This window comes from Pantherophis guttatus, chromosome 1 (assembly GCF_059756535.1).
Source record: "Pantherophis guttatus breed Tessera chromosome 1, ASM5975653v1, whole genome shotgun sequence".
Classification (NCBI taxonomy): Eukaryota; Metazoa; Chordata; class Lepidosauria; order Squamata; family Colubridae; genus Pantherophis; species Pantherophis guttatus.
Genome location: NC_142063.1, coordinates 246866063 through 247008155, shown reverse-complemented (window position 1 = coordinate 247008155; position 142093 = coordinate 246866063). Strand labels below are relative to the sequence as shown.

The following is a 142093-nucleotide window of genomic DNA, read 5'->3' as shown; positions in this document are numbered from 1 at the left end:
AATAGCACTCAGATGTATATACCACTTCACAGTGCTTTACAGTCCTCTCTAAGTGGTTTACAGAGTCAGCATATTGCCCCAACAATCTGAGCCCTCATTTTACCCACCTCGGAAGGATGCAAGGCTGAGTCAACCTTGAGCCAGTCAAGATTGAACTGCTTGCAGTGAGCAAAATTAACCTGCAATACTGAATTCAAATCACTGCGCCACCTCTCTGTAGCTGTATATATTTCCTAGGTTCAAGATGTAAGCCTAGATTCTGATTTAGAGTCATCTGAAAGAGTAAAGGCTCCCATATAGGTGAGGTCTTGTCATGCTCCAAAACCAAAAAAGACATGTTAGGACTCTTCTGAATCATTCCTTTATTGTTCCTCCCCTATAAACCAAATTAAATCAGTCTACTTGTACCATAAACATGTACAAGTAGGAAGGACCCACTTTCATCCTTTTTCTCCCACACAAATTATCTAACCTGTGTCATCTTTTGTTACTCTGGAATGCACTGCCTCCCTCCTGTTAATCCTGACAACATTCTATCACAGGTGTCTTGTTGCTTTTACTTTCCTGTAAGATTGGAGGTAAAGAACTCATTTTTCATCGCTGAAGTGGAGGTATCAAAGTTGAATGAGGCAGGAGGGAAAACTAATAATTCATTGTAGTGCGTTGCCTCTAGTTTTATTGTGGCTTTTGGAATTTAATTAATTAAAGATTTTATTACCTGTCTTGTTTTATGGGCCATAACTAGTCTGTAGCTTAACAAAATCAGGCAAGAACATTTTAAAGAGTGTGTGTATAGTTTGTTGCAGGCTAGCAGTTAGTTAACTTGTCAATGCTGAAACTGAAAATGCATAGGATTTTGTAGGGACTGCCAAATACTACAGTATATATTTACTAGATTCCACATTGCATTGTCACCTCAGATCCATATCACATCCAATCTATAGAATGGCATGGGGTCTCAAACTATGAATCAGGAGTCTCTAAGGCAAGGGTGTCAAACTCGATTTCATTGAGGGCTGCATTAGGGTTGTGTTTGACCTCGGGAGCGTGAGAGGTGGTGCGTGGCCAGGGTGGGCGTGGCCAGGTCAATGTCACTCGTGTCAGAGGCACCTATGGTGGCCCGAGTGCTTTGCCAGTGAAAACAGAGCTCCTTTTCACTGGCAGAGGCACCACGGGCCAGTCCTTCGCTGTTTCCGGGGCAGCCCCGCGGGTCAGATCTAAGCACCCTGTGGGCCAGATCTGGTCTGCAAGCTTTGAATTTGACATCCCTGCTCTAAGGGTTTTCATCTTGCCTGGAAAAGCCTGATCAGTTTTTTTCATCTAAAAAAACCCTTCACAGGTTGTGTTAGAACATCTGATTAGGCTTGTACAGACAAAGTGAAAGTGTTTGAAACTCACTTGGCGCTTTGATTCTCATTTTGCTTGTATACGTGCGGTGGAAAATGGCTGTGCTGTAGCATCCCCATGATCATGTGATCAAAATTCAGGTGTTTGGCAACTGGTTCCAAATCATATTTATGATGGTTGCAGTGTCCTCACGTCATAACCTTAACCTTTTGCAATCTTTTTGCAGTCAATGGGGAAGCCAGATTGACTTAGCAACTGTGTTACTAATGGAACGACTGATTCATTTAACAACTGGTTTACTAACTTATCAACTGCAGTGATTCACTTAACAACTGTGACAAGAAAAGTCGTAAATTTGGGCAAACCTCACTTAACAACATAAATGTTGGGCTCAGTTGTAGTTGTAAATTGAGGACTACCTGTTTAAAAAAAATCCTGGAATACATCAATTTAAATGTTTACATTAAAATGGTATATTTACATCTTGTCCAACCCTAACATCAATCAAATTAGTTTTATAGAAGCATCACAAATTAATTTATTATTGTAAGGGGTTACTTTCAAGCAGAGTTTCCTAACCTGGGAGATGTACCTCCCTTGAGAAGATGCAAACAGAATTGGGTCATTGTATTGTTTTCATTCTTCAGTTGTGTTCATTCTGGTGCTTGGATTCTTATTTATTTATTTATTGGTTCGATTTGTATGCCGCCCTTCTCCGGAGACTCAGGGCGGCTTACAATGCATTAAGCAATAGCCTTCATACTTTTGTATATACCTGCTTAGTAGGGCTTTCGGGCCCCCCTAAGCGGTGTTCTTTTTTATACAAAGTCAGCTTATTGCCCCCACAATCCGGGTCCTCATTTTACCTACTTCGAAAGGATGGAAGGCTGAGTCAACCTTGAGCCTGGTGAGATTTGAACTTGCAGTAATTGCAGGCAGCTGGTGCTACTTAACAGCACTTTAGTCTGCTGCGCCACCAAGGCTCTTGTTAAGGGGAGGTGTACACATTATGATTACATGGGGTAAAAAAAAAAAGTTTAGGAACCCCTGCTGTAAAAGAATGTGGAGCTGACCGAGAAGGAGTGCATGAAACATTCAGGGGGAACTTTCAGGAAAGGTTACAGATTCCTGGGAAAAAAAGAGAATAAGCATGAGAAAGAAACTCAAAATCATTCCACCTTGATTTTGTCTAGTAGAAGATGAGGCAAAGAGGAACTTGGACAGACTTTCAATATACTGTTATTCTGTCTTACTACTCTCAAAGGCATTCCTGAAATGCCTGCTATGCCGGTTTCTAGACCTGGCCTGCCTCAAAGGAATGGGCAACAAGCAGTCTGGTCTATAATTTCTAGTCACTTGATTCCTTTATTTTTTAAAAAATGTATGGTTCTTCCTGGTATGTGCAGAGCAGTTTAGGAGCATGTGGTTGTCCAGGTTTCTTAGGTATGCACTTATTAGCAGCTATATCAACCTGAGTGATAATTATATCAAATTCAATCTTTACTAATTGAATGCCTATCTAGAATTCCAATTCAAGAAGATTCTACTGGCTGAGAATTGTAGACCTAACACATTTGAAAAGCACCAAGTTGAGGAAAGCTGACTTTTACACTATTGTATCATATGTGTGTGAAAACCCAAACATACGTACATCCATGAATCTAAGGGCTCTTATACTGAGTTAATGGAATAGGTAATTGAACCCTCCTGGTTTTAAACGGCCAAAAGCATGCTTATTTTTGGAACGCTATGCATTTGTGCTCATCCACTTTAGACCCGCTGTTTACTTCCCTCCCCACAATATATGTTTATTTAAAGTACAGGGGTTGATATCTTTCTTCTGTTGATCCTTTATAATTTAGTTTCTTGCCCTGCCTTTCCTTGAATCAGCAGAAAATGACCAAAACAGAATTTACTTCCTGCTGCTGTCGTCGTTAAATTAGTAACATGGATGTTAAGCAAATCTGGCTTCCCTGTTGATTTTGCTAGTTAGAAGGTTGCAAAAGGCGATCACATGATCCCGGGGACATTGCAACTGTCCAAATATGAACTGATGGCCAAGCATCTGAATTTTGATAATGTGACCAATGGGGATGCTGCAACAGTGGTAACTGTGAAAAATGGTTACATTTTGTTCACGTGACCATGGGCAGTGGTGGGATTCAGCCAGTTCACACCACTTGGGAGAACCGGTTGTTAACTTTCTGAGCAGTTTGGCAAACTGGTTGTTGAAAGAAAGCATTAGGGCAGAGAACCGGTTGTTAAATTACTGTACTTGAATCCCACCACTGACCATGGGGATGTGTGGGGTTTATCCAGGGGTGAAATCCAGCAGGTTCTGACAGGTTCTGGAGAATCGATAGCGGAAATTTTGAGCAGTTCAGAGAACTGGTAGCGGAAATTTTGAGTAGTTTGGAGAACCGGCGAATACCACCTCTGACTGGCCCCAGGAGTGGAGAGGGAATGGGGATTTGGTAGTATCCTTCCTCTGGAGTGGGGAGGGAATGGAGATTTTGCAGTATTCTTCCCCTGCCACACCCACCAAACCACATCACACCCACCAAGCCACACCCACAGAACCGGTGGTAAAAAAAATTGGATTTCACCACTGAATTTATCTTTCAAAGAACGGTATTAAGTGGCTTAGGTTATGTCCAAGCATATAAACTCTGTGTTTTAATTAGCTAGAGGTCCTGAAGTCTTGAAAAACACAGCATGTACTCATTAAGACATTTCAAACATTTCCTCTGTCAGCCCAAGACATGAATACACAAAGCAGACATAGCAGCTTTTCTGCAAGTTGTTTCTGATGGGTTCTGATTATGGCTATGGACCTCTGTTCCTTTGAAATAATGTGCAACTTAACCCAAAAGCCTGCCTTGACTTCAGTTTTACACAAACCTGGCAGTCTTTGCTTCAGAACCATCAGGTAAGCTTGCAAATGCAGAATCAAATCATCAGACACAGTACTCTTTTCTTGCTGCTTAATATGCACTAGGCATACTATACGAAGAACAAAGACACTTCAATAGTCAGATATCTGGGTATTGTCCATTCTGATTAAGCAGTGTTATAGAAAACATACCAATAACATTATGCGCTTGAATATAAAAAAGGGAATTTTGTAGTATATTTCTAAAGACAAGTATATTGTTAAGCACAGTTTCTTAAGATGGACTGTAACAATTATCTTAAAGATAATACATTAAGCCTCAAACAGCACATTTACAAATTAAAATGTTAACAATACCATTAAGTTTTAAAAGGTATTATAATGCATAATTAATAAGACAGCTGTCTATAGACACTTGTGCCTTGATAAAGGGGATGTTCTTTAAAATATCACAATGTTGTTGAGTGCAAGCACAGAAAAATGAAATTAAAGTTCTCAAGTTGCTGCAATTTTTTAAACCTTAAAGGTGTTGTTAGTAGGGACGGCCTTTATAAAATTCTCGCCAAGATTGGATGTCCACCTCAGCTCCTTAACATCATTAGGTCCTTTCACGAGGAAATAGTTTTTGCGGGCTTAACATCAGATTCCTTTGACATTCAAAGTGGAGTGACGCAGGACTGTGTTCTCGCGCCAACTTTATTTGGGATCTTTTTTGCTGTCATGCTGAAACATGCTTTTGGAACTGCAACAGAGGGTATCTATTGTTATGTATATAGTTTTTGCGGGAAAGTTTGAATGTAATTGTTCTCAGCTGATTGGCTGATTGCCAGGACTGTAAAGTATATAAAGGGAGCTGTTTCCCTGGGTCAGTTGCTGGATTCACACCATGAAGTAAAGAGCTGTTGTTACTCACGACCTGGCTTCTGGGTTCTCAGTCACTCTACTTAAGATTGGCGACAAGGATGGGATTTTGAGGCACAGAGCTTAGGAAAGAGCTGAAGCCACGAAGCAACAGAGAGAGCTGAAAAAGAGAATCCAGCCAGGCGGACGAGCGGAACACCCAGAGAGACAAACACGGTGTCTGCTTACGTGCCTTCCAAATTTGTACAGAGGTACGAGTTTCACCAGCGACTGCAGCAAGAGGGAGAGCCGGTCAGCGCGTACATGGCCGCCCTGCATAAGGTGGCAATGCACTGCAAGTACAGAGACCTAGATGACGCGCTCCTAGAGCAACTAATCTGTGGCTTGAGAGATATTCGCCTACAGAGAAGGCTGCTTGCTCAAGCCAATCTAACTCTCCACATCGTGCTAAGACAAGGTTACACCCTAACTATTCCCCTGACAGTTTCAAGGGATCAGAAAAGAAACTGAGGGAATTTCCAATAGGGATGCCAGTGTATGCCAGGAACTATGCAGACAGGCCCCTATGGATAGCAGGGATGATTACAGATACAACCGGGCCCAAGTCTTATACGGTAGACATAGGAGATGGAAGGGTATGGCGTAGGCACATAGACCAGTTACGAAAAAGGGTAGTCGCCAAACCAGAAACCATGCCTGATGATCCGGTCCCTAACTACCAACCACTTAGCTCAAGCCTGAGACAAGCGGAGAACTTATCTGAAGACTTCGGTGTCTGGAGCCGGCAACCCAAGGAATCGAGACCAACTGAAGAAGTCAACGCCCCCAGAGAAATCCAGGAGGTTCCATTGGTGGAGTGGGGAGAAACAAGAGGTCCCTCCGACCTGCTCGACGCCACACCACAGACTGAACTGCGCAGGTCTACTAGGGTCCAGACACGCCCTGGTCACCTGTATGATTTTGTATGTAAATGTGTATCCCAAGTGCCTTCTAGGAGGGGAGGGTTGTTATGTATATAGTTTTGGTGGGAAAGTTTGAATGTAATTGCTCTCAGCTGATTGGCTGATTGCCAGGACTGTAAAGTATATAAAGGGAGCTGTTTCCCTGGGTCAGTTGCTGGATTCACACCATGAAGTAAAGAGCTGTTGTTACTCACGACCTGGCTTCTGTGTCCTCATTCACTCTACTTAACATCTATCTCCGGACTAGATCAGACGGAAAACTCTTTAATCTCTCTAGATTGAGAGCAAAGTCTAAAGTTCAGCTGAAATGCTTACGAGACTTCTTCTTCGCTGATGATGCTGCCATTACTGCTTACAGTGCCGAAGACCTTCAACAATTTATGGACTGTTTTAGCAAGGCCTGCCAAAGTGCATCGCTGAAAGTCTGAGGAGATTCTCAGCCATCCAGGTCATGGTTGTCCCAACGGTGCCTTTTTAGGAGGCAACTGAACTGTCTTGTTTTTTCTCTGAAGACATTTCACTTCAAAGAAAAAACAAGAAGGTCCAGTTGCCTCCTGAAAAAGCACCTTTGGGACAATCATGACCTGGATGACTGCAAATCTCCATAGACTAAATCAAGATAGTCACTTTCAAAGCCAGAAATTGAAAATATTGATCCTAATCTCAGTTTGAATTAAAATGCTGTTGTCATAGTGAAATAAAATAATGTTGGGTATTGTACAGAATGATTTACTGTTATTAGGTCTGTTTTTACTTATTAGTTTCCTTTTACTTAAAAGTCACCCTGAGAACTTTCCTGCTGAGGATTACAGTATATACGTGTAATAAGAAGCAAATCCACTAGTTTTCCTTACAGATTTCATATTCTTTGGCTGTTTGCATATTCTGAATCAAACATGTTTCGATTGCCTGCCAGATATATGGCTGATAAATTATTGATGCAACAGAAAATAAAGTACCCAGGATCTAGCTACAGAAAACCAAGACAAATGGGCTCAGTGAAGAGCCACACACACAAAGGGAAAAAATAGAGCTGCTGGACATATTCTATTCTTCTGCAATAGTGAAAATGAAGTCTGACAAGTACATTAAGGGACACCCATGGAGACCAGCGATAGTTGTTTGAATTTCCTCTGTGAATTCAATGCGCACAAGCAATGCGTTCCCCTGGTTACAGCAAGCTAAAGTAAATACATCTTCTTCAAAGGTAAGCCCAATTCTAATTCTTTTTTCGTGGTAGATCTGTTCTCCAACTGTGGTCAGTTTTCCCTGGTTTATGTACATTGAAATAAGTTTGAATAGAGGAAATTTCCAGCTATGCTGTAAGGATTTAAGCCAGGAGCCTGCCCATGCTTTTGATAAAATATAATTGTCATTCCTCTTCTTCATGAAACTTAAAGAAGATAGACTGGTATATGTGCAAATGTCTCCAAGAATGGGAATAGTAAGAATGGCTTATAGAAAAGCCTAATCATAGCCTGTAAAATGGTACACTAACTCTAATATCAATGTGCAGCATTGATAACTGATCAACAGGCTTCAAAAATCTATTTAAATTTATAATATTGCTGGTGGAATTTTTTAAAAGGAGCAGTTGCCAAACCTGAGAAAGATAAGTGGATCGACTGGTTCAACCTTCATGAAGCAATCATAACGGTCAAGAAAAATTCTGTAATTTAATATGCCGTACAATATGCAGTCCTGTACACAGTTCTGAAAAGGGATATTAAAAAGCTGAAAAAGGGCAAAATGGAAGAGCAATCAATATATGGGGGGGGGATTGAACCACTCTCCTGGCGAAAAGACTATACACTTATCTTTGCATCTCTCTGACTGTGGAATAATTAAGCCTTTTTTTTAAAAAAGCACTTATTCATCTCCTTTCCAGCTCATAAGAAAGGTATCTTAAAGTAATCCCTATTGGTTTTTAGACTTAAATAAATGTTTTCCCTCTTCAGCCTCCAAATCAGTGGTGGGTTTCAAATTTTTTTACTACCGGTTCTGTGGGTGTGGCTTGGTGGGCGTGGCAGGGGAAGGTTACTGCAAAATCTCCATTTCCTCCAGATCAGCTGGGACTCGGGAGGCAGAGAGTAGATAGGGGTGGGGCCAGTCAGAATTTTTAACTACTGGTTCTCCAAACTACTCAAAATTTCCACTACTGGTTCTCCAGAACTGGTCAGAACCTGCTGAAACCCACCTCTGCTCCAAATAAATAAATAAATAAATAAATAAATAAATAAATAAATAAATAAATAAATAAATAAATAAATAAATAAATAAATAAATAAATAAATAAATGACTTTATTGACATTGTACGTGTATACACAGTATACCAATACAACGAAATTCACTTAATACCCAAAGACCAGGTCCAACACACATAACAATCTCCAAACACACTCCCACCCACCATAATTCTCCACCCCTAAACCACCCAAACATCCACACAACAGACCAAGTAATACTGTCCAACAGCTCCCTGATGGTGGCCCTTTAGTTCATTGTTGAGTGCAATTATAGCTCTGGGATAAAAACTATTCAGAAAACGTGTGGTCCGAGTTTTAATTGTTCTGTATCTTCTGCCAGAAGGCAACAGTCCAAAAAGATTGTAAGCGGAATGGGAAGAGTCTCTGAGAATGTTATGCAACTTTCTCAAACAGCGAGATTCGAAGATGTTGTCTAGGGCTGGTAGCTGGAGTCTGATGATATTCTGGGCAGTTTTAATTATTCTCTGTAGCGCTTTTTTGTCCGCTACAGAGCTGCTCCCATACCATGCAAGAATGCTGTATGTCAGGACACTCTCAATGGTGCTGCGATAGTAGGACAGAAGTAGATGCTGAGATAGATTTATTTTCCTGAGCATTCTCAGGAAGTACAGCCTCTTCTGTGCCTTCTTCCCAAGCATGTTAGCATTCATAGTCCATGAGAGGTCCTCCGAGATATAAGCACCCAAATGGTTTGTGTTGGGACTTGCGGCAGAACTAATGGTGGACTGATGATGGCTCTACAGAAAGTGGGTCCAACGATTTCAGGGGAATGAAAAGCCAGCCAAAAGATTGGCTCTTTGTAATTCATCTCCAGAAAAGGAAAGGACTTGAGATTGCCAATAAGTGCTCCAGACAGCTGCTCCTTAAAAGGAGGCTTCAAGATAATGTCTCCTGTAGGTGTGCTCAGACTGCAGTGTCTTCTGGTAACCCTTAATGGACTTTTGCTGACATCAGGACTGAAATGACAAAGCTTTATGGATTTGTTTAATGATAAACAATGGGCTTTGGGAAGAAAATATCAATTGTATTTTAACAGAAGGTGTACTTGTAGTGAAGGTGGGAAGTCACTTCTTTATATTTTTTCTTTTTCTTTACTGTATTCTTACTTTTCTATTTCTCATTTTTTTTATTTTTCCTCTTTTTCTGCACTTGTCTACTTTTGAACATTCCCATCACACCACATATTGAATAAAGGAAAAGGCTTGATGGTGACTTTTTTTTTTTGCCAGTAGTGACCCTTCGTGTGAGGGAAAACAAAACCAATAAATTTCCCCAATTGTTCAATTTTTAATAGATTTTTTTATTCTGCCTTTTAGTATTTTGTAAATAACTCAAGGGGGTGAATACTGTATATCCAATTGTGAACTGTATTAAAAATATTTCCTTTTATTAATCCTTAATTTCTCTGTCTTTAGTTTTAATTGCAAATTCCTTCCTCTTACTATTTTCCCCTCCACAAAAGCAAGCCGGTGAGGTGGGTTGGGGTGAAAGAGAGTGACTGGCCCAAAGTCCACTCAGATGACTTTCAGGCCTAAAGTTGGACTCAGTCTCTTGGTTTTTAGTTTGGAATCTTCACCAATAGACCAAACTGGTTCTCAATTTATTTACATGTTCAACTAGATTTTTAGGAAACACAGGAAACCTAGATTTCTCATTTTATTCTTGGTGATTTAAACCTTAAGAAATAGAAGCTTGAAAGTGCTTTGGGTTTTTTTAGCAATCATCTGAAACAGCCCTTCTCTCTCTCTCTCCCCCCTCCCCCCCATAAATTAATACAGCTTAGTGAACATACTACTGAACATAAACAACTGCTACAAGCATCTGAACTGAACTCAGTTTTTATCATGTACAATATACTGTGGTTATTTATGCTTTGAATGTGTGAGGGGGTTAGCCTTGTCCCTGATTAAACATTTTGTAATCATTTATATCTGAATGTATTTATAAGCCTTTAGAATTTATATATGTATGCATGTGAATAAGGTGTGGCTAATTTCACATCTCTCCCAAGCCTTTATTGCCATCTGCTGGTGAATTCAGGTTTTGGGAAGGAAAGAGAAGGGACAAGGAAATGAAAATAATAATGGAAGATGATAGTCAAAAATAGCATCTGAAATGTAAAAGCTTCAGAGTCCCTAGCAAATCACATGGAACAATTACCTGTATAATCACATGATGATTTGTTGATCCTAAGGTTTCTAGTTTCAAGCAGTACCTTAACATCTATAGCTGTATGCTTCACGGCGAAACTAAGAGAAGATATCAGCACAACCACTGAAAGCGGTACAATGGTTGAAGCTACAATATTAGACCATAATCCAGAATGTTGCATGTTATTTGGTTGGTAGTGCATAATTTTGTCAGTGTGCCAAGATCTAATTTCTTAATTGATTTGGTGTCTTCCTAAAGAACGTTTAGTCTTAGCTAGTGGGGCCCAACAGTATTAGTTTGTTGGATTCAATGCTGCCTAGGCCCTTCAAGGTGATTGTAAACCAGCTTGAGAGTTTTGATTAGTTGGTGGTTACCTGTATGAAGGAGAACAGAAAAAAATAGGAGGTGGTGTAGGATATGAGAAAATTTCAAAAATAAAATAGTATGTAGGATATAGGTTAGAAAAGCATATAAGTGCAGATTCAATTTTGCTCAGGCAAGGGGATGGACTGGATGACCTGCAGGATCCCTTCCAGCTCGGCTACTCTGTTAAATTTGTTAGACATTATTCTGCTTTAAGATAGTTGGAGAACATGCTGAAAGCATACCAATATGTAACAATGTTGTGTTAGAATAGATCTTTTGTCTGAGCCTGTTAGAAAGAGGCCCACTCTTTAATGCCAAGGCACTAGAGATAAGAAAAAGCCATGCTTGAAAATATTTTATGGTTAGTTATAGGAAGATGAACATGTAATTAGAGAAAGAGATGATGTTCTCTCTAAAAGGTGCTTCAGATTAGCTGTGATCGGTCACTGGATGCGATGTAGGAGGGGCATGGGGGGGCGTCGGTATAAGGAGCTATAAAATGTAATGCTTTTGAAACTTTAGGTGTGGCTTCCTGGCTCAAACTCCTTGTTGAGATCTGCTGGGATACCACCCTATTTTGCAAAATTGTTTTTATTATTTTCTTTTAATAAAGTCTCTTTGTTTTCATCGACCCATGCTTGTTGGTTGAATTCATTTCCAACAAAGGGAAGAAAATAGAACAGAAAGGAATCTGATCATAGGAAAAAAGCAGTGGTGAAATCCAAATTTTTTTACTACTGGTTCTGTGGGCGTGGCTTGGTAGGCGTGGTGTGGCTTGGTGGGCATGGCAGGGGAAGGATACTGAAAAATCCCCATTCCCTCACCACTCCTGGGGCCAGTCAGAGGTGGTATTTGCCGGTTCTCCAAACTACTCCAAACTTCCGCTACCGGTTCACCGAACTGCTCAAAATTTCTGCTACCAGTTCTTCAGAACCTGCTGGATTTCACCCCTGGAAAAAAGCAGAGGGGAATTAAGTTTAAATGTATTAGAATTTATGGTCGTAGAAGAGAACCTATGGGTGGAAAAAGAAAAATTAAAACTTGTGGGAGAGTTTTAACCTAGAGCAAAAAGAGGAAAATGGCCTGCTGTGAATTCATTGCTTTGAATTCTATGAAATTGATGTTCTTGTAAAAGAAGGAAATAAATGGTTCACATGAGATTTGAGAACTTAGTTAGGGACTACTTAGTTTATCGGGCAAGATATTCATTTTGTAATTTGAACAAGGTTTATCATTTTGTGATGGAGAATTTATGCTTAGTAATGGTTCCTACTTTGACAGCTATGTTGAGACCAAGTGTCTATTCTTTCCTTTGGTGACTATAATTCAGTGGTGGGATTCAGCCAGTTCGCACCACTTCGGGAGAACTGATTGTTAACTTTCTGAACAGTTTGGTGAACTGGTTGTTGAAAGAAATCATTAGGGCAGAGAACCGGTTGTTAAATTACTTGAATCCCACCACTGCTATAATCCAAAGATTGGTTAAAGGCCTAAATATTTCTCTGGGCCCCAAATGTTACTAATTTCCTCCATTTAATCAGTTAACATCATGCATCATTTTTTTCCACTAATTTTTGTGAACAATTAAAAATGATTTAGATTTAAGTCATTTAGATTTAGATTTAGATCCTTGCCGATAGACTTTTTTTTTCTCTTTAGCCTCTCAATATACATTTTAAAATAGTGTGGCAATTTCAAATACATGAACATGGTACCAGTTAAACCATCTTTTAAAATAATACAAGATGGACGTATAAATCCTCTTTCTTAGGAAAGGACTAAGATGTAAGAATTTTGTTGCTTATGTATATTCATCATTTGAGGATGACTGCTTTGAGCTCAACTTCCTCTAAACTAGTGCTTCTTAAAATTGTCAGTCTTAGGATGTGTCAGAATTGAAGTTTACACATGTTAAAGTTGTTAAAATATGGTCAGGATGAATTCCCATAATGTGAATCATTGTGTTGTTGCAAAGCCGCTTGTTTTAGCAATTCTTCCTTCCCTCTTCTCTTTATTTCTTATTGGTAAATATAGCACTAAAAATGCATTACCATTAATTTATTACTGGTATTAGAATACAACTTGATTATTCTTGAGAGGCACTCTAGCAGTGGTGGGTTTCAAAATTTTTTACTACCGGTTCTGTGGGTGTGGCTTGGTGGGCGTAGCATGGCTTGGTGGGCATGGCAGGGGAAATCTCCATTCCCACCCCTCTCCAGGGGAAGGTTGCTGTAAAATCTCCATTCCCTCCCCAATCCAGGGGAAGGTTACTCCAAAATTCCCTTTTCCTCCTGATCAGCAGGGACTTGGGAAGCAGAGAATAGATAGTGGTGGGGCCAGTCAGAATTTTTACTACCAGTTCTCCGAACTACCCAAAATTTCCACTACCGGTTCTCCAGAACTGGTCAGAACCTGCTGAAACCCACCTCTGCACTCTAAGTCTGTAAAACAACAGATCTTTCTCACCTGTATTAAATATGTGAAGCCTATAGACTGGAAGGAATTTTGTTGCTTATGTATATTCATCATTTGAGGATGACTGCCTTGAGCTCAACTTCCTCTAAACTAGTGCTTCTTAAAATTGTCAGTCTTAGGATGTATCAAAATTGAAGTTTACACATGTTAAAGTTGTTAAAATATGGTCAAGAACAATTCCCATAATGTGAATCATTTTTAAAAAATGTTTTTTCTCTATCTAAAATGGTAAAAGAGTTCCCCTTTACCATTGCAACCCTAGTTTCATGGAACAGCAAATGATAACAGCCTGTTCCAGTTACTAAACTGGGCCAAACTGCTAATTTCCTTTTGTGTTGTTGCAAAGCCGCTTGCTTTAGCGATTCTTCCTTCCCTCTTCTCTTTATTTCTTATTGGTAAATACAGCACTAAAAATGCATTACCATTAATTTATTACTGGTATTAGAATGGAACTTGATTATCCTCGAGAGGCACTATAGGTCTGTAAAACAACAGATCTTCGTCACCTGTATTAAATATGTGAAGCCTATAGAATGGAAGGATGCTATAGATCCGTGATGGTGAACCTATGGCACGCATGCCACAGGTGGCACGCAGTGCCCTCTCTGTGGGCATGCGAGCCGTTGCTCCAGTTCAGCTCCGCCATGCATGCGTGCGTGCCTCCAGCCAGCCAGGTAATCATCAGGTCTCCATTGCGCATGCGCGGTGGGTGGGCCGCGTGCATGGGCCGCGTGTGCATGTGTTGGGGTGGAGCACATGCAGGGGGTTAGGGTTAAGGTTAATGTGAGGGGCATGTGAAGGGCCGTGCGTGCACATGTGGGGGCAGGGTTTGTGCAGGGGTGAGCGCACACATGCACGAGGCATGGGGCACATGCACGAGGAGTGGGGCGTACGCAGAGGGCTGTGTTCACATAGTATTTGGGGGGTTTGGGTGCGCATCCACGCATTCACGCGCGCACATGCACACACTTTGGGCACTCAGTCCGGAAAAGGTTAGCTATCACTGCTATAGATAGATTTCCAGGTTCGTCTGCTTCACCTTTCCAGGAATGTTTCATAGCAACCTGGCTGACCTCATTGGCTGGGAATCTAAGCAGGTGAGTTTAACTTGGAAAATGACTTTATCTTTTTTTTTTTCTTGAAATAAGGAAAATTTTGCTTAAATCTCTTTCACCCCTCACCCAATTTTATTTTAGCCTTTTTTGCCCAGACAGACATATTATCAATAGAATGACCAGGAAGGGTTCCTAATTTTATCCAAATCACCTTATGCCAGGCCATGGCTTAAACCTTCTTATCCTGCTGCTCTGAGAATGTCAAAGCATCTCCTCCTTTCTACCTGCTTTTTATATTTTCTCCCATACCCAGTCCATGAAAAAATTACCCTGGGAAGATGCCCTTAGCCAAAATCACTTGATGTTACTGAACTGCACTTTCCAGCTGATGTGGTTTTGAACAAATGCTGGAGAGAAACTATTTCATTTATCTTCAGTTCTTTTAAATAGGTATTTTGAGTTCTGTGTTATTTGACCTTCACATATGTAAAAAAAACTTGTTTGAAAATGTTAGAATCAAATTCAGTCACCGAAAAGCGCTCTCTCTCTCTCTCTCTCTCTCTCTCTCTCTCTCTCTCTCTCGCACACGCGCGCACACACACACACACACACACACACACATTTAGGAAATAAGTGTTTCTGGATCATGGATCATGCTGTTCTCTAAGCAGGGAATTACAGTATCAGCAATTTTTAGGAGAACTTTTAGAAATCAATTAACATACAGCTAATTTTATGGCCTGCACATTAGTAAAATGAGATGTTATATTTCATACAGTTACAAGCCATTCTGATTCTTTAATTGCCCATTCACAAAATGACTGTCTCTAGTTACTGAGTTTAAATTTATTTTTCTACCATCTTGAGGAATTGTTTCATTTTTTGGAATCTTGTAAAACATTTTTCATCAGTGGGTGTAACAAAACAACAGAATGACTTTCTCATGCAGTGAGATATTGTAGGAAAGCCAAGTTAGTTTATGGTATCAAAAAATCAGAATGAGTCTGAAGCACCTTTTCCAGCTTCCATATGAGTTTCCATATGATTAATTGCATCTGGCAAAGTGATATGCAGCTCCCAAAAATGTATGCTTTTAAATAAACATTGTCAATCAGAAAAAGTACTACCAACAACTTTCTGATATTTTTCTTCCCTGAGAAAAATTGTTCTCAGCAAATATTAACAATGCTAATAAATGTTTTTGGTAAGAAGTGAAATGAAAACCTTTATTATTTACTTATTTTATTCATTTCCTGGATTTACAAGGTTGCCCAATTCAAACAATGTGCCTCTGGGCACTGTACCCCATGAAAGCTAAAACATATCCTGTACAATATATAATATAATACTGTATATAGAATATAAAATGGCAACCAAGCACAATAATATAAGCAATCAAAAGGGGACTCTGCTCAACTCAACCCACATGCTTGGGGGAACAGCCATGTCTTTGCAAATTGAGTCCCCATCTCTCCATGCAGCAACAGCTTCCAATGTTGCACAAGTGTGGCTCTTGAGAGCACATTGGAGCTTTCAGAAGTCTTAAGACTAGTTTTCTTTTAAATGTTCAAGGACAACCTGAAAGGAAGGGAAATACCAGCCATTTCTCTTCAAAATAGCAAATTCAGTAAACCAATTCAAATCTCCAAAGGGGGAAAAACACATATTTACAGTGTTTTCCAGGAACTCGCAATGATTAATTCTCTCTGTATTCAACTGAAACACCCATTCTGGACAATGGATTCTCTTAACAACTGCCACAAAAAAGGCCATAAAATTGGCTATGCTTATGACGTAACCTGCTTAACAATCAGCATGATTTATGACCATAATTCCAGGCTCAATTATAATCATAAGTTAAGGACTACTTGTAATGCAGTCTAGTCTGATGACTGAACAGCAGGAGAAACTGAATCGGATGTTTTCCATTCCATCCAACATTTTAATACAAAAATAGCTTGACCAGAATATTACAAGTGCATAATGATCTATTTCTGTGGTTCTCAAGCTTTTCTTCACCACCCTTTTAAATACTTTTTGTGGCCACGGATCATGGCCATGGTTCCCCAAGACTTAACTTAAGATTTAAATCATAACATTTTTTCAACATTTTTCCTTCGTGGAGCCCCTGTGATGACATTGCAGGGCCCCCAGGAGCCCCCAGAGTCTGTGGTGAAATGTAAAATTTGTTACTACCGGTTCTGTGGGCGTAGTTTGGTGGTGGGGGTAATGTGACTAACTTTAAAAGTGGGCGTGGCCAACTTTTTTTTTTTTAACTTTTAAAAGCATTTTTTCTACAACCTCTTCGGCCAAAGAGGTTGTAGAAAAAAATGCTTTTAAAAGCCTCTGATGATCCCAGCTGAGCTGTGCGATCATCAGAGGCTTTTTTTTCTTTTAAAAGCATTTTTTCGGCCAAAGAGGTTGTAGAAAAAATGCTTTTAAAAGTTAAAAAAAAGCCTCTGATGATCACATGGCTCAGCTGGGCATGGGGGGGGGGCGCGCAGGGATTTTTGCTACCAGTTCTCCAAACCACCCACCGCCATCGCTACGGATCAGGCGATCTGGTCCGAACTGGGAGCATTTCACCCCTGGCACAGTATTTGATCAACATGTTAAAAGTATGGTATGATAATCTATAATAAAGAAATAATCAGAATTCATTCTTGGGCAATATCTTTATTAGGACCAAGAAATAATATACAAGCTTTCTAAAAAGCAGTGGATGAGAGAAGAAACTAAAGCATTGCCAAATTAGGCCAGAAATTGTTGACTGGGAAGAAGCATTTGAGGATGGAGATTGGTATGAAAACATTCTTTGCAAATGAAAAACTAAATCTGTTTTTTTTAAAAAATGTTCAAATTGGATAGAAAGGTTCTGTTTCCATGACCCGGAAAGAAAAAAGTGAGGTGAAGGGATGAAACAGGGATATTTGGCAGACAGGACAAATTTTTTCACATTCCTGATGCGATTCCTGGTATAAATGCAAATGCCAGGTGTTGTTCTTCCACTTTCAACATTTTATTTAATGAAAAAAGATCGCTCTGTTTAACAGTGGATACAAAGCATGTTCCGCATTTGAGTAGTTTGGCATCAGAATTTTTATGACCATCAGAAGACAAACTGGTATATTACCAGGGGTGAAATGCTGCCGGTTCGGACCGAATTGCCCGATCCAGTAGTGATGGCGGCAGGTGGTTCAGAGAACCAGTAGCAAAAATCCCTGCATGCCCCCCCCCACCATGCCCAGCTGAGCCGCAAGATCATCAGAGGCTTTTTTTTTTACTTTTAAAAGCATTTTTTCTACAACCTCTTCCAACGAAAAAATGCTTTCAAAAGTAAAAAAAAAAGCCTCTGATGATCGCACACCTCAGCTGGGATCGTCAGAGGCTTTTCAAAGCATTTTTTTCTGCAACCTCTTGGCCGAAGAGGTGGTAGAAAAAATGCTTTGAAAAGTCTCTGACGATCCCAGCTGAGTTGCCTGATCGGCAGAGGCTTTTCAAAGCATTAGAAAAAATGCTTTGAAAAGTTTTTTTTTAAAAAAAGTTGGCCACGCCCACCCAGTGACATTACCCTTCCAAGCCACGCCCACAGAACCAGTAGCAACAAATTTTACATTTCACCCTAGTATATTACCCATTATAGGAGGAGTACCAGGTTAGTCTATGATGACAATAAAATCAGGAGGAGTCTGCTAGTACCTAGAGAAACAAATTTATACTAAAGTTATAAGTTTACCTGGGCTGCAGCTCATTATTATCAGATCTCTGCATTTGAGGAAGTAAGCCGCTGCTCACAAAAACATATGCTTTTTAATAAAATTTATTAGTTGGAAAAGGTTCTGGCAGATGCCTCCTGATATTTTTCTATATTACATAAAATGCTGGGTACTTAAAACAAATCCTTACAGATTTGAGAGGTATTCATACTTTTTCTAAATTCTATATATGAACTCTCTTGGATTTGAAACTATATAGAGCGAGGGTATCCAACCTTGGCAATTTTAAAACTGTGGACTTCAACTCCCAGAATTCCCCTGCCAGCCAATCCACAAGTCTTAAAGTTGCCAAATTTGGACAGCCCTGGTATAGCATAACATACCAGGAATCAGGGATAAAATCCAGCAGGTTCTGACAGGTTTTGGAGAACCGGTAGCGGAAATTTTGAGTAGTTCGGAGAACCGGCAAATACCACCTCTGGCTGGTCCCAGAGTGGGTTGGGAATGGAGATTTTGCAATATCCTTCCCCTGCCACGCCCACCAAGCCATGCCCACAGAACAGGTAGTAAAAAAAATTTGAATTTCACCATTGCCAGGAATGTATCATGAATGTTGGGTGAGTGAAATAAGAAGAATTTTTTTTCCGTTTAGTACCTTTTCACTTTGCAGTTTCTTAACCGGTGAATACAAAAAATCATTTGAGAAGGGATTTAAAACCACATGTGCTTACACTGAGAGCTCAGCATATAATTTTTTAGGCAAACCAGAAGAATAATCAAAGCTACTTGATTCCAACACAGCACATGGACAGTATTGCTCATATGATCTTTATACAGACAGACCTTCTGAAACAGAGTTAGTTACAGTAACACCAACAGTATAAAATGTGTGCTGTCAGCAGTCTCAAAATATCACCATTTGCTATTAAAGGACTACTGCAGCTTTCAAAATACCTTTGGTTCCAAGCAACTGATCTTCTAACCAGGTCTGCAGAACAGAACTGAATGCAAAATCATCTTCTCCTGTGTTTCCTGTGTAGTAACTTACCTCCTTCCACATTCAGTCCAAAGAGCTGCTGTTGTTCATTTTCAGCGACCTTAGGTCACAGTGAACAAATATTAAGATTTGAATCATTAGCCATAGACTTGAAAGCATGCTACTGGAGAATGGGGAAAAAGAAAAAATATTTGGAGCATTATAGGTTGGAAGTAGATTTCATCTAGCGTATTGAAATCAGACAGGTTTTCCTTAATCATGACCACTGATCTGCTTTAAATGTTGTTAAATTTAGATGCAGCCATGACGACGTATGATTATTTCTGACATAGCTAAAAACCTAAATAATGATGGGCAACCACAGGGATTTCTGATTTCTGCTAAAGCTCTAAGAAAGAGTTTGCATCAGGAGAACTCAGGCCGTGCAAAGACACTTTATCAAATACAGCTCTGTCACTCTTCAGATGCAGGTTTGTTTGTTTTAGTTTCTTCTATAGAAGAAAACCACATTCCAATAGCCTGGAAAACAGATGCTGTAAAAGGCCCTGAATGAACCAAAGACATGACTTTAGTCCAGTGAATGAAAAAAATAAAAATAAGCAAGACTGCAGAAAAAGAAAAAGGGTGGGAATATGGAGAGACCACAGTGCTGAAAACAGCAGGAAAACTTAAGCTTCTAAGTGAATCACTATTCAATGAATATTCAATATTATCAGCTTTGGCTACATTCTTCCTTTCCTATATTTATCTGCTCTACAGGTAGTCCTCGACTTACAACCGTTAATTTAGTGACCATTCAAAGTTATAACGGCACTGAAAAAAGTGACATTTACACTTATGACTGTGGCAATATCCTCATGGTCACATGATCAAAATTCAGATGCTTGGCAACTCATATTTATGACGGTTGCAGTGTCCTGGGGTTATGTGATCATCTTTTGCGAACTTCTGACATGTAGTCAGTGGTGAGGCCAGATTCACTTAACAACTGTGTTACTAAATTAACAACTGTAGCAAGAAAGGTCATAAAATGGGGCAAGACTAACATAAAAACTATCTTGTTTAACAACAGAAATGTTGGGCTCAAGTGTGGTCATAAGTCAAGGACTACCTGCAGTTATTTCTCCCATCATTTGTCTAAAGCAGTGTTTCCCAAACTTGACCCTTTGAAGATGTATGGACTTCAACTCCCAGAATTCCTCAACCAGGCATACTGGCTGGGGAATTCTGGGAGTTGAAGTCCATGCATCTTAAAATAGCCAAGTTTGGGAAACACTGGTCTAAAGACTCAATGTGGTGAACAAAGGCTAGGGAAAGTATACAAGTAGCTCTGAAACTTTTGACAGTAAAACCCTTGGTCCAAATATTTGTTTTATTTTATTTATTCAGTTTGGTGTAACCACCCAGCTCAAAACAGGGACTCTAGGTTGCAAGCAATAATAAAAACAATTAAAACAGTTAAAACACAATAAAAAATAAAATTAAATACAATTAGCAGCTAAGAGATATTATAATCCATTGATGTCAATAACCAGGAAACAGGGCCCTTCACACACTCGTGACCCCAGGCCCAGGCACATAGACAGGTCTTCAAGGCCTTTTGAAAGGCCAGCAGGATTGAGACCATCCTAATCTCAGGGCAAGGATGTTCCAGAGGGCAGGCATTATAACAGAAAAAGCATGTTTCCTGGTCCTTGCCAACAGGCATTCCTTGACTGGAAGGGTCCGCAACACGTCTATCCTGCTGGATGTGTAGAAACAATTGGAAGAAGATGATCCTTCAAATAACCCAGTCCCAAGCTATGAAGGGCTTTAAAGGTCACAACCAGCACCTTGAATTGTACAGTGGCAACCAATACAGCCCCCAAAAGCAATAGTGTTTCATGTGTCAAATAAATGACATCATTTACAATCAATGCAGCTGCATTCTATACCACCTGAAGCTTCCGAATGCTCCTCAAAGGGAGCCCCATGTAGACCCAAAGGAGAAGTCATGAGGGAATGAGTGACAGTGAGCAGAGCCTCTCCGTCCAGGAATGGATGCAACTGGCACACAACCTGAAGCTGTACAAAGGCCTTCTTAGCCATGGTTACCACTTGGTCTTCCAGCAAGAGCTATGAGTCTAAGAGGAACCCAGATTGATCGGTGATTCTCTCTGAGGCAGTGCCACCCCATCCAGGGAAAACCTTGGTACTAAAGGGCCCCAAAACCCAATTCCCTCCTGCTTTGGTTGAGCTGAAACCCATTGTTCCTCACACAGATCCTTACAGCCTCCAGGCACTGAGACAGGACATCACTCAGGCAGTTCAGAGTGGAAATATAAAGCTGTGTATTATCAGCTAATTGATGATACTTCACCCCAAACTTTTAGGGTGCTCAGATGGAACTATCCTTTCACTATAAATCAGTTGAGGTCATACAAACAAAGTTTTTGCAAATCCTTTTTCACTACTTTTGTGTAAAGTAGTGTGAGGCTCAGAAGGGAAGAAGGACAAAATAAAGGTGTCCATGGATTGGTTCAAGTAGCAATAGGAATAGCACTTAGATTTATATACCACTTCACAGTGCTTTACAGCGGTTTACAGAATCAGCATATTGCCCCCAACAATCTGGGTCCTCATTTTACCGATCTGAGAAGGATGGAAGGCTGAGTCAACCTTGAGCCAGTCAGGATCAAACTCCTGGCAATCGGCAGAATTAGCCTGCAATATTACATTCTAACTATTGCGCCACCACAACTCTCTCAAATGCCTCTTTTTCTTGCAAGGACTAATTTCAATACTCCTGGCAGATCAATTTCAATCTTTCTGGAAACAAGCACTTTTGGTGAAACTTACCCATGTTGGCTTGCCATTTAAGCAATTTCTTCTTTTGGAATACATTCAAGCTAAAAGAATCTTCAGAAAAAAGATCCCAAACAGAAAATTCCAGAATGGGGTCAACCATATCCCAGCCCAACTAGAGTTCATCCAACTCATTGCAGTTGGGAACCTGGCCGAAGTTTAATTACTTTAGCATTATAAAAAAGCCTTTCTAAAAGCCAAGCTTGAAGTTTTACCCTCCTTAATTAGTGATTTACAAAGTATCCCTGTGTATACAAGAATCTGTCCATGCAGCACAAATGCTATTGAGATCATCACTCATGTGCTTTTACATGGCCTCTACTACCAATATAGTTAGAAACTTTCATCTTTCTTTTATTTTTCCCCCCTGGTTTTGTCCCCCTCAGATAAGGAACCACTTGTTATGTACAACATCATTAGATTTTTCTTGGCAGCAAATTCAAATGTGTAAACAGATAATTTTAGATACTCGGCATGGGTAAACTAAGAACCCCTCCTTTATTTTTACTTTTTATCTTTGCCAGTCTTTACAACTTTTTTGCGACCTTTGTCCCCCACACACACTTTAGTTCATAGTCTTAATATTTAAAATTAAGAATTTTTATAGAAAGATTGTAGTGTTTTAATATTAAAATAACATGTTAGCAATTTTAGCTTATCTCTTATAAGTTTCAGTGTTCTTAGTGAAACAGATATAATTTTTCCGTATCGTATTTTATGCTGGTCTATGATAATATAATATAATATAATATAATATAATAAATATAATATAATATAATATAATATAATATAATATAATATAATATAATATAATATAACATAACATAACATAACATAACATAACATAACATAACATAACATAACAATATAATAGGGGATGCGGTGGCTCAGTGGCTAAGACGCTGAGTTTGTCGATCGAAAGGTCAGCAGTTCAGCGGTTCGAATCCCTAATGCTGCGTAATGGGGTGAGCTCCCGTTACTCGTCCCAGCTTCTGCCAACCTAGCAGTTCGAAAGCATGTAAAAAATGCAAGTAGAAAAATAGGGACCACCTTTGGTAGGAAGGTAATAGTGTTCCGTGCACCTTTGGCATTTAGTCATGCCGACCACATGACCACGGAGACATCTTCGGACAGTGCTGGCTCTTCGGCTTTGAAATGGAGATGAGCACTGCCCCCTAGAGTTGGGAACAACTAGCACATGTGCGAGAGGAACCTTTACCTTTACCTTTACCTTTATGACCAAAATAAAGTTCAAGATCATCTTCAGCTATGGAAGCTCACTGGGTTATCTGGACCCAATTAGCTACCTCAGACCAACTGATATCTTAAGGCTGTTGGGAGAAAAAAATGAAGAAGAATTAAAAAATAGATATTCTGCCCCTAAGAATACACTAGAACAGGGGTCCCCAACCCCTGGTCTGTGGACTGGCACTGGCTGCGGCATGCCAGAAACCGGGCTGCACAAACAAGTGAAGTCCCATCCACCGGATACAAGCAGCATGCGAACGCCCCCCACCCCCCAGCTCTGTGAAAAAACCCCTCTCCACGGGGGGGAAGTCAAAATAGTGTGTAGAACTATGCAGTTCAGCCCTGAACCCTTTCAAAGACCATTATCCCCAAGCTACAGTAATTATGCAGGTGAGCTACCCCATTTAAATCTGTGTAGAGAGATTGCTTTAGGAGAGTATTATTGGAACTCCTGTCTAATTGTGTTAAGGAAAAACCACAATAGCCTTGAGTGAAAAGGATTGTCATGCTAGTGTAGAAAGTTAGTACCCACCCCTCTCCTAGAAGAATGAAATATTTTGAGAAATATTAAAACGACAGAATATTATATTTCCCTGGATGAGAAATGGAGAAACATGCTCTTTTAAAGTTGCCCCCACCTTCTTTAATAGCACACAGAAGATGTCAGCACTTAAGACATAAAGAGATAGACAGCTCTATTCATAAGCAAATATCCAAGATTCAACAAAGGTAGGATTAGCCCTCACTCAAGATCCAAACCAGGACAGCCATCAAATCATAATAGGAATTGCCCAACAGCCTTTCAGAACACAAGCTCCTTCATTGCATCATCTCAGTTGCACCACCCCCAGCAAACTTCAACCAAACGTAGCTCAGACAAACATGACCCCTGCATGGCACCATGGGAATCTGTCAACAGCCAATAGAATACATGTTCTTGCACAGGAACAGGAAACTCAAGTGCAAAGCCCAAGAGAAGGTATAAAAACCCCTCACTCTCAACTCCATGTGGTCAACTGCCTAGAACCACCCATGTGCTTCTGCTTCATCATTAAACCATCTTTCCAATCCGCCCCCAGCCTCCATTTTGTCTCCAGTGCCTTTCTCCCAGCTTGGAACTGAACCAGATGGATATTTCTTCCAATGCTAGGTTAAGAAGGGATAAAGGTTATTGCCATGGCTCATCTGCTCATATGTTAAATGCTGCTCATTTTTTCTATACAACCAGTGCTGAGAAGAAAAGAGGAAAAGGAGAAGGAGACAAAAGAAATCATAGAAAAGAGAATGAAGTGGGGGAGAGAGAAAGAGAGAAGGAAATGAAAAGAAAGTCACTAGGCTTTTAAGGAAGAAGCAAAAAAGAGGAAGGGAGAAAGGTTTCAGTAATAGAAGCTACAGCAGCCAAGAAAAAATTGAGTTGGAATATGGGGGCCTTTAACAGGTGTTAAATGGGAGCAGGCCAAAATGTTGCATTGCCTAATGCCAGGCATTTCTGAACACCAGCCAATGGAAATGGAGGGCCATATCTGGGAAAGCATAGAGCAAAGGAAAAGAAACAACAACAAAAAAAAAGCTGCAATTTTAAAGAAGGAAATAGAATTAAGTCCCTTTCGCGCTTGATTTAACAGCAACTTGTTCCAATACGCAAGTCCAAAAGTAGAGCCAGATGGTTGTACAGAAGTAAAACTCACCAGCGTTGGAGTTGGCAGAGAAATAGGTGTACTTCTCTGCCAGGTATCATCCTTACGTTTTTAATACAGGACAAATTAAAGAATATCATTGGTGGCTTTGCTTCTCCTCTCACCCGGTTTCACTGCTGCTTGTAAAAACAACCACCAGTTGTTTTCCTTAATGTATGTATCACATTGTGGGACTAACTAAGTGAAGTCTGGTGCTTCCATAGTAGATTTTAGTCACTACTATGTTTTCCGACTAACAAGTTGTAGATAGAGAGGACCTGTCAGTCAAGCTATTTCGGAACACAGGTCTACTCTCTGTTGAAAGAGCACTCAACTCCTGCCTAAAAATAGCCCCATCGCAGTTGCAAGAGGAAGGCAAAGGGGTAGAGCAGGAGGGAGCTCTTGTACCCACAGCTATATGGAAGAGGGGCCCAGACTGAAGTGGAAGGCAGCGATAAGTAGTGAGCATCTGGAAGTAGCCAGTGGGCTGGGGGAAAAGGTGCTGCATCTCAAAGTAATAATAATAAAAAAAGGAAAAGTACAGCTACAAAATCCTGTGTAGCATTGCAGTTTAAAAAGCAAATATAACTCTTTTCCAAAAGAGGAGCCTAGATAGCTTAGCAGACTAATGCATTGTAATTTAACTCCAGCTGTCTGCAATTAGTAAGTTCGGAAACTTTTTTTTTTTTTAATTTGATTTATATGCCGCCCTTCTCTGGAGACTCAGGGCGGCTTACAATGCGTTAAGCAATAGCCTTCATACTTTTGTATATTTATACAAAGTCAGCTTATTGCCCCCACAAACTGGGTCCTCATTTCACCTACCTTAGAAAGGATGGAAGGCTGAGTCAACCTTGAGCCTTGGAGAGATTCGAACCAGCAGTAAATTGCAGGCAGCTGTGTTAATAACAGGGTGCTTAGACCACTGTACTATCAAGGCTCTATGCCAGGTTCAAGGTTGACTCAGCCTTCCATCCTTTCTAAGGTAGGTAAATTGAGGACCCAGTTTGTGGGGGGCAATAAGCTGACTTTGTAAAAATATACAAAAGTATGAAGGCTATTGCTTAACGCATTGTAAGCCGCCCTGAGTCTCCGGAGATAAATCAAATTGAATAAAAAAAAAAGAGCACACTTGGAAATTTGAGCATATTATATGGGTTCCTCTGACATAAGAAGTGATCAGAAGCACCTTAGAAAATGCTGGCCACTCATTATGCAAGAAGTCAGGGGTCTGGTCCCAGAGGGGACACTGAAGTGACTGGAGGGGCCAACAGTGCTCAATGGGAGATGGGGAGATCTGTGCCACTGACCCCCATCATCTAACCTTTTATTGACAAAGCACATCAGATGATGTGCAGGGCAAATATGTCTGGAGATTAGGAAAGATGTTCCTTTAAAACAGAAATAATTACAAGTAACTTAAACTTCATCTCACTTGGAGGTGAGGTGAGGTGATGGTGGGGTCATTATGTCATGACATATAGAAGTGATTACAGAGCATATTTGTGGTGTAGTTAGAGCAGTGTTTCTCAAGTTTTATACCCACGCCGAAGCCTCTGCTGCTGAAACTAGCTGATTGCTTGAGTCCAAACTGTTACTTGCATGCAATCAGAAATACTAGAAGCATCTGAAGCCTTTGGACTGTGATGCATTTAGAACTCAGACTGGCAGCAAACCATGGCTAATGAGGTAGTGGAAATGTGAACAACATGAAGGGACATTTTATCACGTTTGGTGGGTGCATAATAAAGCCCCAAAACACTTAGATACAAATATTTTCACTAATTCAGAAGATTTTAAAGATGCATACACAATTGAGAACAGAAGCTTTTCTACTGCAGCTAATGAACAGGCAGCTGGAAAAAAGTTACACAATTTTTTAAAAATATATGACTATGAAGTGAGATTATATGGTCAAAAGTAGAAGATGGTTAAACTTAGAAAAAAGACAACATCTACGTTTATATGGCTGATTGGAAACCCCTTATAGAGTTTTTGCATGAAACAGAAAAAAATAATAATAAACCAACGATTTGCAGTTTTGCTGATGAAGAAAAAAGTAGATAATAGAAAAAAAGGAATCTTTTTTGTAATCAGAGAGTAAGAGGTATTTTTTTAATCATTCTTTTCTTTTTGCACTTTTGTCTTGCTTTTCTCTTTTTCTTTCTTTGTTAGTTTTTATCTTTTTTTTTATAAAAAACTTGCAATGACATTTATATTAAAAAAAGAAATAGGATCTGTTGGCTGTGATGAGTGGAGATGGTCAGCATCAGCAAAGTTGGATGACTGCTGATTTGTTGGCTCTTTTCTGAGGATTGAATAATAAGCAACCCCACCTGTCAATGACTCAAATGAAACCAAAGAAAGCTTGAGATACATAGCATTATAAGTTTTTGAAATTCTGTTATATATAGCCTTGCACTCCCAAACAGTGTCAAACTGCAGGATAGTTAAAACCCTGCTCCTTTTTAAATGCATGCAATTTATGTGGTCCATATTAAAAAGGGCAAAACCTTGATCGCTTGCTTGCACCTGTCATTCTATTTGTTTATCAAATTTTGAAACCACCCATCTCCCTCACAGAGGGAATCAATTGTACAAATAAACATTTAGATGTTGTTGATGGCCTGCAATCTCTTCCTCTCCTCTCTGAGGGAAATGATCTGCTGAATAGTTAGTTAGCTTTAGAAGTGAGATTGATTTGGAGAATTATGTCTATGTTCTTCGGTGAAGAGAAGCATCTGCCTCTTCTTCTGTGATCCTATTTTAAGCCTAGAAATGTTCATTCAGTGTGCCAGTTACATTACCTCACTTGCCTCATAAAGTAGGTTAGGAGTGAATCTTTTCAGTAAAAGAAATGGCATGGCATTATCTCAAGGATAAGATACAGAAACTGGAGTAACCTAAGTGAAACCCTTGAAAAAATGTTTTGCATAAAAAAGACTTGCACATGTAGCAAGTCACAAACACACACGCAAACACACACACTTTTTTCTTTTTAGTAACCCAAGAAGATGAAACACTTTGTGAAAAAGTTCTGGCTCCCAACCAGCAGTTGAAATCTGGCTGGAACTATCCAGCTCGTGCAAACTGGTAAGGCCACCGGCGGGAGGCTCTGTCCACCCAACGGGACGTCATTACATCCCATTTTTGACCCTCTGTGCATGCACAGAAGAGGTGCACACACTCACATTTCTGAACCGGTAGTGAAGGTAAGTGTATTTCACTGCTGTTCCCAACTGGTAGACAGACACTATTCTAAGTAACTGTTTCCAAACATTTTCTTATTCAATTCAGGATTAATTGGTTATTTATAAATTTGTTTTTCATTACAAATTGCACCAAATCCTTAAAAAGGATGGCAGATGAGTTAAGGAAGTACAAAAAATACAAAGCCCCCCAAAAGTAAGAAAACAGCATCGATCACTATGGATTTTCAGTTGTTGCGGAAGTGGATCAGTTATAGTAATATTACTTGACAGGTGCCACAGAACACAACAAATTATTTAGGGCAGTTTAAGTTTTATTCTTGACAGATGGTGTCAGAAGGGAGACAGAAGCTATGAGACTATGAACTGCCAAACATTTGCTGCTCCTTCCTTGGCTTAGAACTCTTTTTAAAATCTTATTATATTTTCAACAGCGATAAAGGGGCACAGAGGAAAAGGGAGCAAAGCTTTATGGAGTGGGCACTGCTGCCCTTGGAGGATACATCTGATTTGTAATTTCTGAAGCCAATTCCTTCTTGATGCCTCCTCCAGCTGGATTCCCATCCAGAAAGGAAATAACAACTTGCTCCTTGGTTTTCTGCTTTGCCCTCTGTTATGGATATTTTATTGAAAGGCAACCCTTTGCCAGTTTAAGCTATGGAGTAATTTCTTGTTTAAAAATGTGTAATTTTACCAAATACTTCCAGAAGTCTCACTGAATTATTAGGGTTTGCAGATGATGAGTTACTTTTCCAGTATTGCCTGGTACACAAACTTTTCCAGTTTAGTGCTCTTCAAGTGTATTGGACTTCTAAAATTAGGGAATTTGAGAGTTGAAGTCCAAAATATCTGGAGAGTATTAGGTTGAAGAGGTTCCAAGGTTGCTCTTCTTTAAACACACCCACCCAGAGAGAGAGAGAGGGAAAGAGAGAGAGAGGGAGGAAGAGAGATACTACTATACTAAAATTATACTTTTATAATTTGAACTCCTTCCCCTAAAACAGCCATTTGTCTGACACAGTCAAACACATTATTTTGACAGATGTGCAACAGTGCAAATTTTAACTTTAGTTTCCCACTTTAGTTGCAGAGTTCCATTGGGGTTCTAGAAAAGAAAGCCCCCTCCCCAAAATTTGCCTAGATTTCTTAATTTTACTAAGTGACTTAAACTGAGTAGCCACATTGTTCAATGCTTTTAACACCATCAATGGTGGTTTAGATAACTAGGATTTGTTGAACACTCTCAAGTGGCTGGGATTTATGCAACATACTAAATTAGCCTTCCCTACTTTTGGCACTCTCCAAATGAATGGAATCACCTCTCAGAATTTTTAGCAATAGCCATGACAGCTGCTGGAAGGCACCCAAATTGAGGGAAATGTGCTGAGTCATAAACTGTGGTGTAACATCTATGTCTAAGTTCATGCAATAAAGTAAGCCAAGCAGGAGCAAACTACAAAATGGATTATGGCCTTGTCTATGCATTTATCAATGGCTTGATACAAAGACCAGGCCATTCTTCTGATGAAGTTAAGAAATTATTTTAGAGAAAAAAGCAGTTTAATTTCCACTCTATTGTCATTTTAGTGAAAATATTTAATAATTCAGGATGAAGGCCACTAAGCAGAACTTTCTAGGGACATTTTTAATTGCAATTTTTAAGCAGTTTCTATTTGTCCCAATGATATTTCAAGGAAGAAAAGACATGGTAATTTATGAAGAATAAACACTTCCATATTAAGATAATGATTCTATGGCTAAAGAAAGTAAATGTAAGATATTATAGGATAAATATTTTTATAATGAGCTGGGGACTCTGCTTTAAGCAGAGTGACCAGTTCTGTCTCTTGCAAAATGATTAATAAATTGGTCTTTTTTTTCTTTCTCTATTGATGAGCCTCTCTACTCATCCTTATGATGGCAGAAAATGATACTACCATAGTGTAAAACATGTTATTCCTTTTGCTAGTCCTCAGTTCTGCTTTAGTTGGGTTTCTTCTAATTCCCAGAAATAGAGTGAGTGTTCTATTCCTTACAACCAAGATAATTGATTTTCTTATCTCATTTGTGCTATCTTCCTCCAATGTATCACCAAACATGGGGAGGCCAGAGGGATTTTATCCAATCAAGACATTTCAGTACAAAGTGGAAGTGTCTGAATTTGGGGATCTGCTTGGACTGCTCCAGATTGGTTCTTGCCATGATGATTCAAAGCAGATCAATAACTGAGTAACTGCTGGGCAAGCAGGGGTCTTGCTTCATGGAGGTGAGGAACGAAAGTACAATACAGAAATTGACAAATCTGCAACAACAACAAATGTAAGGCTGTTGCATCTAGAGGTAAAGATCTACACTGGCTATCACTTTGGAATACTCTTAAAATGGCACTGTGCTAATAAGCCTCCCCCCTTTAATAACTAACAATGTGAGGGTCTGCTTATTGGAAGCCTGGGCAGAAACTGCTGTCAAAAATAGGTGTTTGTTGAGGTGAAAAGTATATGGGCAACAGGGGAAACAAAAGGCTTGTGTAGAGGCAAATCCCAGAAAAGAAATAGTTACAATAAAGGTTGGCTAATGACCAAAATGTGCCTGAATTTTGTAAAATTCTTAAAACATATTTCCAGTCATGCTCACAACAGGTCATCTGGCCTTACCTTCAAACTAATGACAAAGCAATACAGATTTTAGAAACATTAAAACTGGGATGTGTTGGCTTAAGGAAGAAACACTATTTTTATACATTTAGCAATGACTTAATAGTTTCCTTCATGGGCCAGAAATGAGATGTGGATATTTATGCAAGCAAAGGGGAAGACTGGCGTTGTCAGAGATTGCCCTGGGATAAACTATGAGGGCTGGCAAGACCCACAATTTCCACTGTATTGATCCAAGGGTCCTTTAATAGAGCTAATTCTCACGTTCTGCTAACCAAGGTTTTAAGATGAACTCCTAAGCCTGTTCTTACAGGCTGCCTTCTTTTGACTTCATTTTTTTTCCAATTTACCACAGAGGGAGCCTATGTTAATGTTTTGCTGTCTGGTATTCAAGCAGTATTTTTTCTGATCCTCCATGACACATTTTACTACAGCATACCACTGAGAATACACTACAGGTAGTCCTCGATTTACAACAGTTCATTTTGTGACCTTCAAAGTTAAAACGGCACAGAAAAAAATGACTTATGACCGTTTTTCAGTCTTACGACTGTTGGCAGCATCATCATGATCACGTGATCAAAATCAGACGCTTGGCAACTGACTCATATTTATGACACTTGCTGTGTTCCGGGATCACGTGATCTGCTTTTGTGATCTTCTGACAAGCAAAATCAGGGGGGAAGCCAGATTAATTTAACAACCATGTTACTACCTTAACAACTGCAGTGATTCAATTAACAACTGTGGCCAGACAGGTTGTAAAATTGGGGCAAAATTCATTTAACAAATGTCTCACTTAGCAACAGAAATTCTGGGCTCAATTGCGGTCGTAAATTGAGGACTACCTGTATAATATATCACTGAGAATATGGTTGGTGACTTGGTCAGGAACTTAGATCTGCCAGTATCCACTGATTCCTTTAGATGGTGGCTAATTTTTCTTAGAGTGATTTTGCTTTTGGCAAGAGTCCAGTTCTTTCAAACTGGCCTCTTCCCTGTACCAAAAGAACCATTTGTCCAGCTACCTCTACCAAACTGACAGCACATCCTCAAGCTTCTAGGACTTGAAGGGTAGGAAGAGGGAGTGGGGAAGGCTGACTTATTTTACCTCCAGATGTCTGAGCTGATCCTGATCCTGAACTTCTGTTGTTTGTCTGTGTGTGTGTGTGAAATTATCCTCCAAACAATTGTGAGATGAAGGAGAAGAGCTTCTTCCCGTCAGTTCTTGAAAGGCTACTTTTAAACATAGCTTTAGTGTTACTCCATAGAATATTTCAGAATAGTTTTATTCCATATGAAACCCAACAGTGAGCTAACTCCAGCTGATAAGAGCAAGGTTTCATAGATGGCTAAATCTGCTGGCCTAGTCCTGTCAGAATTTACCTTCTTCCCAGTCTAAGTCCACAGTAAGGAGAGCAAGTGAGTATTTTTCTCAATGGCTAATGAGATTTGGCTTTTAAAACTGGTTCTGTGTGAGTTTTGTAAGGACAGTGCCATGTCTTACCCTTGTTACCGAGGCAAAATAGAACTCTACAGTGAAGGCAGTCTCACTGATGCTAGTATGCTATTCTGCCAACTCTAGAGGGAAATGGAAACAACAAAGAAAAAACAAAGAGAAAAAACAACAAAGAAAAAAACAAGAGAGAGTTCATAAGAGAACCTTATGCCAATGAATGTGTTTTTTTTGACATTATATTGTTGGATTTTGGAAAACAAATGGGTCCACAGCTCATTGCTGGCTAAGCAATTGGCACTTGAATCAAAATGTTATTAGGTCTACATCAGAGAGAAAATAGCACTCCAAGGAGAATCTAATTCTACCGTCACACTGATAAAATGTTGAATGACCTTAAAGAAATACACATTTATCTCTTTATAATTCAGACTATAGACTTTACACTATGGGCTTCAAGACTATTATGCGACACTAATATAGAAAGAGGGAATAACCCATGATCTAAAAACTACATTTTGGGCTTTGGGGGGAATTTTCTATTCCTTAAAGCACTTCCAAATTGTGCTGCTGAAATGTTGTTCCCAAACAATTAACTTTTAGTAGCATTATTTTTTCAGCCCTGCTCATTTGAATGGCAAAATAGGTACATCAAGCCATCACTCATCTATTCCCATCTGAAGCCCATCGACACACGTCCCCCAAAGCTCAAAAAATATTGTCCCTTATAGGAATGTGGCCTACCAAACCGGATGTTGTGTTCCTCCCCCACAGGCACCAAGGCCTTCCTTGTGTGAAAGGAAATGCAGTGAAGGGGGAAGATTGTCAGACATGAGTCAAAGTCCCCATTTTTCTACTCCCCATTGGCTAGCTAGTCAGGCTGTCCATGCCCCTTCTTCATTGACCTAATCCCAGAAAGGAAGCAGTAACAGAGACACTGACATAGCAGCATGAAACTGCAGCATGGGGGATTGAGAAGTGAGTCCAGTGGATCTACTCTGGATTAGCAAGACTAGAAAATTTAGCCACTCACTGGGACTACCCTCCTGTCCCACTAGCCCAAACCAAGGATGCCCTGCTGACAGTTTTAAAGACATATTCTCATGACCAGGGATGGGTTCTAATTTTTTTTACTACCGGTTCTGTGGGCGTGGCTTATTTTGTGGGTGTGGCTTGGTGTGGGGGGTGTAATGTGACTGAGTGGGCGTGGCCAACTTTTTTTTTTTACTTTTAAAAGCATTTTTTCTACAACCTTAAGAGGTTGCAGAAAAAAATGCTTTTAGGAGTCTCTGACGATCAGGCAACTCAGCGAGGATCGCCAGAGGCTTTTAAAGGCATTTTTTTTCCTACAACCTCTTCGGCCGAAGAAGTTGGAGAAAAAACGCTTTCAGAAGCCTCTGACGATCCCAGCTGAGCCACGCGATCATCGGAGGCTTTTTTTTTTTACTTTTAAAAGCATTTTTTCGGCCGAAGATGTTGTAGAAAAAATGCTTTTAAAAGTAAAAAAAAAAAAAAGCCTCTAATGAGGTGGGCGGGATAAGCGAGTGGCAACTGGGCCAGGGACCAGTTCGGGGGCGTGGCCAGCCAATGTTATTACCGGTTCTCCGAACTACTACAAATTTTTACTACCGGTTCTTATGAACCGGTGCGAACCGGGAGCAACCCACCACTGCTCATGACACAGTATTGTAGCCTCTTCAGCCCTGTTTGTTTTCAGCTCTTTTTTTTTTTTTAATTTGATTTATATGCCGCCCTTTTCCGGAGACTCAGGGCGGCTTACAATGCGTTAAGCAATAGCCTTCATACTTTTGTATATTTATACAAAGTCAGCTTATTGCCCCCACAAACTGGGTCCTCAATTTACCTATCTTAGAAAGGATGGAAGGCTGAGTCAACCTTGAGCCTGGGGAGATTTGAACTTGCAGTAATTGCAGGCAGCTGAATGTTAATAACAGGCTATTAGTCTGCTGCGCCACGAGGCTCTTTTTGGTTTGAATGTTGTGTTTTTCCTCTTCTCCCCACACAAGCCTTGCCATACAAATATTCAGTGATGCCTCTCTAACAATATTGACACACTCAGGAGTAGAAACTGCCCAGTTCCCATTGGCCACTGAATGTTTATGTGGGTATACCCTATTCCTCCCTGCCGGTCATTTGGCACTCTCTTCCTGCCAATTTTGGCTTAGACTGGGCATTTGATTCCCACAGAAGCATTTGCTCATATAATGCTGGGTTGCTGCTTCATAGAGCACCATTCATACATTACACAAGGGCGTAAACCTAGTATTCTTTTGGAACACCGTTAGGCCTGTTTTGAATTCTGCTTCATGGTCTTTTGAAAGAGCAGCAGAACCTGTTAATGTTCTCTGTACAGAAGGTCAACTGAAATTGAGAGAGGTATAGTCTGCTAGCTGTGTGTTGTTGATTTGGACCCAAATGAGGCCATTATGTTTTCACACCTTCTTCTGACATGTAGCCATGCTATCTACTGTACAGTGTGCAGAGACCTCCGGTGAGGGAGAGGGATGGTTCTTAAGTAAGTTTGATTGATCGGTAAATAAATATAGTGAAAAAGGGGTACCCATGTTGACTACAAATGTCATTGTGTGTATTCCTCACAGCATGAGAGGCTCTTTTGAAGTCAGAAGTTCAGCTACACATATCTAAGAAATGCCCTTCCCCCAGTTCTCAGGTTATGAAATTGGCTCTAGGAAAGTTGTGTATTCGCTCTTTCCCAATATCTAGGAAAATTACACCTCCTGTTATTGAACTTTAGTTTAATGGTATTTTATGGATATTAATTTTATGTTACATTTTTAATTACACATGTTGATTTTACAGCTTTGTTTGATAGACTGTATATATTTTTTTTAATTGCTGTAAACCACCTTGATCAGAGGCAGGATATAATTTCAACAGTACATAAAATAAAACCTGAATCTGAGTTAATGAATCATATGGGGGCATAACATAACAGAATTCACAGAAATTGCCATGTTTGTGTTGAAAATTCTGGGAATGGACTTGAGGAAGGTTCAGGAAAAGAGGTTTGGCACTTAAACAATGGCTGGGTTCCCACAACAAGCTTAAGCAGGAACCACCTAACCTCCTTGGTGAGTTTTGTGAATTCAGCCTCAGATATTACGGAGCCAAAATTCAACTAAAGAATCAATGTTTTTCTTCTTCCACGTTACCTATGAAGTACAGGTAGTCCTTGACTTACGACCACAATTGAGTCCAAAATTTCTGTTGTTAAGTGAGACATTTGTTAAGTGGGTTTTGCCCCATTTTACAACCTTTCTTGCCTCAGCTGTTAAGTGAATCACTGCAGTCGATAAGTTAGTAACATGGATGTTAAGTGAATCTGGCTTCCCCATTGACTCTGCTTGTCAAAAGGGGATCACATGACCTGGGGACACAGCAACGGTCATAAATATGAACCAGTTGCTACATATCTGACTTTGGATCACATGGCCATAGGGATGCTGCAAAGGTCCAAACCAGTAGCGGGTTTCAAATCCTGTCGCTACCGGTTCGCTCGCTCGTGGGCGCTCGCTGCTTCTGTGCATGCGCAGAAGTGCCCGGGTGGGTGGGTGGAGCCTCCCGCTGCCACAGCTACAAGTTCACCCAATCGGGGCGAACCGGTAGCAACCCACCACTGGTCCAAACTGTGAAAAATGGTCGTAACTTGCATTTTTAGTGCTATTGTTATTTCGAACGGTCACTACATGAACTGTTATAAATCAAGGACTACCTGTAGTCCCGAAAGAAAACTCATTTTTCCAGCAGAAAATTTAGAGCCGCAGCAAGAGCAGGCGGCCCTCAGTCCACGGAACAGATTACCCACCTGCCCTGAAAACGGATTCGCCGATCCCCCTCAAAAAGAAGCGGCGGACGGGGGGGGGGGGACGGACACGCCAACGCGCTCGTGCAGCAGCGAACCCCCTCCTCCCATTCTCACGTTTATCTTCCTAGCCCCCCCGCAGCGGCCGCTTCTGCTAGAAAGGATGGGACTAGCTGTCGGCAGCGGAGGCTGCGCGGGAAAAAGAGGCGGGGGGAGGGCGCGCGGCCGCCGAGCGTCCGTGGGGACGGGCACCCCCGCCGCCAGGGGTCGGGGTATCGCAGCCCGCTCGCCCGGCTGAAGGGTCCATTGGACGGGAAGGGTGAAGGTGACGCCCCTTCCCGACAGGCGGGTTCTGTGGGGCAGGAGGAGGGAACTTGCCATGGGACTCTGTCCGCCCCGCACACCCGACCATGGCTCGCAACTTCGAGCTCCTCTTCGAGTCCCTCGGGCACTTCGGCAGGTAAGCGAGCCCTGCGCGGTGACGGGGAGGCTGGGAAGGACGCGCCGGGCGGGGGGGAAGACTCGCTCTTCGTTCCTCTTTCTCTGGCGCGGGGAGTAATGAAGTTGGGTGGGTAAATGGTCCGGGCGGGGGTCGAGGGCAGCTCGGGATCGCAGGCGCGCCCGACCTTCCTCTTTGCTCGCCCCGGAGCAAAAGGCAAGGGAGCTGCCTGGGATTCCGCTCCAGGGTGAGACACGTGGCTGCCAGGGGGAAACCGATTTAGGGCACTTCCAGCAGCGAATTCCTTACGGCACTCTAGCCCGATCCCTGGGGTTTCCCCGCCCCTCAACCCCAACCGCCTGGTTTGCAGGATCCGCTGGATTACCGCGGGGATAGGCTGGTTTGGGAATCAATCTCTGTTCGAGCAGAACCCGGGAGAGGTCGCTGGTAGCTTGGTGTCTTAATGGAGATTTGAACCCATGGACACCCCCCCCCCCAAATCCTAACCCAGCACGTGCTTGTGACTTTAACCCCTGAATTTCCTGACAGAAGAGGAGCGACGTTGGCTTTGGGGATCTAGAGCTGCCCGTCGGCAGAAACGGGATGGTGGAGTCCTTGGCGATCGCGTGTTATGTGGTGGGAAGCCTCGGATTTGAGGCTGGTTTGTAGTTGTGGCTGGGGTGGCGGCGACGGAGGCTGCTTTTATTGCGGAAAATTCTTCCCTTAATCTGCAAGATACCGTTATAATTATACTGCACATGCTGAAAGGAATGATCTGTACCCTTAGATCAAGTTTGGGTACAGAACTGAGGTTAGGTGGTAGTGGAAACTAACCTTTGAAGTAGGTGCTGGACTGGAGGCTCTGCAACTTTATGTATTCAAGCCATTGGGAGTTTGAAATACTCAGCGCTTGAATGGATGGCATAGGCGTGTGACTCAGTATGGGATGATATAGTAAATCTCATCTATTTGTGGGATATGCCTTCATCTGTAAGATCCTCCCACATATCCGTGTGTACTAACGTGCTTATTTGTAGCCTCAATCCTTAGTAAGATTGAGATCTACAAAATTAAAATCCGATGGGCAGCTTCTGTATAGTTGAACAAGCCTGAACTTGATCAAGGCTGAATAAATTGGTCAGCTCAATCAGGATAAATAAATAACAGAGGTGTGATAAACTGTTGATGTTTAATTAATGGACTCTCCATCTGTAGGAGTACAGGTATGACCACAACTGAGACCAGAATTTCCAATGCTAAGTAAGGCAGTTGTTAAGTGAGTCATACCTGATTGAATATCCTTTTTTGACACGATTAAGTAAATCACTGTAGCTTGTTAACTGATTCGTGGTTGTTAAATGTATTCGTCTTCCTCATTGATTTTGCTTGTCAGTTGGGAAGATCATAAATGGCGATCAGGTGACCCTGGGATGCTGCTTTTGATCACATGATTGTGGGGATGCTGTGATGGTCATAAGTGTGAGGACCACTTGTAAGTCATTTTTTTCAGTGTCATTGTAATTTTGAAGGGTTGCTAAACAAATGGTTGTAAGTCGAGGGCTACCTGTATAGTTGGAGCAGAGTGCCAGCAAATTTAGTGCATTTGATTTCCTAGAGATGGAAAAGGAGGATAGCTATAAGTGAAACTCAAAATCAAGAGCAAAATCTGTAGCATCTTTTCTGACTTAACTTTTTGACTAACTGGATTCCTTCTGATTGTGGGCTACCCTGGCCTAGACTTAGCAGGGCCCTTCTTCTACAATATCTAAAGCAAGGTTGTTTATTTGGGAAGAAAAGAATCACACTTCTGAAAATGCTTGTTTCTTTAAAGAGCCTACATCAATATTCTCCTCAAAAGGGCAAACATAACAAAGAAATAAACAGTGCAACTCTTTCGTACCTATTAAGCCTCCACACTAGTCTATCCAAACTAACAATAGGCTAAGTAATTTAAAACTAGTGTGTGCAGAGTTAGGGGGGTGGTTTGCAGCTCTGTTAACCAGGAACTGGTTGCATTGGTTTTATCTGCAAAGAGAACATGTATTTGTGCAAGCCAGAAATGATATTTTACCTGAAGAAATATAAATGTACTAGGTCTTGTATTAAGTACCAGATCAGCCAACAGGAGATCAGTGTGAAATAGTCTCTGAGATGAGTGGTTAGATACAAAAAGTTACCTGTTGTAACTTTTTACAACCTGTTCGGTGCACACATATATACAGCCTGTACCCATGGTATAAATCTGTGCCAAAGTTCCTACTTATTTATTGGTGCACAATATTCAGTTTAATACTTTTCATTTGCATCTGAGGAACACTGAGACTAAAAAAAAAATGCTAGGGAACTATAAGTAAATACAAAATAGACTACTTGCCAAATTAACCATGATATACTTCTGTTTTCTGGCTTTGCCCAATACTAGACCAACTACTTAGGTTGGATTTACATAAAATGCTAAACTAAAATATGGTGGTTTCTTGTACTATGGAAACATAGCTTGTTTTTTAAATTTGTAGGATTAAACTGTTGAGAATCAGGAATCATCTAAAGATTGCTTAGTTTTTGCCTTCCTGAGCTGCATGCATTTTTTTGCCTTATTTTTTATATAGGGTGCAGGAGGTACATTTTCCAATTCTAAGAGTAAATACTGGAACGTGGCTTGCACACTGACAAATTAAGAACACAAAATGAAAAACAATAGTACACATTTTGTGTTCCAGCTGAATAAATATTATCTGGGATTGATTTCAAAATCTGAAATCGCATTCTTAAGAGTCACTGCTGAAAAATAGTTTACTTCCTTTTGTTTTATATGTATATGTGTGTGTGTGTGTGTGTGTGTGTGTGTGTGCATATATATGTGTATATATACGTATATGTATGTTCAGTTATTTTTATTCAGTTACTATAATATATTTGATTTTTGATGGCAAGATGATGAAACCATGTTGAATTTAGAAGGAACCTGTTCAGGAAAGAAAGTTTCAGTCTTTTAAAGAGAATTTATTTAAGGTAAATGATGTTTAATTATTTTTATGTTTGATTTATAATTCATTCGATAAATTATTTTTATATTTTAATGTATATATGCATAGACATATTTTAATGACTGTAAGCTGCTGAGAGTTACCTTAAGGTAAGATGGTAGCCAATAAATTTTATAAATAAATACATAAACAAATATTGGGATGTGTGAAGTTTTTCATTGCAGAAAACATACTGAGAAAAAAAACAAGATTGTGGACTGATAGATTATATAGTTTTATGTACATTTTATGACATAACTGAAGATACTGAAATTTCAATACAGTGTGTACAGAAATCAGAATATTTATTTTAATAGTTGGTTGAATCCAGAAATCCAGAGTAATCAAGACATCATCATACTGATTTTAGCTGATTTATTCTTAAGAATGACTAAATTTGGACCTATCCTTATTTGTACTATGTAATGATATAAATCCAAGAAAACTTGGTTAACCAAGTGACAGTCTGTACAATAGTTATGGGGAGGTTTTCCCAACCTTCAGTTTCTGAGTGGTGCTCGGTCACAAGTTGTCTTCCCAAGATAACAACCAGTTATCTTTTTTGAGCAGTTCAGAGAACCAGTAGTGGAAATTTTGACTAGTTCAGAGAACTGGCAAATACCACCTCTGGCTGGCCCCAGAGTGGGGTGGGAATGGAGATTTTGCAATATCCTTCCTCCAGGAGTGGGGAGGGAATGGGGAATTTGCAGTATCCTTCCCCTGGTGTGGGGTGGGAATGGAGATTTTGCAGTATCCTTCCCCTGCCACGCCCATCAAGCCTTGCCCACCAAGCCCCACCACACCCACCAAGCCACGCCCACAGAACCGGTAGTAAAAATATTTGGATTTCACCACTGCTGCAGCGGGCACTCCCTGGAAGCACATACCAACCCAAGCATGCCATAAAGCAATGTACACACAAACCACATTTAATTTCAAACAATTTTTTTGTCTTCTTTCTCACAAATGATCTCTAAGGCTAAAAAGCAGAGAACATGATCCTTAATTATGATAGCCAGTTGAGGCCACGAGATTAGTAAGGCCACACCTGGAATACTGCATCCAGTTTTGATCACCAGGTTACGAAAAAGGTGTTGAGACTTTGGAAAAAGTGCAAAGAAGAGCAACTAAGATGATTAAAGGCCTGGAGACTAAGACATATGAAGAATGGTTGAAGGATTTGAGTTTGGCTAGTCTAGAGAAAAAAAGGACTAGGGGGGACATGATAGCAGTATTCCAGTATTTGAGGGGCTGCCACAAAGAAGAAGGGTCAACTTATTTTTCCAAAGCACCAGAAAGCAAGACAAAAAGTAATTGATGGAAACTAATCAACAAGAGAAGCAACCTGGAATTAAGGAGAAACTTCTTAACAGTGAGGACAATTAACCAATGGAACAACTGGCCTTCAGAAGTTGTGGGTGCTTCAACACTGGAGGTTTTTAAGAAGAAACTGGACAGCCACCTTTTGAAATGGTATAGGTTCTCCTGCTTGAGCAGTGGGTTGGACTAGAAGACCTCCAAGATCCCTTCCAGCTCTATTCTGATTGATTGATTGATTGATTGATTGATTAGTCCCTTAGATGGTCAGATGAAAGCTACTTGATGGTATTGTTTTTCTTGTCTGTGAACATGTTTTCAATCTACCTCCCACACCTTTTCCCCATGTTGATTTCTCTCTAAAACTTCTAGATCTGTGATGGTGAACCTATGGCACGCATGCCGCAGGTGGCACGCATAGCCATATCAGTGGGCACGCCAGCTCAGCTCTTTTCGGGCCTTCTGGGCCCACCAGAAGTAGGAAAACAGGCTGTTTCCTGCCTCCGGAGGGCCTGGGGGTGGGTGGAGAAGATCCATTTTTCTTTCTTACCTTGCTCCAGATCCTCTCTATGCATCTGCAGAGGGTGAAAACAGCCTTTCCCACTCCCTTGGAGGCCCTCCAGAGGCCTGAAACGGCCCATTTCCCAACAAGAAGTGATGTTTTTTGCTGTCCCCAGCCCCCAGAGCCTCGGAACAGCAAAAAACATCACTTCCTGTCCCACCGGGTGTTGGGAAATGGGCCCTTTCAGGCTTCTGAGGGAGTGGGAAAGGCTCTTTTCACCCTTCCCAGATGCATAGACAGGATCTGGAGCCAGATAAGAAAGAAAAATGGGCCTACTGGCCATCACGTGCCAGGAGCGGGGGGGCGGGTTGCGCACTGGCGGCTGCTCTTCCTGTTTCCGGCACTCGCTGGCCAGTGCGCCAGAAGAGCAACAGGCGATGGCTCACATGCCCGGAGAGATGGCTCTGCATGCCACTTCCAGCACGCGTGCTATAGGTTCCCCATCATGGTTCTAGATTATCCTTATCTGCCATTTATAAGAGCATCCAGAAAAAGTTTAGAAAATGACATGAAGGAAGATAGGGGGACAATCTTCAGCCCTGTGGTGCAGTCCAAGCATTGCTGTTAGCAGGGTGGATAAAAATTAATGATTTTTTAAAAAAAAAATCAAAAAAATCGGATTTTTTTTATTTAAATCAGATTTTTTTATTTAAATCAGATTTTTTTTAAATTTTTATTGAATTTATTTTAATAAAAAACTTTTGGGGTAAAAATCTATCGTAAGATAGTTTTCTATTTAAGATACATAAATAATTTAGTTTATTCAGCATGAAATGGAGCTTAGTTATGTAGCACAAGGCTGTATATTCTGCAACACTGGGACTATCGGTGAGTCAACAGCGGGTCAAAGGAGTAGCAGAGATGACAGTTGCTCTTTAAAAATTATGATTTAAATAGAGTTGATTTAAATCGTCTTTTTACTAGTGATTTAAATCATGATTTAAATCGACTCAATTTAAATCAAATCCACCCTGGCTGTTAGTTTAAGCAAATTGGAAAGAAGTAGAAAGAGTTTTTCACCAGTACAAATTGGGCTGCTGGTTCTTGTGGGTGGAACTGAGGCCTCCAGGATAGGCACAGCTGCTTGGCTTGGTGCCCCTTTCTCAGTGAAGAGGCATTTCAGCCCTTAAGCAAGAGAAGGATGAGAAAACTTCGTTGGGGATTCAGAACCTGCAGATTAACCGTGCTCTAAATTTCCCTGGTATTTGGTGGTTTGAACAATCAGTGGGTGGGTGTATGGGTGGGGGAGAAAATTGATTGGATTTAGGATTAGCATTAGCATTTTGGAAAAGATAGTTGTTTGGCAATCTTGATACTTGATCCAGTAGGTTCTTAACATTTTCAAGTTTCAGGGCAACAGTGTAATAAAATGGGTGTTGACTTGGACTGAGATTTTCTAGGTCAATAATATTCATAACTAAACATAATTCAGCACAAGGTATATCTTGGCTTAATTTGTCTGGCAGTGTGGTATGTGAACATGACATGGTACAGATATTTTGATATTTGTACCAAAATCACGCAACAAGGAGCAGCCTATAATTACCAAGAAAAAATGGATAAACATGAAAGTGCGGTAAATTAAATGGACAAGTTCCTTCTGTTTTCCTCTTGGGGAAGAAGAAAAGACAAGTGACTCTTATAAAGAACAGCACAGTTAATTTTGATTTCCATGTTGATCCTAATGCTCACATTTCTTTTTATTCCATCTTAACAAGTCATATTTCTTTCCTCTGTTGTGCACATTTCAATGCTCTTGAATTGGATACAGAAAAATCCTACTGTGTGCAATAATCTGCAGCCCTTAAAGTGGATACTGCATGGTCTACATCAAAGGTCTTCAAACTTGGCAGCTTTAAGACTTGTGGACTTGAACTCCCAGAATAGCTGGCTGGAGAATTCTGCGAGTTGAAGTCCACAAGTTTTAAAGCTGCCAAGTTTGAAGATCTCTGGTCTACATCATACCACAATTAACAGTCTCTGGACCAGTAAATTGGCTCCATGTGACTCTGTTGTCTCTTAACCTACTAACCTGGGTACTAAATTAATTTAAGATCTTGGACCACTGTCTTTTTCATTAATGTTCAAGCCATCTTCTACAATGTTTCCTAGCCATGTCTTCCATATATAGTTCTTAGCAAAAGTTGGTCTGGAATTTAATATTTGCTATAAGAAAACTTTTCGGTGTCTCCACTGTGCAATGTAGATAAACAGAATATTTTTGGCATCTTCCAATTATGCTTTCCTCTGATTCCAACTGGCTAGAATTTCCCCAATGTCTGGAGTGGCTACTTCAACAAGAATTTACAAGTTATTTCATTAATACACACATCATTTGTAAGGCAATTCTAAAACAAGACTACTCATGGAATCATAGTATGTGCTTATTGAACACATAGTGCCTGAACACAACTAATACTGTATTTTAGCTTGTTTGGAAACTGCCTCCAGCAGCTTTGATTGGTGTTGTGCATACTTCTTTTTGTAAATTAAATATTTTTTAATAAAGTGTTTTGGCTTTCTGATGTATTAATTCACACAGTTGAATTCTTACATTGATCTGTTATGAAGAGTATTAACTCTTGTAACATATGGATTACCTGTATGGCAGGTAGTGGAGTGTACAAATCTATTGTGCAAAATATTACTCTGCTTCAGCTTGTTAATCTTCAAACCAACTATACTAGCTCAGAATTCCAAGAGTTGTGGTCTCTCCACCCCTGGATTGCAGATATCCAGCTAGGGAAAACTGCTATGTTGACAGGACATTCTCAGCTCAGCTGAAGGTATTTTTACAGATTTCACAAATCTGTACTTTTACAGATTTCTTAACCCTAAGAAATGACTAAAGTTGTCCTCCCGTGACATCCAGAAGCATACAAAGAAACATCTATGGTGAATTGCTTGGACTCAAACTGCATGTGTGTCGAGTTCCTTTTCAGACAGTTTTGCAATTCATGAAGAGAAACATAGTCAACAGTAAGGCACAAATAACATTTAGTAAAAGTATATGAGTGGTCATTAAAAAACTACTGTACTGAATGAAGAGTTTTCCCCATTTATCTCTCAGTGGACAGGTCATGCACAAGAAAATGCATGCCAGTATATTCTAGGCTGGAGAAGTAACCATTCAAACCATACAGGGAACATATAGGGAACAAAGTGCTTATGTTTGTGCTTAACCATATAAGGTAAAAACTTATATTAATAAGAAAAGAATAGTGTGCTATGCATGTTTATAGCTACTGTAACAATCCCAATACTGATATTGGCTCCTACAGAATAGATCCTACCACTGCTGCTGAATAATCTTTTCTCTTTACCTCATTGAGTAGAGAACTGTTATTCTGCAGCAGTACTTATCTTTTGATGATCTGTTATTAGAGAAATTCTCTCCTGAAAACACTTAAGGCCTCTATATTTTGACCTTTAAATTCCTGCAAATTATTAAAAAAAAAAAAAACACTGAAATTTGTTGGCTTTATCCATGGGGGGTGGGGAGGGTCTGGAAATTTCAAGCCATACTTCTCATACTCCTCTTTTAAATCTTGGACTGTATTTTTTGGAAATAATGTTGCTGTAGAAAAGTTTAGAATGTTGCATTCTTTTGGGGGAAGACAAGGTAAGTGTTTAAGAAACCAATTTCTAAAGTCAGGGTTGAGAGAAACAATGCAGTAAAATTAGAATAAATAACTTATTTTACATTCTTTTTTTAAAAAGAAATATGAATATGGAATTGGGGGAAATGAACAATATTTTTTAAAAGGTAGAATGAATGGAATGCTGTGCGAAAGATTTTTTAAAAGCAAATAATCTCTGGTTTATCTAAATTGCAATTTGAGTAATTTCTTGTTTCTCCAAAACAAGTGTATAGTTTGGAGGTCTAAAGATTAGATAATAGAGGAAATAGTCATAACAGTAATTAGATAGGCTCTGCCCGACTAAGTGATATCTGAAATGCTGTCACTGAAGGGCCCCAAAGAGATAAAAAGTCAAGGAAAGAGGTTTATAAAGCAAAAGTTAATGTTTGTTAAAAACACTGCCAATCTTACCCAAGCTTGTATATATATGTTGAATTTTTTTTATAAGTAAAAATTTTGGGTGTGTTGAACCTTCTTTTTTTTTTGGCTACAGGCAAAAAAATGGTGAACAGAATGGCAGGATGGCATTTTGGACAATTTGTGCAGTGCAAATTGTTGGGAGGGCTGGTAATTTAAAAGCATATTTTCTTCCATGAACCCCCACTAAAAAGAGACGGTGTTGATAAGACTTGTCTGTTTAGCTGCAGGATCTTTGCCCTTCTACTGAGGACATCTCTCTTCAGCCAAGCTTTGCGAAATAGAAAGGAAGATCCTCTCCGTCTTCTTGGCTTGAAGACAGCAGTTCAAAAATGTATAAAACTTATGTCAATCCCTAAGACAGAAAAGATAGCTGTTTAATAGTATAATCTTGCTATAGAGAAAATCCTCTATTAAACCAACAAAGCCAAATCTCTAAACCAGTGTAGTATTTCTCAGCCTCAGCCATTTTCAGACATGTGGACTTCAATTCCCAGAATTCCCCAGCCAGCATTGTTGGGGTTGAGAAATACTGCTTCAGAGTAGACAAAAAAAGGGAAATCAAGGAGAACTAAGGAAGGGCACAGTCAGATTCAACACAGTCAACCAAGCTATAGCAATTAACATTATTTCTTTCTTGAATAAGCTCTTGGATTTGGGCACACATTTGGAATTCATCGCTAAGAGAATAGTGAGAGCAAGATCAGCTGAGCTTGTCCCCTGTTTATAAACTGTAGGAGTTATTGGAAAAGATCCCTTTCTGGGAATGCTGCATAGACCAGTCAAGCAAAATTCTCTGATATCCTGGGTCTAACCAGTAAGAAATTGAAATCATTGGGTAAATTGAAGGCATCCTGTCATGACCTCCCTAATGCCAACTGAACTCAAATGTATATTTTCCTATGCTGACACGGCTACCATGTAAGTCCAGGAAAAGGTACAGCTATTTTAAAGAGCTGCTGACAGGTATAGCAAGGGAAGCCTTACTGAATTTGAACCACCTTTGGGTGTGTAAGATCAGAATTCTTCATGCCTCTTGCAGAGATGGCGAAGATTGCAGAGATGGCGAAGATATCAGCATATCTAAAAGATCGGACTCAAGAGACTTATGCATGGGAGTGGAAGAAGTGGATAGATTATGTACAGAATAAATATCAAACTAGGAAATATCAGATAGCTTTTAGCTGAATGTATTATATAGGGATAGAATAACTGAATGTTATTTACGAATAAATGAATAGTACACAGGGGGTGGAATAGTTAGGGGTTATAGTATTATAAAATGTGATTTTGATTTGGATTTCATCTTGAGGAAGTCATGGGGGGAGGGGAGGGCTAGGGAGGGTTTGGGGGGGGGAAACCGGGGGGAAAATGTATTTGTAAAACTTTTTAAATAATAATAAAAAAGAATTCTTCATGCCTCTGATAAAAAGATTCATGGTGAGTGTGTGTGTGTGTGTATGTTATACACATATACATAAATACATACATACATTGGAGATACAGATACATCTCTAATGATACTGTAAATATTGGAGAGCAATCAACCAATGGAATAGCTTGCCTTCAGGAGTTGTGGGTGCAACTTCTCATCATTTGGAGGCTTTCAGAAAGACTAAAAAACCATTTGTCTAAAATGGTATAGCGCAGTGGTGGGATTCAAAATTTTTTACTACCGGTTCTGTGGGTGTGACTTGGTGGGCGTGGCGTGGCTTGGTGGGCATGGCAGGGGAAAGATACTGTAAAATCTCCATTCCCACCCCACTCCAGGGGAAGGATACTGCAAAATCCCCATTTCCTCCTGATCAGCTGGGACTCGGGAGGCAGAGAATAGATGGGGGTGCGGCCAGTCAGAGGTGGTATTTACTGGTTCCCCGAACTACTCAAAATTTCCGCTACCGGTTCTCCAGAACTGGTCAGAACCTGCTGAAACCCACTTCTGGTATAGTGTCTCTTGCTCAAGCAGTGGGTTGGACTAGAAGACCTCTGAGATCCCTTCCAACTCTATGTCCGTTTGGTCTGTATGTGTGTGTGTGTGTGTGTGTGTCTGTCTGTCTGTCTGTCTGGACTTCCCCATGTTGACTTTTCAGAATGAAGGTAATGTCCTTTCCCCCATTTATGGTGAAGCAAAAAATAATTTTTAAATGCCAATAAGATTTTCTTTATCTTCAATGACTATTATGCTCAATGTAACTAATAGTGTTGTGCCCTTGTACAAATATATTAGCATAAAAATTATCACTACATGATTATTTTCCATCCTGTCCTGCTGTGGAAGGCATGGAGTTGTCTATATTCAGAAACTGGCTGATCCTTGGAAATTAGGCCATGCACGTCTGCTATGAGTCTTTGTGAGTTTTCCAAAGAGTTTTAGTTGTACATGGGGGCCATTGTTTATACAGGGGCAGCTGTATAAAGACATTAAACGGTGGTCACACTGTTTCTTATCTTTTAGTTCTGTAATACTTGCAGCATTTTTAATAACTACGTGATCATTAGAGCCTCAGAAAGTCAAGTATTTCTTGGCATGGAAATGCAATGACTGGGAAACTTGCTCTGGTTGAATTTTGGCCTGTCGCACAGCAGTGGAAAAGCACAAATAACAGCTGGAGATGCCAGGGTTTACTGAGGACATGGCTGTAATGTAGCAATATCCCTCACAAGATTGGATCTTAAATATTGAGACTTTCTCCACCTTTCCTTGATGCCTGAGGAAGATCAATATTACAAGTTATGGGATGCTGTGTCTGATAAATGTTCATATGGAAAAGAAGGAAAGTAATGTTTAAATTGACATCTGGATAATGGGTGAGGTCAGTGGTGGGATTCAAATATTTATTTATTTATTCGATTTATATGCCGCCCTTTTCCGGAGACTCAGGGTGGCTTACAATGCGTTAAGCAATAGCCTTCATACTTTTGTATATACCTGCTTAGTAGGGCTTTTGCCCCCCCCCCAAGCGGTGTTCTTTTTTATACAAAGTCAGCTTATTGCCCCCACAAACTGGGTCCTCATTTTACCTACCTCGAAAGATGGAACGCAGCTGGTGTTACTTAACAGTGCTTTAGTCTGCTGCGCAACCAAGGCTCTAATTTAACAACTGGTTCTCTGCCTTAATGATTTCTTCCAACAACCAGTTCACCAAACTGCTCAGAAAGTTAACAACCGGTACGAACTGGCTGAATCCCACCACTGAGGGATTTTAGCCTATGTCACAATCAAATTTGATATTTGCTTCAGTTAGATACAGACTTTTCTCTTTGGGTACATAATGCCAGATGTTTTAATTTACCTTTTTCTATACTTTTATCCATTGGGTTTAAACAAGGCATACTGAATGTTTGTGCAAATAGCTCACTTTATTAAACCTTACTTCTTTTTTTATGGAAGCAAAAATTTGGACATTTTTCGAGAATAAAAACTAATTGGAAATTATAAAAAAGTCTACAGCAAAAGCATTTTGCCAGTCCCTCATGTAAATATTATGAAAATACTCCCTGCTGCCTTTCTGCTTGCACTTTAGGTTGGAACTTGGATCCAGGAAAACAATCGCTTTTCTGTCAATTGTTTTCAAAATATTTGACAAAATGGCAATATAATTTTACCGTGTGCTCCCATGATGTACTAATTATATTGACCCACACCCACACCCTGTAGTACTAATCCTGTACTTAAAAACCTGCACTAAATCATATTAGTAGCGAAGTAAATAGGACTGTTTCTGAAGTAATGAAGTTACAGATGGTAAAGATTGTGAATTTTCTGTCTTCCTTTGCAGATACCAGGCGTTGGTTTACTTTGCCTCTGTGTTCCAATCTATTTCTTGTGGCATCCATTACCTGTCTTCTGTCTTCTTGGCTGTAACACCAAAGTTTGTATGTAACATTGCTGGAAATGTGAGTCATGTCCTCGTTTACAATTCATCTCATTCAAACATAGAGGATGCCTGGAGTCTGTGGACATCAACACAAAGCTACATCTTGGTCCAGCTGGAAAATGGAGACATTTGGGAACTTAATCAATGCAGCAGGTCTAAACGAGAAAATGCCTCAGGATTTACTTATGAATATAGCGGCAACAAGACTGATTTTCACTGTACTGATGGATACATCTACGATCACACCAATTGGCACAGCACCATTGTAACTGAGTGGGATTTGGTCTGTCAGCAGGAATGGCTTGCAAAATTGACCCAGCCAACATTTATGCTGGGAGTCCTTGTCGGAGCTGTAATCTTTGGAGATCTTGCTGACAGGTAGAGTATGGGGTTTGCAAAAAATTGCTGGAGGACTTGAGGAATCTCCTGGCTCTTGAGCTCATTTACCTTGGGAAAATGTCCTCCTTTATACTTTCCAGAGCATATTGGAGTGATAGTTGAATTGACATAATACAAATCACAGTACAGGAACTTTCTAATGCAGCATTTTCTCTGTTGCTGACATATTTTGTCTTCACTGACTTTTGGCCTTCAGCTTCTAAGGAATTTTGCTGCTCATCTTTACATTACACATTTGAGTTAATCTAAAGTAGGAAGTAAATAAGACTTTCACCTCTAAAGTTGCACATACCTAGGGTTTTATTTAAACCATTTAACACTGTTTGTGCAAAAATAGCATTGTTTCCCATTGGGCTAATCGATTCCTAATTGCTATGATTGCAAATGTAAATAATGGGATCTGGTTTAAGTCAGATGGAAATTCTGTACAAAGCTGCATGAATTCTTTTTAGTAGTAAGGTCTAACTGAATTGTGCCTTCCTTCCAACATATCTGTCTCTGCTATCAATTGGATTTCTTCCCTGCTGATACATACTGCAGCAAAAAGCACAGAGCAGCATAACTTTTAGAAAAATAAATAAATATGGATTCAACTTCCGATCCTTTATAGGAAAAATAAACACTTTTCTAGATGTTGACTCTGCTTTACTTGCATCTGGCTTGAAGCCTGGAGCTTCAGTGTTCTTAGGAACCACTTTCTCTCATGTCTTTCTAAGCCACACCAACTTTTGAGATATTCCAAGTCAAGGCTTACAAAGATTTCAACAGTAGAGAGGAAATAACAGCTGGCTACTCAGATGGCTGTGATGCTGCCGAAGATGGCTGCTACCAAGATAACATGATCTACTGTCAACTTGACTTATTACCTGGGACAGTCCAGACTATATTTGTCCTGCCAATGCAAATATGACCAGGGCCCTACTGCTGTCTTAAGGTTGCTTAAGACAGCAGTGGATAACTGATTTTTTTTAAAAAAATGAAAAATATTCAGAAATGTAGATGGCTCAAAATGTTAATTGAGTCATCTTTCTCTGCTCATAGCCTACCAATTCTTGATTTTGATTCCATTGGGTAAAAGTTCATAAACCTTCCTGGCACCAAAAAAAAAAATAAATAAATTACAATACCATTATGGTCTGATGTAGCTGTTTTTCGACTATATAAATTTGCTGCCAGGGCAGCACATGCCTCTACAAGGATAGTGCCTGCTGTAAGTTTTAAACAAAGATATCAGGGAAAAACAAAGTAGAGAAGTCTTTTCAGGGGTATGCAAGGACAAGAGGAAAATGTATGTGCAAAACACTGATGGTGCTCTGCCGAGTGTAACATCCTGCAAAGGCAATATTTTGACAGCATGTCAAAATGAGGTTCATCATTCTATTGGGTTCTTGGTGCTGTCTGGCTTTGGTTTTTTTTCATGTAGTTGTTTCATTGCTAGACTAGGTACCACCATCAGTTCTCTGACATAAGGAAGTGAATCTCCATGGAAAGCTTAGAATTTTGGCAGCAGCAATAACATTGAGGATAACACTTGTACTCATGGAGTGTAAGTGTCAAATGTGTTCAGGTTAGAAATATAGACTTATAATCATACGTTTTACAGAGTCTCTAGAATGGACTAGGCAACTTGTGGTTCTCCAAATGCAGCTGAAGCACCATTCTTGGCACCCCTAGAAAATATGGACAATAGTGAGGCCAGATATCTGGAATGCCGGACATTGTCTACTGCAGATGTAGAAGTATGCATAGTTTGTGCTTATTACTGTATATAAGGGATTCTGCAAGTAAAAACTGTTGCTGGAGTGGAATAAAAGCTTCAGTTGTGAAGAAATAGTGTAAGCTTTGTAGAGAAATCTTAAAAATGAACCTGGATCTTCTGAATGTATTTATGTTAAATACGATCGGAAAAGTAAGACCAGCTCCTTGTAAAAGAGCATTATTATTATGGAATGATTTCATGCCTGTAAGAATTTTCTGGTGTTTATTAGTACATGACCAGATAATACATTGGTTGTTTATTTTAATTTGTTATTTTTGTACTGCATCTTCTCCCCAGTAACCTAAGGCACTCTTTCCTCCAGTATTTTTCCACAACAAACCAGTGGGAGAAGTTGAGCTGAAGGAGGGACTGGTCTCCAGTCTGGGGTGGAAATAAACCTGAACTTAAATCTCCTGGCTGTAGACCAACATTCTAACCAAAGAAGGCATCCTCATTCCTTGATGAAATGGGTGTATATTTAGCATACGTTTGATATTCTACTTGAATAAGAATTATGGTAATAGGAATTCCATTAAGATTAACTGGTAAAATACCAATTTGATTTTGTGCTAAACTTTTTAAAGAGTATAACCCAAATACTGCACATGAGTTACTTCACAGAGTAGCATAGCTACTCTATGGTAGTATTAATGAAGAAGGATTTGTCATAGATAAGAGGGTGATCATTTAAGCTGATTAATATAAATACCTTTATATGACACTAAGGAGGATCTTGCCATAATCTTTTCATTAGAGGTTGAAAAAATTCTATTGGCAATATGGTAGTTACCTCTAAATGGAAGGGTAGCTGTTACATTCCTGAAAAGAACAGAAGATTGTGTTGAAAACAAAGGAATGGGCTGAGGTGTAAATGATTGGGGGATTAGATAGCCTAGCAATTAGGAGCTGCATGCGTAATTAATTTTAATCCTTTCTGACTGTGGAGACAGGGCTTCTCTTGCTCTGATATCCTTCCTTGCCTTAAGTCCTTTTCCAGTTTTATATGAGTTCTTTTTCCTTCTAACACAGCAACCCCTTTCTCTGTTTTTATTTCTCTTCTTGCTGCTCCTGCTTCTTGTTTTCCCCACAGCTACAACTCTGTGAGCTGGATTGGGTTGAGAATGGCTGTGTGTGAATATGTGTAGGTTTATATGCTTTAAAACAGAAACAGAGAGGGAAGAAGGGAGGGAGGACGGGTTTTTTTTGCATATTTTTTGTTTTGGAGAGATTGTCTTTAATTCATTTTTGGTTAAATATAGTTCCTATTTTTTGTTCTTTCAAGTTTTTTTTTCTTTCAAGTAGTAACTTGTGTATTTAATATTAATTGTTTCTCTGTTAAGATGACTTGGTAACTGACCCTAAATATGTGCAGCTACTGGTAGTTTCCATTATTACAGCAATTTAATGAGATATTTTAGGTAGCTGGATTTTTCTGTTTTTCTTTCCCTTGCCTCCCTTCCCCCCCCTTTTTTATATATACACAATAAGATAACCTTTCAAAGTTTGTTGAACTATATGAAATAAACACAGTTATTGTGGGTCTATCAAATAAACTCTTCTGTTTAAAAAATACGATGAATATAATGAATCCTAGTCTATTTGCATTGTTGCAGCACACAGCAGTATATTGTTAGGGGCAATATGCTGACTCTGTAAACTGCTTAGAGATGGCTGTAAAACACTATGAAGGGGTATATAAATCTAAGTGCTATTGCTATCACTCACATACTGTTGTAATTTGTTGAAAGCCAAGATAACATTTCCAAAGATTGTAGAGAGATTTGATAGTGAATACAGGGTTGGTGGGATGTCCTTGTTTCTTGTTAGTTCAGGTGCCTGTTTATCCAATGCAGTATCTGCAATATTTATTATTACAGTTGTTATTTACAGAGTGGGGAGACGGTATATCCTGTGGATCACAAGCACCGGACAGTTTATATTTGGCATTGCTGTGGCATTCACATTTAACTACATCAGTTTTGTGATTGTCCGTTTCCTTCTTGCAATGGTAAGAGTACGAGCTTATCTTCTTTCAAACGAAAATATTTGCATTACTTTTTTTTAAACTGATGTTTTAAAAAGTACAAATTGCTGCATTTCCCAACCAAGTTAAAACAGTGTTTAGAGTTAAAAAAACAACAACTGGTTTATTAAGGATCTAATCCTGTTAAGATAAAATGCAATAAATGGAATAAAGATCACATTTCAGGCACTTTCCTTCAGAAAAATAATGGACAGCATAGCTTAAGTGTTATAACCGTGATGGTGAACCTATGGCATGCATGCCACAGGTGGCATGCGGAGCCATATCGGTGGGCACGCGAGCTCAGCTCTGGTGCGCATGTGCGTGCCAGCCAGCTAATTTTCGGGCCTTCTGGGCCCACCTCCGGAGGGCCTCTGGGGGAGTGAGGAAGGCCTGTTTTTCGCTCTCCCCAGGCTCCAGAGACTTTCTAGGAGCCTGGGGAGAGGGAAAAATGCGCCTACTGGGCCTACCATGCCATTGTGTGCCAAAAGTGGGGAAGGGCAGGGGGGTCGCGCACGCATGCACAGGGGTGGTGGGGCGCATAGAATTATGGGTGTGGGCATGCATGCGCACGACCCCCCACGGTCCCCCCGCTTTTGGCACGCGATGGCAAAAAGGTTAGCCATCACTGCGCTATAATATGGACATGGTCTCAATCCAGCCAGAGTTAAGGGTGGAGTGATTAATTTTTTTGACTTCCCTTCTCCTAAATGAGGAATCTTAGATGGCAATTTCCCCCCTATTTTATACATTCTTGTATTGTGCAAGAATTCAGGGAAGTGAATGTGGCCTGCCCTATGTTTAAATCATTTTGCCTAACTTCTTTTCACTGGGGAAAGCTGTGTGTTGAGAAACTGATTGACCAAAGATCACCTGATAAATTTCATGGCCATCAGATCTGAATCTGGACCACATTTCCCTGCCTCAGGTCTATGCTGTTGTATCTTGCCACCCGGGCATTCTTTGGCTGGATTGTATCCACATTAGTTTCCAATATTTATTCAATTTAGATACCACCCATTTCACTTCTCACAGTATTGTGCACACTCACTATTATTGCTCCATTCATTATTGTAGCACCACTTTCCCTGTTAAGAAAGGTGCCTTCCTGTTTTGAGCATGTACCATCCCTGACCATCATTTTTTTAATTACAAAAGAATCTTAGAGGGAGACTAGACTGAAGCCATTTTCTTTTATCTGTCTTTTTTTCCCTCCTAGGTTTCAAGTGGCTACTTGGTGGTAGTGTTTGTTTATGTGACTGAATACACGGGCATCAAAGCCCGCACCTGGGCATCCATGCACATCCATGCTTTCTTTGCTGTGGGAATCATGGTAGTGGCTCTTGTGGGCTACTTGGCACGGACCTGGTGGGTCTATCAGATCTGCCTTTCTGTAGCAACTCTCCCATTTGTCTTGTGCTGCTGGATGCTCCCAGAGACACTTTTCTGGCTGCTCACAGAGGAAAGATATGAAGAAGCACAAAAATTAATTAATGTAATGGCAAGATGGAATAAAGTAAGCACTCCTTGTAAAATTGCTGAACTGTGCCCGATGCAAGATGATCTTGTCAATAGCAGAATGGGGAATCATGACAGTTCTCCCATGAAGAAGCACAACGTCTTAGATCTGTTCCATAACTGGCACATTGCAAGAAGGACCATTACAGTCTGGCTGATTTGGTTCACTGGGAGTTTAGGATATTATGTATTCTCCCTCAGTTCTGTGAACTTTGGAGGCAATGAATTTTTAAATCTGTTTCTCATAGGTAAATATTGCTTGATGTAACTTATTGCACTTGGAACAGAAATACAACAGTACATGTCCAGGGATGATCACTGTTGCTGGTTATTTCCAAGCCTAGGTCCATGCTAGGATGGTAGCCATTCCGTAAACTGTAACTTTATACAAATGGGTTAGCCAGGTAATTGTGTAACCATGTCGTTCATGGAATACAAATAATTGTAATGAATAAAAATTTCAAGCAGGACTGGGGTCACTAGAAGAAGGTTGGAAGGGGTAACCTGGTCCTCTTATTAAGAATTTAAGAGTTCCTTGTGAAGATTTGGTTTTCATTAAGACTTTATCCCTTTTACATTTTGCAATGTAGGGAGAAGTACAGTAAGCAAAGAATTATCTCTATTTGTTTAAGAAAAGTAATGCAACTAAATATTAAAAACAATTTTTACTATTTTATTAATTTATTCAATTTATTCAATTTATTAAGAATACAATTATAACAGTAAAAACTAACACAAAAGTTTTTTTTTAAAAAAAATAGAAGTGCAGTAAAGAAAGAAAAATAGAATAGAAAGAAAAGAAGACTATAGTAAAGGGGGAAAAAAGAAATGTATAAAAAAAGTGTCTTCCTCCGTCATCACAAGTATAAACAATTTTAGTAACTTACCACCTTCTCCTAAAATTGACCAAACCATCTCCTCTTCCCATAACTTACCTCTTGTTTATGGACCATCCTTTCCCAACCCTTTCAGCCTGGAGGAACCCTTGAAATATTTTTCCGGCTTTGGGGCTCTCCTGCCCATTCAAGCCAGAAGTTACAAAATTATTATATTTGTTTCATATGTTGGCCTGCATATATGTGTCCTTAACATATATGTTTAGTTCTTAAACTAAAAATAATGAAACTTTTTCCTTCCCCTGCTTTCCACCCCCACCCACATTTTTGTGGGTGGTTCCTGCTGCCGCTGGTGCTGAGTCAGCCCAACCCCAGATATTTTGTGCCTGCCATGTGATGGACACCACCCATCCAGCTGTTGCACCTGCAGAAAGGCACGTACACACCTGCAAGGAGAGGCACACAGCTAAGAAGTCCGAGTAGCATCTCTCACACATGCGCTTTCTCATCACTTGCTTCTCCTCCTCCCTCCCTCCTCCCTCCTCGGCTTGTGTTCTGCTCATCTCTCTGCTTACACCTTCACGCACAATCCCTAGCCTTGCCTAGGATCTACATAAGCTCTGATGGGCCACTCCACTGTTGGAAGTTGGAGATTTTTTTTTTTTGTTCTATCTCTGCTGTTTTTAAAATGAGTCATACATCTCCCAGGCTAGGTCTGGAAGGGGGAGTGTGACTCTTTTTGAGATATGCCCAGCTGGGTTTCAGGTGTGGCAGCTGTCTCTCCCCAATTACCGTACATCTGCCCATCCCATCCGATCTGGCAGGAGAGGCATACTATAGATACCGTCAGTTAGGGAGCAACATTTGGCAGGTCCTAGAGGGATGGGCCTTTTCTGCCTTGGCAGTTTATGGAACAACTTCCCCCCTGAAGCGAGACTTGCTCATCCCCTTTGATTTTCTTAAAATCCTTGAAACATGGTAATGCCATAAGGCATGGGGACCCAGGAGACCAGTGAGATACTGAAGTGGCTCCATTGCTATTAACATCTGCCGTTCTTTCTTACCTCTGTGTTTTTTATTTGAAAATATTTGACATTTTTAATTGACATTTAATCTTGTTCTATCAGAAACACTATTTTTATGAGATGGGAGGCCACATAAATTTGAAAATGAAAATCATAAAAATAAATTTTATATTCCTTCCTTTTATTTCTAAAAATCTTGATCTTTAGTCCTTTCAAATAATGTTGTAGGACTTGATTTCCTTTCATCTTTTCTTTGTCCTGTCTCACAAAATTCTTCAAAACTTTAACAAGCTTCTTTTGTAAATTCAATATAGGAAAATTATCCAGGCCATTCTCTTAGTTTGATATTTGTATATCCCTTTTAATTATTAAGAAATACATGTCCAGTGTAACATCATTTTCCGTATCATTCTTGCTGTCTTGTCATTTTAAAATCCATTTTCAACTCAGTCTTGATCATGTCAGGTAAAACTCGTTCCTTTTCCATAAGACTTTTTAAACACAATCTATTATTAGAATGCAGATACTCTTAAAATTAACTTCTGGGTCCATTGTTCAAAAATATCCTTCAATATGTTTTATGTTAAAATATGTCACGACCACCGTTAAAATATTTTGCTTCATTCTGTAATTGTGAGTTGAGTTTGAGCATACTTCTTTTTTAATTATAATCTTTAGATCCTTCTAGTTTCTAATTTTTAAAATCTTATCTTTAAAAAAAATCAAAGCAAAACTATTGTCCCACGGGAAGGATTCTTTATTATTAATTCCAAAATCTTGTTTCAAATTTATCTGGAACCTTAGTCTATTTGTAACTTTCTAAAATCAAAGTTTTAATCACCCATTTACTGTTTATTCCCAAAAAATATTGTATAAGTTCTTAAACTTGTAGTTAAATCTTTTTTTGCTAAGGGTTTAATTGAAAGTTACCTATTACTATAAAACTTGTGGATCCAAAAGTTCCTAATAGCTGAAAAGCAGTTAACAAAAAAAAATCTGAATATGATTAGAAAAGTAAGTATTGAACTTATTGTCCTTTGAAAAGTGCCAATTGTGGCTTTTAAGCAAGATCACTATCCCCTTGTCTTCCAGAGCTCTTTCTTGCAAGTACTGACTGTACTTATATATTTATGTTCTGACTGTCCAGTGTTGTTTTCCATATCTTGTTTCCCTGCTCAAAATATCTGGCTATTGCTGGCTAATTTTAATTGGCTAATCTTGCCCCTCACGTGTGAATTCATTTAATAATAATTCAGAATTTCTAATATGCAACCTTCATTTCTCAGTTTCTGCACACATGGTCTGTTGGGTGGTGGGGATGTTTCTATAGCCTTTTGCGTGAATTCTCAGCTTTTTACATTCTTCCTCTGACATCAAGATGAGAAAAATCAACTGTACAAAAACATATTATGCACTGCATGTTGAAATGTATGCATAAATAGTAGACATGCATCTGCTAACAGGGTTTGCTTAAATAAGTAAATTAAAGAGCAAGCAATAAGACAGTGGCTCTCAATCTTTTCTTCACCACGGACCCTCTTTAAACATTTTTTTTGGCCATAGACCACCAAGATTTAACTCAAAATTTAAATCATAACATTTCTTCAAGCCTTCATGGACCCCCTGTGATGATATCATGCCCCCACCTCAAGGCAGACCACAGGTTGAGAACCACTGCAATAAGCTAGATACATAAGATGTCTGAAAGGAAAGATGAATGAGACATAGAAGCTTATCCACCCCAACCTAATCTTGTTCAGATTTAATTCCAATTTCCATAATCTTCAATCAGCATTCTTGTGGGGTAGGAATTATGGGACTTGAACCAATATGCGTAGAAGAAACAGTCAAAAAAGCAGGCTGAAAGATTCAGCTTGCAGTATATTTATTGGGGATATGAAACCATTTATGAAATGCAAGGACTTAAGTATGCCAGGACAATTGAATGAAAAAAGAGCTATTTCTATTGGAAACAGAAAAACTGAAGGGAAGTATTAATGCTGTTGTGTCTTTATGCTCTTAAGAACTTTATAAAAAACACTAATTTTCTAATGGCAGGTGCTGTGGAGCTTCCAGCATATGTCATTGCCTGCCTGGGCATGGACAAAATAGGGCGAAGGAACACCCTGATCCCATTCCTCATCATGAGTGCAGTGATCTGTGGGATAGTGATGCTCATACCTCAGGTGAGTGACTCATACCAAGATTGTATTGGATCCTATAGGAACACATTTAATGTATTTAATTTGCAATGTTTTATTAGGTTTCCCATATTGAGCCAAAATAGCCCCTTGCCACTCTGTGACTTGAAGTGAATTAACATTCCTTTGTCAATGTAATGTTCCTATGAACATGTTTACAGGGACCTTAAAAAATGAAATTGCAAAATCTTGCAAGAGCAGTTAAATTGATAAACTTGTTGCAAATAGTTCTTATAATGGCTGATGGCTTATGATGATGGCTTTTATTATTTTACAGTTTTGCTAGCTTACATAGTTCAAAAGACTCTGGGTGGGTTACAAGTCAAAATTGTAGACACTATAATAGAACAAAACAACTATATATAAAAAGAAAAAAAATAATTCAACATTCTCCCAGGATAGTCACTAATAAATCTTATTTAGGGTTGGGAATTTGGTCAAATAAAACTGTCTTTAAGGATTTCTTCTAAAAAGAAGGGTGGTGGGGAGACTTTACAGATTTCTGGAGATAATGAGTTCCGAAATATGGGGTTGATATACAGAAAACTGAAATTAAATAAAGGAAGCCTGGTGCTTGTCAGTTGTGAATTGGATGAACAACATGGATTCTTTATGTTTAGAAGTCTTACATGAATTCTGGTACACAAGGATAAAACTAAATGTGAGTTCTCTCTCCACATGCTTTACAAATTGTCTTTCTTCTTAATAGGATTTCAATACTCTGAGTATATTAGCAAATATGGCTGGAAAATTTGCAATAGGAATTGCATTTGGCCTTATCTATTTGTATACGGCAGAACTCTATCCAACAGTTGTACGGTGAGTTTTCCCCCCTCTTTACAGCTAGTGTTAACAGTATTAATATATCACTTTAGTACTTTATGGAAAATATTTTCTGTTGCAACAGTAGCCATGTAATTTGGACAGTTCAAATGAGTACCATTTTTGGTATTGTAGGTCCCTTGCTGTTGGAAGTGGGAGCATGATGTGCCGAGCTGGGAGTGTGGTTGCACCTTTCTGTGTCTATCTGTCAAGTGTTTGGATCTTCTTCCCACAGGTAGGTGCCGTATCTAAGAGTAACACCCAACTAAAATGAACAACAAAATATTTTAGAAGTCTGGCTCTGAGAACTACCACTGCTAAATTGATTTATCCTTCACTTGAAGGCTGTGCTAATATGTACTTTTTTCTCTCACTGTTTTGTCTGCCCTAACCTTTATTTTTAGAGGGATAATTCTAGCTAGGATAAAGTACAATGGTTAGACATGTAATTCCACTGTAGCTGTGATTTGAAGATTTAGTGTTTGGGAATATTTAGCATTACAGCAGACATTTTCAAACTTGGCAACTTTAAATTGTGTAGACTTCAAGACTCCTGGCTGGCTGGAGAATTCTGGGAGTTGAAGTCCATGCATCTTGGAGTTGATAAATTTGAAAAACATTGCTATTGTATAGGCCTCTCATATCTTTGCACTGAGGGGAGAATGCATTACTGATCATAACATGGATTATACTGGTGAGCTTTTAGCCATAGGACAAAGGTAACAGCCCCCACTTGTAGAATTAACTTTAATAGAGATTAGGCAAGCCTCTAGCATGATGAGTTTTTGCTGGAAATTTAACTCTTTATTTATCTTCCCTTGATTTTATTAGCTGCCCCACATTTGGTAATTTATTTTAACATTGCTAGTTTAATCAGCTTTTGCTGTTCTTACTTATGATTAAATTGGTATAATTATTGCCATTTTACCGAAACACAATATGAACAATTTGAAAAAGCTACATTATGATCATATTTTTAAATAACTGTTTCTAGGGTCATAAAAATCCCAAATAAATAAAGCAATGTAGGAAGAGCAGATTAAAATACTTCCTTTTAACCAAAAATTTGAGATTTTTAAAAAAATAGTTCAAAAGTTTCTTCAGCTGGGCTTTAATAGTTTGTATTGGACATAAACAGATAGTCCTAGACTCATAACCATTTGTTGACCAACTGTCCAAAGTTACAATGGCATTGAAAAAAGTTAATGGCCCTGACACTTACTACCTTTGTAGATTTTGTTGATCACATGATCAAAATTTGGACACTTAGCAATTGACATGTATTTATAATGTTTGAAGCATCCCAAAATCATGTGATCTCCATTATGACCTTCCCAGCCAGTTTTGACATGCAGAGTCAATAGCGGAATCTGGATTCACTTAATGTGACCACATGATTTACAAATGCAGTGATTCACTTAACAATTGTGGCAAAAAAAGGTTGCAAAATTGGGGAAGATTCACTTAACTTGCCTTGCTTAGCAATGGAAATTCTGGTCCCAATTCTGGTCGTACGTCAAGGACTACCTGTATAAAAACCACCTAGAATTGTTAATGAGATTCTAGATACTGTATCAGTGTTCCAAATATATAGTGGCAGCAATGAGTGCATTTCAGTGGTATAGTATTCTATTGCATTATCTCTTTCAAGCTAACATCCTCATTTGAATGCCATTTTCTTTCTTTTAGTTGATTGTTGGAATCATGGCCTTCTTGAGTGGTGTGTTAACACTGATGCTGCCAGAAACACTTGGAAAACCATTGACAAACACGTGGGCGGAAGCTGCAGAGCTAGATGAGCAGGTCACCAAAAAAGACAATTCAGAAAAATCTCTTCCAGCACAGAGTGATGCAACACTGGAGAAAATGGAAATGCTAAACCAAGGAGCACGAGGCACTGATTGATAAAAGCATCCTTTTGGTTTTAGCCAGCTTGTGTGATTTTATCTGCAACATCCTAACAGACAGTCCATGGTGCCATGTAACAGGAACATTTTCTTGCTTTCTCAAGAAGGGAGACATACAAGCTAGTTCCTTGTTCAGGATGCTTTTCTAAATCAAGTAGCTAGCAACTGGAGAAATGTGAATTATAATTTTGAGACACACACAGAGAAAAGGTTCTCTTTCAGAGTTCGCATTGCTTTTTCTGCCTGCTTATTTTGAAAACCTCTCAGAATGCCTTATATCAGCAACAACCAGCACCAGAAGACACAAAGTAGAAACTCATGATTTCAGGAAGACATATGGCAGTGCAGGAACACTTACCTTCTGTTGCAGTGATTTCTCTGTACATGGAAGATACAGTTGTATTTTCTATGATTTTGTCTCCTTACCTAGCAATGTCATCAGTTAAGGAAAAGAAACAGGCATTCTGTAACTTCCATGGACCCTGTCCTAGATATCAGCATTATGCAGATGGAAGAAAATACTGTTTCTTGATGTCGTTTTAGTATGATTGGAAGAACACAGCTGAAATCAGATTATGTTAAAAGTAACACTCTTGAAAATATCTAATAACTTGCACAGTCTAGAAAATGTATATATGCTTCAATTCTTATTATAAAATTGAACACCTAAGCAAATTTTGGGGAAAAGGAGCCTAGGAACATTCTGAAGAAAATATGCAGAGATTATCAAGAAAGCCAAGAACAAATGGAAATATAATATAATAAATCAGAGAACTGGAAAATGTATATATTGAAGGGGGGAAAAAACAAGAAAGTCCAGTTGCCTTTTAAACAGCACATTTGGAACAACTAGGATCTGGATGACTGAGAATCTATATAGATATACATACAGAAATGGAACCCCCCCCCAATTTTGTGAGGTTAGGCTCCAGGTACTCCATCAGGACCCTTCTGCTTTGTTTCATGACTGATGTTGCATGACTATTGCATGTATTCTGATACATCATGTTAATTCTGAGCGAAGCCCTTTAGTGATTCTTCAGGGCTTTGCTAATTTAATTCATTATCTTATTCCTTCTGGAAGGGAAACAGAGACTAATGGGTAAAACCAGCCCTTAAAACAGCACTTTTTCTCCTGCTATCCACCCTCGATCAACTTCTCCAGAATGAGTCAATACTTTTTATCCTACCCTAACTCTCCTGTTTTTGGTGTGAATCCATGTTTGGTGCTCTTGAAACTGGAGACAGGTATGTGTGGGTTTTCGTGCCTCTAAAAGCAAACCCACTTTCAGTGTGGAACCCAAGGCTCCCATTACAAGTGCATGGAGTGAACAGAAAACGGTCTAATGAAACCAATACATTAAAGCACTCTAATAATAAAAAGCATGTGCATTATGTTCAGCATCTACTCCAGTTTTTAATAATGTGCTGTACACTGGCAATAGTATAAAACTAGTCTTTGACTTACAACCATTTGTCTTGTGACCATTTGAAGTTAACAACGGCACTGAAAAAAGTGACTTATGAGCGGTTTTCATACTTATGACCATTGCAGTATCCCCATGGTCACGTGATCAAAATTTGGATGCTTGGCCCACTCGCATGTATGTGTGACAGTTGCAGTTTCTTGGGGTCATGTGATCACCTTTTGCGACTTCGACAAAGTCAATGGGGAAGCCAGATTCCACTTAACAACTGTGTTAACGGCTGCAGTGATTCACTTAACAACTCTGGAAAGGTCGTAAAATGAGGAAAAGTCACTTAACAACTGTCTTGTTTAGCAACAGAAATTTTGGGCTCAGTTGTGGTTGTAAGTCGAGAACTACCTTATGTATAACCAGATTGATTAAATAGTGTACATAAACAGAATGTACCCAGATATTTTTCCAGACCTTTTGCTGTGGATTCTTACATGGTTTGAGCTGAAGTTGCTTTTATGTAAATGTTTTTAAATTCAAGGAATAGAATGTCAAGTTCATTGTCAATGCTAGCTGCTAGCTAACAATCACAAGATGATAAGAATAACATGCAGGAAACTCTTTTCTATTGTCATGCAATGATCTGGATACAGCAACCCCAGTTTGCACATGCAAAAACATAGGATTAAATGCAAATTCCATCACTTCAATTTCAGTCTCTTTCCACCCCTGCTTTCCTTTATTTCCTTGTCCTGGTGAGAAATTCTGGAGGACTCAAAACCTTTCAGTCTTTCAGTTGGCCCCATAAATATACTGCTCTATTTTATATTTTGGATTTTTTTTATGGTTATCACAATTGCCTGTTTTCAGCAGTACAAAAGTAGAATCAGTGTTATCGAGGTTTCTTACTGGGAATTGAACACAGTTTGAAGGTGACATTACACTTTTTTTTACCTGTATGGAAGAGAATTTCATACAACTTAGAATAGAGAAGTAGAGGTTCCCTTTTGTCACCCTTCCTCTATGACATTTTGCACTTTTTAAAATTCCATTTCATCTTCATTTTCTGGCAATACATCCTATCCCAAAATTAAGTAGAGATAGATCTAATACTTGGATTAATATTTCCAAAATGGATAGATCTGGGCTTGCAGAATACCAGAAGTTAAAATATGAATGGCAAGATTATGGTTCAGTGAAAGGGGTCAGTGAAAGATATAAACTGTTTCTGACAAATGAACTTGAAAATGAGCTTAGTGACTATACTCCCGTATCATGTTAAACCATGGTTTGATTCCCTCTGATTTAATGAATGAGCTACATTTGACTAAGTTTATAAAATTGGAGACGGGGGAGTCTAGAAGAAGTCCTCTACTCTAAACCCCTCTAGGATTAGAATGCTTGGACCATCCTTTGTTTGAAAACCCCCAGTGATGGAATACCCATAACTTCAGAAGGCAGGATATTCCAGAATTTAAGAGTTATTATGATCAGCAAACTACTACTTAATTTGAGATTGGACCTCTCTCTATAAAGCAGGGGTCCTCAAACTTGGCAGCTTTAAGACTTGTGGACTTCAACTCCCAGAATTCTCCAGCCAGCTATGCGGCTGGAGAATTCTGGGAATTGAAGTCCACAAGTCTTAAAGCTGCCAAGTTTGAAGACCTTTGCTATAAAGCATTGGTTGTTGCCCTACTCTCAGGCTTTATGGAGAATATATACATGACTTCTTGTGATGGCTCATCAAGTATTAAAAGACTGCTGTCATGTCTCACCTTTATCTTCTCTTCTTAAAGCTTTGGCATATCTAATTCTTTTAGAATAGAATAGAAGTTTTTATTGGCCAAGTTGATTGGTCACGCAAGGAATTTGTCTTGGTGCATATGCTCTCAGTGTACATAAAAGAAAATATACGTTCATCAAATAATTTAACATTATTTAATAGAGTTTAATCTCCAAGGATTTCACTGTCTTTGTTGCTCTTCTCTACACACTCTCCAGTTTCTCAGCCCTCTTCTTGTTTGGGGAAATCAAAACCCAACCTAGTATTCCAATTGCTGTCTGACCAATGCTGTGGATCACTTCCACGATTTTGACATTATAGTGTACCTCTGTACCAGCCTCTACTGCTGCAGCCCAAACCTACATTGGCTCTTTTGGCAACTGCAGCACAGTGCTGCCTTGTGCTTAATTTGTGGTTTTCCAGAAGCTGCTCACAACCACTGCCAAGCCAAGATATCAACATGAGCATCTCACAATTCTCATCACTGAATAGTTTTGCTAAACGGAACTCTTATGTCTTTGAACCTTCCGCCTGTTTTGTGAGATAGTAATTTCCCGCCTCTGCCCACTTGTGTCATCGGCAAATTTGCTGAGCTTTCCTTTTCTCCCCTCATCTATGTCATTAGTAAATATGCTGAAGAGCTCTGGGTGCAGGGCGGAACTGTTGAGATATCCCACTGCATAACCATCTTTCATGCAACACGCTAATCCATAACCAAATCACATGGAAGCTTCACATGTTACCTGTGTTATTTTTTTACTACTACTGTGCCCGTACAATTTAGCCGCTCTGATTAAAAAGACTAGCAAAAGCAACCCATTCAAATACTTTCCCCCCCCATGTCTTCAGATAGTAGATAGGCTACTATTAGCAACAGTATCCAGGGCTGCCGCCTCAAAAGGAAATTGCTCCGAAAGCCCCATCTTTTCACAAGCCTTTTCCAGCGCGCACGCGCGAGCGAAAAAAAAAGGAGCAAAATACTTTTTTTTTTCGCCCTCCGTCCAATCAGAATCTAGTAGAGTTGGCTAATTGTAATAACTCCGCCTACTGGGTTCATGTTTTCCGGTTGTTAAGCTTGGACCCTCCTGCTTCTCTGATACGCAACGCTTCTGTGCGAAGGCGGCACTTGTCAGAAAACATCTGGTTTCTTCTGTGAAGAAAGGTATTTCTGCCCTCCCCCCCCCACTTCCCCATGTAATACGTGTGGTTCTTGAAAGCTCCTTTAAATCGATGATGTACTCAGTCAATTCTTAAGTAAATGCAGGCTTGCACAGGAAACGTACGTTAAATTGTATTTTACAGCAACATAAGGGTTTTATTTTTTTGCAGCCGTGAAGAAATTGCTCTTCCCTGATATTGGTCAAGCAATCAACAGGTCTTTTTTTTTAAAAAAAATCCTTGTCATAACTATTTTTGGAAGAACGATATATATATATAATAATTTTTATTCAACATTTACATTTTGAACATCCTTGTTACATTTTTACAGCTTTCCGATACCGGCATCTTTGATAATATCTATTTTATCTTTTAACCAACTATATAAACATACATTCTATATATTACTTACTAAGTTCTACATTCACTACAATTTATACTTATCTATTACACAATAATTATTTCTCTCTTCTCTAATATCTTCTCTTATGTTTATACATTTATACATTAATTTTGGATTCTTTCTCCAACCAGTTATACCATCTATTCCACGTCTTGTAATAAATTGTTTCCTCTTGGTCTTTTAGTTCCACTGTTAATTTTTTTATTATTTTTTATTTTATTTTTTATTTATTTGATTTATATGCCGCCCTTCTCCGGAGACTCAGGGCGGCTTACAATGCGTTAAGCAATAGCCTTCATACTTTTGTATATTTATACAAAGTCAGCTTATTGCCCCCACAAACTGGGTCCTCATTTAACCTACCTTAGAAAGGATGGAAGGCTGAGTCAACCTTGAGCCTGGTAAAATTCGAACCTGCAGTAATTGCAGGCAGCTGTGTTAATAACTGTACTACCAAGGCTGTAATTTATCTGCTTCTGCACATTCTAGCACCTTTTTTATGATCATCGTATTTGATGGAGCAAATCTGTGTTTCCAATTTTGTGCAAATGAAGTTCTGGAGGCTGTAATTATGTGAAATATAAGATAATGAATTTCTTTCCTAATCTTCTGTTTTATAATTCCCAGTAAAAATAGTTTAGGTTTCATAGCAATTTTTTCCTGTCATTTCCTTTATGAAGAACGATATTTAAAGAAATGTAGTTTAGACCTGTCCATATCTTTCTGTCCCTGCACCCTTGCTTTCTCTTGGTCTATATAGTGTTTTGTGCATTGAATGATGTTCTTTAAAGTTCTTGCCATCAATTCTTTAGTCAATTAAGGCCTTCGCATAAGATTTTCTCATAAAATAAGAGCATGCCTCAAGTACAATCAGTTTTCCCCAAATAGCCAAGGTATTCTATGCAAAATAGAATCGCCAATCTAGTGAATTCCTTGCAAACTAATGTATTGTTATATAGTGATTTAGCATATTGTTAGCCACATCCCACTATTTGGGACAGACACACCGACCCATTCAGGATGTATTATTTAAATAGGATGATGACAATGGTAATAATATCTGAAAGTTCATTCAGAAATTAATGCAAAAGTTCTAGGAGCCAAATAGCTTTGATTCTTTAAGTGAATTGTTCATTTTTTCTTCTCAGATTCTGAATTATAGATGAGGATTGTGAATTTTAATCTTTCTGCAGATTACAGAATGGTGGGAAAGTAGTCTAAGACAGATAATCTCTTTAGCAATAGAAGTCAATTCTCTACATGATCTGTGAATCAGGCCACTGTATATGCTTTCCAGAGCAGTTTTCTCCAACCTGGAGGTCATTCATATGTGTGAATTCCCAGAATTCCCATGATAGCATTTGTTTTTTCTAGTTAATGAAATAAAATAAAGCAAAGTATATTGTATATGTGGTTTTAAAATCCCACCTTAATAAAAAAGCATGAATGCTTGCAAATAAAACATAAAAGTTAATTGGAGGGAGGGATTTAGCTAGCCATCTTCAATTTGTAAGCCTATATATCAAATACTCAAAGAGAACTCTGAGAAGATCCTCAGAGAAGTTTAAAAAGTCCTTCGGTCTACCAAACCTTTTGCAATATGACTTTTGAAAGGATGGGTATGGCAGGAATCCACACACATTGAAAAAGTGCTGTATTCTTTTCTAGAAGGGACAAAGAACAAATACCTCAGCTGTTCTTTTAACTGGTAGCCCTTTCCAGGTAATATATTTGGGAAATTATCAACTGGATTTTTTTCTTGCCACGTTCAAAGTTCAAATTCTTGTTTTGAAGCAAAACACATCAGTAAAATGGCAAAGCTGCATAGAAAGTTCAAGCTTTTCAGCTATTTTTAAACAGATTGCAAAAGACATCCTGTTCAAACCCATTAAAAAAATCCCTCAACTTGTTTCCTAAACTGCATCTATTTACATATAAATCAAAGATAAGATCACTATAGAATCTAAGTCTGGAGCAAAGGTATAGTCTTAAATAGTGTTTCTGAACATATATGTACATTAAGCACTTACATGTCAAATTCATACCCAGTGCCACAAATCTCTGCCAAGTTGTCATTTAGTACACTTCAAAACAGCAATATTTCCACTCCTCAATCCCTCCAAACTGCACGTTTGAACATCATGAACCTCTCTTAGCAGCTGACCAATTGAAAAGTACAAAACATCCCCATGATTGAGTGCGTTACTATGATTCATGATATAGATAGATACTCTAGATCAGGGTGTCAAATTCACATCGTCACATTGTCGTCACATGACATATCGTGACTAAACCGAGGGTGGGCGTGGTCATCATGTGATGCATCCGGCCCATGGGCTGGGAGTTTGACAGCCCTGCTCTAAATAGATCCACAGTACCCCCCCCCAAAAAAAAACCCATAGAAAGAAAAAAACAATTTAAAGAAACCACAAAAGTTATTCCTCACTCCATTCAAAAAAAATGAAATATTTGTTTTAAATGGCTAGCACATGCAAGCAAACATATCCATGTTTTTAGTATATGTGCGATTGGGCATTTGTAAAATGAGGACAACAACTGAGCATTTATAAGAGAAAGCTGCCGGGCTATCAAATCATTATTTACCCTGTATTTAAAAAGTTTCTGTCTTCTGCCATATGTTATGGCATGCAAGTTATATGTGAACTAACACACAATGCTGTAGCCATGGACTGACTTTGGCTGGTTGAGGCTGATATGGGCACATTATTTTTCCCTTCCCTCCTCCCTCCCCCCTCCCCCATTATTGTGCTCTGCCATCTGTGACTATGCTGGCGTAGGCTGCTGGAAAAACTGGACACTGTGCTTTTTAAACTTCAAGTGTGGACTTCAACTCCCAGAATTCCCCAGCCTGCATGTTGATCTACATTTATGGGGGTGTCAAACACGGCCGGATGTATCACATGCAGGCCACTCCTACCCCAGCTCCATGAAGGGGGAAATGTCACGGAACGTCACATGACGGCAATGTGACGCGGCGAGTTTGACCCGTGATCTACAATGTCTGATTTAGAAAAAAATGGTCTAGAATGTCTTGACATTCTAAAAAGGAGTGGATGAAGCATGCCTGACATACCTTTGGAAAGTAGCAGTCTTCTGGTAGACCACTGGACCTGTTATTAAACATAAGGTTAAAATAAAATCAATCTCTCTCTTTTCATTTATTACTTTAAGAAAAAAAATATTTAATTAACAAAAACTAGTGAAATCCTCCAACATGAAATCTAGACCATATATAATCATATTACTTCAATTTTGGGAGTTGAAGTTTACACTTCCTAAAGTTGCCAAGTTTGAAAAGCCCTGTTCTAGATTATAAAGAACACATCCACCAAATCCTTTTTTTCACACCAGGAGTGTAAATTTCTTTCCTTCTACATAGAATAATTATGTTTGTGGAACATGAAGCCCTACTTTTTAACAAAAACGTCATCACAATTATATATTTGTATACTATTACGGTTTTTTCCCTAAAATTGTATTATCCTATGTATTAATGTGGGACCAAGAAAGAACCATGAAGGAACATGACAAAATCATGAAGATAAAAGAATCCTCGAATGTCTTAAAATACCAACAGAAAAAGATCCATCCTTTTTCAAACATTCATTGAAGAATTCAATAGCAATGAAACAAAATGTTCTGATAAATTTATTTCATCTCTAAATCATAGGAAGTGTATTTTCCATTTCTTAAAACTTCGGCATGTTGATTGTTTGTGCAGACATTAACTGTATTCATATGTTTTATTGAGCTATCATGATTGTATTACTCCCATCTGTTGTATTTCACCAATAAACAAAGATAATATCATTAAACAAATGTTCAAGAGTCTTTCACTGGATGCGGGGTGGGGGGGAGAAAGGGGCTGTGGATTGATTTAACAGGGAAGAAACTGTATTGCTGGTTCTGCCTCCAAAAACTGTCAAAATGTTTTGTTGTTTTTGCCAAGAAAGGGTTTGGCACATATATTACCTTTTTTTATGACTTTGGAAGGAAGGAAGTGCCATTTTTCTTATTCAGTGCTATTTTGCCCACCTGGGATAATTTCAGGTGCAACTACTTGCTAACAACTCATTCTCTTGTAGCATTATTAATGTTGGATATCCTGGAGCTGGAGTAAAAGTGGGCAAGCATTCTCTGCCAGATTCCCTTCTATCTCAAGTGACAGGAAGGCTGATTGATTTCTTACAGGCTACCATTTTTTGGGAGCTTCTGTGCGGTGGAGTGGAGAATGGTCCAGGGTTAAGTGGAGGAAGCTGTCTTAATGCCTTGCACTGTGTCCTGTCAGCAGAAAAACTTTTTGAAAATAGTCTATGGCAGGGATCTCCAACCTTGGCAACTTTAAGACTTGTGGACTTCAACTCCCAGAATTCCTCAGCCAGCTTTGCTTTGCTGGCTGAGGAATTCTGGGAGTTGAAGTCCACAAGTCTTAAAGTTGCCAAGGTTGGAGACCCCTGGTCTATGATTTAACTATCACACAGGTGACTAGAAAGGTAGGTGAACATTGCCTACCTCTGCCTCTGAGCTGCTGATTTAAAAAGTCTCATAATAGTCTGGATGTACCTTGCTTTTTTTCTAGCTACTTTCAGCTAGGGTGACCCCTTCTTCCATGGACTGGGATTGATGGTAATTTTCCTACCTGATGCTGATTTTGGGAGAGAGGGGAAACGAAGCAAGTGAAATTTGCCAGTCTCTCTCCCCTTAAATTGTCTTGCAGTAAAATTGTAATTTGCAAGTCTCGTTCCTTTGGCAGATTTGAACTTGTCATTTGGGACAGCACAAATTACTTAATGAGTTTTCTGTTGGTTTAGGAACTGGAGGAATGCACTGTACCCTCAACAGCATTTAGGAAGAGCTTACAGATGTTCTCTCCAGATCTCTTATCTGGCATGCCCATCTGTTGACACCTACGAATTAATGTTGCTTATTAAATTAAACTAGGAAGTTTTGATTCTGCTAGGTAGCTCTTCTTTGAAATGTGAGTCCAGATGTGGGCCATTCTTGATGCAGGGATGGGCCAAAAGCAGGTTTGGATGTGCAACAGAAAAATATTGGCAAAGGTTTCTGATTCATTGCTTTGATAATTCTGTCAACTAAAGAATACTGTTGAAATTAAGCAAGTTGAATAACTGAGAACAGATTTTTGTTCAGCATGCTTTAGAAAGGAAAAAGGAAGGGAAGGGAAGGGGCCTGCTGCCTCTGAGCTGCTGATTTAAAAAGTCTCATAATAGTCTGGATGTACCTTGCTTTTTTTCTGGCTACTTTTACCTAGTTAACTTGATTGCACAGGGAACATTGCATGAATACATCAGTTGAGCTCTCCCAAGGTGATGAGTATCATAGGTCACAAGAATAATAATAATAAAAAAAGAACCACCCCGGCCCTCCAATTATTTACTTACAAAAATCTTGAAGAAGCAGTTTTAAACAAGTAAATAACATGTGCCTGATCTAAGAATAGGTCTCTGAACACCTCTGTTGATCTTTTAGTCAAGGGCACAGCGTCAGCATGAGGCCTCTTGCTAGGTTTCTTTCTACAATGCCATGTTTTGCATTGATTTTTTTGAACCGGAATTGAATCTTTTGCATTTTGTGCTGATCTTTGATTTTTTTTTTTATTTGATTTATATGCCGCCCTTCTCTGGAGACTCAGGGCGGCTTACAATGTGTTAAGCAATAGCCTTCATACTTTTGTATATTTTATACAAAGTCTGCTTATTGCCCCCACAATCCGGGTCCTCATATTAAGCAAATAATGACCGGCTTTGTCTTAGCTTAAAAAAGAGAATGTATCAATGCTGCCCCTAACTGCCAAGATAGCTAAAGTTAGCAAGGTAGGATAAGTTGTTTGATTTGGTATACAATACAATTGATTGTATAAATACAATCGTGCCAGCTACAAGTGGCCAACTCCAGCTCTTAAACTACTGTTTATTGAATAAGACAAAATAGTCTATATTTGCACAGCATGTTAACTAATAAATTATAGTTTACGAATCACAATAGCTGGATTTATATAGAATAGAATAACAGAGTTGGGAGCGACCTTGGAGGTCTTCTAGTCCAATCCCCTGCTTAGTCAGGAAACCCTATACCATAGGGATGCAACTTGGGCGTCCTCCTGGATGCACGGCTGTCTTTAGAAGAACATATGGCGGCCGTGGCCAGGGGGGCTTTTTATCAGGTTCGCCTGATACACCAGTTGCGTCCCTTTCTGGATCGGGACTCCCTATGCACGGTCACTCATGCCCTCGTCACCTCTCGCCTGGACTACTGCAATGCTCTCTACATGGGGCTCCCCTTGAGGAGCACTCGGAAGCTCCAGCTGGTCCAGAATGTGGCCGCGCGGGTAATTTTGGGAGCGACTTGGTGCTCCCATGTGACACCTTGCCTGCGCGAGCTGCACTGGCTCCCGGTGGTCTTCCGGGTGCGCTTCAAGGTATTGGTTCTCACCTTTAAAGCGCTCCATGGCTTAGGGCCCGGCTATTTGCGAGACCACCTTCTGCCACCGATAACCTCTCACTGGCCAATTCGGTCCCATAGAGAGGGCCTCCTTAGGGTGCCGTCGGTCAAGCAATGCCAACTGACGACCCCCAGGGGGAGAGCCTTCTCTGTGGGGGCACCCGCCCTCTGGAATGAGCTACCCCCAGGAATACGACTAATCCCAGAGCTCCGGACCTTCCGTTGAGCTTTGAAGACCTTCCTATTCCAGCAAGCTGGGCTGGCTTAAAATTTTAAAAGGGTTATTTTAAGGGTAATGGGTTTTAAATATTTCGGGAAGCCAATTGGATTTAATTCTGTTTTAAATTATTTTAAATTTTGTATTGTATGTATTTTAATTTGGCTGTGCACCGCCCTGAGTCCTTCGGGAGAAGGGCGGTATACAAATTTAAATAATAAATAAATAAGTAAAATAAATAAATATGACATATTAAATCATAATATTAACCCATAATACGGTGAAACATGGACACTAACGTCGCAATTATATAAATTGGTGGTGTGGTGCAAAGAGCCATGGAAAGATGCATGCTCGGCATTACAAGACAAGATAGAAAGACCTGCGCATGGATTAGAGAACAAATGAAAGTATAGGATATCATCAAGAAAGTAAAAGAATTGAAATGAAATGGGCTGATCACATAGCAAGAAGAACTGGCGGCAGGTGAACCAAGGGGGTCATAGAATGAATCCTACTTGATAAAAAGCATCCACAAAAGAGACCTAAAATAAGATGGATCGACGACATCAGCAAGTATTGCGGGTCCAATTGGCAAAAGAAAGCTCATAGGACCATATTGGTTGGAAACATGCGGAAGAGGCCTTCATCCTACAGTGGATACACAATGGCTAAAATGATGATGATGATTAAACCAACCGAAAGACCTACCTTGTGGCACATCATAATGCAACTGGTTACCAGTTGCCAGTTGCCAATTTAATTTTCTCCAAGTGGAATCATTCAGATAAGCATATGGGTGGCCACATTCTCCTGTTGAACCCCTTCACTCCAGCAGGATAGAGTATGGTTTAAGAGCTCCTTTCATACCTTTTTGTTTTTCTGTGGAGAATTAAATATGTGTAATAGAATTAATTGAGATACTTTAAAAAGTTACACGGTGTAAGTAATCTTTTTAGCAACAGTATCCATCAGCTTACACTCAACCCCTAGTTACTTCATGGCTATGTTGAGTAGATTTCTTGGCAAGCAATCATGCAGAAGCCTTTTCTTCAAACTCAGACCCTTTCTTCCTCTTCCTCTTAGCAGAACATGGCCAAGGCAAAGATTGTCGTTGTTGGTGCTGGTCTGATCGGTTTATCCACCGCTGTATACATTTCAGACTCCATTACAAACTGCACTGTGTCTGTCATGGCTGATAGATTTTCTCCTAACACGACCAGCGACGTTGCTGCAGGAATGCTTATCCCACATCTTTATCCAGGCAAGCAAAATTTACATTTCAGAAAGCAAAATCTGAAATTGTCCAAGTATTTGTTTTACGCCTATTCCCCCCCCCCCGATTTTTACTTTGTAGCCCCAAAATCAATTTTCTAGGAAGTGCAGCTGCAGTTTCAAGGGACATTCTTCCAACCTCTTTTAACTGGTACATTTTGAGTAAGACAGCTGAAGCTGTTGTAATTTATTCAGAAAGAGACACTATTTGCTTATCTTTAAGACTGGATGCCTTTCTAAAATTTCCAGAGTAACTCCATGCTGTATGTGGTGGTACAAGTTATTACTTTTCCTGGACAGTGTTAAGTGTTAAGTCCCCAAATAAATTGTCCATATCAGGAAGATTATCTTATCTTGTATCTTGGGAATAATCATTTCCTGCCATTTTACACATGCCATTCTAGTAGTACATATATTATATTCCATGACACAATTGTTGCAGATGATGGTGATGATGACAATGATTATACAAATTGTGTCTGGCAACAGGTAGGTTTCAGCAGGTTCTGATCAGTTCTGGAGAACCGGTAGCGGAAATTTTGAGTAGTTTGGAGAACCGGTAGTAAAAATTCTGACTGGCCCCGCCCCCATCTATTCTCTGCCTCCCAATCAGTCCCAGCTGATTGGGAGGAAATGGGGATTTTGCAGTATCCTTCTCCTGCCATGCCCACCAAGCGACGCCCACAGAACCGGTAGTAAAAAAAATTGAAACCCATCGCTGAATAGATTCCCAACACATGCATATGTTCTACAATTGGCCTATATGGGACTTTCCTACTTTATCTATAAATGTTCATGTGGTTTTGATTTAAGCTCCTCATTTCTTGCATTAGACTCTATAAAGAGGGAGTCTCAATTAGGTCAAAATGCGATGCTGGCTTGTTGCACTCGCCCTCCTTCTAATAAGTAATTAATTTAGTCAAATTCTGAATGGTATCAATAACAGAATAATCAGGAGTGGGAGAAGCTTTCATGGAGCGATTTTTTGCTCAGGATACTCTTTACGGTTGCCCTCATTTTGTGAGAAAAATGTAACACACTTAAAGGATTTTCCCTTTCATTGTTTAGAAATTACAAATGGGATGGCCGACATTCCCTGTAAAATCAGCAGGCCAAGGTTGCCTCAAAGGTTGCCCACTGTGTCTACTATTGTGCCTCAATAGCTATGCAACAGCCTCTTCTTTATTCTGAATTCTTGTCCAGAGGGCAGGACAAGAAGTAATAGGTGGAAGCTTGTTAAAGAGAAAACCAATCTATAAATAAGGGGAACTTTTCTGGCAGTGAGAACAATTGATCAGTTGAATAGCTTGCCTCCCGGAGTTGTGGATGCTCCATCATGGGAGGTTTTCAAAAATAAACTGGACAGCCATTTGGGATCATATAAGGCTCCTGACTTGAGCAGGGGGTTGGACTAGAAGACCTCCCAGGTCCCTTCCAGAACATAATTCTATGTTCTATAAATTCTGTAACTACCTCTGCATCTCACCAGTACTAGCCGTCTATCTTGGAAGCTAGTGGCTCCTGTTTTCAGCTGTATTTGTAGTTAGGACTCACAAGAAGACTCCCCCACCATTTTGGGTAATTAGCCTCTATGTCATGGTTCCGAGTAATGGCTCAATCACTCTATGCAAACCAAACTATTGTCTCACATCACTTTATTCCACATGTTTAGCAAAATGTGGAGAAATGGGTCATTAGGAAGAGTTCTGCTCTTCCTGGAGGAGAAGAGTGAGAAAAAGACCATTGTGATTCTTCCTCCTTCTCCTCCACAACTCCTTGTGGTTTGGGAAAATTTGACCTGGAGGTCTAGATGACCTCCCAAAATAGCATGAATAGTATGGAGAGTTTGGGGGTGGGATGTTTCAGAGACCACATCTTTGTCCCTTTCCTCCTGTGTGGAATCTCTGCTTGATTCGCAAAACCTTCCATTAGCAGTTTGCATCCAATACATAAATTTCAGTGCAACCCGTTTTATGTCTGCCTTTTCTGGATTTTCTTAAAATGCTTTCCCTCCGTTTGAAATGTGTTTTCTTTCTTCTCTATAGGCACACCTGTTGATCAGCAGAAGCAGTGGTTTAGGGAGACTTTTGACCATCTGTTATCCATCTGTAATTCCTCAGAGGCCTCAGAAGCTGGGATTCACTTGGTATCTGGGTGAATATAGAGTTCATTAATGCTTTTGTGATTTCTTTCAGCATTGTGCTGAGCAAGCCTCTTGATTAGGGCAAATTTGGGAGGCATATAATGCTGGTGGGGACCAGGAGAGAACTTCTTGATTTCTGCAGAAGAAAAACAGAATGCAAACATTTATTTTAGACTTATTTCTCGTGATCCTTAAACTGGGTTCAGAATTTATTTAGGGAAACATTCATATGCTGCAGTGGCACTTGTTTTTCTCTTTTAAAAATGCAAGTTTCAGTTTTCAAAAGCTTTGGCTTGGGCCTGTGATTTTTATAATGTGGTGTTGATATATAAGAGATTCACTAACTTCTCAGAGTACTTTACATTCAAAGGCAGGTTTGGCATTAAATGCCAGTTATTGGCAAGTAACATCAGAAGATAGAATTGCTCTCAAGTCCTGCCTCTGGGCTTCCGACAGTGCAGCTGATTGTGAGAAATAGGATGCGGTATTAGATTGATCTTGGCTACATTTAATTGGACTTCTCCTTGTCACACAGAAAGTTGTGATGGAATTGGGAACTTTGGGATGGGCTGAGCAGAGGGAGCGGGGGGGGGGGGAATCTGAATATGACCATATCTCAACTGAGGAAAAAAAATCCTAAGGTTGTATTTGGGAGGGTCATAGTACTGAACATGACCCATTTGTCTTGTTAATTGGCTCTGCTGGTGGGGCTGATTATAAATATCTTCTCTTCTATACAGTATACCATTTATGTAGAAGGTATATAATAAAAGCTCCTTCTAATATTCAGAGGCTCCAGGGCAAATGTGGAGTTACATTCAACTATAGGCTGCCTCATCCTGTTTTGCTTGCACAAAACACAGTGTGTTTTTGTACAGCTAACTATGAGATATTTATAGAATTCTGGATTACTAATTTTCAATAACCCTTTTTTCCTGCCTTTCTTTAGCTGAGTTATATGAAAATCCCAGTCTGTGGGTAGAATCAGTTGCTTACAAAACCAGTTTCAAAATAAGAAAACAGTGGATGTGTGCAATTGCAGAAGTTTGGACACCCTTGCAGTCAATACTTTGTGGCACAGTTTCTCTAAGCACTTTGTGTGCTGTTCAGGGGTCAACTAAATGACTTTCCTGCTCCCGAGAGCAGTCCTTGGTTCACATCTTCTATACTTCTTGTAAGAGGGCAAGTTTGCCAGGGGAGACTTAACTCCAGTTGCACTAATCACCAAGAGGCAGTACATGACTAGGTTCATCTTTATTTGGATACCTCAGATGTAAGTAACCAGATTTAGTCTGTGGGATTCAAACCCTTCACCAGGAATTAAACTCATAGACCATCACACTTTTAGATGATTGCATATGGTGCATTGACTTTAACAGCTACCCAAGCCCTAAGGCTCAACAGTTGCAGGAAAGGATATCTAGAAGTTCCATCAGAACAGTGTATATACAGTCCACTCTGTCTTAAGCTCTCCAAGCAGAGAAATAACAGCTGTTATCCCACACATGGGAAGTCCTGTAAAACTCCATATAGCTCTAGCAGATATTTTTCTTGGTCTCCCCATGCTTGGTTTTCTCCTTGGCTTTGGTAGTTAGGTTTAATATTTTTAAAACAATATTTTTCCTGGTTGAACTTGCTGCTTGGAATCATTTAGAAATACCCTTGTCCTCTTTTATAAGCATGAATTGTCTTTATTTCCTAAGGCTTAGATAGATGCTTAGAGGAGCTCATGATTATTGAAAATAGACAATCGCAACCTGAGAGGTTAAAAAGATTAGAATGGCTAACTGTAGTCTACTGAATCATTTACTTCTTCAAGTCTGATTAGCACTTTTATAGTGACAACAACAACAACAAAGTATCACTGAATCAACTGGATGGTATCCAGACTTCTATATCTACATAATAATGTTTTCTTAGTTTGAATTTGTGAACAGTGAATAGTAAATATGTATTCAAATTTGCAGAAATATATGTTTAATTATGGAACATGTAGAAGCTATGGCAGCTTCTATTTATTTAAAGATAATTAAAACATACAGTTTGACTAGTGGTGCCTAAACATAATATTGAGATGTGGATTAGGAACTCAACTTTGCTCGTTTTATTTGGTGAATTTTTAAAAGCTTGGTTTTGAAAAAAATATTTCAGGATGGGGAGAGACTATTAACACCAAGAATGTCTGTGTTTTGCACCCTTATTCTCTTGAATATGAACAAGCTGGCAAATATTTAAGGACATTCCTGAGGAGAAGATGCCATTCTGGTCTGATGCAGTTCTGGCCTTTCGCTCAATGACTGAAAAGGAGCTGAAGAAATTTCCACAGCACAAATATGGTCAAGCTTTTACCACACTGAAATGTGACTGCCCATCGTATTTAATTTGGCTGGAGAAAAGGTATGGGTTTTTATTCACTTTTTTAGATTGAAATGCAGCAATACAATAAAGAAGTATGATCTAAAACTTTTGGTGATTTTTTACACTTAATCCTTCATTTGCCCACTTCATTGGTCCTTTCCTGTCAAATTTACATAATGCTGAAACAGGATAAGGTCTAGTTTTTAGGTCTATCTATTGTGGTGAACTAAATCCCAGCAAGCAAATAAAATATAATCTCTTGTCAGTTAAGGTTTCATTTTTGAGCACACCTCTTTATAATATAGTATTTACAGATTAACTTTTACATGGAGATTCAGGGATAAGTGGGGATTTTTCTTCTTAAAAACCTACAGGTTACTATTAATAGGTAATTGTAGGCAGATAATTTAGAAAGATGTCCCACCAAGAATAAATTTCTTCTCTGTCAGACCTATGACTTTAAAAGCAGGAATCAGTAATTGTGTCACTCTGCACTGACATATTTCCTACGTATGTGTTTCTCTTCACCACTGTATAGTACATAAGATCCAACAAAATCTGGGGAATTAGAATATAAGGTATGTCAAAGTTAGACAAAAATACTTGTTACACCACAAAGCATTCAGGAGAAAGCTTCAGATTCCAAAGATGTAACATTTTGGTGTTTGTCCTTTTGTCAAATCAGCAAAGTGGACTGTCCAACAAGGTCAAGTAAAAGATCATTTATTATGGATCTTAATGTGCCTACATTAATTTAATTATGTTCTAAATCACTACTGCAAAGTACTTTATCTTGGAACTTTGCATTAACCAGATCGCCAGCTTGAGGCATTTAATTGCATTGAGCCTATTATTTGACACCCCCATAGGCAGTTTATAATCTTGGGTTATAATTTATTTTGATTATACCTTTCAATTTAACTCTGAATATGAATTCCGCTTTATATGAAGTATACATAGCCATGGTGAAAATTTAAATGGTGTACACATTGGAATTCAGCCAAAGGCCCTGAAGTTCTTGTAATTAGAAACAGAACAACATATGGGAAGATTGCAAAGTAAGGGCTTCGTAATTTGGAAACCCTTGTAAAAATGTAAGAATATAGCTGGCAATTATATGATGAAAGCTTTGTCCAGAGACAACCCCAGATTCATTTATCCTGGAAATTTCTTTTAACAGAGATTGTAGAAACTGAAGAAGACGCCTGTTGGAGCAGACCAGCCTCTTTGCTCTGGCAGTGGTCAAGCCAAACTCATGAGATGCCATCAGGCAGGATGTGAGGATAATTGCTCTCTACCAATGTTGGCTTCCATGAACTGGTTCATATGTCAGTTTCTAGATTTAAAGTATAATTCTTTCAACAACATTAGCAGCCTTATTCTTTTATGTCAATTGGTGGCCGTAACCACAACCTGTAGAAGGGTGTTGCATGGATTAAGAGTGATATAGGAACGTAATGCTACCTTAAATCTATCTGGGATTACCAATCATTCAATTTTATTTGGTGATGTTGGATTCTAACATCAGCTGGATATTAATGTGTGCTCAGAAATGATTTTCTTCTTTTTTACCAGGCATAGTGTAGCATTTACATCTGCACCCGTGTTTGGACCTAAGCTAGTGACTATCATTTCATCTTACATCAAGGAGAATTTTTAAATAATATATGCATCGTCTGGTTTTTAGTCATGAATTTATCAGCCTCCAACATGCTGGGCAAGCTGAAGTTCTTTGTGATTTTTCCCAGCCTGATGCTGCCTGGTGATAATTCTGGCTGGAGAGGACAGGAGTGGTGGCCCAACATATCTAGAGGCACTTTACTCAGGAAGACAGCTTTTGTGTTATAGGCCAGAGATCCCTTTTAAATATTTGGACATTTTTACAGTTTTGCATTCGAGAGTGAGGTGATGGAGAGTACAAGTCAAATATTACCAACAGTTAGCTGGTCATTGGGTTGTATTCAGCTCCGGGCTTCTTGTTTTACAGTAATTATCCGTAAGTGCTTTTTCTTCTTCTCCCAATCCTACCTGCTGTCTCTTGGGACACACAGGCCCTGTCATGTTTCATTTTTTAAACAACACTGAACACGGTACCGAGGCTCAGTGAAGCTGCAGGATCCATTTAATATTTGTCAGGTGGGCTTGTGGGCAGAGACTTCGGTTGCCTCTCATTTCTGTTTTACTCTTTTGTGATTTCCCATAGGAGTTTCCCTTCCTCAGTGCAATGCCTGGCACAAACCCATTGCAATGGGGGCTGATCGGCTTCCTTGAACGATGGCATAGGTCCAGTGAGCTGAAAAACATGATTACAATTTCTGCTGATAAATGTGCAGTTTATTAAACATCATTTCAGTGTCCCAGCCACTATTTCTGGTACTTTATCAAAAGACACACAAAGGGAATCAGTAATAAACCACTTGGCTGGAATTCATGAACCGCTATAGTGGCTAATAAGAATCTTCATTGGGAGGGCAGCCTTTGCTCTGAAGGGGGCATAACTTGCAAATATATTCAGTTATAAAAAGTTCTGCCAAGTTCAAATCTTAAAACAATTGCATGTTGGCACAAACTGGGAAATAGGAAACTAAGATTGAACTTTAACAAATATACCCTGTGACGATATTGTGTAATGTCCAACAAAGATTCACATGCTTCATTAAGCAGCCCAGGACTTTGGGATGAATGTTCTTGGTAGCAGGAGTTTTTTCATCCGTGTTAACTTGTAATTGTTGCTTTTTATTAACTGGGCAGATTTCCCAAATCAGACTTCTCAGAATGTAGAGATTGTGTTTTTGAGCAGAAACCCAACAGCACTTTTACCCGTTAGGATCCCAATCCATATCATAAAGAAGAGTAGACATTTCTTATAGCATTCTGTGAATTTCTTCTGCAAAACTGAAAATTTGGGACATTTTTGCTTGAGAATGAAACTAATATTTGCCAAGAAACAAACTGAACAATATATGCAAACTCAGATCTAACCAAAATATCAGTGCTGTACTGTCTGACATACAGCAAAGGCAAAGTGGCACAGGGAAACTTTTATTCTCCTCCAGTGATTTCCTCATGATTTTAATAAAGTTCAGAATCTGTTTGCAACAGATCTTTTGCAGTTTGAGGCTGGATGCATCAGATTGATGATACTTCTATATTACACAGTATCTTGAAACTTAGTTTCACAATTGCCATGTGGTATTAAGCCCCAATAAACAAAAATCTAGCATTTTTGTGGAAACAGAAAACTCAGTGTGATTCTTTGGATCCTGACTGCAGTTTTTGTGGATCCACATTAAAGAAGAGAACCAATTCTGGTGGCAAGAGGAATCTATAATTAGCTAGACATTTCCCATACACTATTCAAAATCTTTTCTTCACTCCAAAAACACAAACCTTTTTTTTGAAAAGAATGCCACCAATCATAATTTTAATTGCAGAATGGAATGGAATGGAATGGAATGGAATAGTATGGTATGGTATGGTATGCTATGCTATGCTATGGTATAGAATGGAATGGAATGGAATGGAATGGAATGGAATGGAATGGAATAGAATAGAATAGAATAGAATAGAATAGAATAGAATAGAATAGAATAGAATAGAATAGAATAGAGCTGGAAGGGACCTTGGAACCTCCAAAATGCAGTGCACATGTGGCCCCGTGATGTGCCCAACCCCCACACATGTGCACACAGCCACCCACATGCAGCCCACTCCACGCATGCACATGCCCCCCGCACGCCCGACGCCCCTCCCGCATGCGCGGCAGAGATCCGATAACCAGCTGGCCAGCGGGAGGCGTGTCACATGCGTGGCAGAGCTGAACTGGGACGATGGCTCACGTGCCCACAGAGAGGCCGCTGCGTGCCATCTGTGGCATGCATGCCATAGATTCACCATCACGGGTCTAGTCTCTTCTTAAAAACCTCCAGTGATGGAGCGCTTGTGATTTCTGAAGGCAAGTTGTTCCACTGGTTAATTGTTCTCACTGTTAGGAAGTTTCTCCTTAATTCCAGGTTGCTTCTCTCTTTGATTAGTTTCCAACCATTGTTTCTTGTCCTGCTCTTTGGTGCTTTGGAGAATAATTTGGCCCCCTCTTCTTTGTGGCAGCTGCTGAAATACTGGAATATTGCTATCATGTCACCTCTTATTCTTCTTTTCTTTAGACTAGCCAAACCCAAATCCTGCAGCCATTCTTCATATGTTTTAGTTCCAGGCCTTTGATCTTCTTAGTGCTCTTCTCTGAGCTTTTCCCAAGTCTCAACATTTTTTTTGTAGTATGGTGATCAAAATTGATCGCAGTATTCCAGGTGTGGGTTTTATAAAGCAGTACTAATACTTCATGTGATCTTGATTCTATGCCTCTGTTTATACAACCCAGAATTGTATTAGCATTTTTGGCAGCTGCTGCACACTTCTGGCTCATATTTAAGTGATCGTCCACTAGGACTCCATGGTCCCTCTCACAGTTACTGTTTTTGAACCAGGTCTCACCTAATCTGTACTTATACCTTTAGTTTTTCCTACCTAAATGTAAAACTTTGCTTTTCTCCACTTTAAAATTTGTTTTGTTGGATAGGACCCACTGTTCAAGTTTGTCAAGATCTTTTTGGATCCTGAGCTTGTCTTCAGGGCTGTTGGTTATTCCTGCCAGTTCAGTGTAATCTGCAAATTGAATACAATTTTTCAGGAATAAGGTATCACATCGTTTCCTTAGTCAAACTTGTAGGTAAAAGGCAATAACAAAAGGCAATAAAATATATCCTTACTGTTTTCCTATATACATGCTGCTTCTTTGCTGTCATTTTGATGGGATTTTATTTATTATTATTTATTTATTAGTTTGATTTATATGCCGCCCTTCTCCTGAGACTCAGGGCGGCTTACAATGCTTTTAAGCAATAGCCTTCATATTTTTGTATATACCTGCTTAGTAGGGCTTTTGGCCCCCCCTAAGCGGTGTTCTTTTTTATACAAAGTCAGCTTATTGCCCCCACAAACCAGGTCCTCATTTTACCTACCTCGGAAGGATGGAAGGCTGAGTCAACCTTGAGCCTGGTGAGATTTGAACTCACAGTAATTGCAGGCAGCTGGCAGCTAAATACTACTTTAACAGTAGTTTAGTCCACTGCACCACCAGGCTCCTTGTGCCACAGGTATCTGGTAGAAGCCACAATGACATCCTATGCATTATGACATCATAATGCAAATGATCTGAGTTACATCGTTTGCATCCTGTGATATAATATGGTACAAATGAGGCACAGTTCAAAATGTGCTTGTGTCATGATGTTGAGACCTGTGATGACGCACGGACACACATATGTGATTTGGGCTTCCCTTTACTCACTTCAGTTTTGCATTTCAAATTTGTGATCTCGCTCTTTGAACTATGTGATCTAAGTAAAACATTAGCCATAGAGGATTCAAAAGTGCCGTATTTTGACCTTTGATATATTCTTTATAGGCTGAAAGAAAATGGAGGCCAGGTGCATGCAAGGAAAATAGAAGATCTTTGGGAGCTACACCGTGATTTTGACATTGTAGTAAACTGCTCAGGCATTGGTTCCCGAAAACTTATAGGAGACCTAGAGATATACCCCACCAGAGGGCAAGTTCTCAAGGTTCACGCTCCTTGGATCAAGCACTTTATTCGTGATGGTGATGGTTTGACCTACATCTATCCAGGGATACACAATGTAACATTAGGTGGGATAAGAGAAAAAGACAACTGGAATTTGTCCCCGGATCCCATTGTCAGCAAAAGCATATTTGATAGATGTTCCGCACTTGAGCCTTCACTTCGGACAGCTGAGAATATAAAAGTGAGGGTGGGCCTGAGGCCGTCTCGGTCAGCTGTGAGAGTACAGAAGGAGGTACTGACTCACAAGCGTGAGAAGTTGCTGGTGGTTCACAATTATGGCCATGGGGGAGGTGGTTTTTCAATACACCAGGGTACTGCCAAGGAGGCAACTCAGCTGGTTAAGGAGTGCCTTGAAACCCTGGCAATACCTGGGTGTAAAGCAAAGCTGTAAATAGGAAAGAAACATCTAGTAGTCTGGTAGAGCTAGGATTTTGGGTGTGATGTAAAATCTGGAGGAATGTCATCCAGCTGATTATATGTCAGTCACTTACCATATTTTTCGGAGTATAAGACGCTCCAGGGTGTAAGACGCACCTTATTTTGGGGGGAGGAAAATAAGGGCCTAGCCTAAATGGTTTTTAATGGGATTTTTAAATTTTATAGACTTGGGGTTTTAAATTGGGAGGCCGATTGATTTAATCTCTTTTAATTATCTTAAACTTTTGTATTGTATGTATTTTAATTTTGGCTGTTCACCGCCCTGAGTCCCTTTTGGGAGAAGGGCAGTATACAAATTAAATAAAAATAAAAAATAAAAAAAGAGGGAAAAAATTCTGGTTGAGAGGCTCTCCGTTTGAGAGGACGTGAGAAGGCCGAAGGGTGGGGCCGGCAGGTGGCCGGGGCTACATTCGGTGTATAAGATGCACCCAAATTTTCACCCTCTTTTAGGAGGGAAAAAGGTGCATCTTATACTCCAAAAAATATGGTACCAGGTACTTACCTTTACTACTGGTTCATGACGGATCATGCATGCGGGTGAGCAAAGCAAGTGCGTGCGCCTTGCTTCTGTGCATGCGCAGATCGCCGATGATGACATCCAGGGCAGTGGGCGGAGCCTCCCACCGGTTTTACTATCGGTTCTTGCGAACTGGTCCGAACCAGGGGCAACCCACCACTGTATGGTACCTAATTGCTTAGTGCTTGTGGTCCTCTTAGAAAAACATAAAGCACTAAGACCGAAGGGAAGAAGGACCACCTGCTAGACTTTCCTGATCAGGAAGACCCTAGCTTAGAACTAGCAACCTTCAACTTCTTCCAGACAATTCATGGGAATTGTCCCAATTGTATATGGGAACTGCACAATATGCTGTTGTGCAGTTCAACTGTGGATATGGAGGTGACTCTTCACTCCCAGTCTGGAAATGCAGACTCTAGCCCAATGGGGCTACTGGAAGCCCATCATTGCAATAACTGTGGCTGTTAATTCTGTGACGGCGTTCATGGTTTTCTATCAGTTTTGGTGGCACCTGGCTTCAAAGCCTATGCAGACTTCGTAGTTCCTTCATTACTCAAAACCATTTATCAAGACGTCCTTTTTACCCATTATAGGTATAGCACTTTCACTTTTAGTTTCCCTGTTGTGATTGGGCAATGGGTTTTGGGTATTGTTATCTAAAGAAAAACCAGCTTTACCCCATTTTAACCCAGATTTGGGAAGCACTGGGTTAAAGTGTTGAATTAGGAATAGGGAGAACTAGTTTCAGCTCTACCCTTAATCCTGGTAATTCATTAGGGATTTTGGTTTGATCATGTTCATTCCCAACTCAGCCTATCTTATTGGGGAAGAGGGGAGAAAGGAGTGTTATGTATGCTCCCAAGAGCTCTTGAATGAAAGGAAGGAGAGAAATCAAAGAAGTGAATAAATATGAAGGGAGATAAAAAGACTTCCCGCTGGACTGAAACTTTGCTGAAACAAGATTGGTGCTAATTTGTTGTCTACTTTTAAGTCCTTACTAAATTTTGAGTGGAAATTTTGAGTAGATCGGAGAACCGGCAAATATCACCTCTGGCTGGCCCCAGATTGGGATGGGAATGGAGATTTTGCAGTATCCTTCCCCTGCCACTCCCACCAAGCCTCACCCACAGAACCGGTAGTAAAAAAATTTGAATTCCACCACTGCCTCAATCTCAACCAAAAGTTCACTCTTCCTGTGTCATTGCTGGCTCTAGATAAAATTATCTCCAACTCCTGTTAATTGTCAATAAATATGGCAAGATGTCACATGGAAATTTGGGACCCTATACCCCAATACTGTTGGATTAGCAGGCACCAGTTGGGAAAGCTGCTGAAGTTGACGTGGTTGAAGCCATCTTGGAGCTTCAGTGCTGCCTCACTGAAGCAAGGGATAGGGAGGGGGGATTAGAGATAGTTAGGGTTGTATAGTCAAAATAAAATTCTTTCACCTGGGAACCAAGGATGTTCTCACACCTGGCCGGAAGAAGGAGGAGTAATGTCACCAGACCAGCAGACGCTGCTGTGATTGGGCCACATGACTGATTGTTTGGGATTGAGGGAAAAACTTTTACTTTTAATTAGGTGAAAACCAAGGGGCCCTTCAGAGTTGGTTTTCACCAGACATGTGTCAATTTGATATTTCCAATAAAGCTATTCTTTGAGGAATCCACCTGCCTTGGAGTTTTGCTTGAAATGGATCTGTTACTTGGAACCCTGACAGCTGCTTCACCAATTCGAATCATCACCTGGTTATGGAAGTCATCAAGAGATAGGCATTAAATCCAAATATGCTGAATTATCTTGCTTACATATTCAAAATGTTTTGTCAAATTTCTAGGAGGGAGGAAAATAGAGTATGTATATGGCAATTTGAGTTTTATTACCAAATATTGTATTTTAACATTTATACCTAATTGACTGAATTAGGAAATTAGTTACAGTTTGCATTTAGAAGTATGCCAGATCTTTGTCAAGGCTTGGTATCAGTGAAATAAAATGTACTTGTAGTGGCTTCTCTTTTCTCATTTCTTTCTACACACCTTTTCTCCTTCTTCCAGAAGAGGGCAGTATTGGATCAGTCACTTATTGGGCTATTCTTGAAAATTTACCTACTTGTGTTTTTCCTGCATTCGCCGCCCCCTCCCCAAACCACCAAAAGCCAGGAAGGATACGTTTAAATAACCATCTCTTATTTAAACAGACCCCAATAGACCCCAATATATCAGAAATTTGTGTTGTGTTAGATCTAAAATATTTGGGATGAAATGCCACCTGGCTGTTAGATTGCAGCACAAAGACTGAGAAAACTTAACTCTTGATTGCTATCTAGTTATTAACTGGATTTTTGCCGATGAGATCCAGTACCCTATTCTCTGCTGGGACTCAAAATGGGACTCTCTCATTCATTCCAGTTAGCTTGTTGTTACCCAACATAGAACTCTTGAGCAATTTATGAATAGAAGAAGGTGGAAAAAGTTGAAGGCTAGGTCATGAGGGCAATGTAATATCTTCCACTAAGGTCAACTCTTAGTGCAAAAAGACCCTTTACAAGGGGCTCCTTGAGTAAAGGGAAGAAGGCACCCTTTAATGAGAGACATCTTTTTTGTTTTTTTAATCTTTTCATAGTTAATTTTATAGAATTGTCTAGAATTTGTGGAGTATGTGATTCATAGCAATAGCACTTAGACTTACCGTATTTTTCGGTGTATAAGATGCACTCCCCTCCCCCAAAGTGGGTGGAAATGTCTTTGCGTCTTATACAGCGAATGTTGCTGAAGCTCCACCCACCCACTGGCTCCCACCCTTCGGCCTCTGTCTCCCAGCAATTTACCTCCTTTTGGTCCATTCCAGGTGGTTGCGATAGGTAGCGACTGCAGCAATCCCCACTGCTTGGAACGGGCCAAAAATGGGGCACGTGGAGGCTGAAAACAGGATGTGCAAAGGCCAAAAATGGAGCGCACGGAGGCGGCGATAGGCAGCAGCAGCGATGGGTGGAGATGGCGGCGATGGGCAGTGGTGAACCCCACAGCCTGGAACAGCTGATAGGCGATATTCCGGGAGGCTGATCTAACCCCCAATCAGCTGCATGTGCTAAATCAGGCTGTGCTGAAGATGACCAGGCTGTTTGCTGCAAGAAGATAAATTGCTAGGAGGGAGAGGGAGAGACAGATTTTTCCCCCCTTCTTTTCCTCCCCAAAAGCTACGTGCGTGTTATACTTCAGAGCGTCTTATAGTCCGAAAAATATGGTATATACTGCTTCATAGTGCTTTACATCTCTCTCTCTCTAAGCGGTTTACAGAATCAGCATATTGCCCCCAACAATCTGGGTCCTCATTTTACCGACCTCGGAGGGATGCAAGGCTGAGTCAGCCTTGAGCCAGTGAGGATCGAACTCCTGGCAGTGAGCAGAATTAGCCTGCAATACTGCATTCTAACCACTACATCACCACAGTTCATGCATATAGATGTATGCATGAATGATTTTTAAAGCATTGAACTCTAGCTAAGAAAGAACAATGCTTTATCTTACTAGTTTTTGCTTCCATCACTGTCATTTGGCTACTTTTATAAGGGAGAAATCAATAAGAAGGTGAATGCCCATCTCGATGTAACAGCTGAAACTGGTTTATGGAATCATTAGTTAAAAGAGAGCAACTAGCTTACTGAATCTAAGGCTATCACTTGGATGGGCTGCAGTACTCCAGATGACTAGAGCAGCACTAGAGTTGTTTAAAAATACCTTTATTACCATCTAGTGGTTATTCAGAGGCTTCTCCAATATATGGCTAGTCAGACTGAATGCCTTGAATAAATGGGATATACGAAGCCATGTAGAATAGACACTCAGTGTACTTATTGGTTGTTATCCTTCCTCTAGGCAACTCAGAGCGAGGGAGAGAGAAGGGGAGAGAGTGAATATCTTACTGGACTTCATTGACTTTTTTTTCTGAATCAGCATCAATAGGATTGTCTTGCCAAAGTGCTATTTTTCCTTCATAACACTTTTCAGAGAAAGATTAGGCTGAGACAGGTACTTCTCTTAAATATGTTTTTCTTGACTTGACAAGGGAAGCTCTTTGAAATAGATGAAGCTGCCTGGGGAAGAAGACTGCCAGCATTTCTCCATCTAGAGTACTTGAGACCAAGAAGGCCATTACAAATTTGATGGCCATTTTAATGCAGAATTTCCTGGTTGGAAGATAATTGTTTTCTTCTGGCAACCAAATGCTGCATTCTGAGATCTTGGAAGTTGCCTTGACTGAACAACAGAAATGCAACTTTGAAGGGATTCAGCAAGAACAATGGGGGTTCAGGCATCCTTTGGGGTGGTCCTGGGTCAGCATGGATACTTGCATCACTTCCAGCTTAAAAGATGTAGAGATGCTATCAGAAAAGGGCGGCGGCTGCTATTTAACCATTTGTCTCCAGAAAGCTCACATTGATTGAGATGAAGAGAAAGCCTTCAAACCAAAGGAATTAATGTACGCGAGCAAGAGCATTTCAAAATCAGATCTGGGTAGCTGCAAGTCTTAATAGGGTTTTCATTGTAAGCCTGTGTATTGATATTCTTAAAGCGGAGTCAACAAAGGGAGCAGGAAGGGGGTTCAGTTAACTTCATTAAAATTCCATGTGTGATGAGAGAGAACTCTTTAAATTAGTTACTCCCTGGTTTAGCAGATGGGGATCAGCCTCGAGGGGCAAAATTGGCAAGGCTTGTTAGGCAGGAGATAGATCTGTTGTGGAATGGAGAGAAGATGGTATTTCTTTGCATCCCAGGAAGGAAAAATGCTACCTCCGCAGCAGATTTCAACTCTCCTCTCAACATTTCTGGGAAAATCTTAGACAGAAGGTAAATTAAAAGCAGCCAGGCAATTGGATTTGGCTTCCTACATCCCCCGCCCCAGCGTTTCCATTGCTCTGGGGAGTGTCCTACTGTATTTGCTGGCTGGATGATTAAAACAAGTTAGAATTCATTTTTTTTTATTTTTATATGCCGCCCTTCTCCGGAGACTCAGGGCGGCTTACAATGCGTTAAGCAATAGCCTTCATACTTTTGTATATTTTATACAAAGTCAGCTTATTGCCCCCACAAACCAGGTCCTCATTTTACCCACCTTAGAAAGGATGGAAGGCTGAGTCGACCTTGAGCCTGGTGAGAATTGAACTTGCAGTAATTGCAGGCAGCTAGATGTTAAATGCTGCCTTAGTAGGAGGCATTAGCCTCCTATGCCACTCAGGCTCCTCATTAACTGCCCCAAAGAAATATACAAATAACATTTTCTCTTTTTTTCCAGAAACTTATCAAATGGAAAGCAGTAAGAGAAATGGGAGTGAAGAGGCATAAGATAAATGTCACTTGCTATTTATTCTTATTTGATTGTAGATCATGTATGGGAGAGTAGCTGTAGCATAGTCTGCAGTAACTGGACAAACATTTATGGTCATGTCTGCAACTCCTATCATTATTTTCCTGTTGTGGCCTGCCAGCGCCCAGCGAAGTTTGCAGCAGAGTTAGACAGTGAGGAGGTTGGGGAGGAACATGGGCCAGTCTTGGGGGCTGAGGAAAGCTCGGATGAGGGCTCTGCATTGAAGGCAGAGAGGGAGATAGACAGCAGTGAGGCAGAGGAAAAGCTGGAGCCTGTCCCCAGTGTGCGCATGCGCAGAGCTGCCAGAAAACAAGAACAACTCAGAAAGCAGGGTCGACTTGGGAGTAAAGCCACACCTTGGAGATGATCATTGGCCCCTCCCATAGGAAACAAAAGATGAGCGAACGAGGAGGGGCTTTTGCAGGAAACAATTCATTTGTTCGGTAGTTTCAAGAGTGGAAAGTTCTGTTCATGATTCTAAGAGATTCTGTGCCAAGTTTTGCCTTACTCTGTGTATGGAAACAAGTTACGTGGCAGCTTGCCAAACAAGATAAAGTGTGTTGATAACTATTCCTTTGAAAAACGTTTTGGACAAACCTTGCTGACTGTGAATGAAAGTAAATCACAGTTGTGTAAATAAAAGAGGTTTTGCCAGGACCAATTCCTGCTACCTGCTTTTTAAGGGAGCCTAGGTCAGAACATTTCCCAGCAAACGATGCTTATCACCAGGCCTTTCCCTCCTTATATAGTTAGGAGGGGCACTAATCCACAAGGGTGATGGCTAGGAAACTCCACATTGTACAAATCGTACAGATACGCACAGGCAGATTTAATTTGTTGTGTCCCCTCTCTGCACCACAAAGTTATTGCATAAAGTAATCTTTAAGGAGAATCCAGAGAGCTGTTGAGGTGGTAACAGTGCGGAATGGGACAACTTGCCACAGCCAACCTGCCGTGGCCAATTTGCCATGGCCAACTTTCTGTGGGACAACTTGTCTTGGCCAACTTGCCACAGCTGTGGGACAATTCAATAATTCAATGTACTTATTTAAAATAATTTAAGAATTATTTTAATTTGTGTCATTCAGATTTCATTTTGTCCCTCCTTTGGCATCCTTTCTTTAATGATTATATTTCACTATTTCTTCAATATTAGTGTTACTCTTGTCCCACGGCGAGTTGTCTTGTGGTGAGTTGGCCGTGGCAAGTTGGCTACAGCAAGTTGGCCATGGCGAGTTGTCATAGACCTGTAACAATGGCACCAGGGGGACATATTTCATGACATTGCCAAAAATGAAAAAGCTCTGGGAAGAATGGGTATGTGTGCATATACCATATTTGACTATCAAGTAAGCTGATGAAACTAGCCTGCATTGACTAACATCTGTGGCACTGCATGTGGTTATCTTTCCATCAAGAAAAGCACGATAGAGCAAGAATGAGGCACTTTTCCAGAAGCACCAGCAGAACTTGTGGCAATCCTCCAGGAATAAGAAGAAAAGCAAAAGAGAAGATATTGGGAACTGTCTAATTTTGGCCACCACTGATCATAAAAATTCCTCTAATTGAAGAGAGAGTTCCTGCCACACCCCACCTATCAGTAGAGAAGCCATGACAGAGAAAAGTTAACACTTCATAGGAAAGTGTTCAGGTATCATGTAATGGAGACCATGAGATTCAATATGACTCGTACTCTTTCTCAAAGGGATTCGAGACAGCTTGGCTTTCTCCTCTTATAATCACCAGGCTTTTGGCAGAATAGCTGGCTATTCTGGGAGTTTTGTGGTCCCAACACATCTGTTTATTTCCTAAGGTGAACACAGAGGTCCCCTCTTGCCTTATCTTTTTTTCCCAGCCAAACAATGAGAAAACTTACCAGTCCCCTTTGGTCCTTTTTTTCCATCTTCATGTTTATGCTTTATACCAAGTTGGAACAGAGCCTTTTTGCACACTGGTTGCATGTCATTCTTAAGTCATAAAGAAGCCATAGCTGCTGGGTTGCTGCCTTTTCTACTTTGAACCAGTTGCAGAATTACAATGTAGCATCTGTACCCGTTTTAAAAAATAGGTTATTATAGACCAGTGATGGCGAACCTTTTCGGCACTGAGTACCCAAACCAGAACGCGCATGCATGTCTGCGCACCAGAGTGCCGGAAACCTGAAGAGCAACTGGCCGGGGCGCATGCATGCACTGGCCAGCTGGTCTTTGGGTTTCCAGCACATGCATGCGCGCCGGCCAGCTGATCTTCACATGCACTGGAGCACCAGAAACCGGAAGACCAGTTGGCCGGCACTCGCATGCCTGTTTCTGGCCATTTTTCTGGCCGTTTTCAGGCGCCCATGAAGACCAGCTGGCCGGCGCACACCGGAAACCAGAAGAGCAGCTGGTGACTGTGTGTGCCTACAGAGAGGGCTCTGCGTGCCACCTCTGGCACACGTGCCATAGGTTCGCCATCATGGTTATAGACAATACCATAGAAGACCACTAGATGGCACCAATGTGCTGTTTCCTATTCCTCTTTTGCTGCCAACTAGTGATCACCGGAATTTTTGCTGCCCAGCTATACAGTAATAGCTCTGACCCCATAAATTTTGTTCTTTTTTCAACTGGCTGCTCCCTACCAAGAGGTGAAGCTTGATGGACTTACTCAGACTTCTGTCCTTCTGACCTCTCCCGTCTTCCCTTCCTTGAACACAGCAGGAGATATGGGCATGGATGTGTAGGCGTTTTATTTGCCTGCATTATTTATACTTACTTCTTTTAAAATCAGACTGGAATTCCTGGATGTCAAAATAGGCCCAGTAGGGCCCTTGCAGAGTCTCACTGTCATAATATTGGTAGTCCCTATGTTTTATAACAGTGAAAGAAGTTGTTATTTGCCATGGAAGCTTTAATAACAGGATCCGTGTTGTCAGTTAAGGCCAATGAATGTATAAAGGAGGTTGCTGAGTACTTCCTGCATCTCTGCTCTCCCTCCTCAGTTTTCTAAGTGTGTGTTTGTGTGCTGGTCCACAGCCAAAAAAGCATTTATTCTAGTCTGAATGGGGAAGATGAAGAGAGGCACAGAGCAGCTTTCAAAAAGAGCAGTTAGTGCACCCCAAATTCCGGCCTTCCTTTTATTTTACAAAGTATGTGTGCAGATTTAGAAAATTGTGTGCAAGCTCGAAACTGTTGTGGGTTGGCAGAGGCAGAGGAAGGGGAGAGAAGGAGGAAGAATTCCACGGTATCTGCTAAAGCATCTACCCTACTAATCAATGGGAGTGATGTGCTATGGAAGACCTTATTTTCTGTGAACAGCTTTTCTGTCCTGGTCTGGGGGTTGGGGAATGTGTGAGAGAAAGAGATAAAGAGCAAGATGAAGTGTGATGAAACTGTTTGAGGGCCCTTGTTACTCTGCATTCCTCATTCCCGTCCCCTTCCCCACTCTCCCCCTCCCGCAAACATCTATGCAGCTAAATGAAGCATCATGAGATACAATTCTGAAAATATTGACCTGTTGTAAACAATCAGGTTCAATTTAGAACATGTCAATAAACAGAAGTGTTGGGGCAACTATAATGAATAAACTGTAAGCTGCCACAGTTAGATCTATAGATTAGCTGCTGCTTCCTGAGTTGTGCTGAATGAGAAGCAGTGATTCTTCTCTAATGCACCCTTGGCACGCCGATTCAGAGAAAATCCTTCTGAGCTAAAGATCTAACTATTGGGAAAGTCTGTCCCAATGCCAAGCAATCTTTTATTCAAAGAAATGGCAGGGGTTTAAAATATAGCTTTAGCTTGTTTTGTAGCTAAAATGCTGCAGTGATCTATTCTGTGGAATACAGTAGCCTCTACAACTGTCTGTACTGGAGAAGGAGAATGGTGCTAGTCTAGTTGCCTGATCATCAGAGGTTTTTAAAAGCATTTCTGCCGAAGAGGTTGTAGAAAAAATGCTTTTAAAAGTAAAAAAAAAAGTCACATTACACCCCCCCCACCAAGCCACACCCACAGAACCGGTAGTAACAAATTTTAGATTTCACCCCTGGGTGGGGGTCTTAGCTAGCCTTGTAGGCTGATATAATCTTCCCAGGTGCCATGTGGTGAGTTTCTATTGCTATATGGGTCCTTTGTGTTGCAGATGGGATTCTGAGGCCTTAATGGCCCATTGACAAAGGTGGGGAGAAATGAGTTTCTGCCTCCCTTTTAGGGGGAAATATTCTGCCTTTTTAGCATATCCTAAAATATTTCAATTTTCTAGGAGAGGGGTTGTCATGTGTGCCTCCTTTCAATACTCAAGAAAGAAAAACCCCGACTCCATTTTTATAGAGAAAAATACTTTTACTGAGCATGAACTGAATGCAACCAAAGAAAAGCAAGCTCTGAGGCAAAAGGCGCGAAAATTACATATAGAAAACATCCCTAAAACCCTTCCCCCAACCGTCCAGCAAAAATTATCCAATCCATATTCCCCCCCAGGGGTCATGTGGGGTGCAACGTCTGATGGTGCCATCCTCCTGCTATGCCACGACGGTTGACCTTGAGTTGTTATCAGCTTCAAAGAAAACGCTGAAGAAAACTTTATCTTCTCTTCTCCACCAGCTCACTTCCCCCCTCCCAGACATTCCAAAAGCTCCCCCTTCCCCCCATTACAATGGCAGCCGAGCAAGCAAGCAATGAAAAAGCAGAGGCTGACAGGGGTGGCTTTTAACTTCCAACACTTTTCACTACAACCTTTCATTCAGGAGTTAGAAGTAGGTTTCATAGTGTTCCCTCTTCTGTTTTTCACACTGCAACAGCCATATGAGGTGAGCTGGGCTGAGAGGGGATAGCAGCCCCCAAATCACCTGAGGATTTTTTTTTGAGGATTTTCCAGACAGGAAACCAAATCATGAAACTGCAACGCTCTCTACATGGGGGGTTCCAACTGGTCCAGAATGCGGCCGCATGGGTAATTACGGGAGCTGCATGGCGCTCCCGCATAACACCACTCCTGTGCGAGCTGCACTGGCTCCCAGTAGTCTTCCGGGTGCGCTTCAAGGTGTTGGTTACCACCTTTAAAGCGCTCCATGGCATAGGACCTAGTTATCTCCGAGACCGCCTTCTGCCACCGACGACCTCCCATCGACCTGTGCGCTCCCACAGAGAGGGCCTCCTCGGGGTGCCATCAGCCAAGCAATGCAGGCTGGTGACCCTCAAGGGGAGGGCCTTCTCTGTGGGGGCACCTACCCTCTGGAATCAGCTGCCCCCAGAGATAAGGAGAATCCAAGACCTCCATGCCTTCCGCCGTTCCCTTAAATCTTTCCTTTTCCAACAAGCCGGGCTGGCCCAACAATGCCTTTTAAATGATCTTAAATTTGTATGTTTCTTAAATTTTTTGGCCAAATTGAGATATTTCCTTTTAATTTGTTCTTAATGTTTATATTATGTGTTTTTATCTGGCTGTACACCGCCCTGAGTTCCCAGGAAGAAGGGTGGTATATAAATTCGAAGTAAAATAAAAAATAAAATAAAAAATGAGTATTAATGCTACCTTTATAGTTACAGTGCCAATCTGAAAACATTTTCTCTCTCTCCTGCCTTCCCCCACTCTCTTGGATTTCTCTTAGCATCCTGCAGCATGTGGTCTAGGCTTCAGCTCTTCCTCCTGTCTCCCAAGGTTAATCTTATAGCTCAGAGGTATCTAAGCTTGGCAACTTTAATCAGTTGGTTGGGGAATTTTAAGTATGGCTGGCTGGGGAATTCTGGAAGTTGGAGTCCACACGTCTTAAAGTTGCCAAGCTTGGACATCTTTGTTATAGCCTATTACGTCTGACCAGTTTATCTTTGTCCATGATCAACAGGGCTTCTTTCCTTTGTTGTGCATATGAGCTCATTTGTTAGAGGCAAGGAAAGAAAGGTTTTGAAGGAAAGAAAGGTTGGTAATCCTACTATGGAATGGGAAATGGAAATTCTCCACTAGCTATACCAGTGGGTGCTGGAAGCCTCCACAATGCCCTCTGTGGCCTTAGGCAGTTTGGGAAGATGGTGGTGCACACGAATTAGAAGATTGACAAGATCTTTGAGGTAGCTTTTCTTGGTTGCTTTGTGTAACCTGCCTTTAGAACTGATCTCTCCTGTCATCAGGGGTGTCTGCAAAAAGCCAAGATGCAGCCAAGACAGTGTGATTGAGGATCTGTGATGCACATAAAGGACAGTGGAAGTTTGATTGTACTGTTGCGGCTGCCATCTTTTTTTTTTTTTTTTTACCTACATCCGCATATCACCCCGCCCATCTTCCAGCATCTTCCATCCAAACATAACACTCTCCCATTTGCCTGATTTTTTTTTAAAGAAAGCACTTTTCACCGGCTCTAGCCTTCTGACAAAAGAGACAGTAATCATGCTATGATCAAACCTTTTATGTTTTTAAGATGCTATTGATTGTTCTGTTATTCTTCCTATATTGTGCATTTGAAAAATAATAATTAGTACACTTTGGTACATGGTGCAAGGGTATGTGTGAAGTTGGCCATATAAAACCTTTCCATTTCATAGGATTTTCTTCCTTTCTTTCAATTCACACTAAGCCTTTTCATTTCAAACTTGATTGCACTCCTCCATCCACTTATCCCACATTAGTTGTAGTTAAATTGCCTTGAGCTGAAGGGATTACCCTGCTGCCAATCGAATCCAGCCTGGATATACGGCAGCTACCTTGGTTCTTGAGGAAAATATTTTTCTCTGACAGGACTTGTTGCAGTTCTTGAGAGAGTGCGGAATTTCAATTTCAATTCCTCTCCGGCCTTAATCTCCCCTTATGGCTTTAGGCCAATTGTTTTTTTTTTTCATCGATCATAGTTTTGTATTTGCAAAAGAGAAATAATGATGATAACCAATGGCCAAAGGGCAGCAGCTCAAAGACTGTCTGAATGCCTTAATTTTTAATGCGGCAGCTGTCACAAAACTTTCTGACCCTGATTACAAAAAATACTTTTTCAATTACTTCCCCATTTTCAGATGAGAAACCCATGAAAAATGGCCCATAAACCCTCAAACAGGCAAATTAAGGCAAATAACAATGAAAACTCTGAAAATCCCACTCTATATTCCCCTTATAGTTGGGTTATGGCCCTCAGTAGCCCCAGGCAAATAAAGGCTATTGCCCATACAAAATGTGTAAGATAAAGTAATTTTTCACAATGGTTTTCGGAAAGTATGAAAATATAATTGTGTCTCAGCTTTTTAAATTTATGGAACATTGGGGGCAAAAGCTGAACAGATCAAATTGGAGTACTTAATCTTCTTTCATTCAGGGAGCTCACAGAGGTGTCTATTAACTTCTGATATCTGGGATGACAATAGAAGGCCTAAGACAATCTCAGCTGATACACAAGTAGCAGAACTCCAGCCATCTTTTCTATGGGGCATTGAAAACTTTAAAGATCAAAGCCAACCGGTAAAGCTCTTCCATCGGGAGCTTCGCAGCAACTTGTCACCTTCAATTTCCATTGTGTTCACAGAGGTTTTAGAAGCACCCACATATCAGCCATGTCAGTGTTCTTCCTTGATGTTCTCCTGAAACAATTGGGTTTTTTTTCCCCTCACAGAGAGTTTGTTGTTGGTCCTCCAGCTGAGGGTGAAGAAAGGCGCCACTGCTTATGAATGTCTTTCCCAAACCCCCTCTAGCTACAAGAACTAGCAAGAAAAACAGTTAAGCAGGAAAACAATACTTAGATAGCACAAAAGAAGATGGCGGTCTAAGTAATTCCTGCTGTAATCTAGCAGAGATCCTTTTTATGCCCTTATTGATGCAACTAGCATTTTGCCAGAATCTCTTAGCAACCGGTGGAGGTGGGAGGCATCAGTTTCCTAATTCTGTTGATACTGGCCCTACTGGAGAATGGACTATGGTGAATGTGAGACTGAAATCTTTTGTGATATCAGTGAAAGCTTTTGCTGAAGCAAGATGTGCTAATGGGGAACTCATGTTAAAAAAAGGTCTGACTGTTAGGAGCTGAACTGAGATTGTTGTAATGATGAATAGAGTGATTTTTAAAAAGTGAGACCTGAACAATAGGCTGGCTTGCCCAACTGATGGGACATTCAATCCTTCACTCTTACTTCATTTCCACTGCTGTGTGTTGAAGGGAGCAATGAAGTTGAAGGACGGGGACATAAATGCATGTGTACCACCAAGATTTGCTTCCCTCTGATAACAACACAAATTGTAGGAAGGATGAAGAAGCATAAGGATTTTTGGGAAAGAGTCTTAAGGTTACTTTTTGTGAAATTTACTCTCTCTTTAAAAGTATTTTTAAAAGTGTTGCTTTTTTTTTTTTTTGGCATTTTTCTTGCTCCCTTTCAGCTTTTCCTGGTTGAATGTCTCTTTCCAATGTAACTATTCAAGCAGGTGCCAACTGTAAAAACATGTATAACAAAAAGCAAGCTAAAAGGTTACTTCATTGAAGTTAGTGATTAGGATAACTAGTTCAATATTTTATTCAACTGCACAGAGCTTTTTCTGAGCTCCATCTGGAAATGCCTGCAATTGAATTTGATTCTTTTCCATGTAAAAGACAGGCTGTTGTTTACCTGGAAGGTGATGATAGTCCTGGGGACTATTAGCATCATCATTGTCTGTTGCTGCAGAAAACAGATTTGGTCACTATTTGTTGGTCAATCAAGAACAGATTTGAGAGAATAATCTCTGGGAACCAGTTTAGTGTAGTGGTTAAAGGTGGTAGGTTAGAAACTAGGAGATTGTGAGTTCTAGTTCTACTTTAGGCATAAAAAAAACAGCTGGGTTAGGGTCTCAACATTTTTCTCACAGGATTGTTGTTGTGAGGAAAATAGGAAGAGAAAGGAGTATTAGTATGCTTGCCACCTGGAGTTGTGTGCATGTGTCTATGTGTGTATGTGTCTGTATGTATACAGACACACACATGTATATGTATATGTATATCTCGTATATGTATATATGTAAAATTATAAGTCACCCAGAGTTACCTTCCAGTAAGATTGGTGTCCTATAAATTTTATAAATAAATAAAAATTAAAACTGGGATAAAAATCTAAGAAAAAATAGTTGACTTTATATCATATCTCTCCTCTGCACTGGTAACCTGTTATCTGGGCTATTTCTGTACCCAGTCTAAGCCTTCTGCATTCAGAAATAACTGGACTGCTGGAGAACAGCTCCTGAGGAGGAGCTATGACAGTCACCGCCTACTTTGCCCCAGATGTCCCCTTGGCTCCTGCCACCTGTCAGGTAATTTAACAGGCAACTAAACCAGCCATTCCAGGCATCTGTCTAAATTCTTTCTTTGGTCCATCTCCAGTTAGGGAGAGGGATTGCTGGTTGTTTTCCTGCTGGCAGATGATACTTGATGGGAAGAGAAATGAAGGCAGGGAATCTGACCAATCCTACTCCTTAACTTGGCCTGTGAAATCTAAGTAAGGACAGCAAAATCCACTTGCCCTGTTAATGCAGAGCAGAGATTGGCAATGGAAACAACACATTGCAAAGTGGCATGGTTTTCCGGCGGGTAGCAATTTCACTGGGTCTTCATACAGGCTCCTTAGAAGGGAAACTACATGCAAGTAATGAGATTTACTTTGGTATAAATGTGATTAAGAACAGACAGCTAAGATATCCATGAATAAATGAGATCCAAAGAGACGTGTCCTTCAGTGTGTTGCTTTCAGATCTGAAATTCCATTCTCCATATAGAAGTGCTCTTAAGCCATCAGACGGTCATTACTGACAATACTTGGGTTCTTCAAAAAAGGTGACAGACATCCCTAGTTCAGGACTGAAAAGTTTTTTGTGCTGCATTTCACTGTGGTTGACTTGTTCTATAACTAATTTTCTTCATTTCATCCTTGTAATGAACCTTTCAGGGAGAAGAAGCGATATATATCTGAATGATCCCTCTGCATATAATAAATGGGAATTAACATGTTATGAATAATTCACCGGATTCTACTGCTTCTCTCTTTACTCCATCTTCATTTCAGGGATGTGGAAATAAATACTAATGGATCAGGTTTTGTTTCGGAAAATAAAGAAGAGGTGATGATTGGCTGGTAAGTCCCTACGAGATTATAGCTGCATGAATACCTAAACATGCCTGTAATCATGGTGTCCCAATATTTGAATAAATCTAACAAAAGGTTCTGAACAGCCTGGATTAATCTTTTAAACTGTAATCAGGAGGACTGGACAGCAGAAAAGCTGCCTGCCTGGAAAGCGTCTCTCCAGATGGGTCTGGAGATGTTTACTACTGAATCATGAGTTTTTTTGCATACAAGATCCACTGGAAAACTGAGAACCAGCAACATGATTCTGATAAATCTAACAAGCTGTAAGAATAACAAGTCATTTTTCAGAGGTCCAGTCTAAGGTTCCAAAGGGAAGAGAAAGACTTTTAACTATATAATCCTATGTATGGCTTCATAGACATGTTTAATTGTGTCTAAATTAATTCCTCCCTATAATGCTATCTTGATAACAAGGGCTCAATGTTGATGAGAATGGGAACTCCTGGTAGGGTCATTCTTGCTTGTAAAATAAAAAAAAGAACAAAAGCTAAATGGCAAATACAAAATGGAATGAAAGGGCCAATAAGGGTCAATAAGTGTGAGGAAGGCCAACCCACATAGGAGAAGAAACTCCAGGAGAAGACAGCGACAAACCACTTCTGAATTGTTGCTAAGAAACCGGTTACATGAGTAAGGCTCACACATTTAGTTAAGTCAGGTGCAAAGAGTGGGAGGCACATGTTAGAAAGCAATGTTCTGCCTGTTAATGCAAGGATACTGAACTTTTTGGAGTATATTTGGATGTGATGAAGTGGCCAGAACAAAGTTGCAAGTTCTAGTCATTGATAGAGCCAATACTGAAAGTTGAACTCCTTTTTAAAATTTGGGGAATGGAACATAAGAGCCGTGTTTCAAGGAAAACTCTAAATTGTCAAAGTGGAAATTAAGCTCTCATTGGTACAGGTACCTTAAGAATAAATGAAGTTAGATGGGCCAAAATGATTGACTTTAAATTTGATTACTGTGTTGCAAACCATCCAGACCACGAAACAATAGATATCTGCTATTATACTGTGTTGACCAAAAATGATGAAATATGTACTGCAAATTCTGGCCTTTTGTACATGCATCCAGATATTGTATTCAGATACAATATATGTATCTATGCAAGGTATGGCGCCTGAATCCTGATGTCATAATATATGTTTGTCACTTGTCTTCCCCACTCATGTCAGCCCATGGATACCGATGTATCCATTTATTTATACAAACAAAAGCTGTGGCAATAATATTAAAAAAAATTCACTGAGTATATAGTAGACTATTACCCAAACAACAGAATAATCTCTATTAAAAATAATATTAATACTATATACATCTATATCCTTCTACAGACTTAGTGATTAATTAAGGAACTCTATAACTAAAACCAAGGGGAGATAAATGCAACATCTAGAAAAGGTGTAGCATACTTGTGAATGATTAGAATCCCAAAGCAGGAGTAAAAGTGAAAACTGGAATGGCTCAATTTGAATTGAGTAAATATAAGAATGCAGGGAAGAGGTTAATAGAGTTTCAAGAGGATAATTTTTTGTTCATTGCCAACATATGTTTCCAGCAACAGACTCTCTACAACAGGGAATTAAATCTAACCCTGTAGGAAACAGAAAAATCAAATGTTCAATCCAATCAACTCCCAGGGACATCCGGGTATACTGTAGAAAGTAATACGAATTATTTTTGCTAAATCTACTACATTTAAATTTTTATATAAATATATATTTATAAATATTTTCAATAGAAATAGCATACAGGTTAAAACCTGAAGAGCACATGTAACAAAAAGAGTTGACCTGGAAGATATATAGGCAACTCTACAATCAATGTCAGGAATAGATTCAGGATGCTTAATTTAGGTAAAAGAACCATCCCTCGAGGTTCAAAGAAGAAAAAGTGCAAGTGATTGGCAGAATTAGCTAATACGATAGTTTGAAAGCTTTGGGCAATATGAAAGCGGTTCAACAATCGATTGCATGTTTTCAACATTAAACAAAAAGGACAAGGAAAGAGATCTTAAATCTAAAATGTAATGTATAGAGGAAAATAACAAGACAATGAAAATGAGAAGTTTTAAGAAGATCAGGGAAATCCTAAGAACATTTATAGCTAAAATGAAACTATTCAACATTAATCATGGAAGAGCTGTATTACTGGGGGAAAAAATAGAGAAAAATGGAAGGATTATAGTGGAGGAAGACTGTAAAATGACACCAATATTAGTCAAAAGAAAATGAATTTCAAAACTGACTAAAATGTGTGGTATGAGAAGCCAAAAGCCAGCTGTCAAGTAAAATGATAGGTGCATTAATCTTATTTAAAGCTACCAAAGTGCTAACAGCTCTGTGTTAACAATTTTGGAACAAGACTTTGAGACTTAAAGACAGAATAACTACATTGTATATATCTATGCTGTGGAAGGAAGAGGCAAGAAATTGTATACATTATCCAATTATTGCTTGAATTCCTGTTGCAAACAAAGCATGAGGAAAATTCTTATAAAAAATAATAAAGACCATATATAGATAGAGAAATGCCAAATGAACAAATGGAAGGATCAGATGGCTAACCTAAGACCAAGATAATTTAAAAAAGGAGGGTTACCTTTGCTTTATTTCCCTCCCCAAAGATTTTGCTTGGGTAAATCATGCTACAATGTAGAATATATTATGACTATTGGGTGACATTTTGAAGAAATATTCCAGTGAACAAGAAACTGGAGGTTAGAATTTGAGGTGTACAGATGGAATTACTTAGAATTGTTCGTTATAAAATTTAAAATGCAAAATGAAATGTCTGGATTAATGTTAAGGAGACAAAAGTGACATCACCTAATATGTTTAGTGAATTCAGTTAACATTCAAAAAGCAAGGACTAGTTTTTTTTCTTGGCTTCATGAATAGCTAAAGATGGAAAATATCCCAGAGAAGTAAAATATTGATTAATTCTATGGAGGAAGACAATGGGAGATAAAAGGATAAGAATATCACAGCGACAATTGGTATAAGGATAATTAAAGGAATGGTTTTCCCACTGGCAGTGTGGCTGAGAAAGGTAGACAGTAGGAAAGACTGAGAGAAAGTAGATAGATAACTTCAAGTCACGAATTTGCAATTTTTGGAGCATCCAAGCAGCTCCAAGTCTTGGTTCAGGATTGAGCATCTGGTCCTGAAAAAAAAAAAGTAAATACTGGCAGTTCACATGAGGCAAGGATTGATAGGCAGAAACTCACATAATTTGGATATGTACTGTGAATGAAAATAGACTAGAAAATATGATTATGTTGGCACAATTGAGGGAAGACGGAAAAGGCAACCAATAAGATGGTAAAACATTAACAGGGATCACGGGGACGTTTCTGTTAGAATTGCATATTGTCACCAGAAACAGGGCAATTCCCCATAGTCACCAGGATTTAAGGCTAGTTATAGAGTCCAATATTAGGCTTGGGTTTCTGTCCTGCTTAACCCTTTCTGAATAGGCATGAATTGTTCTTGTTCTCGCTTTATAACAAATTATAAACAATTTAAATGATATACCAGGATTGCAAATATTTGTCACAATAATTGTAATACAGCCTAGAATGATTTATAGGATGGTGGAATTAAGTTGTTGTTAAGGTCGAATTGCTCTGGAGAAGAAAGAACAATTGAAAATGAAGAATAGGAGAAAATTTGTATTATACTATGAATAATTATTGTGGCCAATTTATTGGCATATCTTTATCAAGATTGTCCTATTGCAAGTTAGAATTCTGGAAAGAACTTCATTTGGAACCTGAATAAAAGTGACACTGTTATTATTATTATTTTTTTAATTTGATTTATATGCCGCCCTTCTCCGAAGACTCAGGGCGGCTTACAATGTGCTCAGCAATAGCCTTCATCCTTTTGTATATTTATACAAAGTCAGCTTATTGCCCCCACAACTGGGTCCTCAATTTACCTACCTTAGAAAGGATGGAAGGCTGAGTCAACCTTGAGCCTGGTGAGATTCGAACCCTGCAGTAATTGCAGGCAGCTGGTCTTAATAACCAGCTTAATAACAGGGTGCCTTAAACCCCTGTGCTACCAAGGCTCTCAAATTATGTCCTTATAAGGACACCCGCCCGGATTGGCTGCCAGCCATCGGGCGGGAAGTTTGAATAGCTGTCTAGGGGCGGTGCGTCTGCCGGAGCGAATATAAGGAGAGCTCCGGCAGCGCACAACCAGTCTTGTTATTGTAGCTAATAAAGTTACTAAATGTATCGAGCTGGTCACGTCTTCATTTCCTGCGCCTGATCTAACAGACACCACTTTTAATAGTTGTTTAAATCTTGTTGAACTGTATACGAGATCAGAGGATATTTCTCTAACTTCAGAAGAATTAGTTAATCTGTATGAATTATTCCTTTAGTTGAATTTGTTAAAGTGACAAAACTGGGAATGTTACAGATTCAAGTTAGATTCAAACAGCCTTCTTCAAATATGAATATATATCTGTAATTTTAAAACCAGTGGATAAAAAAAATATTAAAAGATGGTTGTCTTTAATGATTCAGTCACTTGGCAGATTGGATATACATTGCAATCACCAATATATTTTCTCATAAAACCCACCAACGAATCAGCTATTTCTGCACTTGCCTGTTGGAAAAACAAAATGGCTCCTTCCACCTATCTTGATATTCATTGCCTCCCAAATAACCCATAGAGAAATATAAAAATGCTGCTGCAGTTTAAAAAAATGAAAGCTCACTGCATTCTTTATATTCTGAACTAAGAAAGAATCCTCAGATGTGGCTCAAAAAACTGCAATGGATTGTAGTGAAGGTTTTTTAAAAAAAATAAGAAAGAGCCATCATTTTATTTTCATACATATAAATGTTCTTTTTCAGGGCTGCTGGCAAGTCTTAAATCTGCATATTACTCATACTCTTAAATGAAGCTAAGAAGTGCTGTCAAATTATGCTGCTAAAAAAAGACAGAGGATAATGCAATCATACATATCAGTATCAAAGAAACAAAACAATGTATTGAAAAATACGGAGAATATTGAATATTGGATGATGTCTCTGGAGAGTCTCAATCCATTCAGTTAGAACTGAAGAAGCTTCTTGGATGTGAAGTGAATTTTCAAAGAATAAACCAAGAAAGTCCAGTTGCCTTTTGGAAAAAGCACATTTGGAACAACACTGGATGATATCAATTAGAGAACAAATAAGAAAACATTATTTTTCTTTTTATTCTTTTTATTTCTTTTATATAGTGTTTTTATATCCTTGTAAGCCTCCTTAGTCGCCATGTGTGAATAGGCGGCAATATAAAATTTCTAAATAAATAAATAAATATTTGAAGATACTTCCATGGTCCTATGGCCAGCATAACTATATGTCGAGGTGCACAGAACACTATTACCTTCCCACCGAAGTGGTACCTATTTATCTACTTGCAGTTGCATGCTTTGGAACTGCTAGGTTGCATTCATTCCTCAGGCTTATTTACATGTTCATAGCAATATTTTAGAAGGAATTGGATCCAAATAGTTACCTTGAAGTTTGGTTTTTTTTTTCTGAAAAGGAATTGAAAGTTTATCCATGTGTACTCGTACTCCTCATATTGGGCTGCTTTAAGACACAATGTCCTGTCAATACAAGCTAAGCTCTTCCCATCTTGAACTCTGTTTGATCTTCGAGCAAGAGCCATAAATATAGGAAGACCCCACAGATTATGCATCGGGTCTGTCTAAGGCAGTGTGCCATTCCATCCAAGACCATTGTTCCTGGTACTAGAAAGTTCAAAGTCCCAAAGCCACTCAGTCTTATTGGGGTTGACCTGAGGCTTGTTGCAGCCCATCCTGGCCCTCACAGTTTAGAGGGATGGAGATATAATGCTGAGTATCATCTGTATATTGGTGATGCATCACACTAAACAGTTGATGACCTCACTCAGCAGTCTCATGTACATATTAAACAGAAGGAGAGAAAGGACCAAACCTTGAGGCACCTCACAAAGCCAGGGCCACAGACTGGACTTCTCCTCCTCTATCAACACCAAGTGGAACCAGCACAATGCTTTGCTACTCATCTTTTTTTTTTTTAAATTTGATTTATATGCCGCCCTTCTCCGGAGACTCAGGGCGGCTTACAATGCGTTAAGCAATAAGCAATAGCCTTCATTCTTTTGTATATTTTATACAAAGTCAGTTTATTGCCCCCACAAACTGGGTCCTCATTTCACCTACCTTAGAAAGGATGGAAGGCTGAGTCAACCTTGAGCCTTGGAGAGATTCGAACCAGCAGAAATTGCAGGCAGCTGTGTTAATAACAGGGTGCATTAAACCACTGTACTATCAAGGCTCTTCTGTAGATGTAGTTGAATCAATGAGTTTAACTATTAATATAACAATTTCCAATCCATCAAGAAAAGAGGTCCTCCCTGAATCAGAAATACAAATGTGCAGCAGGTTGCCACATATAGACATCTCCTTGTTAGTTGTCTATATTTAGCTGCTAAATCACCCACTTATCCTGTTTTGGATGTCAGATAAGAATGTCAAGAAATGGCATCTGTAACAAGTAAAAAAACCCCCAATTTTCTAATAAACAAGGGAGTGCTTTTACTTTGTCTAAATCTCCTGCATGCAGTTCTTTTTCTTGTTTCATTGCTCCCTCTTAATTTCTGCACATCATTATCTTGGATCAGATACTAATCCATCAGGTGATAATGAATTTAACTAATAGCACATAAAAACCCCCATATCTTTAGTCCTTTGCAAACAAAGTTGTAGGCAGTAGATATGTTCCTAAATGACAATGAAACTTTAAGCCTTTAAGCAATCACTTTTTAAAAAGCCTACATTATTTCTGCCAGCAAATATTTTTCTTTAAGAAACGTTACTTTCAGAGGAAATATCTGGATTAGTAAATGAATTTTTTTGATGCTCACTAAAACTACAAGTCAAACTAAATCAGGCCATGTATCCAGCAGTAACCATCCAGTCCTCAGATCCCTCAGAGGATCCACAAGCAGGACCCAACAAAGATAATAATCCTCCTACTGCAGGGTTGTGTTTGACCTTGGGGGGCCGGGTGGGCATGGCCAGGGTGGGCGTGGCCAGCTCAACATCACTTATGTCAGGGCCGCCTGGGGTGGCCTGAGCGCTCTGCTAGTGAAAATGGAGCTTGGGAGGATCGTGCGCGGCCCTCCCAAGCTCCGTTTTCACTGGCAGAGAGTTGCAGGAGGCCATTGCAGCCGAAAATGGGCTGGTCATTCGCTGTTTCCAGGGCAGCCCTGTGGGCCAGATCTAAGCCCCCCATGGGCCGGATCTGGCTCGTTGGACCTTGAGTTTGACACCCCTGTACTACTGGCATTCTCCTGAGGCATTTATCTGCACACAAAAAACAAAAATGGTGGTAAGAATTTCACTTGCTCATTTCATTTTTCATTTCATTTTATTAGATTTCTATACCGCCCTACTCCCGAAGGACTCAGGGCGGTGCACAGCCAAACAATAAAAACACATACAATACAAAATTTAAAAATAGAATAAAATCAAATTAAATAATTTTGGCCCCGACAAATTTAAAACCCCAAACTTTTAAAACCAATTTAAAATTGAATATATAAAATACTAAAAGATATTTAAAATTTTAAAAATCTTTTATAAAAGAGGGGGAAAATTAGGCCAGGCCGGCCTGGTGAAATAGTAAGGTCTTTAAGGCGCGGCGGAAGGTGCGCAGATCCGGGATCCTCCTTATCTCTGGGGGGAGCTCGTTCAAGATAGTAGGTGCCCCCACAGAGAAGGCTCTCCCCCTGGGGGCCGCCAGTCGGCATTGTTTGGCTGATGGCACCCGGAGGAGCCCCTCTCTATGGGAGCGTACCGGCCGGTGGGAGGCTATTGGTGGTAGTAGGCGGTCCTGCAAGTACCCGGGTCAACATGGAAAGAAAGGCCTTAGTGGTAGCTTATTTTCTTTTTTGCACAGACTTAATAGAAACCTGCTGATTTTTCTTCTGCTGTCATTTAGCCTAAACGCTTAACAGAATTATAGAATTTGCTTCTGTGACTTGGAGCCATTAGCATCTAGATAACCAGGAAAACCTCAGGCCACTATTGTCAAAACATTGTCAAGCTAAAACATCAGATTGAGAAAGGGGAGCTGTTGGTAATAAAGGGATGTTCTTATGGAGTCCTTGATGCTCCATAGCTCAACCCTGAGCCGCATATATTATTTTCTTGTAGTCCTGTGGATGCCCTTATCCTGGTACAGTACTTGTCTCCTGTCTAATTAGGACTGGGGGGGGGGGGCAACCCAGCCGATACAAAACCAGGCATCCTGTCCCTAAAAAGAAACCAAAATATGAAAGGTCAAGAGTTATTTTCAAAGGAATTAGAAAAGAGGAACAAGTTGACCTTATCATTATATTTGAATGCTATATTCATCTGCAGTTAATAATCCAGAAAGTAGTGATGATAACATAATTTCAGGCTTGTGATATCTCTGGACGTTACTTGCTTCGTTACTGTAATGATCACAAGCATAGCTTTGATCCTTGAATATTTACCCGATGACTTGCTTCATAAATGTTTGAGAAGCAGCTGAAGACTGCTATTTTTCAAGGAAGTCATTAAAGCATGACATGCTTTAATTATTGCTATTTTTCAAGAAAGTTATTAAAGCATGACATGCTTTAATTATATCACAAAATCTCATTGAATTTAAAAGGGCATGTGAGATCCAAGTCCTTCCCCCAATAGCTAAGCCTATTTCTTCCCCTGTCCTATCCCACTGCTGCTGATCCAGCTTCTCAAATTCAACAGATCCACAGAAAACAAAGGTGAGATCCCTTAACCAGTCTTCCTAAATGAAACTGAAGCTGGATAGCTAGCTGTGAATGAATGAGTGACAGTGTTCTTAGGACTAACTAACCCATGATTAATTAAACATTCATTTATATACTGATTTGCATGATTTTTCCTGAATTTTGCCATAGGACTTGCAATCAAAAATCCACAGAAAAATGCAGGCAGCAGGCAAAAGTGCCCATAAAATGCATGATATTGAGGAAAATTGTTTATCAAAATCACGTACTAGATAATATGCATCACAAACTGATGTAGAAACAGAGCGTATTTAACTTTAAAAAATCAGAAATTGAACAATATCAAACATGAAAGATTATCCGTTCTTAAATAAAAGTGCCAGGATAGATAAATCAGGACTATTTGTGGTGAGATTAGAGTGACTCTTTCTTCAGGGAACTCTTATAAATTTAATTTGGCCAAGTCTTTACATAGAATATTGCAAGCTCAAAAACCTGCAGAATGGAGCAGCTGAAGCAATTTCCCCTGGGAAGCCTGGAGCTCTCCGGCTTACAGAAAAGTTAAATAGGAAAATGATGAGGACTTTATAAAATTATACACAGCATGAGGCAAGCAGATAAAGATGTTTCTCTCTCCCCCTCCATCCCTGGACCATAGTACAAGCTTTCGGGATTGTCTCTTACAGCTGAATGGTGGGTGGCTGAACAACAGAGAAAAGGCTTTTCTATGAAATTTGCTAGTAAGTAAGATGTAGAGGCAAATGGATCTAGCTCAGCTTCTGTGGCTGCATCCATATGGTTTCTTGGAAGTGCTATGGAAGTGGTTTGGAGGTTCTAGTAGAGGAACATGGCTTTCGTATACAGTACCTTTGAGTGAAGAATGATTTACTCCTTCCGTTTGGGATGATTATACGCATTCCCTAAGGCCTCAGTTTTGGGAAGGATGCACAAAGGACCGGGGAGAGAGGAAGCCAGCTAGATCCACCAAATCTATATTCGTGATCAACGGGGCAATAGATATTGTAGCCAAATTACCTTCACATGTATGGAAGTTGCTTGCCACTGCCATTGTCCATTTTGTTGCCTGGTCTTCCCAAGTGGTTACCTTCTCCAAAGTCCAGCCAAAATTGACCCTTAGCTTTCCCAATCAATCAAATTGACTTTTCTTTTCTTTTCTTTTCTTTTTGGTACCTTGAACCATTGTAGACTTTTGGATATTGCCTGGACAAGTCCATGAAGTTTTCTGGGCAAGATTTTGGGAATGGTTTGCCATTGTCTGCTTCCTAAGGCTGAGAGGGATAGGCCCAAGATCACCCAGTTGATTTTGTGCCTAAGGTGGGACAAGAATTCCCAGCCCTCCAGTTTCTAGCTCAACACCTTAACCACTGGATTCTTTGCTTCTCCAGTCAACCAAGTTGACTAAGTGCTCCCATTTCTGCAGCTGGGTTTGAAAGATCTTGGGCAAATCTATAGAGTATAACATTAACAATGGCTGCTACCTTTGACATTTTTCCAAAATATACCTAGGATCCTATATGTCAGGGTTTCCCAAACTGTCAGATGTATCTCCCTTGGAGAGGTGCAGACAGAGCTCAAGGGAGGTATGGAGAACCTTTTAGTTGTACATTTTATGACTTTATTAAAAAGAAAATTTCATTGTATAGTTTTCATTGTTCGTTTGGGTTCATTTGGCTATTTTGCTTTTTAGGGGAGGTACGTTTTTAGGAGAGATTACATTAAAGATGGGCAAAAAATTTAGGAATCCCTACCCTATGCAGTATCAGAGGAAAGAGAGATCAAAATTGTTCTATGAGGTCTTGATGAGAAGCTATTCAACAAGCACAAACACACTTGCATTCACATGTGCACATTATACCTACTCCAAAAGAAGTAGGTGTACAGTAAAGAGAAAGAGAATATGCCCTCCTCTCCTTCCTCCTCAGTTTGTAGGAGGTGCTCAGTTTCTCTCACACCATACCTCCAATTTTTCATACAATCTGCAGACCACAGATTCTGCTCTAGTTCTCACAAGGTTTCGCAATTTGTTCTGGCCAATGCTCTAACTTTTCTTCTTGTTTTATCAAGTCACTTTCTTTCTCAAGGGATAATTTTTTTTATTAGTGCTGGCTGGCCATGCGGTTATGATAGATGGACCTTTCTTCTGGTTTCTTTTCCATTTTATCAGCTCTAAATGGTGCCAGTAGATGGTTTAGTCTGCATTCTTCAGCTCCCTTATCTCTCATTCTTCCCTTTTCTCCCCTCTTCTAGTCAACTGAAATAATGTTAGTTGGGCAAATACACCACCAAAGTAAAATCAGATGGATGAGACAAAACACCAGCATAACAAAGATAAAATAACATATAAAATATGACATTTCTGAAATGGTGCATTAATTACCGGTGCAAGCATAAATCTAAAATATTACAATCTATGAAGTAAACTGTATAATCTTAAAACAAGATACTAGAATGTAATAAACCTAAAGTGGTAAATAAAACAGAAGTGATTATGTCTATAAAACAGTTAGGATACTGCAGAAGTGATAAAGGATTTTGAATCTTTAAAAACATGGTTCCTGTAGGAATTGTGTGGTTTTGTCTGTAAGTTTACATACTAGGGGAAGAATTTAAGCAGACTTAATACCCATGTAGAATTTACAATACAGTAATACATTAGAAATAATTTTGATATCCTTGTCACCACATGGATATTCAGACAAATCAGCCATCCACTGACACCTAACGATAAACCACATGTACACATCATTTAAAAGAGACAATTGAAGCTAAAATGGAAACAAAAAGACCAGAACACATCACTCTAGCAGCCTACACCCAGATAAACAGGCATTAATACCAAACAAAAAAACCAAGCAGAAAACAATAATTTAGAAACTACCAAGGAAAAAAACCACATTGTCATCAACACTGGCAGGGTGAGCTGTTGTATAGCTTAAGTGAACAAATCTCACAGAGATGTTACCTAATCAGGTAATGAAACATTTGCAAGCAAACAACCAAGCTCAGAGAGCATCACGTGCTCCCCAGTTCAACCCTGAGCTACATATACCGGTATTCTCTTCTATTGGAATAAAAATATCATACATGTAAGAGATACTTCTCATGCCAACTTCAAAGTAGGCATGTCCCCTGATTCCAGTTGCTAGGAAAGGAAAGTGGAAGACAAAGTTTAAGCTTCCAATGGGCATCAGATTCCCTTCTCTGGAAACTGAAGTTTTGAAGTCTTTGGCCTGATCCAGTGTAATTTCCCTTACCATGTTTTCCCGAAAATAAGACCCAGTCTTATATTTTTTTGAACCCTGAAATAAGTGCTTGGCCTTATTTTTGGGACGGTCTTATTGTTTTGGGGCACATGGAGCAAGACAGGGCTACTTTTGCCATCTTACCTGATTTCCAACTCTGTTCCCCTAACCCTAACCAGAGGAAATAGTGGGGACTGGCTGTACATGTGTTTAAATATTTTTGGGGGAGGGATTATTTTTGGGGAGGGATTATTTTCCGGGTATCTTCGAGACCGCCTTCTGCCACCAAGAGCATCCTGCCGGCCAGTACGCTCCCACAGAGAGGGGCTCCTTGGGGTGCCGTCGGTCAAACAGTGTCGGCTGGCGGCCCCCAGGGGGAGAGCTTTCTCTGTGGGGGCACCTGCCCTATGGAACGAATTGCCCCCGGAGATAAGGAGGATTCCAGATCTATGCACCTTCCACTGCGCCCTCAAGACCTTTCTATTCCAACAAGCCGTACTGGCCTAACTCTTTTAATTGAGTAATTTAGTTCTTAATTTGATTTTAAATGGGGGTGTTTTAATTGTTGTGGGCCAATACTATTTAATTTGTTTTAAACTATTTTTAAATTTTGTATTCTATGTAGTTTTATCTTCGGCTGTTCACCGCCCTGAGTCCTTCGGGAGAAGGGTGGTATATAAATTTGAACAATAAATAAATAAATAAATAAATTTTCAGGGAATGTCTTATTTTCAGGGAAACATGGTATAGATTTAGGAAATATTACAAATATAAGGTTTTGTTCCTTTATCCAGATAATCCTTTATCAAAAAAAGTTCCTATTACTCAAATAAAGAAGTTTGCCTACAGCATTACTGTATAATTAAAAATAAAACATAGTTGTTGCTTAGCAGCTTAAGGTGTTCTTTTAGATTATGGAAATTTTTACTGGGAAAATGGATTTTTGCTTGCAAAAGACTAAAAGGAATGCAAGTGTTGCCTTTAAACGTGGTGCTGCTTCTTAAACCAGCTTATGAAATGTGTCATTAAAGTGTGCTATTGACAGTGATTTGAAATGAATTAAGCAGAATGTCCATGTATTATCTATTCTTAAAAAGCTTGTGGCCCTACGCATACTTTCTAAAACTCATGAGATTTATTTTTGTACTAACATTTATAGATGGCTGTAAATATACTTTTGAGAATCCCCAAGAGTCCCAAGAGTTATTTCTCAAGATATTAACTGCAGTTTGCAATCTATTAGTGAGTAGCGATGGGAGTTACAGTTCAACAGCATCTGGAGACTCAGCGCTGGGCATTCCCCACCATGAACTTCAGTACAATGGAGAAAATTGTTCATAAAATAAAAGAATTATGAAGAATTTGCTCACACAAACAACCCAGGATTGGTTGAGGAGTTCAGTTTTCACCTGAAAATAAAAGCAGGAAACTGAGATATCGGAAGAAATACTTTTACTCAAATTGAATTCTGAAAGAAGTCCAAATTGGCTCTTTGGAAGTCTTAATAGAAATTCTCTTTTTAGAAACTAATGGCAGGATATCTTATTTTGCAGTGAGACCCTTAAGATCTGGTGATCATAAATTCTAGAATGTAATGTCATTCAGATATGCTTCATTTTTTTAATTCTCTTTTATGAAAAGATCATACAGCAAGCAGAACATGCTAGCACAGAGTTGGAAACGTGTACTCATTGTCTTTCTTTTGAAGAGCTAAATTATTGAAATAGGTAGATAGGTGCCTTGAAGAGGACATGACAATTAACACAAAAAATGCTATAAGCACTATTTTAAACAGATTGTGGAAATTGTGCTGCTATTTTGGCTGCTCTGGATAGACTCTGGTCTGCAATTTCTACAATGTCAGAAAAGAGCACAAGAACCATCTGGCAATTATAATGTAGTTTGTTTGACATATTGAAGGAGTTACTTGTGTTATGTCTGTGTTTGGAACCTCAACAGATGTCCCTAAATCCTTGTTTTCTGAGGTAATATGAATTGCTTTCATATGTTAAACTCATCCCTATGTAGAACAGGCAGACAAGCAGTGGTTGGTTCTATAGAACCGGTAGTAAAACCGGCGGGAGGCCCCACTCATCGACCCTGATGTCACCAAAATGCTTCTGCGCATGAGCAGAAGAGCGCACGCACGGCCCCATTGCGAACTGGTAGTAAAGGTAAGTAGAACCAGGGGTGGGTTTTACTTACTTTTACTACCGGTTCGCAATGGGGCTGCTTGCGCGTGCTCGTTTTGCTCGCTCGTGTGGGCACTCTTCTGCGCATGCGCAGAAGCATTTTGGTAATATCAGGGTTGGTGGGTGGGGCCTCCTGCCAGTTTTACTACCGGTTCTATAGAACTGGTGCGAACCGGGGGGCAACCCACCACTGAGTAGAACCCACCCCTGCGGACAAGGATTCAGTCTGCCTACTGGCCTCTTTGGGTCAATTCATGCTTCTTTTCAGCCTGCCTCAAGGTATCTGCTGTGGGGTGGGGAATAAAAAAATATCAAGATGGCAGGTGTAACTATGTGATTGAAGCCTTTTAATGTGGGTGTGATATATATGACTCTTACGAAAAAATAGTTTGGACTTCAATTGGATGGTTGATAATTTTTATTCTCACATATACCTCTGCCATGCTGTGAATGAGTTTGATCATTGGAATGAGGTACCCATAACCTTTTCCTTGCATATGATCCCTTTGAGGCTTAAGTCCCCACCCCCCCACCTCCCATTTAGGTTTACAGTAGTTTCAACCTGAAAATATTCAATGGCATAAATATGCCTTTTAGAGCTATTAAAGAAAATAACAAGAAGGACTACAGGTAGTTCTCGTTTAATAATGCTAATTGGGACAGGAAACTCCATCATTAAGCAACCCAGTCATAGGTAAAAGAAAAACATGTGATTGTCCATTTAACGAAGGCCAGTCAATCTGGTTGCCATCATTGATCAAGAACGATATGGGTCATTAAGCAAGGATTCTATCTGCCCATGACTTCTGACTTTCTGCTGGCTTCTCCATTGACTTTATTTCTGGGAAACTATAAGGGAAAGTCACAAATCTTTATGAATATATGAAGCTCTATCTCTGCATTTATTTCGGTCATCTCAAACTAAGAGGTTCTCAGTTCTAAAGCTGTATACTGCTGTTAAAGGGTTAAAGTAATTCCAACGTATTATTAAATACACAGAATATGTATAGTAATATATATATATATATATATATATATATATATATATATATATATATATATATATATATACACACACACACACACACACACACACATATATTCTTACTTCTTTGTAGGGTTTATGTGTGTTTTTCCTCTAGCCAGATTTTCCCTACGTAACCAAGGTTTTTCTGCAGCCCCAGCTCAGTAGAATCACATCCACTCGATTCTGGGCTTTTTTTTTCTTTTCTAGCAGCCAGCAATCTCTTCCTGCTAGGTGGGAGACCTATATAGATCTATTTCCAGCTCGTTTGCTTTCATCAGTAGGCCACACCCACATCTTATGTATCCTCCCTGTAAAGGTATAGTATCTATTTTCTTGCTTCTTCGTAGGGTTTATGTGTGTTTTTCCTCTAGCCAGGTTTTCCCTACCTAACCAAGGTTTTTCTGCAGGCCCAGCTCAGTAGAATCAAGCTGGAAATAGATCTATATAGGTCTCCCACCTAGCAGGAAGAGCTTGCTGGCTGCTAGAAAGGAAAAAAGCACAGAATCGAGTGGATGTGATTCTACTGAGTTGGGGCTGCAGAAAAACCGCCAAGACATTTCCAATTTTACGCGGGAGAAAACCTGAATAACCAAAGACCTACATACAAATACCATCACATCCACTCAATTCTGGGCTTTTTTCTTTTCTAGCAGCCAGCAAGTTCTTCCTTGCTAAGTCTCCCACCTAGCAGGAAGAACTTGCTGGCTGCTAGAAAAGAAAAAAGCCCAGAATCAAGTGGATGTGATTCTACTGAGCTAGGGCTGCAGAAAAACCTTGGTTACATAGGGAAAACCTGGCTAGAGGAAAAACACACACACACACACACACACACACACACACACACACACACACACTATATTATATTTCTCAATGCAAAGTGCCAGATGTTCAGTGTCAGCAGACTCCTTTCTGAAAAGCCTTTAATTTCAAAGGGGGAAGGAGATTTCCAAATAGACAGTCTTATGCTTTCAAGTACTCAAAAATGAGAGGAGCATAGCTATTGTACAGAGTATAAATAATAAGCTGCTAACGGCCAGACTGTCCAGAAATTTGAAAGATTCTAAAGTAGAGCGAAAGATCTGGCAACAGAAAGGAAGGCATCTTTCCAATATTAAGAGATCAAATTCTGCAAATTTGTCATTTTGTTAATGAATTATTAAAAACAACATCTTTTAAGTGAGAGGCCTAGTTTGTCTGTGACATAAGTGATGGAAGTCAGGATCACCAACTTTTAAAAGATAAGCAGTCCCTCAGATAACCTGGGTCTATGCTTTATAGTTGATAACTAGGATTTTGAAATGCATCCAGAACTAATTGGTAATCAGTGCAGCTCCTGAAGCAATGATGACATATGTGCATATCATGTTACGCCAATCACAGCCATGGTGCTTTATTTTGGACCAGTTGTGTTAGGAAATGGTTATTGCCTAATTGGTTGGCCAGGAAATATATAAGCCAACCTTGTATGTTTGTATTATGTGAATGTATTATGTAGCTTTAAGAACTGTGCTGAGTCATTGTGCATTCTGATTGGCTGAGCTCTGCAGCCAATGTATTTAAGGAAAGCTAAATTATGGTTAGTTGGTTAGTTGGGAACACTACACCATTTTTACCTGCTGCTACGCTGTAACTCTTTTTGATCTCTCTATGGTCAACTGTTTGATCATGATTACTGCTTTCTGATATTTATTGAACTGTTTTTATATTGTTCCTGATTGTTCTTTGTATTTTTCTACAAACTGGTAAGATGATTTTATATCTTATATTGCACTTTATATGGCTAAAACTTGGATTGTTAAAGGACTATGATTTTGCTTTTCCCTAAAAGTAAAATACTATAAAACCCAGTTTGTCTGTATGTTATTCACAATTACTCTCAAACCGTTTCCATGCATAAAACTCTAATGGTACTCTGCTTTATAAGCCACAACTTCGGGTGTAACTCATTAATATCCTTAACAAGTTGTAAATTCCATGTATTCCTCAAGGGCATCCCCATATAGTGCACATTGCAGTAGTCCAATTTTAAGATGATAAAAACATAGGTAGCTGTCTAAAGAAGCTTTAGATGACCCCCATGTTGCACGCGAATCACAAGTGAGGAAGTGCAATCCCATTTGAGATATAGATGAAAAATCCTCTGAACTAGGGGACCCAAATAACTACAAACACTTGATTTTGGCATGATTGACCCTGACTCTGTCATCTGTCCACATCCAGAGCCAAACAGCTCCCAGACCTTGTATTAGGACATTGACCATATCATCCGGATGGCCCAAGTCAAGATATATGTGGGTATCATTGTTAGATGTTTTGTGCCAGCCATGGCAGTTCCTTAAAAGGCCACCAGATGGGAGCAAAGAGGGACTTTTGAGCCCACTGGTGGGTCAAGGGGCTCTGCTCCCTGCAGCCTCATTGGTAAGGGAGGAGCCCTGGGCCCCTATAAGAACCCCTGCACAGGGGCTGTTCTCCCTGCTCTTGTTCTAACTTCTTACAGGAATGATCCATGGGCTCAATCCAGGCATGGATGCCTCCATGCCAGGGAACCCATTTTACTCTACTTCTAAATAAAGACTTAATTTGATTACATCCTTGCATGCTGCCTTTTCTTGAAAGCACCCTCAACGAACCATCGATCTTCGTGAGATCCCTCACAATCATCTTATATTGATAGGATCAGATCTTAAATCAATGGATGGCCTCATTCAACATGATGTTTCGTGTAAATATTAAAGAGGATGGCTTATGTTTTTCATAACAAAATGCTAGAGATGACAATACATTCAAGTAATTCTAAACAAAGAGCTTTAAAGCCTTCCCCTCTACTGATTCCTTACTGATACATTTTTGTCTGATGTTTCTTTAAGTACAGTGCGTATTCCATAAATACTTGCTTGAAAATATAGTGCTTCAAAATTACTTTTAATTATGAAAAAAGTTTCCTTCATATGAAACATGTAGTACAATATGAAACTTCGATCTGGATTCAGAGATAGAAGTTCACATTTATAGAAAAGCCAACTATCACATATGTTTCACTTGCTGGATTGGGAACTGTGCAGAAATGCACTTGGAATGCACATGCCAATGCTGACAGGTCTTGCTGCCAAGGATACATATTTAAATGTGCGTTCCTATCCACTTCTGCTTTCCGAAGCAGCCACCCATTTCTACAGAGAAAAAGAGCTAGACCAGTATCGAATATTTCTTCCCTTGCAAACAAAAGTTGCAGATGGTGTTCTTCCTTAATTAAATGCAAGCAAAGCACTTAAAGTATTCATCTACCCCTTATGTCTATATTTTCACAGTACTTCAACTCTGGTGCACCTTAGTTTAGGAAGTTAGATAGGACACTCCTTCCCACCCACCACTCAAGAACAGCGTCTCTTTGCAGTCTACAAATGGAGCTCAAATGTAAGTGCTGAACTTTGGTTGAAGGCCTTTGTCTAGGTTTACTTTAAGTGTGGTGTTCACATGCTATGTTATCATGGGTTTGTCTTTCCACTGTGGGATGGATGGATCCCATGTGTGACTAGAGAATTCCTTGAACTGATGTACTGATGGAAAGCCATGTTTAGAGAAGTGATGCAAAGAAAACATTGAATATATACACAATGCTGTCAACAAAGGCTTTTAAAGTGTTCTGAAGTTTAAAAACAGAACACAACTGGTTCTTTGCAAACTGTCCTCCCTCTACAGCAGTGTTTCTCAACCTTGGTAGCTTGAAGATGGGTGGACTTCAACACCCAGAATCCCCCTGGCTGGGGGATTCTGGGTGTTGAAGTCCACCCATCTTCAAGCTTCCAAGGTTGAGAAACACTGCTCTACAGGCTTTCCATATTTCTGGCCTAGCATTTGATTCATCACTTAGTGCAGGGCTGTCAAACTTGCGGCCCATGGACCGGATGTGTTACATGCTGACCATGCCCACATCTGGTTTAGTGAAGAGGGGAAAAGTCCTGATACATCATGTGATGTCGCTGTGATGACACAAGTTTGATACCCCTGACCTAGTGCTTCCGAAGAAGCAATCTCAGCTTCTCACATTCATCTCTCAAAGCTTAGAGCTTTGTTCATTTTACAATAGCAGAACATTACAAAAGACTTAAATTTTTTCTAAAATATGTTTATTTTAAAGAAGGAAGACTCGTGGGCCTGGTTTACATATCCCATGTAGCCATGATTCGTTTAACTTTTGCTTTGAACCATAATAATCTTATGGTTTACTTGAGCTAACAAACTACATTATGGTTTAGTGTGTTAACCCTGTTAATTCATTGCTTAGCTGATCTTTTCCCAACTGGATGTCTCCCAGAAGTGGACGTTGGGCATGCGGGTGGAAATAATGGGAAATATAGACTGGTTTAGTTCATCAAGAGTTAGAGAGGATTTCAGATTGACATGCCTCTTGATAACTTGCTTTCTTCTCTGACAACTGCAGGGAGTTTAAATATTTTTGTTTATGCTCAATTTGTATGGTGAGCTGCAATGAATAGTAATGATGATTTTTTTAAAAAAACAAATCCATTTAAAACCCGTTTTGAAAACTCATGTAGTCTTCTTTATGACTAAGGTGTGAAAAACTTTCTGCAGTTCATTCTTCTTAGGCTACAAAACAGGGGTGAAATGCTACCGGTTCGGTCCAGTTCAGCCGAACCGGTAGCAAAAAATGCTACAGAGCCTTGATAGTACAGTGGTTTAGTGCACCCTGTTATTAACCCAGCTGCCTGCAATTTCTGCTGGTTCGAATCTCTCCAAGGCTCAAGGTTGACTCAGCCTTCCATCCTTTCTAAGGTAGGTGAAATGAGGACCCAGTTTGTGGGGGCAATAAGCTGACTTTGTATAAAATATACAAAAGAATGAAGGCTATTGCTTAACGCATTGTAAGTCGCCCTGAGTCTCCGGAGAAGGGCGGCATATAAATCAAATTTAAAAAAAAAAGAAAAGAAAAGAACCGGTAGTAAAAAGCTGTGCTGCACGATCATCGGAACCTTTTTTTTTTACCTTTTAAAAGCATTTTTTTACTACCGGTTCCAGCGAATAGGTAGTTAAAATGCTTTTAAAAGGTAAAAAAAAGGCTCCAATGATCAGCTGAGCGACTGGCGATCGTCGGAACTTTTTTAAAAAAACTTTTTTAAAGCATTTTTTTACTATCTATTGGCCCGAGCCAGTAGTAAAAAAATGCTTTAAAAAAGTTTTTAAAAAGGTTCCCATGGGCACCACAGCTGATCACCCCACAGCGCGCTGTTCTACTTACCTTCCCAAGCCTCCTTTTGGTGTGCACTGTGCTTGTGTTTGGCGCATGCGCAGCCAACGAACCGGTAGTAAACCGGTTCAGATTTCATCACTGCTACATAATCATTTAATGCAGCTGAAATTTCTGGCTTCCCTATTCTGTGTGCCACAAAATAGTAACACAGAAGAAAACAATAGCTCTGCTGGATTGGGCCAAAGTCCATTTTAGCCAAACATTTTATTTCTCGTGGTGATGGACCAAGTGCTGGGGATATACGTGTGCTCACAATGCTACTTTTTATTCAGCAAAGCCCGTTCCTCTATTGCTTATTTCAAATTCTTAATTATGGCATTAATATGCCAGGCAATCCTGTTTTTAACACCATGTCCAATCCTCAGCTCAGGCAGTTCAAGGTCATCTTTAGCTGTTCAAGTTTTTAATAATGTTTTTTCCCCCTCTTTTCCTCAAATACGTTCTGTGAGGGATGTGCTCTAAGATGCCTTGTTGACATTGGCAGTGTGGTTAATGTGTGAATAGTCAGCTTACTACGGGACCTGTTATGCTGCTGTGGCCATGCTACCTCCCCTTTTAGGTTCTGGAGACTGGACATTTTGGCCATTTTGTCTGAGACTGTTGGAGAGACTGTACATTTGGTTCCTACAGAAATACTTGCCCAGATAAAGCTTTCTGTAGGACAGGCTCATTACATATGCGAGTGCATTTAGCTATCCTCTGAAAGAGCACCAGACTTCTTTTTTAAGACTTCTGAAAGGGTGCTAGATCTGCCTTTCAGAGAAAACCAGATCTCAAGACCATGCTATTTTCACGATGAAAACTTGGAAACAGAACCAGGTTTTGCCAACTGTGTATTACTCTTTCTGCCACCAACAGGTTTCCTTGCAGATCTTCCAGGAAAAAGGTTGGTAAAAGAAGTGGTCCCATTTGACCAACTTCATGGGATATTTCAGGATACTGCTGACCACGGACATTCAAATACTGGTTGAAGAAGCAGTTTATTCATTCTCAATTGTTCCCACTCATTTTACCCTGCACCTGTCTGGGCTGCCAGGTGTAATATTGTTGGACACGAGTTTAGTGCTTTTTCAATGAGCATCAAACCCATATTCAAAACCAGTCTAACTGAGAGATAACAGGCACAGAGCATCTTCAGCCCTGTGATTTCTTAGGCAACTTGACAAGTGATTAAGCCAACCATCCCCACTTGCTTGTCTTCTTCCCCATCCCTACCCAACTACTCATTAAGGAGAGCAATTATTTTTCCAACAGGAAAGTTTTATAGCCAAAGAGACATTTTTCATTCTGTTTATTGCATTAAAATAGCAAGAACAGCATCACTTGCTGGCCTTGTTGCTAAGACTGAAAAGAGATCAACCACAAGAGCAGAAGAAACTGAGAACTCGTAGGCTGAGAAGGTCATCCTAACAGGACTGTCTGACTATACTCTGTGTCTTAATTGCATTTTATTTTATAACTGTTTCCACCAGTTTGCACGGAGCAGTCATTAAGCTGTTCAGCCTTATAATTTACCAGATCTCACTTAGTCCCTTTTTAACAATTGCTGTATCATTAATCACTTTTCAGTCCTTCGGCACAGTGCCCGATTTGAAAGACAAGTCACATATTTTTTGCTAGGAGCTCAGCAATTGTACATCTGAGTTCTTTAAAAACTTTTAGGTAGAAGCAATCAGGATCCATTGATTTGTTACGGTGTGGTTTCTCAAAATAAGTCAGAATATTCTTTTCTTATCTCAGTTGGCTTCAGTTGTTCTGATTCCTTCCCTCAGACAATCAATGCAGGCTCAGATACCTGTCCTATATTTTCTGTAGCGAAGACAGATGCAAATAATTCATTTGCTTTTTCTGCCGTCTCCATATCCTCCTTGGCCATCCCTCTCATGCTTCACTGTCTGACATCCTAGCCCTTTTCTAGCTAGTTCTGAATATATTTAAAGAAGTTTTTGTTGTTTCTCTTGTTGGGGTATTATTATTATTTTGCCATGTGGTCCTTTCATTCTTTTTTTGGTCTGCTTTTATTATAATCTTACACTTTTTCTGCCACAATATGTGTTCCATTTCCCGCTCCAAATTAGGACAAAAGTTCATTTCCTGAAGGAAATCTTGTTAAGTTTCGCAGATACCAGTATCTCTGGATCCTGCTAGCAAGCCATGATGGCCTTTTGGGGGGATTTGGTTGATCCTTCCTTACACTGTAAAATTCATACACTGGAAAATGCATCCCTGAACAACTGCAATTTTTTTAAAAAAATAATTTCAGAGAAAAGGAAAAGCTTTGTCTGCCCAACCTTTCCTTTTAGTCTCTTTTTCATCTGCAGTCAGAAGGATTCTATAGTCACAAAAAAAGATTTGCTACAAGCATTTACTGCAACTTTCTTGATCTTTCCTAATCTCTATGTTGTAGAGGAACACTACTAAGCAGGGAGAGGGGGTTATTCCTCAACAACTATTTTTATAAATTGCAGATACTACATTAAGAGAGAGAGAAAAAAGAATTCCTGAAGATTTTATTCTGCTAGTTGTTGCCAACTATAGGGGGCAGGGCTCATCTTTATTTCAAGGCCATTGAGACATTTCTGCAATCATGTGGCCAGCATGATGTCACGGAGAACTGTTACCTTCCCACCGAAGTGGTATCTATTTATCTACTTGCATTTGCATGCTCTTGAACTGCTAGGTTGGCAGGAGCTGAGGCAAGTAACAAGAGCTCACCCTGTCGTGTAGTGCTTGGGTCTCGAACCTAGGCTGCCAGCTTTCCAGCCCACAAGCTCAGTGTCTTAATCACTGAGCCACCGCACAGCCCTAATTAAGAGAGAAGTAGCTCACAAAAAGTGAAAAGAGCGCAAATGACTAAACTCTTTCTAATTCCCCTTTTTATAACATTTGAAACATATAATAATGCATAATGCATATCGAGATTCCATACCCTGGCTTGCCAAACCATGATGTCTGCAAAACTGCAGTTAAATACGATTTTACTTTTCAGATCTTTATATAGTTGCAAATGCAGAGCTCCACAGCTGCCAGAAGACAGAATGTAAACCTCTCAGTAGGCTTCAGTGGTGCACAAAACCCCCAAACATCTGTAAAAGGGCAATACTTTTATGCAGAGTCTCATGATCAATACTGCAAGGGCGGATAAGGACTAACACCGCATAGTTGCTTGTCTGCATTGATTGCGTTTAATCCAACTGGATGTACTCCAAAATTCTGAGTTTATAGCAGATATAGTGCAGACCATGAGTTTCTAAATGGAGAGAAAGATAGACATTCCCTTTGTTTCCATGACTAATTAATATGGTTTTATTTCGTATTCTAAAAGCAATGCCATGTTTTAAATTTGAAACCTCAAACAAACAGCCTATTCCAGATACTTTACCAGAATGATTAGAATGTAATCCAATGTATCTAAATGGCAGAGTTGGGGAAAGATGGAATAAAGAATTAATTAGCACGATTCCTAATTTATTTATTTTTATAAGACATCTGTCCAAGGATAGAGATTGTGCCTGGCTTTTTTCTCTACCCATCTGTTTTGAAAGCAGAAGTCATCTTGGCATGCATAAGGAAATGGAAATGTTTTGGATCAATGTCACTAGCTGAAACTGGGCTTGGGTAAAAAAGAAAATGAGTCAAAATGGGGAGAATGGGAAAGAATGTTTCACATTTAGGAACAAAAGATCATGGAACAGCATTTAAATAAAATAAATTGAAATGAAAACTGAGGAAGAAGCTAAAAAACCCCCACAATTTTAAAAAGACTACTCATCAACTAAATACAAATAGATCATAAAAGGCAAAGGTTCCCCTCGCACATATGTGCTAGTCGCTCCTGACTCTAGGGAGTGGTGCTCATCTCCGTTTCAAAGCCGAAGAGCCAGCGCTGTCCAAAGACGTTTCCGTGGTCATGTGGCCAGCATGACTAAACACCAAAGGCGCATGGAACACTGTTACCTTCCCACCAAAGGTGGTCTCTATTTTTTCTACTTGCATTTTTTACGTGCTTTCGAACTACTAGGTTGGCAGAAGCTGGGACAAGTAACGGGAGCTCATCCCACTACGTGGGACTAGGGATTCGACCCGCTGAACTGCCAACCTTTTGATCGACGAGCTCAGCATCTTAGCCACTGACCCATCGCGTCCCTTACAAATAGATTACTCAAGTGTATTAAAAGTAACATGAAAGCAGTCTTAAATCCCTTGGCTTTAGGAAGTTTGCTTAAAATAAGTTTGCAGACAATAACAACACCAACAGCCTATTATGTCTGCTTAGTGACCCACCAGCCCTGAAATCAAACACTGAAGATGAAGAGTGAAGTCCCAGACTTCTTTGTCCAAGAAGGTCCATGATTTCCAAGGATCAGCTGCTGAACACTATTTGTATTATGGGCACAAATGAAATGCAAAAGTATGGAGGGCAGAAAAAGTGTTATGCTTTTCCCTGTTACCTAGATTTTTCCACCCGAGGTCTGGTAGCTCTAATTTGTGGGCTGTGTGTGTGGAATGAATGTGGTAAGTACCAACCAGTGGTGAAATCTAAAATTTGTTACTACTGGTTCTGTGGGTGTGGCTTGGTGGTGGTGGTGGTAATGTGACTGGGTGGGTATGGCCAATTTTTTTTTTTACTTTTAAAACCATTTTTTCTACACCCTCTTTGGCGAAGAAGTTGTAAAAAAATGCTTTCAAAAGGCTCTGACGATCCCAACAGAGTTGCCTGATCAGCAGAAGCTTTTTTAAAAAAGCCTCTGCCAATCAGGCAACTCAGCTTGGATCATCAGAGGCATTTAAAAGAAAAAAAGGGGTTTTTTTCTTTTAAAAGCCTTTGACGATCCCAGCTGAGCCACGCGATCATCAGAGGCTTCTTTTTTTTACTTCTAAAAGCATTTTTTGCCCAAAGAGGTTATAGAAAAAATGTTTTTAAAAATTAAAAAAAAAAGCCTCTGATGATTTTGTGGCTCAGCTGGGCATGGGGGGGGGGCAGGGATTTCTGCTACCGGTTCTCCGAACCATCCATCTCCATCGCTACCAGATCGGGCGATCTGGTCCGAACCGGGAGCATTTCACCCCTGGTACCAACACCTTCAATCAATCAGAATAGAGCCGGAAGGGACCTCGGAGGTCTTCTAGTCCAACCCCCACTGCTCAAGCAGGAGACCCTATACCATTTCAGACAAAGTGGAAGTCCAGTCTCTTCTTAAACACCTCCAGTGATGAAACACCCACAACATTTTGTGGTAAGCAGTTCCACTGGTTAATTATCCTCACTGTTAGGAAGAACACATTGCTTTTTTTATTTCAACTAGGAAAATCAGAGAGAGAGAGAGAGAGAGAATCATAAAGCTGTTTGTAATCTGTCACCACAGTGTATATGTTGAAAGCCTTATTGCCTTTGAAATCCTCCCTACCCCCACCCCCACCCCCAAGTCCTGCTATGCTGCCTTATCATGGAGCCTCATTCCTGGGAAGGATGAGTGAAGCATGTCACATTTTTTTTTGCAGATGATTGTCTTCTCCACTAATTACATATATGGAAGGGAAACCAACGTAGATTTTCTCTTCTGTGGAACATAACCCACCATTTAAAAATTTCTGAATTCACTAGCCTCAGCTGAGAGCATGTCCTTGTTTTTCCCCCTGGGAAAGTGTTGTCACTTCTCATTCATGCCTCTTCTTCCTGATCGGCCAGATATCCAGCCTTTGAGACTTCATAAATGCTATCCAGCTCCAGTGAATCTTTGAATGACTTTGAAAAGCGCCATGTTTCGCCCTTCTATTGAAGCCGCGTAATTCAAAACTATTGCTCGGAAATGAGATTGCCGTGATTGATGTCATGGGATGGCACTTCGGCGTCAGTTTAATCATAGATCAGCTGTGGAAAATTTAGAGTCCCACAAAACAATGTAAGTGATGGAAAAACCTTGATCTGTTTTCTGGCTATGAATGGAAAAGTTTCTAAAATACTCTTATTATGATCAATCTACACCTGGAAAGTGGGGGTGGGATAGGGAGAACAGTTAGCTTTCAATGAACCAAAAGTTTCAAACATCCCAGTAAAACTAAAATTTAGATGGTGTATAATTCATACCATCTAAATTTGCTGATTTCTATTACATTTTGTCTCTCAATGTTTGTCCCTCAATATTTCCCCAGTATGTTTCCTTTTCCCCTCCATACTTAACAGAATTACAGAGTTGGGACCTTGGAGGTCTTCTAGTCCAACCCCCTGCTCAATCAGGAAACCCTAAGCCATTTCAGACAAATGGTTGTCCAATCTTTTCTTAAAAACCTCCACTGTTGGAGCACCCACAATTTCTGGAGGCAAGAATTAATTGTTCTAACTTTCAGAAAATTTCTTCTACTTCTACTTGTTCCTGTACTGGGGAAAACATGGTTTCTATTTGTGCATCAATAAACTTCCATTGATATATTCACTTCATCAGCCCAAAGAAAGACTAATATTGCGGCTTCTGCCACATGTGGCCTCTCTTGCATGTGTAAGTGACTTCCTTTTCATGCCATGAAGGTCTCAATGAAACCGGCTGTTTCTTTTCCAGGTTCGGAAGTTTTTGTGATAGAAACAAAGAACTTACCCAGGCTCAACACTACCCACAGTGGTGGAATGGCAGGTGAAGATGATGGAGCTGGCAGAGAAATTAACTTCTGGGATCAGAGAAAAAACAGCTATCTACATGTATGGTTCACTGAAAAGCCCTTACAGACTTTTTGCATGAAACAGAAAAAACATGCACTTATGACTTATGGTTTGGATGATTAAAAAAAAGTGGGTAATAGAAAAGATGATTGGTTTTGCAGTCACAGAGTAAGAGATCTATCAATTAGCTTTTATTCAAGCCATGAAGTGGCAAAAAATCCAAACAAACAAACAAAAATCAGAATTAAATTTAAAAAAGACAATAAAATTCCAAAATATTTAAGAAAAATTAAAGGAGATATTGTGGTTTACTGCACAAACTATGGAGCAGTATTTAGTTGTGGTGAGCAAAATGATATCAGATTGATCAGATAGTAACAACTTAAGATAGTACAAGTCAGAATAACCAGGATGTTTAGTGAAGAATGAAGATAATAATTCCTGGAAAGCACCTGCATACAGGGAACAATAGAATATAACAGATTCCACCGTTTCAATTATTCCTCCATCAGGACACAATCTCTGTTCAAAGCAGAATTTTTGTATCTCCCTTCTGTAACAGCTGTTGTGAGGGTATTAAATCTAGCCAAAGATAAAACCCATCTAAATTTGGGAATTGTTATGCAGCTTAGGTATCTGGCTGATTGGAGAAGATGTGCAGAATGGCTCAAAAACATGTCTCTGGGTAGGATTGATAAATCTAATTGTAGTTCTAAATAAATGTCCTGTTGTTTGAGATCAGCTAATGCACATTCATAACCCATCCAAGTGAAGGCTGTCCTGTGATTGCAATTTAGCATGTATTGCCTGGCACCAGGAAGACTGAACACTACCATTATAAAAGGGCAAAACTGACTGGAGAAAAGGAAAGCTTAAGCCAATAAGGGAAGATGTAAATCTAAGCAGAAGTTTTATTTTAAGTAGGCCAGCTTTGGGAAGAAGCACCACATTTAGGATGCAGAGGTATTTGAAAAATGGATCTCAAGAAACTTGAATTGAACTCTTTCAAGAGAAAGAAATGAGCTATAGGAGCCCAACTGAGCTCCAAAGAGGGGTTGAACTCAGATCTTAGTTGAGAAAACTTCAATTGCTGCAGGTATATATTGAGCTCCTTTGGAGAAGTAAAAGGATTGTAACATCATCATTTTTTGTGCATTTAAGATGACATCAATGACATGGGATTTAAAGTTTGCTGGTAGCATGGAAAAAACAATTCCATTTTTTAAAAAAGGTCTTAATTTAATTTGTTCTGCTGAATGATTATGTAGCTATATATGTGCCTTAGGGCAAAAACCTGAAAATTTTTGAAGGATTTCAAAAGGTCACCTGCTAGTGGGAAACTATTATTCAGTTCAGTCTGTGAGATGGAGAAGGCCTGATTTTGACATGAATTTAGTTACCTTCAAAACCTGGTCCTGAGATATCTTGCACAGGCATTAGTCCTCCCTCTGCAGGTGAGATATCATCCTTGCAGCTGCTCCATTTTTCTGTCTCACGATTCTTTGGGCATCCTCTGCCTGACATCTCCATAAATCAGATGCTATTTAGGCCGACCCAAGTCTCCAAGACCATGGAAGGCCATTCTCAGTGACTGTGAAGGGAACATGATGGTAGCAGCCTCAAAGGGCAAGTGGGACAAGGACAGACCCCACTTCTGATTGTCTATCTCAGAGGTCTTCACACTTGGCAGCTTTAAGACTTGTGGACTTCAACTCCCAGAATTCTCCAGCCAGCTGGCTGGAGAATTCTGGGAGTTGAAGTCCACAAGTCTTAAAGCTGCCAAATTTGGGGACCCCTGGGTATCTGATGACTATCAGCCACCGTAAAGTCAATGAAACATGCTAGATCATATTCCCAGTAAAAGAAGTAAATAAATAAGTCAACTGGAAGATCTTGGGGGAAACATTACTTTAAAACTGGAACAATTAAATATGGCTTTAAGCTGCCTCAGCTGTGGGATGGAAAAAGATTAAGGCAACCTCATGAGGGCATGATATTAAAAGGGCTACAGGGGCTTTGTGCCAGTTAGGATAAACATGTATCTCAAGTCTTTCTATGGCTTCCTGGCCTCCAGATAAACCTTGTGCTCTGATTTGACATAATGCTGCAGTCCATGTTTACTCAGAGGAAGTAAGACTATTAAGATAAATGGGATTAACTCTCTAAAGCTACTTAGGTCTGCATCATTAGTCACCCAACTGACTTGTTCCATTACAAGGAAATCTTCATTAGTATTTTACATCTCATTTTTTTTCTTTTTCTTAAAAACACTACTATTCTTTCAACTGTAGAAAATAGTGACTGCTAAAAGACTGGTGATTACATCGCTGAAATGCATTCCCTTAAAAAGCCATTAAAAACCCTCAAGCATAAAAACAAGGACTTTGTTCCGGGCAATCATCTCTGCAGTAAAAATGTACTGTAAATGTATATCCTGTAATGAATACCTATAAATTAGTTTAAGCACTACGGCAAAAAGCATGCAGAAAGGGTAAAACAACAATTTTTTTAAAAAAATCTATCCTGGTTTGTATTTTAGCAATAGCAATAGCAATAGCAATAGCAATAGCAATAGCACAGCCCTCTCTAAGCAGTTTACAGAGTCAGCATATTGGCCTCGACAAGCTGGGTCTTCATTTTACTAACCTTGGAAAGATGGAAGGCTGAGTCAACCTTGAGCCCCATCAGGATCAAACTCCTGGCAGTGGGCAGAGTTAGCCTGCAATATTGCATTCTAACCACTGGGCCACCATGGCTCCTTCTGTCATATTTACGAGACCACCTTCTGCCACCGATAACCTCCCACCGGCCAACACGCTCCCACAGAGAGGGTCTCCTCAGGGTGCCGTCGGTCAGGCAATGTCGACTGGCGACCCCCCGGGGAAGAGCCTTCTCTGTGGGGGGAACCGCCCTCTGGAATGAGCTACCCCCAGGGATACTACTGATCCCAGACCTCCGAACCTTTCGCTGGGCTCTGAAAACGTTTTTATTTCAGCAAGCCGGGCTGGCTTAAAATTTTTATTGGGGAATTTTATGGGTAAGGAGTTTTAAATTGGGGAAAGCTATTGGATTTAATTTTGTTTTAAATGCATTTTAATGTTTGTATTGGATGTTTCTTAATTTTGGCTGTTCACCGCCCCGAGTCCTTCGGGAGAGGGGGCGGTATAAAAATTTAAATAAATAAATATTTCTGCTGTTTGTCTCATCATTTCTTTGTGAACATACATAAATCCAAGGATTGTGGTTCTAAAATCAGTCAGGTACAGATTTTGAGGAATCACAAATAGCCCTGCAGTAGTGGCCCTGGAGTGGTACTCCAAAAAGTAAGAGAGACCTGAAAAAAAGGAAGATATCTCCTGCCTCTACCCTCATCTCCCAGTTCTTTTTGTTAAAAAGAGACCAAACTGTGACTAGAATCCCTTGTGATCACTGCCAACAATTGTAGAAAAACCAGATCTTTATATTGCAGTTTGTTTTTCTTCTCTGGTTTGTCCTTATTGCAGCCATCAATGTATTCCTAAAGGTTGCTTCATAAAAATCTGGGAAGGTAGCAAATAAAAACAGCCCCAATGTTCAAAGAAGCAATATGGGAATCAATAATTGAAGAGAGAGAAAAACTCCTGCCACCGTGCAGCCATCCCAATATAGTTTCCCTAATATAATGCACTCATAAAGCTAAATTGTCATTAAGAGTTTTGATTCCTTAGAAAGGAATAGACATATCTTGGTTGAGCTAAAGCTGATTTCTGAACTGTGCTTTAGCTTCGGTATCTGAAGCTAAATTTATATGAGTAATGTAATCGTTTTGTAGATTTCTCCAACCTTAGTAAGTCTGGTGGAAGTCCTCAACCTTTTATTTATATCGTGCCTTTATTATTTTTATAAATAATGCAAGATGGTGAACATACCTAACACTCTTTCTTCTGCCTCTTTTCCCCCACAACAACAAACCTGTAAGGTGGGTTGGGTGAGAGAGAGTCACTGGTCCAAAGTCACCAGTCAGCTTTCATGCCTAAGGCAGGACTAGTCTTCTGTTTTTTGGCCACCACTTTAACCACTACACCAAACTGGTTATCAAATTGCTTAAAACTGTCCTTGGAATACATGCAAATAATAATAATATTTATTTATTTATTTATTTTATTAAATTTGTATACCGCCCTACTCCCGAAGGACTCAGGGCGGTGAACAGCCATAAAATAAAACATGTAGATACAAAATTTAAAATAGAGACAAAACTAATTAAATAAATTTGGCTGAGACATTTTAAAACCCCAATAAATTAAAACCAAATTTAAAATTCCATTCAAAAGAGGAAAAGTTTAGGTCAGGCCAGCTTGATGGAATAAAAACGTCTTAAGCGCGTGACGGAAGGTATGCAGATCCGGAATCCTCCGTATCTCCGGGGGGAGCTCGTTCCAGATCGTAGGTGCCCCCACAGAGAAGGCTCTCCCCCTGGGGGCCGCCAGTCGACATTGTTTGGCCGACGGCACCCGGAGGAGCCCCTCTCTATGGGAGCGTACTGGTCGGTGGGAGGCTATTGGTGGCAGCAGGCGGTCCTGTAAATAGCCAGGTCCTAAGCCATGGAGCGCTTTGAAGGTGATAACCAAGACCTTGAAGCGCACTCGGAAGACCACCGGGAGCCAGTGCAGCTCGCGCAGGAGAGGCGTTACATGGGAGCGCCACGTTGCTCCCATCACCACCCGCGCGGCCGCACTCTGCACCAGCTGGAGCCTCCGAGTGCTCCTCAAGGGGAGCCCCATGTAGAGAGCGTTACAATAGTCCAGACGGGAGGTGACGAGGGCATGAGTGACCGTGCGTAACGAGTCCCGATCCAGAAAGGGACGCAACTGGCGAATCAGGCGGACCTGATGAAAAATCCTCCCGGTCACGGCCGTCAAGTGCTCTTCTAAAGACAGCCGTGAATCCAGGAGGACACCCAAGTTGCGAACCCTCTCCGTGGGGGCTAATGCTTCGCCCCCAATAGTCAGCGATGGCACCAGCTGACTATATCGAGACGTCGGAAACCACAGCCACTCGGTCTTGGATGGGTTGAGCCTGAGCCTGTTCCTCCCCATCCAGATCCGTACGGCCTCCAGGCACCGGGACATCACTTCAAGGGCATCGTTGGGGTGGTCTGGGGTGGAGATGTACAGCTGGGTGTCATCAGCGTACTGATGGTACTCCACCCCGAAACCACGGATGATCTCACCCAGCGGCTTCACATAAATGTTGAACAGAAGGGGCGAGAGGACCGATCCTTGTGGCACCCCACATATAAGGGGCCTCGGGGTCAACCTCTGCCCCCCTGTCAACACAGACTGCGACCGGTCGGAGAGAAAGGAGGAGAACCACCGTAATACGGTGCCTCCCACCCCCAACTCTTCCAACCGGTGCAGCATGATACCATGGTCGATGGTATCAAAAGCCGCTGAGAGATCTAATAGGACCAGGACAGAGGAACAACCTCTGTCCCGAGCCCTCCAGAGATCATCCACCAACGCGACCAATGCCGTTTCCGTGCTGTACCCAGGCCTGAAACCCGACTGGAATGGATCTAGATACGTCGTTTCATCCAGGTACCGGGGAAGCTGTTGTGCAACCACACTCTCAACAACCTTCGCCACAAAGCGAAGGTTGGAGACTGGACGATAGTTAGCCAATGTTGCCGGGTCCAGGGAAGGCTTCTTGAGGAGAGGTCTCACCACCGCCTCTTTCAAGGCGGCGGGAAAGACACCCTCACCCAATGAAGCATTTATAATTCCCTGGAGCCAGCCTCGCGTCACCTCCCGGGAAGCCAGCACTAACCAGGAGGGGCACGGGTCCAACAAACATGTGGTCGCATTCAGTCTACCCAGAATCCTGTCCACGTCCTCAGGGGTCACAGAATCAAACTCATCCCAGATAACATTCTCAGGACCTGCCCCCGTCATCCCCGCTGGATCTACCCAGTCAGAGTCCAGATCTTCCCGAATCTGAGTGATTTTGTCATACAGATACTGAACAAAATCCTCGGCTCTTCCCTCCAAGGGGTCCTCCCTCGCTTCCTGGTGGAGCAGGGAGTGGGTCACCCTAAACAGGGCGGCCGGGCGGTTATCTGATGACGCAATAAGAGCAGCAAGATAAGTGCATTTTGCTGCTTTTATTGCCACTAGGTAATTCTTAATATGAGATCTTACCAGTGTCCGGTCAGATTCAGTACGACTGGCCCTCCAACTACTCTCTAGGCATCTTTTCCGGCGCTTCATCTCCCTCAGCTCCTCAGTAAACCAAGGAGCCAGGTGAGATCGACCCGGGTCAGAGGCCGCAAAGGCACGACTCGGTCCAGAGCTCCAGCGGCCGCCCTATCCCAGGCGGCCACTAGGTCTCCAGTCGAGGCGTGAGCCAGAACCTCAGGAATTGGCCCAAGCTCCGTCTGGAACCTATCAGGTTCCATCAGGCGCCTGGGGCGGTACCATCTCATCGGTTCCGCCTCCCTGCGGCGGGGTGCAGCGGTTCGAAGGTCAAGGCGAAGGAGAGAGTGATCTGACCATGACAAGGGCTCGATGACTATGTCCCCTATCTCGAGATCACTCAGCCACTGTCCAGAGACAAAAATCAGGTCCAGTGTGTTTCCCCCCATATGCGTAGGGCCATGAATTAGTTGGGTCAGATCCATAGCCGTCATGGAAGCCATGAACTCCTGAGCCACCTCAGACATCTCACCCATGGACAGCAGGTTGAAATCCCCCATGACCATTAGTCTGGGGGTATCAACCGCCACCGTGGCGATAACGTTGAGTAGCTTGGGCAGGGCTGCTGCCACGTGGCAGGGAGCCAGGTACGTGATCAGCAAACCCCTCTGAACCCCATGACCCCACTTCACAAGGAGGGTCTCACAACCGGCCGTCTGAGGAACAGTGGTCTCCCTCGGCCTAAGGCCTTCTCTAATAATAACCGCTACTCCCCCGCCCCTCCCCTGTGACCTCGGCTGATGGAATGCCAGGAAGCCTGGTGGGCACATTTCTACCAGAGGGATCCCTCCCTCCGGGCCCAACCAGGTCTCTGTAATACCCGCCAGGTCCGCTCCCCCCTCCTGAACCAGATCACAAATGAGGGGGGCTTTATGTATTACGGACCTGGCGTTGCACAACATCAGTCGAAGGCCCGGGCTCTGAGGGTCTGTACAACCTGGAGAACGGGTGGAGCCTTGGGGGCCGGAGCACGCTACCGCTCGAAGACAGCGGGTGCGCGCTCCCTTAACATGATATGGCCCCCTGCTCCCGCCATATCTACCCCTCCCACTCACAGTACCGATGATAGAAGCACAATCTGGACAAGCTCGACCCCCCCCATCACCTCCGGATCCCCCATCCCCTCCGCCGTGCATAGTGGCCAGGCCTGACCCTCCCCTTGGTGGGTCTTCCCCCAAACCCACAACCCTAGTTCCAATTTTTCCCTCCCCCCCTGGAACCCCTTAAAAATTTACCCAATTTACTTAAAAAACCCCTCAACCCCCTCTTCGCGGCATGCCACCTCTCTGGGTTCCAAAGCCCGTCATTGAGGTAGGCCCTCGATAATGTGGAGGGCCAAACCTGCGAGAGGGGGGAGTCTCGCAGCGCAAGAAGCTCAATGGTTGAATACATCCACAAAATGGGAAAGGGTGAAAATGGCGTCTGGCCAGGGTTCCATAAAGTCTAAAGGTCCTGAGGACAAAAGGCAGCAACAAAAACGTGGGTAACGACTCCACTGTCCTCTCACGACAGTGGGAGGAGTCCCATGCCATTCCGATAAATCTAGGGGATGTTCCTCCCAGACATCCTCTCATGATGTCAGGCCAGATGGAATGTGCTATGGAGAAGTTCAAAAGCTGTCCCCTCTGATAGGGATGGTAGTAGTAACCCAGACTCCCTGGGAACCCACTTCAAGCTGTCCGTTTGTCATATAGTCCGGGGCGGATGGAACAGGCCAGTCCAGAAGGCAAAAGAAGATAGTAAGACCAGGGGCAGAGTTCGATGACACCCAGAAAGATGGAAAAAGTGGCTTACGAGGCAAAAGGCAGCTGGGGTAATGACTATAATAAGGCCTACACAAGCCAAAAAAGGGGGGGAGGGTATGGCCCGAGGCAGCCCACGGCCAGCCCTCAGCCATCCTCCAGCCTCTCCCACTCCCTGGTCTTTAGTCATTTTTATCCCCAGTCTGCAGCCCCAATTCGGGGGGGGGGCCTCCGGATTCGGCCAGGAAATGGGTCCGTAGAGCCAGCCCCTGACAGGTCCGGGCTGTTGGCAATTTGCCTCTCCCCACATTCGGCTGCTGCCCCCTCGCCTCCACCAGTGTCCAAGGCAGTCCAAGCCTCGTAGACACCAGTGCCGCAGCCACCGCCGTCTCCACCGAGGCTCCCACCACGCTCCAGACATGCCAGGGGCCTTAAAAAGACCCCAGAGAGACCGGAGAGCCAGGGAGACCCCCATTTCGCCGCCGCCGCTGCTGCAAGGCTGCCGCCGCCGTCCCGACCGCCGCCGACCATAGTGGGGGGGGAAGCACCGCTGAACAGCTGTTGCTGCCGCCACCCCGCGGCGCCTTCTGACGGCCATATCTCCTCAGTCCTGGTGTCCCGGAGGGCGAGAAAACCCTCTATATGCTGGGAGGAAGCCCCTTTCACTAGGACTGGGGGCCAGGATGATCAAATTTGCCCCTGCGGTCCCCAAAATGCCAGGAATCGCCCCTTTCTCCCGGGAGCGTCTCAGCTCAAATCCGCCATCTTGGGCATGTGCAGAAGAGTTCATATAATAATAATAATAATAATTTTATTTCTATACCGCCCTTCTCCCGAAGGACTCAGGGCGGTGTACAGCCTATTTAAAAACACAGACAAAACAATGATATAAAATTTAAAATAATTAAATAAGTGGCTCAAATTTAAAACCCCAATAAATTTAAATACCCCAATTTAAAACTATTGTGTTGATAGTCCGGCCTGGCGGAACAACAGGGTCTTCAATGCGCAGCGAAACACCCGGAGGTCGGAGATCTTATGAATTTCCGGGGGCAGTTCATTCCACAGGGCTGGGGCTCCCACAGAGAAGGCCCTCCCCCTGGGCGTCGCCAGCCGACATAACTTGGCTGATGGCACCCTGAGGAGGCCCTCTCTGTGGGAACGAACTGGTCGGTGGGAGGCTATTGGTGGCAGAAGACGGTCTCGGAGGTACCCGGGTCCTATGCCATGGAGCGCTTTAAAGGTGGTAACCAACACCTTGAATCGCACCCGGAAGACCACCGGGAGCCAGTGCAGCTCGCGCAGGAGGGGTGTCACATGGGCATAACGGGTTGCGCCCATAACCACCCGCGCGGCCGCATTCTGGACCAGCTGGAGCCTCCGAGTGCTCTTCAAGGGGAGCCCCATGTAGAGAGCATTACAATAGTCCAACCGGGAGGTGACAAGGGCATGAGTGACCGTGCGCAAGGCGTCCCGGTCCAGAAAGGGCTGCAACTGGCGAATCAGGCGAACCTGATAAAAGGCCCCCCTGGCCACGGCCGTCATGTGCTCTTCTAAAGACAGCCGTGCGTCCAGGAGGACACCCAGATTGCGAGCCCTCTCTGTGGGGGGTAAAGATTCACCCCCAATAGTCAGCGATGGCACCTGCTGACTATATCGGGGCGCCGGAAGCCACAGCCACTCGGTCTTGGAGGGGTTGAGTCTGAGCCTGTTCCTCCCCATCCAGACCCGCACGGCCTCCAGGCAGCGGGACATCACATCAAGGGCATCGTTGGGGTGGTCTGGGGTGGAGATGTACAGCTGAGTATCGTCAGCGTACAGATGACACTTCACCCCAAAACCACGGATGATCTCACCCAGCGGCTTCACATAAATGTTGAACAGGAGGGGCGAGAGGACCGACCCTTGCGGCACTCCCCATGCGAGACGCCTCGAGGTCGACCTCTGCCCCCCTGCCAACACGAACTGCGAGCGGTCGGAGAGGAAGGAGGAGAACCACCACAAAACGGTGCCCCCTATTCCTAACCCCCTCAACCGCTGCAGCATGATACCATGGTCGATGGTATCAAAAGCCGCTGAGAGGTCTAATAGGACCAGGACAGAGGAACAACCCCTGTCCCGAGCCCTCCAGAGATCATCCACCAACGCGACCAATGCCGTTTCTGTGCTGTACCCCCGCCTGAAGCCCGACTGGTACGGGTCTAGATAGATAGCTTCATCCAGGTGCCGGGGAAGTTGTTCTTTCTCTCACTCACTCAGAAATTTCTGAGTGTGATGGAAGAGACATCTTACTGTCCTACTATTTGGTTTCCTAAATCTACTGTTAAGCACTAGAAACTTGACAGTACCATATCAAGTATCTGGGTAACCTCTGCTGACTTCGAGTAAATAATCTGGTGAGAACCTTCCTATGATGTCCCTTCAACCTATATCTGAATACATGAGGAAGTTGAACTGGACTTTTTGTTAGTAAGATGCTACATGGCTTTGTCTAAATACATTTTTGAAGTCTCGGGGAACAATTTCAGAAACAGCAACTAATTTATGCTATAGAAACGTACAGTGTGAATATATTGATATGAAGGAAGCAAACCAGAAATAGTAGAAATAATCAAGCTTGTGTTTATATATGCACATTCTACAATATTCAGATTGTAGAATTTAAATATAAAATTGCAAAATTTAGAATTTGTAGATCACAAGATATGAGGCAACATTTTATGAAAGCAGTTTTCTGAGCTGACAGTTTCTGCTCCTAGTTATGATTTAGAATCATGACTATGCCTAGTCATGATTTAGAATAGCAAGATTCCCTCATTGTATTATTTTTCTATGATCTGTGCTTCACTGTCTATTGCTAACATTAGTGTTTGTAGCAAACAATGCTGCTCTATGTACATAATAAGATTATTCCTGTGCATCTGTATTTGATTTAAGATGGATTCAGTAGAGCTTAAAACACAAGCTTCGTTCTCATTTTTTCCAGTGGTATTTATTTAAGCATACAGTATTTATTGAAAAGGAACAAGTGACTCTAAGCACACATAGACTATTTAACTAAGTTAGATTCTAAATCCCACAAGGGAGGGGGGAGAGGGAAGGGAGGAGAAAGGGAGGGAGGGAAATGTATGTAAATTGCTTATTGTTTTGCTTAATTGTTGAACTGTTCATATGTTCTTTAAAATTTTTCAGAATATTGTTTTTCCAGAATGTATATCAAAGATAAAAACAAGTAGAATCAATAAAAAAGAGACTTTCAAAATTAACAAATAAAACATATAATTCAGTTCATTGGAAGTTAAAGTCAGAAATGGTCTAAGAAGCAGGGCTACAGATCTGTGGTGAAATGTAAAATTTGTTACTATCGGTTCTGTGGACATGGCTTGGTGGGGGGTAATGTGACTGGATGGGCGTGGCCAACTTTTTTTTTTTTTTACTTTTAAAAGCATTTTTTCTACAACCTTAAGAGGTTGCAGGAAAAAAATGCTTTTAAAAGCCTCTGACCATCAGGCAACTCAGCTGGGATCGTCAGAGGGTTTTAAAGGCATTTTTTTTCCTACAACCTCTTCGGCCGAAGCGGTTGTAGAAAAAATGCTTTTAAAAGCCTCTGACGATCCCAGCTGAGCTGCACGATCATCAGAGGCTTTTTAAAAAAACTTTTAAAAGCATTTTTTTGGCCGAAGAGGTTGTAGAAAAAATGCTTTTAAAAGTAAAAAAAAAAAAGCCTCTGATGATCACGCGGCTCAGCTGGGCATGTGGGGGGGGCAGGGATTTTTGCTATGGGTTCTCCAAACCACCCGCCGCCATCACTACTGGACCGGGAGCATCTCACCCTTGCTACAGATAGTCCTTGACTTACAACTGGTTACTTAGCAGCCATCTGAAGTTATGATGAAACTTCCCAGAGGTACTTATGACTCAGTTCACAGTCCCCCACTCATGCTCCCCCTTAAAATAACCACATTTGGGGCATTTGGCAACCTGCCCATTTGATAGAAGAAATACAACACAGGAAAGAAACTGTAAAGTCTTAAATATAGGATTGTGGTAAAAGTCTCCCAAGCCATTGCATTTATTTTTCAATGCCACGAGTAATGTATTTCCATCTAATCAAATCGGGCAGTTGGTTGATAGACAGCAATCATATAGATGATATATGTGTGAAACAGCTTCAAATAAGACTTCTGCCACCTGGCAGAATGAAAAGAAAAGATGAAAAGAGTTTCTTTAAATAAGTGTAATAGAAATGTAATATAGGAGCTGGACCTTCCAAGGTGCAGTGACTTGAAGGAAGCGTAGGAAAAGAATGTGCTATGCATGTGATAACTAAATGCATTTTCACTGGTTTCCCAAATTTATGTCACCTACATTTCATTAAAAACTTGGGCTTTTTTCCTTGGCGTGGGTAGTGAAACAACACTGCAATGAGATTAGCTTGCATATGGTAGAGATTCGTATGTCAATTAGTAACAACCATGAAAAAGAGTCCCCAAATTCAACAGTAGGATAATCGAGCATCAGATTCTTGGAACAACAATTTACTTTACATCAGAGTGTCAAACTCGATTTCATTGAAGGCTGCATCAGGGTTGTGTTTGACCTTAGAGGGCCAGGGTGGGTGGGTGACTGGGGTTGGGCATGGCCGAGGTGGGCGTGGTCATGGTGGGCATTTGACACAGGCTCAAGATGCGTTTTTCCCTCCTTCTCTTCTTTCTTTCCACAGTTCTTTACTGTAACCATTTTCCTATCTCTTCTACCAGATATTACTGGCAAACATTTATTACTTATTCTTCATATGCCACTAAACTTTTTATTTCTAAATTTATACCCCATTGCTTAATAGTAAATTGCTTTTCCAGGCAGAAAAGCTATTTATACTATTGTATTTTTATTATTAAACTAATAATAAAAATACAATAGCATAAATAACATGATAATACAAGATCTAACAGCAGAGATAAATTTCCAGAATAGTAAATAGAAACGGCTGACAATTAGAGTGTTGATTGTAGATTAAATGGATCTACAGTATGTAAAATCTGGCATTAAACTGTAGTATTAACATAGGATGTTGCTTGTTTTCTATTCAGATCAGACACTTACTTGAGGCCACATAATTGTAATCTAGTCCAATCCAGTCCTCCTGCAGCATTCTGCTGGCCACATGGAGGCCTTGCACTTGTTTTTGGCCGGCAGAGTGCTGCTGGAGGCCGTGGAGGCTGAAAATGGGCCACACGGGCCTGCATGCGCCCCCCAGCCAGGGGTAAAATGTAAAATTTGTTACTACCGGTTCTGTGGGTGTGGCTTGGTAGGGGGGGTAATGTGACTGGGTGAGCATGGGCAATTTTTTTTTAACTTGTCAAAGCATTTTTTTCTGCAAATGCAAAAAAATGCTTTGAAAAGCCTCTGCCGATCAGGAACACAGCTGGGATCGTCAGAGAGACTTTTAAAGCATTTTTTTCAGCAACCTCTTCTGGGGAAGAGGTGGTTAAAAAAATGCTTTGAAAAAGTTCTGACGATCCCAGCTGTGTTGCCTGATCATCAGAGACTTTTCAAAGCATTTTTAAAACCAGCTCTTCTGCTGAAGAGGTTGCAGAAAAAAATGCTTTGAAAAGCCTCTGAGATCCCAGCTGTGCCGCACGATCATCAGAGGCTTTTCTTTAACTTTTAAAAGCATTTTTTCACCAGAAGAAGTTGTAGAAAAAATGCTTTTAAAAGTTAAAAAAAAAAAGCCTCTGATGATCGTGCTGCTCAGCTGGGCATGGTGGGGGGGGGGCAGAGATTTTTGCTAACAGTTCTCCGAACCATCTGCTACCATCGCTACCGGATCGGGTGATCCAGTCCGAACTGGGAGCATTTC

The 142093-nt window shown here is 40.5% G+C and overlaps 2 protein-coding genes across 3 annotated transcripts; both read left to right on the top strand.

The window, feature by feature from the left end:
• The first annotated feature begins 36156 nt into the window (after positions 1-36156).
• On the top strand, positions 36157-63673 carry SLC22A16 (solute carrier family 22 member 16). Its single transcript, XM_034409161.3, has 8 exons — positions 36157-36482; positions 49204-49680; positions 53351-53468; positions 54703-55249; positions 58921-59048; positions 59773-59882; positions 60021-60120; positions 61575-63673. Exons 1-8 carry the CDS (start codon positions 36433-36435, stop codon positions 61788-61790), a joined length of 1746 nt encoding a protein of 581 aa, XP_034265052.2. The 5' UTR covers positions 36157-36432; the 3' UTR covers positions 61791-63673.
• A 2349-nt stretch (positions 63674-66022) lies between these two features.
• DDO (D-aspartate oxidase) lies at positions 66023-87637 on the top strand. Of its 2 annotated transcripts, none has more exons than XM_034409160.3 (5): positions 66023-66155; positions 74344-74518; positions 76575-76683; positions 78893-79069; positions 84495-87637. In XM_034409160.3, exons 2-5 carry the CDS (start codon positions 74347-74349, stop codon positions 85060-85062), a joined length of 1026 nt encoding a protein of 341 aa, XP_034265051.2. In that variant the 5' UTR covers positions 66023-66155; positions 74344-74346; the 3' UTR covers positions 85063-87637. The 2 variants fall into 2 exon arrangements, with proteins under 2 accessions (XP_034265051.2, XP_034265050.2); XM_034409159.3 differs by having other exon boundaries at positions 66038-66155; positions 74341-74518.
• The last annotated feature ends 54456 nt before the right edge of the window (positions 87638-142093 follow it).

What these genes read in the sequence shown, in the direction of transcription:
- SLC22A16 (XM_034409161.3), top strand. Translation starts at nt 36,433, where the DNA reads ATGGCTCGCAACTTCGAGCTCCTCTTCGAGTCCCTCGGGCACTTCGGC. An exon ending in TAGTGATGCTCATACCTCAG is followed by an intron (nt 59,049 to 59,772) that starts GTGAGTGACTCA and finishes TCTTCTTAATAG; the next exon opens with GATTTCAATACTCTGAGTAT. An exon ending in CTCTATCCAACAGTTGTACG is followed by an intron (nt 59,883 to 60,020) that starts GTGAGTTTTCCC and finishes TTGGTATTGTAG; the next exon opens with GTCCCTTGCTGTTGGAAGTG.
- DDO (XM_034409160.3), top strand. Translation starts at nt 74,347, where the DNA reads ATGGCCAAGGCAAAGATTGTCGTTGTTGGTGCTGGTCTGATCGGTTTA. An exon ending in TATCCCACATCTTTATCCAG is followed by an intron (nt 74,519 to 76,574) that starts GCAAGCAAAATT and finishes TCTTCTCTATAG; the next exon opens with GCACACCTGTTGATCAGCAG. An exon ending in TTAATTTGGCTGGAGAAAAG is followed by an intron (nt 79,070 to 84,494) that starts GTATGGGTTTTT and finishes TATTCTTTATAG; the next exon opens with GCTGAAAGAAAATGGAGGCC.